This window comes from Lonchura striata, chromosome 7 (genome assembly GCF_050655825.1).
Source record: "Lonchura striata isolate lonStrDom1 chromosome 7, ASM5065582v1, whole genome shotgun sequence".
Lineage (NCBI taxonomy): Eukaryota > Metazoa > Chordata > Aves > Passeriformes > Estrildidae > Lonchura > Lonchura striata.
Genome location: NC_140709.1, coordinates 37,496,868 through 37,638,240, shown reverse-complemented (window position 1 = coordinate 37,638,240; position 141,373 = coordinate 37,496,868). Strand labels below are relative to the sequence as shown.

The following is a 141,373-nucleotide window of genomic DNA, read 5'->3' as shown; positions in this document are numbered from 1 at the left end:
TTAAACCAAAGTCATTGTTCAGATCTGGACTTGTGTTGTGGCTTTGATCAGGCTGATGATGGTCTGTGCTCTAGCTTTAAGGAGTTTTCAGTGAAAATAAATGGCTTCTTCACACAAGGCAGGTTTTAGATCCTAAGTTCTACCCGACCTACCCAAAGCTTAGAAGCTTCATTGCAGCAAAGACTCAACCAATATACAATAAAAAAAAAAAAATTGTTCAATTGGTACCTCTGAGTCAGGGCTCAGCTAACATCCTGAATTTTATAGAAGAGCAAATCCAGTGACAGCTTCATATGCCAGCTCCAAGATACTCAGCACTTTATTGAGCTCTTATCATGGCTAAATATGATTACACTGAAAGTGTCTCTAAGCTTGTTGCTGTTGTCACTTCCTTGACAGAGAATCAATATTTGATTCTCCACATAATTCCATGTTAAGCACAGGTCTCACTTCAGCTATGGCATGCTGAAGGGCTTGAAAAGTTATGGAATATTGTAGACTCAATAGCTACCTTGGAACTTTCAGACACAGGCTATTGATTTAATGCAGAAAAACCATGGGAGAGGTCACACTAGATTTGTTCAAGCTCATCCTTTAGAAAAATTGCCTTAATGTTTAATAACATGTCCTATGCATAATGCTGTGTCATCCAGTGGTAAGAAATTAAGAAACAGGACAAAAAAATTGATACAGTAAAGTCAAAACAAATACCTCTGGCAAAACCCTTGCTGGTGAAGGTCCAACATGACTTATTTTAAGAGCTTGACATTGGCCAACTAGCTAACCCAGCACTTTCTGAAATGCAGATTTTTGGTGACAGATTGCACAGTTTAAATAGCAACTTGAAATCATTCCTCTGATAAGAAAACAAAACATTTTCTTATGTGTTAAGAGGAGTGTGAGCTGTTATTGATCAGTGGAGGGATCCAAAAGAGCAGGAAAACAAAGCTGAGGATGGTATTCGGGGCTGGTCATGGTACTTCTCTACATTTTGGGTGAGAAATCCAGGGTTTTTTTTCACTCAAGACTTGTGCACGGGAGTGCAGACATCACAAAAACATCCAGCAGTAGACTGTAGCTTGTTAGAATCCCAGAATAATTTCAGATCTCCAAGATCATCAAGTCTGACCTTTGACTGTCACTAGCCCAGAGCACTGAGTGCCACGTCCAGGCATTCTTTGAACACTTCCAGTGATGGGGACTCCACCACCTGCCTCGGTGCACCTTTTCCATGGGGAAATTCCTGCTGCTGTCCACCCTGAGCCTGCCCTGGCCCAGCCTGAGGCCGTTCCCTCTCCTCCTGTCCCTGTTCCCTGGAGGGAGCCCCGGCTGTCCCCTCCTGTCAGGAGCTGTGCAGAGCCACAGGGTCCCCCTGAGCCTCCTTTGCTCCAGGCTGAGCCCCTTCCCAGCTCCCTCAGCCCCTCCTGGGGCTCCAGCCCCTTCCCTGGCCATTCTCCAGCCCCTCAGTGTCCCTCTGGCTGTGAGTGCCAGAACTGGCCACAGCCCTCAAGGGACCTCAGCAGTGCCAGCCCATGGGACAGGCCCTGCCCTGGTCCTGCTGGCCATGGAGAAGAGAATAACAGGCACTCTGCTACAGCTGTGCAACAGGCACCCTATCCAAGAAGAAGAGTTCTGTCACCAACCCCTCATTCTGTGGGAAGGTGTGGTGGCTGTGTAGAATTGTTCACTTCAGTGCCCATAAGAATGGTTACGGGCTCCCTGCAGCTGGGGTACAGCCCTGCTGCCTCTTGCACACAGGTTTGAGTTTTCTACTGAGTGTGTTTACTTGGGTTTATTTGACATCAGCATCACCTGAATTTGTCTTTCCTTGGAACTTTTGACTTCAAAATCAGTGTGATTTAGCTGGTGTAGGAAGCCCAGCCTTTCAGTTTTCCAGTTCCCCCCAGGGATGTCTTATAGCCCAGCCAGCCCCTCACGCCAGGGGACAGTATTCCTGAGCATTGAGCTGTCAGAAGGGGGTCTCCAAAGGGCTGGCATCTAGGACACAGTCACCATAGAAACTAGGGGGGATTTGCTGTGACTGTGTCAGTTCTTTGAGCTGCTTAAGAGCTCGCTGATAACAACTCACACTCACACAGCTCAAGGAGTGTGGCACAGACAGCGCTGTGCTGCAGGGCAGGCTGTGCACAGATCCCGGCAAGAATTCCCTGGAAAGGCTCTCCTACTCATGCCTTGTATGCATCACCTTGTATGCCCCCTTCCTGTAGCTGCAGCTTCTCCATAAAAATGTAATAAAACCCCATGGGCTCTTTGTCTAGAGACAAGGAAGGGCTCCTGGCACATTTCCACCATCCCATTTTGCTTATGGTTTGACCAGGTTTGTCTGACCTAGTTCTGTTCATAAACTGGGCTTAATGGTGGAGTCCTGGAAACGTTCCCAGCTGCTAAAGCCTGGCTGTTCCCTCTGCAGTAATTAATTGCAGTTCAAAAGCCCTGCACCAGCCATGTATCATAACATTAACATAAAAAAAACATGTTCTCTGGGATTCTAAGCTTTGAACAATCTTCTTATGGTGCCCAGGCTTATATTCCATAGCACGAGAGTACCATGAGACCCTGCTCATCAATTGCTTGCTTCTAAGTACAGACTGAACTGGAAAATCTCTTTCCTGTGTATCCATTGCAGACCCGTTATCACAGCACAAAATGAAGCTTGGAATTGTTTTTATTAAGATGGTTGTGATTTTTCATTCCAATCTAACTTTCCATCCACTTGCAAAAAAAAAAAAAATAGAATTTGGGAACAAGTATAACGAGTTGAAACTCAATGCCCAATAATAAATTTAACATCATGAGGCTCCTGGAGAGTGTTCAGCAATTATTAGAGACAGGGAGAATTTTTAACACTAGCTGCCTGACAAAGAGACAATTTTTGGTTGAACTAAGGGTACCTAAATAACATATCTTCAGCAGAGAGAGCAGGAGACTGCTGTAAAACCTACTGATTTCACTGCTTTATTAAAAAAAAAAAAAAAAAGAGCAAATACTCATGTGCTTAGCTACTGACTGTGTGAATTGTAGAGGAACCTCGTTTTGGCATTGCAGTTCCTGTGATGGTTCCTTTGGGATTTCCTGGCCCTGAACTGTCTCAGCTGCACTTGCTTCCAGCTCACTGAGAAATGTGGAGCTAAGGACAGGAGCTGGCCCAGGGCTCAGCCTGGGAGCTGCTGAGTACCTGCCCTGGCTAGTGGGGAAGGGTTTTCTGAAATGCTGCAGTTTGAGGAGGGTAGGCTGCTCCTACCCAAGGTGCTCAACCTGAGGTATACATTCAGTATTACTGCAGACCAATTCAATCCACATAATTTCCAGCAAAGGCCAGAAATCCTTTGTGTTAAGAGCTCTTCTTCACAAAGATGTGATTGGAAGTTACAGTGAATCCTCCCCTGCATAATTTACTCTTCAGTACTCACCACATAACTTTTCTTTACACACAGTTCTAGCCCCTCAGCAGCATTCTTGAGGCTCATTAGCTCATGTGCAACCATTGAAGCAAGCTGGAGGATGAGATTTTAAAGCCTTCTGTTACCAAAGATTAATACAGATTTTTTTTTTTCCCCAAAATAATCAGCTGCAGATCGGTGCCAGGACTCAGATGTAAGGGCTCAGATGTATTTTGTCTGATGGAAAAACATTTCCTCTGCTTTGTCGAGGCTGCTTACATCCCTTCTGCTGCCCTTGAGTTATTTGTTACAGCTTTCCTGACACCTGGAGCGGGACAAGCCGTTCCCTTGGCCCACATCTGAAGGTGGACAGTGTTAAAAAGAAAGGTCAAGCGTGGTTCAGTAGCTTTCAAAAGAGGCCTTGGATATTTCAAGCACAACACTTCATTTAAAGTCAAAAGACTGAGTTGCAATACTCTTCAAAGAAAGAGAAGTTCTTACTTTTAGGACACCTCCAGTGTTCCTGAAAGCATTCCTGAGGCAGCGGAAGCACCTCGGATCTTCGGTGCAGAATGCTTTGTTTTCAAAGCCTTCAAACCTGAAACACCTCAAAGCTTAGCCTCAGCTTTGTCTACGGTTTCAGTTTGTGTCACTACTTTGAAATGCAAGATAAAATGTAGACTTAGGTCTCCTTGAACTCAAGCGACTTGAGGAAAGTACAGGCATGATGGAGCTGCATTCTGCAGGCAGGGAACTGGGAGGGAGGCATGTCCCTGCCCTTTGGCCTCAGTTCAATACAGAATGCAAGAGCCTGTTATTGACCCAGGTTTCAAGAGTCAAAAACCAGGGGAGTCTGGCACTAGTTTTCCCAGGAGCAGGCTGGATGGAGTGAGATGAAAGTATGGTATGGATTCTTACTTGCTCCTGTTCAATCACCCAAGTTGTCACAAGTTCAACTTCCTCCTTATCCTTGGGCCCCCAGCAGAATTTTGATGACCTGTGTGGGAAGTGTTTAAAGCTACCACTGCAGACTTCTCAGTGCTCCAGACAAGGCTGAAGAGTCTTGGTTGCACCAGAAACATTTAAAGTCAAATCAACCATCGTAAAATTTAATAAAGCCGCTGGAAAAATTTCTGCTGCAGTCTCCAGTAGCAGCACTGCAGGTGTACTGTCTTGAGAACTATAAATGCTTATTTGTATTTTATCTCTTCACTACTTGATTTTAAAAAGTTGTACCAGACTCTTAAATATTCCCTGGAGAATCTTGGGAGTCCTGTAGTGTTAAGATATATGGAACCTGGGGTAGAGTACTCTGAAAGCTGAGATGAACTATTGCAGCAGTGGTTCTGTGTCTCAGCCTGGAAAACAGGATAGAAATATCATTCCTTGTACAGCTGAGAAACATATGTGCACATCTGCTGGAGCTATGCATGCCAGACCTGGAACTGCTGTTGCCTTGCAGAACATGAAATCTGGATGGCGAATAGTTACCTAACATGAAATACTTGGCAGGAGTCTCAAAAGCTAATTTCATCTTTATGCTTTGTTCTTTAAGGGAAACAGGTTTAATTGGAAGCTAATGCTTTTGTTAGAAGTATTGTACTCTAGAGGATATAAATATGACTGGGTTTTGGAATGGTATAAATCCTGTGGGTGCAGGCTGTGGTCATTTGGAATTAACAGAGATAAGGTCTCAAGCAAAAGGCTTCAGGATACCAGTTCTCAATGCCAAGCTAAATTGCACATATCAAGTACTTTGCTTCATGGGTCACACATCCAAATAAACTTGTGAGTTCAGTTAAGAATGTACTCCAAGGATGTACCAGTCCTGCCTGTAACCTTGGTTATCTGATGGCATTCTGAATAACTTAGATGGATGAAAAAAATTTATTTCATGGCCCCAGACCCCTTCTTTGGGGGAGAGGAGTCAAAGTTCTACCTGGGCTGGGTGCACCTAAGGATCAGTGGCCTCAGTAGGTTACAGTTGCATTGAGTTCTGCATTCTGGGAATAAACTGTCTATTCCAAGCAGAGGGAAGGATCCAATCTTTTCTCTAGGATAGTGGTTGGAGTCCCTTGAATGTTACAGTTCTCATGGCAGCCTGTTCTTTTTTAGGTTCTTCTGAAGCACAACGCATCATGTGGTAACTCTGCATCTTAAATTTTGTGAAAGCAATGCCAAGAGGAAGTGAGCCTCTAAGTGGGGAAAAATGGGGAAACCACTGGGAAGGACTGAGTGAGGGCAGTAATTCCATACCCAAAACAGCATTACAGCATTCCAGCATTGCAAAGAAATACAGGGAGAAGTGAAGAGTCACTTCCCATAAAAACTTCCCTCTGAAACAATCAATTAATTTACTGTGGAAAGAGTGAGTATTCTTAAAGTGACTTGGAGCTTCCCTCATTGCAGTAACCCAAACTAACATGTAGTAAAGTTGTTGGATCCTCTAAACAATCCACCTAGAAACCTTTCAAATGGATTTCAGGTATTTCTGGGAAGTGTTCAGAGCAAAACAGGCATGAAAGCCATTCCATAAATTGGTCAGTTTGGTGCCTGTAGGGACAAACCATGGCAGACATAAACTTGCATCATTCCACTGGTTATGATCCTACACTCCCCACCTCATGGATCACCTGGCACACAAATGCCCTGGGAAAGGAGTCTGGCCTGTTGTGGCCACTGGCACAGAGCACTGGGTAAATATTTGCTGTTGGAAGAGGAGTCACCTTCTTCTGTTGGGCAGCTGGGTAACACCAGCGTTCTTCCTGTGTAAAAAGGGCAAACACTGCAAAGTGTTCCAAAATATAAGGAGAGCCAATTTTGAATTGTCTATCAGAATAGAAGTGCATCTGTCTTGTTGCTGAACTGGGCTGAATCTGATAAAAGTGCTCTAAGCTTCCCTCAGCTGCCCCAAAGTACCTGTGTAACAGTGACGGAAACAGGGCATTGCTACAAAAAATCATCCCAGCAATGGCCAAAGTGTGCTCTGCAAGGAATTTAACACAAAGAAGGATAACAAAGAAGTACAAGGATGGGAATAATTCACTATGCATGTAGTTGAACAGAACGTTTTGCCCTAAAGAGCTTAATTCTCCAAGAAGAGGTCATTTGGCATTTGAGGTTAACAGACTCATTGTGAGAGCTCGTGACTGATGCTGGCATAAAGTAATGGTCCACTTTTAGTCCTGTTTCTATCCATGATGCAATAAGATGTAACAGAATGATGGGTTTGTCACAGATCTCAGGCTTTATTAATCATCTGAACAATTGTTATAACTTGGCATCATGGACATGATGGAAGAGCATCTTTTGTGTCCTGCCAGCCTCATCCCATCATTCTAACCTGCTGTTTGAAGTAAGAAGACTGGAATTCTTAGTGGCATATGACCAGTCCCACTGTCTGTCATCAGGCTGCCTTCTGAAGAGTCCTGGGGGTTATAGTCACCATTTCTGTGCTCAGAATAAACCAGGAAAATGTGTTAAAAGTTGACTGGATCAGGTCTAACCAAGCTAATGATGAACTCCTACAAGCAAATAGTTTTCTCTATGAATTAGACTTTAGACTTCAATTCTCTCAGCTGAAAGAAAGAAAACATCCCAGGATTTCATGAACTCTTGCTCTAGGACAAATAGTTTCTCATCTCATGCAAAATGCTTGCAGGTTGTACAATATCCTTGCAAAGATAAAAAAGGGACATAAAATAACTGGAGAAGCTATTTGAGAGTTTCTCATTCTTAGATGTTTTTTTATGGGTAGATTTTCTTGCAAGAAAGTCTGTTGGGAGGACACAATTTCAGGCAATCAATCTGAAGACTGCTGAAACTTTGCCAGAGAAAGTTTTCTGTAAACACAACCAAACGTAATGAAAGTTCTTGTTGATTTTGACCAGGTGTCGCATTTCATCTGCTGAGCACTGGCAGCCTCACTGCTGCAGCCCAGTTGCACATTTTCTACAAGGCAACTGAAGAAACCCCATTTTGTTTGGTTGGAAATGACAAGGTGCAGTTGGTTCATGTGGGGAAATACAAGAGTACACTATTTGTGATCAATCTGTCAGTGTGGTCACCTCCTGTGTTTACCTGCTCTGAATTTCATGTGTAATGAGCTCTCTTCAGACAATTTAGCATTCTGAAATGAGCTATTGTGTAGTTGTGTGGCAACATGAGTTCTGTGATGAACAAACACAAAAAGGGAATTGAACATAATATGCTACTTTTCATAAGTCGACAGTCCATGCGCATTTGAATATTGCACATCTGTCTAATGGCAGGAATGGGAAGAGCTCAGAAGGAAAAGCAAAGCTGGAGACCTGCTTCTGTTTTTGTTGTTTCAAGCAGAGATTTCTTAGGTAAGTTACTAAATACCAAAAACTACTTAAGCTGGAGCTGGTTGTGCCTGGGGGAGTCATATTATGAGTCTTTCCATGTCCTTAGCTGGACAACCTCTTTTGGTCATACCAGATGGGCTGTCAGACTGAACTCACCTTTTCTGTGATCTGGCTGGGTGGTTCGTGATGCAGTGAAATCCTGCTGAGCACTTCTAAGTGGTTACAGCACAATGGCAGTTTCTCAGTCACAGTGTTAAGCTGGGTGCTGATTAACTTGGGTTGGTCAAGGGAACAGACAGCCATGCCAGTTTAAAACTTCCCAACATGCAGCTTGCCATCTCACTAATTAGGAGGATGTATTAATTTGCTGGAAACAGAACTCTAACCACATCCAGAGAGAAAAGCATGCATTATAGAAAAAGTATACACTTAGACTCCAGCACTCTGCTAAACTAATTCTGTCTGATGAAGCATACAGTGACATTTGACTGACCTTGTCAGCTGGAGGGGTGAATGGATAAAAGAAATGAGCTTTCAGTCCCTGGCTGAACATATTTAATATGCTGGGTAGGAGGTCAGTATGACTCATCCTTTCCGTTTGCTGGATAGCCTGGGATTTGCAGAGAAAAATCTGTGCTTCTGTTGAATCCTTCCAGAGATGTTAATGCTTTGTGGTACTTGAATCCTCCACAGGTGCCCTTTCCAAACTGATACCAGGTTCTGCAAAGCTGCCACTCCTTTACCAGAGCTCTCTAAGTGTGATTTAGTGCCAGTATTGGAGCCAGGATTCCCCCATGCTGAAAGGCCACTGCAGCTTCAGAGAGCACCAGCCTCTGTCCTGCCATCCAGATCATGGAGCTGCTTCTGGAAGGTTCTCCCCTAGCTTGCTCCTGAGCTAAGTAACACTGCCCTGAAGATGGAAAATGCCACGTGGCTTTTGTGCTGAACGAAAATGCCACTTAGTGAGACCACCTGGCTTGAAGAAGGCAGCGGGCTCAGCATGGGTCTGGTGCTGCCCAGGTAACAAAAGCAAACTCTGAGAAGAAGCAGCACTAAGCTCTTCCTGCCTCACTGAGAGGTGCCTCAGCTTCATAACCTGCTTCTAAAAACAGGTCTCTGAGGAAACAGTGCACTGTACATTAAGAACTCCACAGGAGTTTAATTAGGTGCTGTCCTTTGAGAAATACACTTTTCTTCTCAAGATGTTTAGAACCAAGCCTCTGGTTCCTAATTATCTTGTTCTTTTGACTGGGACAGCTAAATAATTATGATCCAGACTGGGTGACTGAATGTTGATGTTCTTAAAGGCAATCAGCCACCCATTGCTCTGACAAAAAGTATGATAATGTAATAACCAAGCCTTGCAAGAGAGAAATGGGAATACAAAATGAAAAATGTTTGCACAAGTTTGCCTGGGAATTAATTGAGTCAGGTCTACCTTGGAAGAGGATATAAGTCCTCCGTGTTCCAGCTGAAGCTGTAAGTGATTTCTAAATGAGCATGGCATCAAGTGAGCAGAAACCTAATCAGTAATTGATAGATACAGTTGCATGTCCCTGTCACCACTGTCTCAGATACGCAGCCTGGATTGAGCCTCTGAGCCCTTAGTGCAGCCTCTCAGCAGCCTTAACTGCACTCCAGCTCACAGCTATGAAAGCTGAACCCCCAAAGTGAGAAAGAGGGCACTAGTAAAGTACAATTTATCCAGCACCTCGGCCATTATCAGCTTGCATAGAACTGCTAAATGCAAAAGAATGAGACAGAGGATTTACCGTATGCAAAGGGATAATCTTTGCCTTTTTTTTTTTCTTTTCGTCCCAGCTGTCTAGACAGCTAGACAAATGCCAGGTTCATTTCTCAAGACCCTGACTGCAAGATATTTTAACATTTTATCCTTTATCTTGAGTACAATCTGCCCAGATTGTCTGGTAGTTATTGATCGTATAGCTAACAGACTTGGAGGTTTTCCAATTCCTTGAAAAAAGTAAAAAGTACCCTTGACCATGATGATAGTGAGTTTCATGTGCTTCTAAGTTGATGAACAAAATATAAAGGTGGCTGAGGTTGTGAAAATAGTGTTGGAGCAATGAAACACTTGAGCAGACTAGTGTGAATGCCAGCTGTAAGCCCAGATCTTCTTGTACTGATAGACAAGCTCTCGGACTAGGAAGCAAATCAGGAGAGTTCAGAAAAATTGTAAGACTCATCTTTACTCAGTGCTCATCCTACATTGGAAATGAGAGTATGGAGAAATGGGAATACCCTCATAGCTGTGCAGTTTTCTGTCTCACCCTTCTCCCCACCCCGCACCCCCCCGTTCTGCTGTCAATGTCAATCTTCACCAATCTGGTGCATGAAGAAGTGTTTTTTAGGTGTGAGAGCAAACACCAGACTTCCCCAATATGTTTCTCTATGCCATGTGTCTGTTGCAGGCTCGCTCGGGGCTTAGTTTCTGTTTCTGACAGACTCCACCAAACCCTGACTGGAGTCGTAGTATTTGAAATTCAAAAGGTGGCTGCTGGGGAAAGCCTTTCCAGGCCAGAAACCCAGTGTAATTCACACTGTTCTGCTTGAAGAGAGTCGTGTTTGGATTGAGCACCAGCATTTGGCACAATATGATGGAGCAGGAGGCAGTAGCAGTGCAGACATATGATGGATAACAAGCTTGTGGCTCAGAGCAGTTGCTCACATCAGACCTATGGAAATTCATAGTGTGTGATTTAACACTTGCTATGAAACAGAATCTCAAAAAGCTGTTCACAAAGAGGCAAGGAAAGCCGATAATGGTCTGTAATAATGGCTCTCACAGAGAACTTGCCTTCATAACATGCCATCAGCCACACTGAGGGAGCACAAAGGAGCTGCATCCTGATCCCTAATGTGGGGCATGGCCTGCAGGGCAGCCGATAGAAACCTGGCTATGACATTCCTTTGATGTAGCTGGGATTGTTACCCCCACTGAGTCCACAAAGCAAAATTTTAATGTGCTCTGCCAGGGGTTCGTTGTGCCCAGCCTTGGAGAGCCACAGCTGAAACTGCTTCATGGCCTGCTGCATATGCAGGAGAGGTCATGGAATCATCAGAGAATGCTTTGGGTGGGAAGGGACCTTAAAGATCATCTTGTTCCAACCCCCTGCCATAGGCAGGGATGCTCCTGTGTGTCCCAGACTCTTCTGTGCCCGTCCTCTTTGCAGAATTCATGAGGAAAACCTAGGCATGCTGCATTCCTTCATCTTAAACATTAGATTTCTAATTGACACCAGAAGGTTGTCCCCTTGCATGGATAATCAACGTAAAGATGCAGTTGTTATAAATGAAAATTTGTCCAGCCAAATTTAAAATGAAAAAATAAAATATTTATTTGCAATCAAATTCTATCTAGCCAGCACAAGGAAAGAACAGAGCTGAGCCTGGGGTCGGCCCTGGGTGTGCAAGAAAGAGGTCAGCCTCAGCAGAGGTTTTCCCCTATGCCCACACACCTCCATCCTGGCACAAGCGGTTTTTATAGGGAAAATTCCACCTGAGGCCAAGATTTCGGCAGTCAGTCTTTTCTTCTATTCAGAGTCCATAGGTTAATAAGATTTTCTTTTTTGGTGATGAAGAAGAACAATTCAGTGTCAGGAGTTGGTGAATCTCTTGATGAAATTTATGGGAGCGCCTGCATTCACATGGATCTGCCCGAGGATTTCCATGATCCATCTCAGGTCGTTCATGCCAGGATCAGCACCTGGTGTCCCTGTATCTCTCCAGACATGGCCCATCTCCCATCTCCTGGCCGAGCCACATCCTTTTATGTGTTAATCAGGTTTCAACATACACCAGGTTTCACCTGCGAGGGTGTGGGGGACTCCTAATACAAACGTGTCTACTCCAACAAATATTTAATATCACATATATCATACCAGAGATGGTGTGAATTATATCTGCTACACATAACACAGTAAAGCACAGATTCTACACATTTAGTAGCAGAAATGTCAGGCTCAGACAAACAGCACCCAGGTTTGCTATGACAGAGAACACCAGTTACGGTTTGTTAAGGCATCAATCAGATTGGAAGACAGGATGGGATACTAGGAGCTGGAAATAATTAGCTGATGAGCTTTCATGCTGTACTTGAAATTTGTTTTCACTCTTTAAGCAAAACCACTCCACTGTCCTTAGACAAGAAGAAAACCTTTTCCTTCAGTCTCTGACCCTGTTCCTTGCTTCTATTCCCTTCCAAGTCTGGATTTTAGCTTGAGTTTTGAGTGCTGTTGTGTTGCCTAGAAGATCTGATGTGTAGTGCAGCTGTTCTTTTTCATCAGGAGACACTTTTTTGTTTGGGGGCACCCCAGAAATGAATTTCCAAATAATCAATGCATAGGGAGCATTCAAGTAGAAATCTGCCCTGCTTCAACAGGAGCCAGGAATTTATTCCTTTAAGTGAAGGAATGCTTGTTCTTGGCAGTCAGGAAACAGCATTATCTTCTGTGAAGGTACTGGAGAGGTGTGAGCAGGGAGTCTGATCTACTGTATGGGAATGCTATGGTGGTGGGCAGTGTAGCTTAAAGCTGGCTGCCAGGCCTGTCCTAACCAGAACTAGTTTCTTTCCGTTGTTAAGCCAGGTTAGAAAATAAAACTACTCATGTATTCAAAAGAGCATATCTGTTATCCACATTGATAAGCTTGTCTTTCCAACTTCAGTTGCCTTTTTATTCTGGATGTTGGCAATGCCCACTTCTAACAGACTTTGTTGGGAATGGGCCTGCCAGCTTCAGGCTAGCTGTGCACCAGAACAGCAATTCTTAGGAGTTAGTGATGTACTCACAACCTCAGTCAGACACTCTTGAACACGGTAAGAAGACACCTTTTGAATGAAATGGACTGAGTCTTGGTGTACTGAGAAATTGAAGCACAAAATGGTGTCTTTTTGATCCATTTTCCCCTGAAATCCTGAGTGCTGTCTTTTTAATTGTCTGGGAATCAGTGACTCCTCTGTGAATGGAATGGTCACAGCTGACATCTCTGCCTGTGAAATCTCTTCCCTGCTCTTCAGATACTTCTAAGTCATTTCCCACAACCATATGGTTGTCATGAGGATTTAACCTCTATTCTCAGAGGGGCTTTCACTTCCACAAGCAGCAGAGAAGCTGCCCTGTGCTTTCCCAGCAAATAAAACTGGCACGGATTTGTAACATCACCAGAAAAGATGCAAGCTCCTTTCTGAGAAATCCAGTCACTAAAAGGATTGAACATGAGGAACAAGAAAGCTGAAATGAGCCCCTTGCTCAAGCAGGGAGATTCTTGTCTGTGACAAATGATGGAAACTACCCGATAATTTTGGTAATGAAGGTCCAAATGTAGAAAGTGTAGTGCATCATAACTCCCTGGGTCCATTGCTGCTTAGTTTCTTATGGTTGCATCATATTTTCAAAAGGCTGTACCAATAACACTGCTCTGGGCTCTGTAGCCATCCTGTCAGAGGCTCGAGGCAGAGATAAGTCACTTAATATTTTTATCTCATCAGGCATATGTTTATTATGAGACTCTGGGAGAGCCCTTCTTCAAAATTTGCATTATCCCACCTTGACTGATGAGTTTAGAGTTGATGTGGGGAAGTGCCATTATGCCAAAGCTCAATGAATTTTATGAGTTTACTCAGCCCATACTTTCATTTAGTCTTTCACACCAACTCCCCTTAATATTCACATTTGCGTGCAGGTTTTCGGGTCAGGCTCAGACTGTCAGTGTTATGTGCTGTGTGTACATGAAAGGAATATTTTCAGAGTGGTAGCTGTGGTGGCAGCAGGAGGTTTCTAAGAATACATCTCATAGTAGGTGTGTTGTACTTTCAATGTCTTCTCAGAGCTCTGTAAATATGGGACTGAACTGTTGCCAGCAGCTAATCCCCCTCCCCAAGCTGGTATTACTTAGGGAAAAGCAGCACTGATTTGTTTCTATATAAGGTTTACTCACTGCTTGATGTCATTGAGCTTCACAAACTTCTGAGCATGCTAGATTCAAACACATAAAACACAATATTATAGATGTGTTGTTGAAATTTGAATGAGAGAATAAGCAAACCAGCCTGGAAAAGGAATTCTCTCAGAGGCACAAGGCATTTTGTGCTGATTCCATTAAGGATTTTATGAGTTTAGCTATGGCTAAGGATAATGCTTTTACAGGGAGCAGCAGCGTGATGGATGATGATTTTTAGAAGTGAAATAGCAGTGCTGCTCTTCAGCTGTGCTTAGAGCTGCTTACCAGCTCTTCTCCTGAGGCTTAATTAAAAGGAATATACTGTCCATCTCCATATGGAAATACTGGCATTCTAGAAACATCCACTCACTTTGATCTTAGTGATTAGTGCTTAAAAAGCAGATGGACCCAGGTGCCATATTTTTATGTAACATGGATGATTATCATAAATACTGCTGCTTTCTGATAACTCCTGATTGCCAGCATTTTGGCCCTGGGAAGCTGCAGGAGGTGCAGCCTTGGTTGCAAAGACAACATCCTCAAAACAAGTTGTTCAGTGTCATCCATCATCACAAAGAAATTTCTCTGCCCACTCCTTCCTGCTGCCTTCTGGATAGGAGATGATCCTGGGAGCTTGTGGGATGTTGCTGTCAGCTCCTCATGGCAATGCTGTGGTTTCCCCCTCCCCTCGTGCTCCTGCTACAGTACAATCATAAACACACACTGTGCCACCAAGCAAAACAGCAGAGCTGTGGCCGAGCTGGAAGTTTCCCTCCAAAGGGAAGATGCTGATGACTTTGCAAAGTGTGTTTTAGGAAGGGGAATGTGGGCTTTGCCATCCCTCTTCCCTTGATCCTCAGCACTACCCAGTCATGGAAGTGGTGCCAGGATGCAGCATGCTATCCACACACAGATCTTTCTTGTGAAGAGTAAAGTTTGGGGTTTATGGAATCCTAGAATGGTTTGGGTTGGGAGAGGCTTAAATCCCATCTCATTCCACCTCCTGCCTGGGCAGGGACATCTTCCACTATCCCAGGCTGCTCCAAGCCCTGTCCAACCTTGGACACTTCCAGGAATGGGGAAGCCAGAGTTTCTTTGGGCAACCTTCAAGAGGCCCAAGTGTGAGTGGGGAAAATCCAGGAATTATATGTGTTAAAATTAAGGGAGCAACAAGCAGGAGAAGCAAGTGAGGGAGAAAATATGATTTAATATAGAGTAAAGCATCCAGAGCAGAACATGTGATGACTGGGGAAATGAGTGAGACAGAGGGAGTGACTTCATGGGGCTGAGCCTCACCCCTGGCTGGGGGACACAGGCAGGATGCTTCTCTCTTTCCTGCTGTCCTGCTGTGGCTCTGCAGGCTGCAGACTTTCTATGCCAGCACCTGATAAGTCTGTTCCATGACTTTCAAGGAGTTCGAACCCTCTGTGGCCTTAGAGTAATGAAGGTAAATAAGCTGATAAAGCTGAGGGCAGATGGGATGGAATTGCAATGAAATGAAAAAAAAAAAAAAAAAAAAGGGCTTTAACTTTGACTGAAATTTATTTGAAGGGCCAGATTAGTTTCAGTACAAGTGTGGTGTCTCCTTAGTGAGTAAAGCTTTCACTTGACTGCAAGAAAGCCATAACTTTTCATGTCTCTTCTATAGTAACTGTTAAATGTATAGCTGGCACATATGTGTTAGTGATGCATGAAGACCAGCTCAGCAACAAATTAGTGACTTTCTGTTGCTGAAAAAGCTGCTCATTTTTATAATATGCCTGTTGTTGCATTCTGCTAATCAGTATAAACAACTTGTTTTCTAATTTTCTGCTATTTGGGACGATTATACTTCTGAAAGTTCAGTCTCAGATTCATATTCCAATTTCAAGCCCATGGAGCTGGAGCAGGTTTGCCTTGGGAGCAGAACTACTATTTTTCAGTGCTAAGCATTCACTAAAGACTTCCCCTGTATTCCTGAGTGTGATATTTGGAGTGTAAAAGAACAATCATATCTGCTTGCATCTTTTCAGCTGCATCTCGTGTAAATGCTAAATTGAATCTTGTGATAGCTTAAGTGCTTGATTTATTGCAGCCAGCCCTTGAGATTTCTGATAAAGTTGCACAATGCCAGGCTGCTGTACAGAGCCTGGCATCTGCAGTTACATGACAGCATCTTTTTTACTGTAGGAAAGGTGGTTGAGGTGACGTCTGAAATGTGACCTGAGGGAACACTTCTGGCTAAAAAGAAGCAGCTGACTTTTGGTTATTCTGGGAGGCTGAGCATATGGTGCAGCACAAGGCCAAACAAGTCTCTGTCTGTGCTTTGCCAGCCTGTCTCTTGGTGTTCCCTGCAGTCTTCTCTCCCACCTTGGCAGGCAGAAGTTTTGCATTCCTCTTTCCCAGCTAATAAGATACAGTGTTAAGGCATTGCTTTTCCCCATAAAATGGGCTTTGTCACACATGCTCAAAAGTTGTGTTCCAGTGGCCATGGGGGCAGCTTAATGCCTGCATTAAATGGGTGGATACCTTAAATTTCACTACACTTTGTTGAACTTATTACTGTATTTTTAATAATATGATCAGCTGTGCTGTCCAAATTATCTTCACCAGTGGCAGCTCTGCTCCTCTGGTTCCTCCCTGTCACATGGCTGTTGGAGCTCAAAGATGAAGTATGCATTTGTTTTAGACTGAAATGAAGTTGCTCTTAAAAAGCAAGGACAACTGATTTGAGCCAAGACCCTTCTCCAGAAACCCTTTGCTAAAGAAACCTTTATGTTTCCTTGGCATTGGCTGTACTGGAACATTGGGTCTGGTTGACAAGGAATTTATTCTGTTGCAATTCTGTGAGACTGAAGCATGACACAAGAGTATTAGACAGATCCTGTGAAACCAAGAACATGGGAAAGTCTAAGAAAAGGGGAAATGCAGAGGTGTGGCAGTGGATTCACAATTCATTTGATAAGATTTTCAGGCACTGGGTTAATACCATGTGGTGGAGAGTTGATACTTCCATTGGTGAGCTCAACTGCTTAACTGTGTTTATGTGGATTATGCTGGTGCTGGGTATTCTGCACAAGGCAGAATCTCAGATCTCCAGGCAAACATACACTCAGGGATGATTTTTTTTTCCCACAGCTGCAATGTTTTTAATCCCCAGTGCAAATGGCTTGCTTGGTTTTCTGCTAGTTCAAACATACTGGTTTTGGTTTGGGGACAGCATGTCTTTTTAATTACAGGACCATGCCTGTTGCATTAGCACAGGAAGTTTGGGATTGCAAGTGGTTTCTCAGAAGCAGAGACACTGTCAGCTCAGCTCTGAGGATGCACAGCTCCTGAAGAGTTTATCTAGCTGAAGGCAACACAAAATTGTGTAGCTTCTTTCAGATTGATTAAAAACCTGGAAGTAAACAAGAGCAGATCAAGCCAGAGGGGGCTGACAGTACCAACATCACTGGTTCCACTCTAGTTACATAAATTTAGGTATCAGGAGTGACTAATGCAATGGATTTGGGCAAGAGCTTGCCATGACTTTCATGGTTCATCCTTCTAACTGGGATGTAAAGCAGTGTGTCTGAGACTAGCAACATTTTATCAGCAATGCATACAAGAAATTAATTATTCAAGCTTGTTATGGTGAGCCTTAAATTGGTTGCAGTCTAGTATTGTAAAAAAGAACTTTATAATTCCCTGGTGGAAAGTAGATGTTTTAATAAATATCTGCAGACTGTACAAATTTACTCCATTGATAATACCTCACTCGATTTGTGCTGCTTACTCATGTTCTGCTTTTGTCCTTGATAAAAGCAGCAGGGCATGGTCCTGTTAAATAACACCTCCATCCTGAGCTAAAGATTATGGGATCCTCATGCCAGAAAAAATAGAAGGAATCCAACCTCTCTCAGCAGGCTGTCACCTTCTAAAGCTGAGATCAAATATTAGAACCAGAGGATCTGAGAATGATTTGGGTTGGAAGGGACTTTGAAGTCCATCCAATTCCAACCCCCTGCTTGAGCAGGGACACTTTCCACTAGACCAGGCTGCTCCCAGGCTCATCCAGTCTAGCCTGGAATTTTTCATGTTTCCAAATTATTTTCTTGCATTTCAGCTGCACAGTTTTGGACTCGGAAGGAATTAAAATATATCTAACCAAAGGGCTTTGTTAATTTTCCTTCTTATCTGCCTTAGCAGGGCAGTCTGATTAGTTTCCTGTAGTAGTTATGCCTCCTTCTCACTTCAAAATATCCCTCATTGCAAAGATTCCTCCCCTCTCACACTGTATAATCCATATGGGCACTTCTGTCCTGCAGAATGTGCCAATCTGTGAACCCCTCAGGTTGTGCATGGATAGCCTCAGTCACTAGCACAATGAAATGTGCCAGTCTGAGTTCTTAGAGAAATGAGGCATAATCCCATTTAGCAGCTCTACTCTGCACCAAAAGTACTTTGGCTTCAGTGAGGTTAAACCTAAAAAAGGTTTGGCCCCTCTTAAAATTACTGAAGGCTTTTAAATAGACTTAAATTAATCCATTTGCAGAGCTGAGAAATGGTCTCTTGGTTTCTGTCCCTTCTGACCCAGAGTGGTAAATTGAAAAGCCACGAAAATAGGTTGTGTAGTCATAGCTGATACTTTGGAGGTTGTGATAATGCCCCAAGCACTGGGGTAGCAATGCCAGCAGCTGACTCTAGAGAGGAATTCTGAATTTGCATTGGATTCTGGTGGAGACAGACTGCTGTTAGCTTGGAGTTACAGTGTCTACAATAGCACTAATTAGCATTCAAGGCAAAAAGTCATTACTTCTAAAACACAGCTTTTATTCTCTAATACTTCTGGTATCAGCTATCACGTAATGTGAACCTTGAGAGAAATGCTTTGTAAGTAACAATTCCACTTTAGCTTGTCAGGCAGATATGCACCACTGAACTTACTGAACACATTTAGAGTCAAAAATCTCTTGTTTCACTGATACCTGCAGCAAGCATTTGGTATAATTTGCCAGTATATACAGGGCATTAAAAGACTCTAGCCAGAAGAAATCTTCTGGCATTATTACACAAGACAAGTCTGAATTAACCACAGCCCATATGATCTCCTTCCTGGGGGGAAACAGAGGTGCCTGACTAAAATGCCTTAGAAATTCCCATAGTTATGGCCATTGGGATGGCCTGCTGATGAAATCAAGAGAGGTACAGTTCCACAGGACATGGGCCAGCTGGAGATCATAAAGAGCATCAGGATAGGAAAAAGAAACAAAGTCTTCCTGAAGAGAGCAATGAAAGCTTCAAACAGGCTACTGAGAGAGCCTGTGAAATTTCCATCCTTGGAGACGCTCTGAATTCAAAGTAGATAAAGTCCTGAACAATCTGATAAAATGTTGAAATTAGCCTGGTCTTGGGCAGGGAATGAGGGCCCTTGGCCCAGGTCTCTCTAAAGTTCCTTCCTGCCCTACAGTAACCTGTGATTGTCCCATTCCAAACCTTCTGTGACAGGTGGGCTTCCTGAACCAGATCTACTGGGATGCCTTTAGTAGCCCTTTATATCTAATTCCTCTCTATGAATTTGTCCATGGGGTTTTTTGGAATATAAAGACTTCTGCCTCCCATAACTTTGGAGCAAAATGTTCTGCAGCCTGTGTGTGCTGCCAGCTGCCACCTTCAGCTTTCATGGAAGCTGCCTGTTTCCTGGGGTGCCTTCTGCCTCCCGGGTTGTGAAACAAAATAAATGTCACATGGGATTTTGTAGATGTTCCCTATTTTTCCTACTCCATAGGGACAGATAATGGTTTCCCTGAATCTGTTCTTCCAAAGATTTTAAAGTTGTGTGACAAAGGTTGTGTCATGGACCAAAGTGTATGCCTTGGGCCAGTGCCCAGGAAGCCAAGCCTGGCACATCCCAGCCTTTATTTGCATGAAGAAGCTTAATACGAGGAATTGTTGTTTAGGCAAGAGACATGGGAATATTCATCCAGTAGCTATAAAAACCTCAAAGATAATATTCTGATTCATCCCCTGTGTGGGTGAAAGGAGGAAATCAAAACACAAAAGGATGGTCTGTGCTGGCTTTGTTTTCCTGGAGCAGACAGTGCCGGAGCTGGGCATCGCATTAGCAGACCTGTTCATAAAATATTCCATAACAACCAGAGCAGCTCATGCTTAATGGAAAAACATTAAATGTTCCATTGGGAAACAATTGCCCTTTATACAAGATGCATTTCTTCTCTCTCCCTTTTGTTCAGGGAATCTGACTGGGAACAAAAAAAAAGCTTGTCCCTTCAGACACCCTCTGTTCGTGCTGCTCCCTCCCCAAATCAGGATCCTAATCCCTTGTTTGGATGACATAATCAGCTACACAAATATCAGTCGAGATAGCACAGACAGATTATAGCTCCCAGCAGGACCAGGGAGGATGGGTCAAGCTTTAAATACCTCTGCCTGTATGCAACTGTTTTTCCTAAGGATAAAGCAAGAGGAATATAAACAGGAATTCTTCAGGCAGATGGCCTTTAGTAACCTCTCCACGAGGCATCGGCAGCTTGTAAATAATAAGTGGTCCAGTGAGCCAGCCCTGACTGGAAGGGCTTTCCAGACCTGGGTATGGGAAGCCTTGTCCCCTTGGCTGAATGGGAGGATATTATTGGAAGGAAAAAAGGAATAATAAAGGCTGATAATTAACAGTAAAGAGTGACAGCCACTGTAGAAGATAAATCTGTTTTCATTTTTAAACCATAGCTGAGAGCTGACTCTGGCAGCTATTAGTGCAGCCATGGCTAACTTGGGAAGATTGGGAATACTTCCAGGAGCCATAAACTATAGGTTGCTTCATTTTGCCATTTGGTGAGACACAGAGATATCCTGCCTGTGGTGTGGGCCATGCTTCTTTTTCCTTGAGGTAGCAATATTGCTAAACTTGTAAGGAAATAGAGAACTTTGACCTGCTGAGATTTAATACTGGAGGTAACAAGTACCTGTTTCTAATCCATATCCATAAATAGGTCCTTGAGAGTGCCCACAAATCCATCCTGTTTCCTGACAAATTTCTCCATATATCTGTTTTGCTTGGCTGAGATCATAATTGAAAGGTTGAAGTCCTTCTCTGATACATATTTTCAATTATTGTAATGTTCCAAACCAAGTAAGGGATGCTCCAGCTGTACAAATTGGCATCGCTATTTCTGGGATGCATCAATATAAGTAAGAGCTCCAGAGAGACTTTTAAAGATTCCTCTTGGACTATACAGGGACTAGGCCATCTCAAAACTGGCTCACCTTGATCACTATCTGTTTGTGTGACAATCCAGCTGGCTGCCATCCATGGATATTTATATATATATATATATAGATAGATAGATAGATAGATAGATAGATAGATAGATAGATAGATAGATAGATATCCTATATATTTATAGGATTTGGAGACAATTATTATCTCTTTAACACTGGGGCTGAGATTTTATGTGTAGAGCTGGGAACCACAGCAAATCATTTCAGGTCCACAAATTGGGTAGGAAACCTGGAGCTGAGCAATCACTGCCCTACTGGAATAGGCTTAAGATTACATGGGCCAGGTAGGATGGGGTATTGGGAAGGAATCCTTCCCTGTGAGGGTGCTGAGGCCCTGGCACAGGGTGCCCAGAGCAGCTGTGGCTGCCCCTGGGTCCCTGGAAGTGTCCAAGGCCAGTTTGGACAGGGCTTGGAGCAGCCTGGGACAATGGAAGGCCCCTTAAGGTCCCTCCCAACCCAAACCAGTCTGTGACTAGGATTCTGTGATTGTTACTGGGGGAAAATTAAATCATAAATCATGCAGAGTTAGGCATCCACTTTTGCAAGGTGTTTCCACAATTAGTTGAAAAACTGTAGTGGGTAGTTAAGCCTATTTTCCCATTAAATCTAATAATAATTTTAAAAACCAGGTTTGACTACATTAAACCTGAGTCTCTGTGAACTGTAATTCTAAATTAGCCTTTACCTTTAGCCTGGCACAGTAAAAACTGGACACTTGGGGAAGAGACTGAGAGAAATTGATTAGGAAATTTGTCTGGAAAAAAGGGAAAAAAGCTTTCTTCACCTTTTACCAACACACATGTAAACTGTGCAGGCTGCATGCCCAATGTGGGGGTAAGGCTTAGTTATGATTCAGCTCAATGGAATGTAAATGAAGGCTCCTATAATGAAATGAGTGGAAACATTTTGGACTTTCATTAACTTCACACTGTAAAAAAGAGATAATTCAAAGAGCTGCTTCTTGCTTCTGAGAGATAGTTTTCAAAAACCTGATTAGAGATGCCTAGAATTGGGGCTTTTGTTGAAACTAAACCTGCAGTGAGAAATGTCTATAACATCCTCTTCTCTTCAGTGCCAAGCAGGATTTAAGAAGTGAAATCTTGAATATCTGAAAGGCACAGACAAATTGAATTTAGCACAGAAAGGTTGCCAATAGCTGCAGTGAGGCGCTGGCTGTGAGCTGAAGGCCATTGAAACTGGGAGTAATTTTTAGCAAAAACCAGTATTCAAGGACCAAAAAGAATGGGAATAAAAGTGGGTTGGTGGAAGTTAAGTACAAGTCAGCTGGGCTAACTCACTACCCTTGAAGTTCTGAACCACTTGAGCAGGAACTTAGCAGGGAGATTTACCCAAAGCCAACAGCAGTCAAATTTTAGGGAAAACCCCCATCTATAGAAGTTGAAACAATCAACTCTTTTCCATCCCCAGTGGCTTTTGAATTGCAGTTTGTGTGCTGAGCAGGTAGAATAATGCAAACAAAACAGTACCTTATGTGAGGAGTGATTGTGCAGTCCAAATCAGATTACAGCACTCCAAACTGACAGTTTATTTTAGACACATTTGCTGAAAGGATCACCAGAAAACATCAGGATAATAATGTGTGTTGTACCACCAATTGGCTGCTGGTGAAGAGAGGATATAAAAGAAACATCAATTTAATTCTAGATGGCACAAAGAGGCACATGAGGCTGAGGTAATTTTGTAGATCCTGTCCACATTAGTGTTGAAAATTAGCTGTTCCAACAGCAGATTGTTTGCACAGGCATTTTTTTTCTTTCCAGGAGGAGGAAAAACTGGTTGAATTCAAATATGATAGGGCAAGTTAGAGGCTGGAGAAGAAGCTGTGGCTGATTGCAGCCACACATCTGCCAAGGTACCTGCCCTGTGCACTGTGCTGTCAGTGGTATGGGAGGGCAAACAACTCCAGGAGCTTGAAATTAAATTTAAATTGGAAATTTTAATTTAGAGTATATAGTCCTCTGCAAAGCAAAGTGAGAGTACAAAAGTAAGTGCTACCTGGTGAGTTCACTCTTGGGCTCACATACACAGTGACAGGTAAACATGGGCATCACTCAACACCTACAGTCCTAAAATAACTTGCCTATGTGAAAGGAAAAGATCTTACAGGGAACTGGTAGTCCCTGTGTTTGAGCTCACTGCAGGCATGAGCCATTAGATAAGGCTGAAGAATCCTCTCTTCACTTCATGAAAGCATGGAAAAATAATTATGCTCTTTCCTTGGTGAGTAATAGCTCAACAAAGCAGCATTTGGAGCATGCTGCTTGCTCTCCTTGCTGTGATTTTTCCTTCCTGCAGCAGTCCAGGATGTTCCTGGTTGTCAGCCTTGGGACTGGCTGATGCATTTACATTTAGAGATCCTCTTACAGCACAGTGTCCTGTTTAATTGGAGTGAAGATGCCTGAAAATCAGCCTGATATCTGGAAGTTTGTCCTTATCTTTAGGTAAGAGCACAGTGCCTGATTAAACTGAAGTAATCAAGTAGAAACTGTGGGGCACTGGCCTTTCTGGGCTAAAATTTAGAAGCCAGACATGGAGTTGGCTGGAAAAAGCTCAGCTGACTAGAAACAGAGTCTGGGACAAGACAGAATCGGGGTTGTTTCCCTGAGCTGAGAAAATGGCCCAGCCACAGCTGCTGGTCTTGTCTGGAGCAGACAGCTGTAGAAAACATTTTGCTCTGCAACAAAAGGGCAAATACTAGGATGCCATGAGACTCATGTAGAGTTTGGCTTGCATAGTTGAACTCCTGCCCTCCTTTTGTAACAGAATTATTCTTAGGGGCTGAGGAAAGAGCAGGATTTGGAGCAACCTGGTGTAGTGGCAGGTATCCCTGCCCCTGGGAATTCCCAGGGGGAATTAGGGCTTTAAGGGCCATTCCCAAACCATTCTGGGATTCTGTGATTCAACAGATTTGCCCTGCTGTCAAGCATCCATAAAGCTCCTGATTTAATAGTTTAGTGATAAAGAGCTCATTAATATGGTACCACAATCCCTGTGTAGAGGCTATTGCCAAACACCTACATGGCAACAGGAGCAGCAGGGCTGGGTCTGATTGCCAGCCTTCAGTAAGTGAATTAAAGTAATAAGCAGGAACAGAAAACAGTGCTCTGTGACTTTGAACAGTGGTTAGACAGCTAGGTGAAAAGAAACTGGCTTGCTCTGCTTTTAGCTTGCAACATAAGAAAATAAATCTTTGGCTCTTATGGGTCATGTCTATGAAATGAAATTAAAAATACGTAAACTGGCCTAGCATAAGCTAAACCCTTGCTCAAGGGAGCATCACTGCATGGTTGCAAGAGAACATCTGCAACTGAGAGACTATTTGGATGCAAATAATGCTGCAATTCACTACAGCCTTTTTGGGAGTCCAATGCTGATGTGCAGCCCTGACGCTGGGTAACCACATGGAAACAAAAACATCTCCATGGAGGATCTGCCGCTCCAGTGACCCTGGTCCGTCAACCTTCATACTTCTCATCAGAGCACTGCTGGGAAATGCAGCTGGGCAGGCAGTGAGTACTGAAATTGAGTGCAAACCCACAATTCCCATTACCTCAGAATCCATGGAATACAATCATAGGCCCTTAAAATATTTTTTTTTTCCTTCATAGATAAGCAAAATGTTAAAACTTATGAAGAGTATGAAACTCTAGACTTGCTCATGACATAGCATTGGTTCCTTGTCATATTTTTCTTTTTTATTTTATTTCTTTGGCACTGGAATAAGGTCTTAATATTCAGAACTGCCCCAATGTTTTCTTCCTGTGGATTTCTGAGAGTAGCCAGATCTGGGGGTTAAACAATTGCAGCTTTTGAAAGGAGAATGGGTTGGGAGCACCAGTGTCATGATGCACAGCCGGAAAAGAATGTTTGCAACTAAAAAGATCTGTTAATGAATTCTGAGTATTTATAACTCTGTGAGCTTTCCTGCAGAGTTCATCTCCATGGGAAGTTCTTAGCTCAAAAGTGAGCTTAGTCACAAGCTGCTTATGGGGAATATTTCTATTTATAATATTCTCATTTCAGTGACTGGTGCTTCCATGCCATGGTTATTTTCTCATTGAGGTGTCCAGTGCTGCTCAAGTCAAAATTTATCACTGCAGGCCTTAATGGGGAGAGAGCTCTGCAGCCATGACAGGCAGAGAAACACCTGCCATGAGAGGCTGGGATGGCAAAGGACAAAGAGAGGGGTTGAAACCCTATTTCTCACCCTATTTCTAACCCCTTTTACACAGAGCAGCAAACCACAGCAGAGGGAGCGGAATATGGGGAATGCATTGGAGCTAATGCTGTACACAATATTTTATCATCCATTTCCTGCTCTATCTGATGGGTGGTTTCAGAAGCCAATCTGCCTTCAGCAGCACAGGGTGAACAGGGGGTACATATGTCAGCACAGGAGAACAGCTTGGAGCATGAACTGATAATAAGACCACTCATGCATGAGGTAATTTGTTTTATAATAGCAGCAAAAAGACTGCTTATGCACCAGTGAGATGCAGCAGCCTGGGAGCCACTGTGCATTGGAAATGCTAATAAATATGAACTTATGCCCAGATGGATTTTATTTGGTTTATGGCCATGCAGAGCCTTCCTGCTTCCTGCCACTGCCAGGGGCTGGGACGTGACTCTCTGGGCTGCTGTAGCCAGGATCTCTGTGCACAAAGTTGTATGTGAAGAATCCTCTGGAATCCTTTCCTGCAGTCAGAGCTCTTGGTGTGGACATGGCTGCCTGGCTGCTGCTGGAATGCTCCCACGCAGCCACGCAGCTCAGATGATGTGATGGTTTATGCTGTTCTGAGGCTGGTAATGCCCTTCAGGGAATGGTAAAGGGGGAGAGAGGAGACAGTGAGAAATCAGGAAAAGGAAGGATCGAGCATGGGCAGCGTTTGTGAATATGCAAAACTTGACTCTTTCATCTGAATTCTGGTTTTAGCACCCTGCTTGTATGTGTGTATGTATGTCTGTGCCTACTGAAGGCTGTTTTTAGGTTTATCTGTTGTGCTTGACTTTGAGAAAGGCCTCAAGATCAAGCACTGGTTCTGTGACATGCTGCCCTTCTAGAGCATCTTTCAGTGCCATTATGTGAAAAAACATTGAGCTTTCATTTTGAGTAATATTAATTGTTGTTTTATTGAATGGTACAGGTTATTTGGTCTTTTCACAAGGTGCAACATCACCATTTGTTACTTGATGGTCACTGGAGGTCATGCCAAGAGGGTTTCAAATGAGATTGACTTTAAATGCACTGACACCCTCAGGTACAAAACTTCTACCTGAAGCTGAAGTGAAGAAACACATTGGACTTACAAGATTTCAGATGTCCTTTCATCATTCATTATTGTCAAAATAAGGGAGATTTACTGTATGCCCTTTTCCTTCTCATGCAGGGAGCTGTAAATGCTGACTCAGTTCACAGAGTTCATCACTCAGTGCTTAGGCTGCCTTAGCAGTTGCAGAATCACTGACAATTCCAATACCAGGCTCCCATCAAATCCAGCTCCCAGCAGCCTCTCCCTGCTGTGGTTAAAGCCATTAGTTGAGTTCCTTTACCAAAAATTCTCTAATATTACTTGTTTATTGTCGCTGGATGTTACTAATGGTTGCTCAGGGCCCTTGAGGGTGTATTTTGCCTTCATTAAAAATGCTAAACAGCATTTTAGCAACTTTTTGGGAAGCTGAGGCTGGCTTGACTTCTTGGTTGATGAGGCAGCACCATGATTCATGAAACCACAGCAGTTCAGCTAAATCCTGCCCTGCAGTGCCTGAGTTTTACACCAGCAAACCTCTCAAAATGTGGTTCAGGGACCTGAGATATCTCTACTTGCAATGGGATTCACTGGAATGTTGACCAAAATCTGAAACCCCAGACTTCTGGGCTGTAAAGCATCAATTTTTTATCAGATTTTTTTGGGAGTTGATGCAGACTGAAGACTGCATGCTACCTTCAGTGTGTGTGAGCATGAACAGACCATCAGCCTGATGTTAGAGAGGGGGGAGCTGGAGCTGCAGATGATTTTACAGCTGAAAGGGCAGCTGGGAGCACAGGAAGGCCCTGGTGTGATTCCTGTCCTAATGGCTCCCTGACTCCAGACAAGACATCCTCTGATGGTCAGCCTGAGAAAAAAAGCTCCAAAGCTTCATTTATCTACTTAATATCATTCCCAATGGTTCTTCTTTCTCTCAAGACTAAAGGAACCTTGCTACCAGGTGTTCCCAAACATCTCCAGCTGCTAAATGCAGGGAGATGTCTGTCAGCCCCAAAAACAGTATGTTGTGCCAACCCTGATAATGAAAATCTCCAAACAAAACAAAGCAGCGAAAGAATTTTTAATGCTGCTATAAATCACTTAGAAATGAAGCATGTTAATGCCTTATGTGGAAAACCAAAGTGATGCAAACAGCACTCAGGAGCTGGCAGCATTTCATGGTTTTTTACACTCATCCCACTCAGAACTGGCTTTATTTCTTTTGCACGGGCAGGTTTTTACCCATCATCCTTGCTGGTGTCTCATGTTGACATCAGCAGGAGCCTTCATCAAATACATTTGTCTTTTTACTGATACTTTTTATAGAATCAGGCTGCTTGCCACTCAAGGAAATTGTAGTTTCAGAGGAGTTCAAGTGGTTCCTCAGTATAATTCATTCCCAGAGAAGATTAAGGAAAGCTTAAATCTGGCAGCAGGACTATTTGCCTGGAAGAAGCAGGGAGTATTTCTTACTCAATCTGACAGAAGAAAACTAAGACTCATTTGGGTTTTAATGAAAAACAGAGTGTGACTAAATATAAATCCATACTTTAGCTGTCTTCTGCAGGGGAGAAACATCTCAGTGTAATCTCCAGAGTTAGCATTATTTGCCCTGAGAAGTTCAAGCTTTGAGTGGATGTACAGCACATTCCAAGACCTGTTGTGTCAGAGCTCCCAGGGTGCTGCACAGCTTCATGCAAAGCAGGAGGAGTTGTGCAAAGCAGGAGGAGTCAGGACACAAATGTCAAGTGCTCCTCTCTTGCCTGCTGCTTCTTGTCAGCAGAGGAATATCAATATGGCTGAGGGGCTTGGTTATCAGTCAATCTAAGGGAGCAGGCTTGCACTGACAGCTAATGGTTTGTAACCAGTACTCAGAAGGGATGAAAAATCTGGTGGCAAAAGCCTGGCAGCTTGGGTAACTTGTTGGCTTTATATGACACTGAGTAATGTTTGATACAACACACAAGTCCTAGAATCACAGAATGGGATGGGCTGGAAGTGATCTTAAAGCCCATCTCATTCTAAACTCCAGCATGGGCAGGGACACCTTCCACTGTCCCAGGCTGCTCCAAACCCTGTTTAACCTGGAGAACTTCCAGGCATCCAGGGGCAGCCACAGCTTCTCTGGGCAACCTGTTCCAGGGCCTCAGCACCCTCACAGGGAACAATTACTTCCCAAAATCCCATCTAACCCTGCCCTCTGTCAATATGAAGCACCCTCCCCTCGTCCTGGTGCTCCAGGCCCTTGGAAATAGTCCCTCTCTATCTTGCTTGAAGCTCCCTTCAGGCACTGGAAGGCCACAATTAAGTCACCCTGAAGCTTCTCTTCTCCAAGCTGAACAATCCCAACATTTCTCACAGCAGAGCTGCTCCATCTTTCTGATCATCTCTGTGAGCTCCTCTGGCCTGGCTCCAGCAGCTCCACGTCTTTCCTGTGCTGGGACCACAGGGCTTGATGCCCCCCTGCAGGGGGGTTTACCTGAGCAGGGCAGAGAGGCAGAATCTGCCCCTCCCCTGCTGCCCATGCTGCTTTTGATGATTCTTTTTGATTCTTCTCTACAATTCCACATTTGTATGTGCTTTTGCTCATTTTTGTTTTTTTAGTTGGAACTGGAAGTTCAGTCAGATGTTTGTCCCTTTTTTCCCTGCAGAAGTTGTTCAGTTTTCAAATGCTATGGAAGAAGATGGTGTGTGCTGTAACAGAGAACTGCCTGGAGCCTGCCCTAATATTCTGAGGGAGAAAAGTAATTGTTTGCTTAGCTGGGCTCCCCAGGAGCCAAAGTAGCACTTCAGGTGATAAGAGCAACCTAATAAAATTGACTCTTAACTATTTATAGGCTGTAAGAAAACAGCATGGAAAGAATATTTTCTGCTGGAAGGGGATGGAATCAGGGTTCCAATCTAACATGCACAGAAGTTACAGTGAATAAATATGAATAAAAACTGATTAATGGGTGCCAATAAAACCAGTCACTACCTAAAGTCTCCTTGTTTGATTCCAGCCAAATCACCACAGTCAAGACTCTGCCTCTGTGGCAGAGGTTGCTGGTTGAAGCCAGTGGGAGTTTTGCAGCACTTTTTCTGGAACATGTGAGCTGGTGCAATAAGTTTACCCTACTTGGACTTAGCAGAGTAAACCTTTAGTGCCCCTGTGTAATCCTGGCTGTGCAGCTTTGCCCTGTCTGGCTGAGTTGGTCCTTGGAAAAAATGGGAAACTTGTAACTAAATGTAATGCAAACCCTTTTTCCTAGTTCTGGACAGGACTTGCTGCGTGTTCATGGCTAAGGATTAGCACTTACTCCACTCTCAACTCAGCATTTCAACTTTTAGTTGCAGATTTGCAGTCTGAGGGAAGGCTGCTGCCAAAAACTTCATTCTCCAAAGGGAAAGCTGACATTCAAATGTCACTTTGGTGAATAGAATAAGAGTTTTAAGTAAGTGTTTCTCAATTATCAGTAATAAGCTTTGAAGTGCAAAGCTGAATGAGTAAGGCTTCTGTACTCAAAGGTCTCCAAGTGATCTGCAGCTGGAAAATGTAACAAGAATGAGTTTTCCAACATGACAGAACTATACTCTGTTCTGCTTATATGATGATTCATGACTACCACCTCTCTGTGTGGGCTTGTCCTTGCTCTTTCCTTGTCCTTCCACAGCAGCTTTTTTTTCTTTTCCCTGGAAAGACCTCTTTTTGCACTGGTGTGTGTATATCACTGGTGGAGAGTGCTTAAACATCTGCACTTGGGGGCTGAGACACAGCTCCCAGTGCCCTGTCACAGCACATAGCCAAATCTGTGCCTGACCTAGGAGTGAAATCAGTCCTTTGGCTCTGGGAATCAGTTCAGTGTCGGACCAGGCTTTATTCAAGCCTTGATTGCTTCACTGTTCAAAAAAAAAAGGAAAAAAAGTGCACCAAAGTGGGCTGAAATGTCACTCTGAACAGTTGAGCTATTTAGCTGGAGTTCTTAGTACACTACAAACTTCATAATAGCTTTCATAACTTATGTTTTGTCCCTTCCCTCCACAGAGATAAAATGCACTGATTTACATTTACTCATTTTTTGTCATTAAGAGAAAAGAATCAAGCACTTTGTTGTCTGTGCAGGAAAAGAGTTAGTTATTTTACCTTTTTTTTTTGTAATTCCTAAATACTATGAGTTGATTGTAGTTGATGAATATTTAAATAGGATCAATTCTGCATCAGCTTGGGGATAATTTGCATAAGCTCCAGCATTCTCACTCATGCAAGTGACACTGATGCCATGGAGGACAAAGCTGTCCAAAGGTTGGTATATGGTGTGCAGAATGACTGCCTGTGCCTGGCGAGCTTCCAGCCTCCCAGGCACAACTGGCTTCAGCCAGGAGGGCAGGAAGCCTGGAGAAAAGGAGGCTCAGGGGGACCTTGTGGCTCTGCACAGCTCCTGACAGGAGGGGACAGCCGGGGGGGAGGCTGGGCTCTGTTCCCAGGGAACAGGGACAGGAGGAGAGGGAACGGCCTCAAGCTGTGTTCATGTTGGACATCAGGAGAAATCTCTTCACAGAGAGGGTGGTCAGGCCTTGGCAGGGGCTGGCCAGGGCTGTGTGGAGTGCCCATGCCTGGAGCTGTGGCACTCAGAGCTCTGCCCTGGGTGACAAGGTGGGGATCGGTCACTGGTTGGACTCGGTGATCTTGGAGGTCTTTTCCAATCTAAATGATTCTGTGATTCCAGAAAGTATGAGAAAATATAAATGTTTGTACTAGCTTGAAGTAGTTGGAGCTGGTGGCCTGGGAAGAGGGGAAAAGCCTTTGATTGTCAGTTCAGATTGCATAAAAGTACCTGTAAAAACAGATAGGAGGTAAAGTTGCCCAAGAAGCTGTGGCTCTCTGGTCCCTGGAAATGTCCAAGGCCAGGCTGGATGGGGCTTGGAGCAACCTGGGAGAATGGAAGGTGTCCCTGCCCATAGCAGAGGGTGGGATGAGATGGGCTTTGAGGTCCTTTGCAGCCCAAACCATCCTGTGATTCTACAGTGACCTATCAGACCGTCATGTTCTGCACTGCAGGAAGGCTCTCAGTGCACACACAGTACTGCTGGCTGCTGCTGCATCACACAAGGGGGTTTGTTACAGCCCAGGCTCTCTGGATGAACTTTAGAGAAGCTGCTGAGCCATGAACAATTCAGGTTAGGATGACCCTGCTGATCCAGTTCCTAGAACCAATATTCAGCTATTTTTATCTCGTTACCCGGCTATGCACAATATGTGGCTTTCCAGGCGTGCTTGTGTAACCTGCTCTGGTGATGCACTTTATCAGTCAATTGTATGAACTGCCTGAGTCTGTACAGCCCTCACTCCTCACACAAATAACGGCCCAGCAGCTGCCCAGATGTTTGACCAGCCTGGCAATGAGAAGGATAAAGAAAGAAAATGCACAAAACCTGGCAAAAGCTGAAGTCTGCTTTCTATTTCTTCATAGCCACTGTAGGAAGATGAGGGTGAAGGAGACAGCATTTCCTCGTGTACCTTTTGGTACTTGCACTTCAAAGTGCAAGAAATGGTGAAGTACAACTTTCCAATGTGAGTCTGTGCATCGTGGGAATGTGTATAAGGGATTGGCTTTGTGGATTTGCAGTGAAAATGCTTCTAAGGACTAAAGTGCCATGGTACTGTATGGTGAGTATGCATATGGTGCAGTATGCAGGGAAAGGATTTTGCCAAGAACAAAACAGGGAACAGGAGGATAAATGTGTTATCCTTGGCTTTCAAAACAGGAAAGCCACAATCTCAAACATGTACCAGGAATGGGAGGTGAAAGGGTGAAGCCACTAAAAAAGTTGAATGGATGGTAAACAAAGGGAAGACACCAAACAGAATAAGCCAAGTGCTCAGGTTGGACTGCAAACTTATTAGTAGGTTTTTGCTTCAGTCTCTTCAGGAAGGACTTGAACTGGAAGGAATTAGTGACTGAAAACAACTAAAAAGGGCATACTGGGGTTTTGGTGTCGGGGAAGAGGGAGGAAATAAAAAGCAATTGCTAGTAGTGAGGTGGGATAACTTGCACTGCAGTGAGCAGATCAGTTCTAAAGGGTCGCCTTTCCTTTTAGAACAGTAATTGATTATTTTTACCTCATATCAATTATTTATTGATAAATAGAACTTTATTTCAATGAGGAGGGACTGGAACATGTCCCCCCACTGCTTGCCCTCCTCAGCTCCAGGGCAGGCTGACAAAAGCACTCAAATAAGCCACTTGGCTGGCAAAAGTATCTAGAAAAATCAGTTCAGGCTTCCATGGAAAAGACACTGATGGTCTGGAAGGCAGCAGAGAGCTGAGGTGTAGCTGGAGGAGCAGTAGTGCAGGTAGTCTCATCTGTATGAGGATGGGGACAGGGCCCCAAGCAGCAGAGACAGGTTTCCTGGAACACGAAATTCCATGCTCCTATTTAAATTGTTAAATGCAAATTTCTGTGCTTCACTGCCAAGAGACATGAGTTTTGTGAACAGGAGGACAAGACTATCAAGTAGCTTGAGAGACAGAGGTTCAAAGGCAGGTCAGCCCAGGTCATGGGTAAAATCTGAAGACAAACTGAGATTCAGTGGAGAAGAGCTGGAGAAGGAAGAATGACCAACAGGAAATGAAGCTCCAACAATAAACCTTATCCTGAAAAATGCCAGATTGTTTTGCATTCCAGTAGGAATATCTGTCTTGGTTCTCAGGGTAGGATGCTGCTTGGTGGGATAGTAAAGAAAACAAGTAGTTCTCTGGGGAAAACATGACATGCCAGATACCCAGACACTGTGTGAAGTGCTGAAGGAGAAGAGGAAGAGAGCTGCTTGTCATTCCCAGCACTCCCTTGAGCCCAGGGTTTACTTCCTCCAGCTCTTGATGCAGCAGGCTTTGCACCCCACGGTTTCCTTGCAATAAACCAGGCTCTTTTGGAGAAAAATAGTTGTGTGTTAGCTTGTGTGTAATAGCTACAGCTTGCTGAATATAAACAGTCTCAATCAGCTGGAGTGCAAAGCCCTTTAAATTGCACGTTCCCCTGGAAAAACTTGGTTTAGAAATGGTCTTGTTGCTTCTTTTCCAGCAGAAAAACACAAAATTCAGCAGTAATGGTTTGTAGCACAGCAGTTTGGGTTTGGATGCTGCCTGTCTCAATGCTGGATACATTCACTAAGTACTAAGGCAGAAAGTATCTTAATCACAGCTGTTGATGTTCAGCCATTGGTGCTCTTTCCATTTTCAGGATTAAGTTTTGATCATTTAGTGTTGAATTAAGGACCAAATGGCCCTGTGAAGATGTTTGAGTCAAGTTAATAATAATTAGGAACAATAGTATGTATTTATATCTGTGGTAGGAGATCTAACTTGGAGTTCTTTTGAAACAGTGGGAGAAATGGACATGGAGGAAAAAAGGGAGGTGGAACAATGCTCCATTGCCCATTTGTTTGTTGTCAGCAGCATAACTTGAGGAAATATGAGCTTTCAGGCTGACAAATGATTTAATTCTTCAGGCTTGAAGAGGAAAACTGGTTTGTTTTGCCAGCTATGTATCTAATATCCAGATATTAGAACTATAAACCATCATGTGACAGTACTCTTGCAGAAATTTGAACCATTTCTTTTTGTTTGTCACTCTTCCCTGGTGACTTTACAGACCTTGAAGCCACAGAGGACCACTGGGAGCATTAAGTCATGGTTTCCAGCCTTTGACACAAACTAAAATGTATGCAAAGGCTTTTGGGACTGAGTCTTACGGGATATCATGCCAGGACATGCCAAAGAAGCTCTAGGAAGATGGAAACACTTGTGGGTTTATTAAGAAATCTAAAGAATGCGGAGTATTTCATTTCAATAAATGTCAATCTCTAGCTTCCAGCTCACTACTGCTGAGACAATTTCCTCTTACTTGAGCAGAGGTCTGGAAGGATAATAACCAAAGCTAGAGAATGTTGGCTATCAGCCTCTGCCATGAAATGTAGGAAAATCAATTCTTTTCTTTCCAGTAATTCCATCCTCTTTGAGATACTGACACAGTAGAGATTTTGGTTAGTAGTACAAAATAAAGGTGCCTTTCAGCACCCTAAGTTTACCCTGGATAACAAGGCAGCACATATTGCTACAGAGAACTCACTGCACAGCTGAGCAGCAAAAGAGACAGAGAAGCACCAAAACCTTCACATACAGTTCATCAGCACCTCCAGCAGAATTGTTGGGGCCACATTAGGAGTTTTGTGTTAAGTTCTGGTCTCCGCAGTTCAGGAAAGACAAAGAGCTACTGGAGAGGGTTCAGCAGAGGCCACAAAGATGATGAGGGGTCTTGAGTACCTCTCTGATGAGGAGAAACTGCTTGAGCTGGGCCTGTTTAGCCTGCAGAAGAGAAGACTGAGAGTGGATCTCATCAATACATAAAATTCTCTCCAAGGTGGGTGCCAAGAGGGTGGTGCCAGACTCTTTTCAGTGGTGCCCAGTGGCAGGACGAGGATCAATGGCCATAAACTAAACCACAAGAAGCTCCACCTCTACATCAGGGAGAACTTTTGTTCATTGAGGGTGGCAGAGCATTGGAAGAGCTGTCTAGGGAGGCTGTGGAGTCTCCCTTTCTGGAGGCATTCCAAACCCACCTGGATGCACTCCTGTGTCGCCAGCTCAAGGTGACCCAGGGGGCTGGACTGGATGACTTCCAGAGGAATTCTGTGATTCTGAGAAAATGGTTGAAGGAGAGGCAAAGGGTAAAGACGGAAGAAGGAGAGATACAGACAAATGGCACTGAAGTATCTGATAAGCTCTATTCCCTCCCACAATGAGAACTATGTCCTGAAATATTTGCATCAACCCAACAGATATTTCCCTGAGTCAGGGTGTCCTTTCCCAGCTCCTCACTGCAAAGTTGCCTGTATTTATCATCCATGGCCAGAACTAAATGATAGAGTCATAGAATATCCTGAGTTTGAAGGGATCATCAGTCTCCTGAGTCTGCTCTGGCCTCTCTGGCAGAGCCAAGTACCTCCAGTATGCCTACCTGGCTGCTGACTGGGACTCACCAGTAACCACCACACATGGAAGTAGCTTCCCAAAAAGCATGTTTGGGGTTTTGGCCTTCTCTGCAATCAAGTGGAATTTGCAGCTCTGTAGCCAAACACTACCTAGACAGTGAAGGACATTTTAATACCAAATCCACGAACAAATCAATTTACTGCAGTAAAGCTACTTAGGGGGCCCATCTGGTAACTGCTAATTTACAGACTGGGCCATCTGCCACTGTCACAAGCTGAGAAGACTGGAAAAGTTACCCAACATAGCCAACAGTTTGGCTTTGTTTTCTTCCCCTCCCCCCCTCCCAATGCTGTGTTTTGTTTCGCTGCTAACTGACAGCAACACAGAGGTTTCTGTTCTGAAATCCAGATTTTTCAAACCTTGGATTATCTCGTGCTGCTGCTGTGACTCAGCAGTTGTCCCTGGGTATGTTTATGCAGCATTGAAGCTGCTGACAACAGGATGGTTTGGGAAGCTGGCTTTCTACCCAGCGCCTGCATATTTCGGGTTGGTGGGACAGGATGTGTGAAAATTTTGTTTTAAACGTATGTTTTTGAAGCTTTAGTCCTCTGGACTTGCAGAATGCCTCCAGCTCCAGTGGAAGCAAACTGATCATAGAATCGTGAGTGGAAGGGGCCTTAAAGACCATAGAGTTCTAGCCTATGGCATGTGTGTTATGGAGAGCAAATCCACTAAGATCTGCAGGTTTGCTCTGTGCTTGAGCTGCTTTGGACCATTTTTGGCCATGTGTAGGGTGTTTGAAATTCTTCACACTTCTCCCTGCTTGAGTGAGACAATGGTTGGTTTTGTTCAAGGTCTGTGTGACTGGGACACAATATTCTGTTTGAAGATGATGTGGGGAAGCTGAGCTAAGTGGCTGGAGCTGTGTCAGGGCAGTTTAGGCAGGATGTTAGGAAAAAGTTCTTGCCCCAGCTGATGTTCTGGCTTGATGGTCAGGCAGTGGTCACGGTCCCAAGCATGTCAAGAGCCCAAGGAGCATTTTGACAATGCTCTCAGTGATGCACAGAGTGGGATTGTGGGATGTCCTGTGCAGGGCCAGATGTTGGATTCAATGATCCTTGTGGGTCCCCTCCAGCTCAGGCTATTCTGTGATTCTGTGATAAATACTGCAGCAGAAAGTTCCAACTAGGCAAAATCTTAAAGAGAATACAACTTTGCTTTGAGGATTTTGCCCTTCAAAAAGGATTGGGATTTAATCCATGCTTTTTCCTCTGCTAAGTGGAAAATGTTTTAGGCACCTGAGAAGTGGAAATGGTGGCATATAAGATTTACATATTCTTCAACAGATGGGGAAAACCAAATGAGCACAACAGACCCAACAGTGATCTTCTGAAGGTTTGACCCCGAGAACTCCTTTGGGCTTCCATGGATTAAGATGGCAGATCATCCTAAAAGGGGCGAAATTCAGCAGCAACAAAGCTTTTTGTTGCCAAAGCAGAAACCCAAAGTCCTTCCTTACTTCATGAGACTAATGATGTCCTGCCCACTGGACACAGAAGTTTGGAGGTGGAGTTTCTTTTCCATCTGAGCATGCTTTCCCTCACTTAGTGTGATTGAATGTGTTATCCTTAGGGGACACATTAATTGAATTTTCTATCAGCCTCCGCTTTAAGAACAAGGAGGGCCCAGAGGAGAGATTACCAATAGGGGTTCTCTGCCTGAGGTGATTAAAAATTATTTGGCTGTGGAAGAGAAAATGTTGTTGTTCTCCATTGTGTTTCTCAGCAAAGAGATAACACTGAGACTGACTACAGGGTGACAGGTCATACATGTTTAATTTGATCAGCTATAAAAAGAAACTTGCAGTAGGGCTGCTCATTGGGAATCTAACAAATAAAAGTTAATATCATAGCTCAGTGTAATCCCAAAGATAGCTCTTCATGAGATCTTCTTGGAATCCAAGCTATCAAAAACTTAAGATGGGAGGCTGTTGTCAAGAGCAGAGTATGTCTGAAAGGCAGAATTCTCTATTCATATGATGGAATTTAGCTGCTGAGCAGTGATCCATTTTGTGCTAAACATAAACAAATTATAGAATCACCGAATCTCCTGAACTGGAAGAGACCCACAGGGATCATGGAGTCTGACTCCTGGCCCTGCACAGACACCCAACAATCCCCCCTGAGCATCCCTGGCAGTGCTGTCCAAACCCTCCTTGGGCTCTGTCAGCCTGGGGCTGTGCCCATTCCCTGGGGAGCCTGGGCAGTGCCAGCACCCTCTGGGGCAAAAACCTTCCCCAAAATCCAGCCTGCCCCTGCCCTGACACAACTCCAGCCATTTCCTCAGGCTCTGGACTACTGCCAGGCTGTTCTACAGCTGTGGAGTAGAGGCTCAAACCAAAAAAAAAAATAAAAAACAAAACAAGAAAAAAAAACCCAACAAAAAAACCCAAACAAACAAAAAAACCAAAACAAAAAAAAATACACCCAAAGTTGCCCTAGGTCCCCTTGCCATGGTTGTGGTGGGTGCTCTGTTTATCAATCTCCCCTTATCTCTCAGCACTTCCCTGCTGGGGCCATGGTGATGTTATGGCTCTTTGTGCCACTGGAGAGCTCCTTCAGGTGCAGCTGTCTGGGTGAAGGCAGCTGTGAGGGCACAGGCTCTGACCCAGCTGTGCCCCATTCCTGACAAGGCTATAAATGAGGCTGAAATGCAGCGTGGAGCTGTAATTAAGCTAAGGATAAGAAGGGAAGAGGGGAAGCTGCAAGTCCTCAACCTAGATCTGGTTCCCCAGAGTCTTGCCTTTCTCCCTGTGTTACACAAGACTCCCAGGACAGGCCCTGTGTGCCTGCTGTCCTAGGATGCTGCTGGAGGCCCCCTTGGCCATATGCCAGGCTCCCTGTGATTCTCTGTGCTGCAGGTTTTTGTCATGAGCCACTGACCCTGCCAGAAGATGCTTTAATGTTTCTGATTCTGCCTTAAGTGTGCAGACAGGAAGGCAGGTATACATCCTGCTCTAAGCCTGAGTGCTGTAAGATTACAAAATGCCTTGTAGGGGTTTTTGGCTGTTTTATTGAAGTCTGTGGTTTGTTTTTGCCTGCTTTTCTTAGGAATGCACTCCTGGGAGAGGCACTGCATCTCCTGCAGTGTTGGAACCTGAGGAAATTGGCCACCAGGAGCTGTGATTTCCTTCTCCTGTGATACTCCAGCTGTTCTGCCTCTCTGTGTGCTGTGAGTATGGCATTGCTGAAATGATAAAACACCTGATGCAAACAACTTTCAGCTATTTAATCAGTGCACTGAGGGAAAGAGTTGGATATAGGTGCTATGGTGGACTTCCTATTTCTAAAAGTAAGTTAAATAATTATCCATTACTTCGCAACTTAGAAATGATAGTGAGAGGTGCTTCAGCCTCATTTGTGTGAATTCTGCAGTGAGAATGGACCAACACGATCTCGTTATGTTTCTTGCTCTGGAGGTTACTCCACACACAAACAAGGTTTCTTTGTCTTCTGAGTAAGTTAATCACTAACTAATATTTGTGGTTATTCCTTTCCTTATTGGAAGGTTCTTTGCTCAGTAGAACTTTAGGTGTGTCTTTAAACTGTGCCTTTCAACTGTAACTTCAAAGCTTTGTTTCCGTGTTTGTGGCAGGAGTAAAGTCTTGCCAGTGTGAAGTATCCTGAAATGTCTTGAGCAGAGATATCCACAAGTACAGCTTGAGCTTCAGAGCTGTAGGGAGCTGTGCACAATGAGGGGGGATGGAGAAAAGATCCCTGCAGGAGGTGGACTGTACCTTTAAAAACTGCCTAAGAAAACAAGTCATTTCCTCATGCTGAGTCTAGGCCTCTGTTTGTTTTCAGAGAATTATTGCTGCCTGGGTGTTATAGCTTGTAAAATAATCACATGGGAACTCAAGGGACTGGCAGTGCAATAATCCAACAAGTTCCAATAACAACTTGTCTTTGCCTTGTCCATCACTTGGCCAATTGTTTCACTTTGCTGGTCCCTTTGATGCAGAGAAGAGCCGAGTCCCAGCTGGCAATTCTTGACTTCTGGGCACCTGGAATATCCCATCAGCACTTGCCTCAGGAACTAGGTTTAAGTTTGTCTAGCCAAGAATTCCATGATCATACTGATGCCAAAATCTTGGTTGGATTTGGATTTCTGTGACTAAGGTACCTTTGAGACAAGAATGTAGAGTGGGGCTGTGGTATTGTCCTGCTCTTTTTGCTGCCTGCAGTGGAGGTGGTCAGGAAGGAGCAGAGCAGGGCTCAGTGGGACAGCCAAGCTGAGAAGCTGTCAGCATTTGTCAGATAATCTTTTGAAAAGTAAATCTGTTATGACATGGCTTTTTCAGACCTCTAGATAGAGCCATCTCTTGGAAGTGCCAAGCTTCTGTTTTTCAGAGGCTGTGAGCACTCAGCTCTTAACTGCAGTTTTGTTTAGAGGTTAGGGAGTGTTTTCCCCAAGCTTAGTAAAAAAAAAAAAAAAAGTCATACATAGCAAAATTTCTTATTTTAGGGTTGGTGTAAATCTTGACATGAAGTGGTTTAACCTAATCAAGCAATGCAATTGTCGCTGCTGAGGCAGGACAGGAATGAAGAGACTGACTCAGAAGGCTGCTGAGAGTAAAACTCCAGTTTATTCAAAATACACCACTCTTTTATACAGAGCTTTGCAACTCCATTGGAGTTTGGACCAACTCCATTGGTCCTGAAGTGAAAATAACCTACTCCATTGGTGCAGAGTGCCTGACGCACAGTGATAGAACTGAACTATAAGCAATGTGAAAAACAAGACAGATAAAGAATTATTTACATTCTCTCCAGCTCTTTCTCAGGCGTCTGCCTGGCTAGAAACTCTCAGTTTCTTTCTTTGACTGAATCTGAGTCCCACATGCAATGTTTTAATAAAACTGCCAAGAAAGACGTAAGGGCTGTGGTTGTCCTCATTATTGCACAGAATAAATCTTTCAAGCTCTGCACAGAAATGGGCAGAAGACAAGCTGACTCTCTTATTTCTAGACTCAGCAACATATCAAGACTTTTAAGAGTGGCTGCTGCTCGCAGTGTGAGAAAAGGTGGTCCTTCCAGCCTTCTCCAGCAAGGTGACATTGTCCTGTCCCTAAGGGGACTGTGGGAGCTCTAAAGTATTTGAGTGGGAGTCTGTGACTGGAGGCTTAACTTGGTCCTTGATGGATAATGCATCCTTGTTGGGGCATTCCCTTGACACTTAACCCATTCTGCTGTTGCCCCAGAGGGCTCCCCATCCCTTGAAGTGTTTGAGATTGGACAGGGCTTGGAGCAAGCTGGTCTAGTGGAAGGTGTCCTGCCCATGGCAGGGGGTGCAAGATGAGCTTTAAGAGCCTTTTCAACCCAACCCAGTCTGGGATTCTATGATTTCCTGTAATACAACTCCCCTTGCTTTCCTTCTTGCCAGGGTTTCCTGCAGAACCTTTATATAAAGCCAAGCCTCTGGTTGGGGCTGCTCCAAAGTCATTCATCATCCTCTGCCTGGAAAGGGATGTGTTTTTATACCATCACATCTTCAATGGCTTTGAGCTGTGCTTGTGGGCTCTTGACAGGTGAACTGAGGGTTGTGAAGAGATGAGAAGCACGAGCACTTCTCTGCAGGTTCCTCTGCTCTACATGATGGCCACAGAATCACAGAATTCTGAAGGCTGGAAAAGACCTTTCAGGTCATCAAATCCAGCCATCAACCCAGTACCATGTTCACCACTAACCCGTGTCCTCAAGTACTACATCCACATGGTTTTTGGGCACTTCCAGGGATGGTGACTCCATCCCTGTCCTGGACAGCCTATTCCGATATTTTACAAACCTCAGTGTTATCTTCTGGGTACAATTAATAATTTGGATTCATGGTATTTATGTAAGAGTTGTGAAGAGGAGTTGTCTTTGTTGGCAGTTTAGTGTTGTCAGGCCTTTGGCTGAGTCACACACTAGGAAAGGAGGCATCTGGCAGCAGCAAACCCCACTTTTGTTCTGTTCCTCACAATTAAGCTTTTGTTTACCTTGTGGTTTTCTGAGGTATTATTAGTCCAATTTTTGTTCTTAAACCTTTCCTAGGGGAACAGCAGGTTTAAAGTGTGATTTAAAATGAAATTGGTTTTATTTTTTCTTTCAACTGTGAGTCAGTCAACTGCATTTTATGACTGCGTACAAAAGCCTTAATTTCAACTCTGAGTAAAAGTGGATATTTCTGTGCTGTCTCTGTTCAGCTTTAATAAAGGAGTTCAGTGAGCTCTCCTGACTCAAGGTGTGCAGTGACTTGTGTCAGAATGCAGCTGTGGTCAAAGCTACCAGTCAGGGCATCTAAGGTAAGATTCATGAAATAAAACTAGTGCCCCTGGAAGTATCAGATCCCATGCATTAAGGAAGCTGCATTTAAGTCAGGTGCTGAGCTTACTTGCTGTGGCATCTGGCATAGATCCATCATTGCTCAGCTGAAGAGCTGAGCCAGCCACAGGCAGCTTTTGGAAACAAATAGGGATTAAAAAGGATTTGTCCTGCAGATTCATAAAATCTTCACTCTTCAAACAAGGGTGTGGAAGTGGCCAGCATCTTTTCTGGACATTTAATCATGTTTTTTATGCATTGAGCCAGAGTGCAACATCATCTCTGTTGCCCACACACATGTCCAAAGCTGATCCAGATGCTGCTCAAGGCAAGCTGACTTATCCATTTCTTTGGGGAGGGATGTATCTGAGCTCTGAGAAACGCACATCCAAAGCTGCAGAAAATCAACATTCCTCTCCAGTGAGGAGAAGATAAACTCCATGTTATTGTCATTTCCATAAGTCCCAGAAAGGGCTTGGGTGAGGGTTTGGGTGAAGCTTGCCAGCTGTTCCCTGGGCAGGGAATGAAGGAGGCTGCAGCACTGTTTCCTGCATGAACTTGATTCCAGTCCTGGTCCTACCTCAGAGCCATGGTTGTAACTGGTGGGGCAGTGTCATTTATATGGGTTTTAGCTAATCTCTCAGGTATGCTCACTTGGAACTCATGGTGTTTGGGCTGGAAGAGATCACCCAGTCCAAACCTGCTGCTGCACTGGGGTCACTGAGAGCAGCCTGGCCAGGATGGTCAGTTGGGATCTGAATATCCCCACAGCTGAAGATTCCACAACCTCTTGGCTATTCCAGTGTGTGACCAGTCTCATGGTCAAAAACGGTTTTCTTTTGCTCAGATGGAATTTCATGTGTGTGTTTGTGCCTCATTCCCTCCCATCAGGTACCTGGGCACATTGATATGATCATCCCTGAGCCTTTTCTCCAAGCTGAGCAGCCCCTTCTCTTTCAAACTGTCCTCACATGAAAGATCCTCCTTTCCCTTCATCTTCTTTTGGTCCTCTGCTGGATTTTCTCCTGTAAATCCATATCTTGTACAGAGGAGCCCACATTTAACAGCACTCCTCCAGATGTAGCTTCCTTAGTATTGGGTGGAGAGGCAGGATCACCTTCCTCCCCATCCTTCAGTCCCTTCAGTAAAGGAATTAAATTGTGCCTTTAATTTACAACCTTGGTAATAATTAGGAATAACAAAAAAAAAAGAAAAAAAAAAGAAAAAAAAAAACCAAACAAAAAACCCAAACCCAGTTGTGTAAAAAGTATTATTTCCAATGCAGCTGGGATATAACTTAAGAGTATTTTCATGCACAAACTTCTTGTATCAGAAAAGTATGGGGAAAGAGGAAACTACTGAATGTAGATTTTGTGAGTGGTGTGCATTGCAGTTGATGGGTTGTAGCAGGGGGCAAAATGCATTTGTTATATGAGGAAATGAATAGGGAAATGGCAGCAGGGGAAGATGAGTGCTAAGGAATAAATGGCCACGAGGAATTGCAAATTCAGACATTGGAGATGGTGAGAATTTCTTCTGGCTAAATGAATGGGTGGAAAGTACTATTGTCCACAAGTGTAAACTTAAATATTGCTATTTTTAGACTTGTTATTCCTGTTTGGTTTTTTTGGGGTTTTTTTTGTTTGTTTGTTTGGTTGGTTTTTTTTTTCTCTCAGTTGGTTATTTTGGCTCTAGTGACCTGGAGGTGTGATTCTGTAGAAGCCTAAGATATGGCAGTCAAACCTCCTTTGCAGAGCAGAATCTGGTCTTTGGTGTGATTTTTTTGTGCCACTCATCCTATCCCTTAACAACTTTCCTACCAGCACCTTTCAGGCTTTGCTCTGGGCAAGCTTTACACATGTAAACAGACTACCAAGATCAATGGAACGTTTCTTTTTTTATGCAGAGGATGGCAGTTTTGTTTGTCAAGGCTCTTGGTTTCTGCTTCCTTTGCCAGGTCTCCACTGCACTGATGTAAATTTGCTTTCCTCAAGGCCTTCATTTCTATTTAGCTGCTCTCATGGAAGCAACAGGATTCTTCCCAGTGAGGATGGTGAGGCCCTGGCACAGGTTGCCCAGAGAAACTGCGGCTGCCCCTGGATCCCTGGAAGTTTCCCAGGTTTGACAGGGCTTGGAGCAGCCTGGAACAGTGGAAGATGTTCCTGCCCATGAAGTGAGATGAGCTCTAAGGTCCCTTCCATCCCAAGCCATTCTGTGAGTCCAAATATTTATTCCAGCAAGTGTTTACAGGCTATTACATCTAAGTTGTGTATTCACAGATTCTGAATGTGTTTCAGCCCAAGAGCTTTAACAGTTCCCCATCTCAAACCTGCTTTTTGAAAGCAGTGCTATATTTAGCTGTTTTTTATTACCGGCAACTTCAGCAGTTGAAATTGGACCTTGGGGCTTCAAAGCAGCTGCTTGGTTAAGGAAGCGTTGCTGAATAAAAGCTCCCAGCTCCGCTCCCCTCCCCCTGCTTTACCACACTCCCAGCTGTGGGAGCCCAGCAGCAAGGAAGGGAAGCTGGCCTTGAAGTGAATCTAAAGAGGAAAGAGAGTGGGAGGAGGAGAGGTGGAGCCAGCCGGGGAAATGCAATAGCAGCCCGCAGCGTGGGAAGATGAGAAAGCAGCAGCAAAGGCGCTGCTGGCTCAGCCTGTGTGCGGGTGAGCCCCGCGGGGCAGGGGCTGAGTGGAGGGGTGGACCAGGGAGTTTAAAGAGTGACACGCTCCGTGGAAAGGCAGGCATTACCCTCCTGCTTCTTTCTGGAGTAGCAATCGGTGGGAAAAGGTAAGGGGTGCAAGGAGGAAGTGAGCGAAATCAGTGCCGAATTCTGCTTAAAATACCAGCCTTTAATAAACAAGGGGTTGTGATAGCTGAAGGCTAATTGGAAGTCTTTGGTGTAATGCAGGAAGCAAAGAATTCTAAACAGAGTTGTGAGAATCCTGTAAGCATGATACTCTTATTTCATTGTATTCTTATTTTGGTTGTGTAACTGCTCTAAGCTGTCCCTGGCAATACATGTTTTAATCCTTAGTGCAGCTCAAGTGTTACTGTATTTCATGGCATGAAAGTGACTGTCAAATACAATTTTTTTTTAATTTACCTTTTTTTTTCCCCTAAGGGATCAGCAGGAGACAATACGATGGTGTTTACTTTCTATAGCACTCCTGCCTTCAGTAGAGAATAGGGTGGCTTTTAGCCAAGTCTAACACATTCAAGTTGAACTCCACATATTTTAGGCAGCTTTTGGTAAATAAATCAGTTTTAAAATGTACTGAGTAAAAGAATTGGGTTTAGTTCCCTTTGATCTGCTAAAAATTACTTGACTGCAACTTTGAAGGCTTGAAGTGAGTTGCAAGTATGTACAAAAGGAAACCAAATTGGGGTAAAACTTTTTAATATCTTTTAGAGTAGTGCCATACCTACTCTGCAGTCCCATTTTGCCAGACCACTACAGGTGCAATTAGTCCCTGCAGTAGCTAATGGCCCTCACCTTTCAGTGAGAGAGTATTTCTGCTCCCTTTGAACCAGTAGAAGGTGGGGCACAGAAGTGGCTGGCTCAGCTTTTCCATGCTGCTTGAAGTAGACCCTCAGTGTGGGGCCCTGTACCTCAGCCAGCATCTTACCTCTCTTTTATCTGAGATTTATGAGGCTGGCAATAGAGTTGGGGTTGAGTGGTTGTGCAAAGAGGGTGGCCGCTGGGACAGGGCTGGTTTTTTTGCTGTGCTGTAGTGCAGCCCCTCCAGCGCAGCTGTATCTTCCCTTGGTTACCAAGCCCACAGCTATTTAGGTAGTCCTGGGTAACAGCAGTGCTTTGCTTACCCTTTCTTTCCTTTGGCAATGGTAACAGACCAGTGACTCACTAGAAAAGACGCAAAACTTTCTTCCAAAGATTTTCAGAATTTAATGTGACTCTGAGCTTCATTCTGCCAGCCAAGTACTGCTAAAATGCTAAATCTTTCTTACAGGCTCACTTTGGGTACTAGAAGGCCACAATTGGGTTACCCAAAGCCTTTTGTTTTCTAGGCTGAACTATCCCAATTCTCCCAGCCTTTCCCCATAGCAGAGGTGCTCCAGACCTCTGATCACCTCTGTGGCTTCCTGACTCACTCCAGCAATTCCACATCTTCTGCTGTTGCTCCCCAGGGCTGGGCAGCTCTGCAGGTGGGGTCTCACCTGATCACAGCGGCAGAGGGGCAGAATCCCCCCTCCTCTGCCCCTCACACTGGGGGATCAGACCAGGGCATGGAGGTCCAGGGCTGGGGCAGGTCCAGCTCTCACCCACCAGCACCCCCAGGTGCTTCTCCCAGGGCTGCTCCATCCCAGCCTGGATTAATTCTAGGCATGGCTAGACCCGAGTGCAGCACCAGCACTTGGTCTTGTTAAACCTCGTGGGATTCCTATGGACCAGTGCTCGAGCTTGCCCAGGTCCCTCTGGATGACCCCATCCTTCAGGAGTGTCCCTGCCTCTCATCTTGGTGAGCTCTGCAAGCTCCAAGGGAGCTGATGCTGCTGCATGGTTTATCTGCAGGTTTACATTTTCCCCTTTTGGATCACCAGCTCTGTTTTCAGAGGAGCCTGCTGTTTATCCTGATTTCTCTATAGGCTCAATGAGCCCACACACTCCACTCTCTTCTTGCCTGTGAGTAGCAGATCTACTCTGTGAGTAGAGCAATGCTGCTGTAGGAGCAGCTTTCACCATGCTGCAGCTCAAGGCTTCATTTCCATATGGCTGGCTTAAAAGAGAACAGCTTTCCTTGGGCTTTCTCTAGTGGCAGAATGCCAGGCTCCCCCACCTTCCTGCTGGGGCTGTGCTGGCTTGCTGAATTATAGGATAAATCCACTTTTTTCCCCCTCCTTCCTAGCCCTCTGTTGAGGGCTTCATGCAAGCCCTTCTCTCTGAAAGACGTATTAGAAGCCTTGAAATGCATGAGAGTATCAAAGTGTGGTGTGAGAGAATAATCTACATAATCAGATTTTGGAGTTTATTTGGGCTTTTTGTACAGAAAAGGCCATGTATGGCATGTTCGGTGCTGAAATCTGGACTGTGACCTCCTCTTTTCATCCCTTTTTCTGTTTATTTAATCTGCAAAAAATGTCTCCTTTTGGCCTAACTGGCATGGAAAAAAAGTCTTGGAGGCCAGAGCAGAATTTGAAGTGACTCTTCAAGTCACAAAGGCCCAAAACAAATGAGGTAGATTTTTTTAAAGACAAAGTATCTATGCAAGCAAAGGGGGACCAGATGAGAAATAGGGAATAATTCAGCTTCTCTGGTCTGATGAGGTTTCAGGAGACAATGGACCAGGTGAGTCTGGATTTGGATGTTATCCATTATCAGGCTTGGCTGATTTTAAAGAAGGATTTTTATGGATGGGGCTGTGTTGTAGGTGGACTCAGGCTGTGGGTACACACCTCCAAAACATTTTCTCTTTGCAGTGGTCCTGGTACTGCTGGACTGGACAGCGAGGTGCTGCCTGTCCTGCAGGGATCAATAGCAATGAGCTAAATTTTGTGCTGGATGATTTCAAATTTGATGCAACCCAGTGAGTTGCAGCTCAGAGTGGACTCACACTGACTTGCCCTTGAGGTCTCAGAGGAGATGCTGAAAAGGTAAAAAGGTGTTCCTGAGCAAGACGGGGTTGGCAGCCTTTGAGATTATTTTTTTTTTAACAAATAACAGCATGAATGGGCACAAAATTCAGGATGCCATAATGTTTTGTGCCGTCTGTGACCTATTAGACTACGATCATGATGAGAACAACTAATGTTTAGTAACTCACTGCCTCAGACAACCTGGGAAGGATAAATCCAGAGTCATCCATCTGCGCTTTGCTGGAGCTGCTCTTGGGGAGGATCCTGCTCCTTTGAGGGAGCAAGGAATGAATATACAATGATTTCTCTAGCTGAACTTGTTTGTGAAATGCTGGCTTTTCCCAGGAAAGCACATACAAAAATAGCAGCCAGCCCTCTCTAGCCATGGAGCATATGTCTGTAGGCTCAGCTTTGAAATTCGCCAGTTGCTGCAGCTTCTCCAAAGAGGTTGAAATGCTTCTGTAATGGAAATGACCCGAACACTCCGGTTCGTTATTGCATTCCCCCACCTCTAGGCTTCTTAGTGGAGTCTGAGGCATTTAAATGAGTTGTATCAAATTGAATCCTTGAATTCTTCAGTGCCTCTGATGCCAGGGTGGGAGATCTCAGCTGTACCTCCTGAGCTGGTTTTGTGTCCCCACCGAGCAGATCCTCACAGCCTGAGCTGTGTGCAAACCCCTCTGGGAGTACTGCACATTCTTTCCCAGCCTTGCCCTCTCATCTGGCTTATTCCTCAAGCCCTTTTTTTTTTGGCAGGGCTTTAGCAAAATGCATAGAAATGCATAAGCTACTTTTCACCTCTGCAAGGTCTTCCTTCAGCTAAAAAACTGCATTTATTGTTCAACTCTCCCAAGCTGAATGTTTTCTTCAGTAATACAGAATGACTCCTGCTTTTGGGTGAAGTCTGTGTTAGGCCATTATAGAAATTAGGCAGCTGCCCAAAAGTCTGCCAAGGGGCAAAACCTACTTGCCATTAAAGCTTTTAACAAATGAGATTGGTAGGTAAGTCCATGACCACCTGGGCTCTTGTGCAGCAGGATTCCTGTGGACATCAAAACCCTGAACAAGTCTGATGTTTTAGATGTGACCTAATTGAAAATACAGCCAGTAATGAAATTATCATCAGGAAACAGCTCACCTTCTGTTGCTTAATTATATTTTCTTTGTATGTTTAGTCTGCCTTGGATAGCACACAGGTTTTCCCTTAATTACTCCTGTATGGTAATTGTCATGTAATTATGCTGTTATGAATATAATGTGCATGTATTATTGAGGGGCAGTGATTTATGGCATGTAAGCATATTATTAAAGTGTTATAGATGTTCTCCACGCAGTCCTTTAATGACAGGAGTCTCTCATAGCCGTGCAGAATTTTAATTTCTCAGTGTTTAAGGTCTCCTGTAATAATGCTACTTCAATAGTCAATACTATGGGAATTACACTACTTGCTTGTGGTGAGGTATTTAATGGTCCTCATCATGCTTGCAAAATTTGCTAGTGCAGAAATAAATTGGGCATCGTGAGAGGACAAGGGAAAATGGCTTTAATCTGAAAGAGTTGATTTAGATGTGATATTGGAGAAAATTCTTCCCTGTGAGGGTGGGCAGCCCCTGGCACAGGGTGCCCAGAGCAGCTGGGGCTGCCCCTGGATCCCTGGCAGTGCCCAAGGCCAGGTTGGACGGGGCTTGGAGCACCCTGGGACAGTGGAAGATGTCCCATGCTTCTGTGATGCTACCTTTTTATTAACTGCTTTCATCAGCAGGTCTTGACCCCAGAGAGGTGACAGAAAAGGTTTTGAATCCCTTACTCCAAAAATCTCAGTGAGGAGTTGTAGCACTGGAAACCTGAGCACTGAGCTGATGTGAAGTTATTGATGACTGAGTGTGCTGAGCACTGTAGCATCCAGCAGCAGGTAGAAATCTGGGAGCACAATAATTAGTGTATGATTAACCTTCGATCACAATTTAATTGTGCTTGTGGTGGTGGTTTTTTTGTTGTTTGTTTTGTTTTGTTTTTTTTTTTCTCCAGGATGTTTCTCCATAACTTAATCTGTGAGTCCCCTACTACAATGTGCTTTGTGATAGAACTTCTGGTTTATCACAGGATTTGCCTTTCTTTTTAAGGCATTTTCAGAAGCTTTGGGCTGTGTTGAAGGGACAACAAAAACTGTAGGCTATGTTTAAGTGCTGGTCTCTGAAACAGCAGTTAAACCCTTGCTTGCCCTGGTGGAAGCAGAGGAAATCAGTCCCAGAAATTCCTGGCTGGTGAAATAAACTGCCAGGAGGAGAAGCAACCACTTGGCAAGACCTTGTACAGCAAGTACTTTATGATGGGTGAATGTAAGTTGAAAGAAAGGCTTTCTGAGAACACTGTAGTTCCTGGAATTAACATTTTCATCCTGGATTTGTGGTGCATATTGTACAAATGAAAGTTGTATCAGGAAAAATACATCTTCCATTTTGTGCCAATGCAAAAATGCTACTCCTGTGTTATATTCCCAAATTTAGCAAAACCAAAGTGACTGGATAGAACTCAACTGCAGCTGTCTCTTTGCAATGGGACCAAGACTGAGGCAATGAAGTATGACAAAACCATGCTGGCAAACGCATTTTTATCCTGAATTAAATTTGTCTGTGGGCTTTGGCTCAGTGCTCTGCACAAAGGGTGAAACTGGCTGCGAAGAGGACAAAGAGCTCATCACGAGCACATGGAATTGCTCTGACACGCTGCACAGTGGCTTTGCAGAGCCTGGGTTTGCTGCAAATGTGAAAGAGCAGGATTGATAAGTTATTAGTCCCAGCTCAGGAGGCAGGCAGATGATGCCATGCAAGTCCCATGCTCAGTGTCCTGGTGGCTGCACAGAGCCATGTTGGGAGGGTAAATTGTGAGAAACGCCTATGACTTGTTCTTTTAAATTTTAAAACTTTATTAGTAATAAAATAGTTATAAAAAGCGTAATCGCATTAGAGTAATAAAAATTTGGACAGTGAGGATTAGGACACTACGAGACAATAAAAAGCAAAGAATTATGGATGTCCAGATGTTTTTGGGCACTGAGCTGCCAAAAACATGCCTTGTTAACAAAGGAATAACCCTTAAAAGCAACAGCCTGTTGCATATTCATATATCTCATACATGATGCATAAATTCCTTGCAAATTAAGAACTTTTCTGGTTTTTGTCAACTTTTTCTCCTTAATTCTGGTGGTTCCATAAAGATGGAGAGAAGGTGGAAGAATGTTTGTCTTTTCTGATAAGGAGGCAGTAACTCTTTAGGTGTCCTGTCCCTGTTGTTATGAACAAAACAGCCTGGCTGGGACACTTGGCTCGAACAAAGTACTGACACTGAAATGTTATTTAGCTAATTGATTCTGGGAATCACCTACCGCCCCACCCTCACTACCATTCTAAGACTTGGATGCAAAATAGGGAGACCAGTGGAATCATAGGAGGGCGTTTTGGGGATGAAAACACCCCTAAATGGAAGGCTGGGCACAGTGGAGGGGGCTGGATGGGTGAGCTGGTTGGGGAAAAGGGAACCACATCCCTAGTCTGTGTTTAACCTGTCACTATAACCTGCAGAGGACCAGACTGGACTGGGCTGTGGGAAGCAGGAACAAGGAATCAGACACTCTCCCTGGTGTTAGCAGGAAGGCAGGAGAGGGATAGATGCTGCTGGATCTTGGCATCAGGCTGTGCACATCCCCCCACCCTTTGGCTACCAGTGTGCCAGGAGGGAAGGAGAGAGGATGGGGGACTGCAGATACAGACTGGACATCTCTTCACCTCCAGCTACCAGCGTGCCACAGACACTCAGGGACAGACTCTGCAGCCTTCTCCCCCTTCGGCTACTGGAAAGCTACATCAGCCCCCTGCCGAGCTGACTTTTTAATAAAGAGCTGAACACTAATAAAGGCATAGACCCTGTTCATTTCAATTTGGGGGCTCGTCCGGGAGAGCCGCACCTGAAGGGGATCCCTGTACAGCTGGACAGCTCGACCACCGGCTTCGAGGGACCCTCGGGATTTGCTGGCTACTGGACCCTACGATCAGCGTTAGACGAGCCATGCGGACGGGATGAGCCACATGGAGGGCCAGTGAGAGGGACCCGCTAGTACCGCGTTTCCGGCCGGGAATGGGGGGAAGTGAGTGGAACAGAGGAGTGACTGAGGGGTCTCCTTGGAGGTAAAGGCCCTCCTCTGGGCATGTGGAGATTCTCTAGGGATAAAGTAAGTCCCTGGCAATCAGGGTGAGGGGGTTGTCCACAGCAGGGCAGGTGGGGAAGGAGGTCCTGGCAGGCAGGGGACAGGTCTTGGCAAGGTCTTAGCAAGAAGGGTGCATGTCCTGGCAATAAGAGGCCATGTCCTGTCAGGCAGGGGGCAGGTCCTGGCAGGTAGGGCATGTACTAACAGGCAAGGGACAGGTCCTGGCAAGAAGGGGGCAGGTCCTGGACGACAGGGGCATGTCCTGGCAGATAGAGTATAGGTCCTGGCAGGCAGAGTAAGTAAGCAAGTAAAGGAGTGAGAAGAAAGGCAAGCAGGCTAAGCCTAGTAGGAGAGTCAGGCAAAGGGACTTGGCCAGAGTTCGAGTGTAAGGCTCGGCAGGACGTTCGACCTTACCTCGGCAGGGAGACCAAGCTTCCTAAGCCTTGTAAGGAGGTTGGGCAAAAGCCAAGTAAGAATTGGGGCGAGACCTACCTGGGGTCCAGGCCTAGAAAGTCCATCAAGAAGTCCAAAAAAGAACAGGAAAGCAGAAGACAATATTATGTGAGTGTGATTAGTGGTTATCCTAGGCAAGAGACAGAGATAAATGCCAAGAGTGGGAGGTTAGCTCAAAGAGATTAAGTTCAGTCAAGAGATTTAAAATACTAAGTTGTGGGAAGGAGCCAAATGAACTATAGTTGCATATCTGTATATTCCATTTTAGATGGGGGCACCATTTAAGGTATATTTTTTTATTTTCTTTTTGAGGCCTGGAATGGGAACAGGTTATAGCAAAGGAGCTGATCCTTCAAAAGCGAAAGCAAAGAGAACTCCCCCTAACAGGCCATTAGAGCAATAGTTAGACCAATGGGATTCTTGGGAGACCACAAAGGGTTTAGACAAGAGTACAGAAGTATGGCCAGAGTTAAAATTTCAGGGAGAGTGGCCATGGTATGGAACCCAAGATGAGTAGATGTATAATCAGCTAAACCAACACCTAGAAACCCTAAGATTATATTTAAAGAAAGAAGAAAAAGCCAAAAGTAAAGCTAGACTTATGGTTGCAGTTGCTCAAGAAAGTATAAGAGCAGGCATATCACCAGCACTGCTGTCTAAGTCACGTTGGAATAGACCAGGACTATTACCAAAAAAAAAGAGACCAACCAGCACCATCATATGCAACAAATAAGAACTTCAATGAGTTTAGGAAACCTGAAGCTTCACAAAGCAACAGGAGGTGCTATTACTGTAGGAAGATGTGTCTTATGTTTCAGTTTGATAAAGCAATGCATAAAGAACAAGAAGTCTTAGAAAAGATTTCAAGGGGGGATGACTAGAGGTCTCAGGGGTTCTATAAGCAAAGAGATCCAATCAACCATCAAGAAGAGCCCTTGGTGAACTTTAAAGTAAGTCCCCACTATAAAGATTTTGAGTTCTTAGTTGACACAGGGGCAGATAAGTCCAGCACAAGTTACCAGTAATAGTCACCATTGGGAAGATGGTCTGAGAGGTTTTAGAGGTGAAGGGAAGGCCACTTAAAGCATCTATAGCCAAAAATATAAAAATCAAGAAGAATTCTAGACAATTTTTGGCAGACTTTATCTATCTGCCAAATTTTAAAAGTAATCTCTTAAGAAGAGACTTGCAAGTCTAATAAAGGGTAAGGATCATCCCACAAGATAAAAAAGATAGGAGTTCAAGTTGTGAATTGACCTACTGGGGAATCCAAGGTTTGTACAACCACTTTTTACGGGAGAATTTATGTATTAGAGTGTATGACCTGGCAAAACCAGTCACAAGAGAGTGTGCAATTTGCCTGAAAACTGACCAAAAAGTAATGAGAAGAACAGCACATGGGGGAGGAAAACTTGCTTTATGGCCTTTCCAGAACATACAAGTAGATATCACTGAAATGCTCTCTGTGCAGAGGTACAAACATTTACTCGTGATAATAGATCACCTCACTCACTGGGTGGAGGCTTTCTCAACCAAAAAGGAAACCATGCAAAAAGTTCCAAGAATAATCTTAGAAAATATCATACCTCAATAGGGGCTAGTCAATAACATTTACTTGGACCGGGGTCCACATTTTGTTGCTCAAACTTTGCATCAAGTAACAAAAAGCCCTGGGGATAAGGTGGAGATTGCACACCCCATGGCATCCTCAGAGCTCAGGAAGGCTAGAAAGGATGAATAAAACTCTTAAAAATGTAATAACCAAATTAATGGAAGAGACAAAAATGAATTGGCTCAAGCATTTACCTCTCGCTCTCTTGTGCATCAGAACAAGACCTCGGTCCGACATAGGCGTTTCTGCTTATAAAATTATATTTGGACTCCCTTTTCTAACCACCCCTTTCAATACTGCAAATTATTTAAAAGGGGAGGCAGCAACTTAAAAATATTTAAAAATCATAGGAAAATCCCTAGAAGGCTTCAGAAAGAAGGGGTATCTCCCTCAAACCTCCCCTCTGGATACCAATGCCCACAACATCAGTCCCGGGGACTGGGTGTTAATAAAATCCTGGAACACCACCACTCCACTAACCCCCAAATTTGAAGGACCTTTCCAGGTGTTACTCACCACACACACTGCGGTGCGAACCCAAGAAAAAGGCTGGACCCATATCCCCAGAGTAAAAGGACCAGTGCCACCCCCAGATGCCAGACCAGACCCAACAGGATCACCCACCTCCTCTTGTGCATAGATGATATTAAGGGACCAGAAAACTTAAAATTAACTTTAAAGAAGACTTGCTAGAAGCTGATATACGGTAAGGTGGTAACCGCTTCTGAGTTAAAGTACATGGTCAAAGTTTAAGTACTTTGTAACTATTTAATAAGTGTCCTTTAGAGGGTCACCCAACCCACCTTCTCTTGTGCATGGACAGTAATTAAGAAACTAAAAGACTTAAAATTAACTTTAAAGATGACTTGCTAGAAACTGATATATGGAATTAGGAGAATTACCTGACTAAGCTAACCCTCAAAAGCCAGAGACTGTAAGTTGATGTGGGCTTAAGCCCGATCAAAGAAATAGAGAAGGGATTTGTTATGAACAAAACAGCCTGGCTGGGACACTTGGCTCGAACTAAGTACTGACACTGAAATGTTATTTAGCTAATTGATTCTGGGAATCACCTACTGCCCCACCCTCACTACCATTCTAGGACTGGGATGCAAAACAGGGAGACCAGTGGACTCATGGGAGAGGGTTTTGGGGATAAAAACACCCCTAAATGGAAGGCTGGGCACAGTGGAGGGGGCTGGATGGGTGAGCTGGTTGGGGAAAAGGGAACCACATCCCTGGTCTGTGTCTGACCTGTCACTATAACCTGCAGGGGACCAGACTGGACTGGGCTGTGGGAAGCAGGAACAAAGGAACACACACTCTACCTGGTGTTCCCAGGAGAGAAGGAGAGGGGACAGCTGCTGCTGGACTCAGCATCAGGCTGTGCACATCCCCTCACCCTTTGGCTACCAGGAAGGCTACAACAGCAGGGGCGAGCTCCTTGTCGAGCCCCCTGCCGAGCTGACTTTTTAATAATGAGTTGAACATTAATAAAGGCATAGACGCCGTTCATTTCAGCTGTTATCTCTGTGCAAAGAATTTCTTGATTATCTCATCTCTTGAGTTAGTAAAAAAAAATCTTACATTGCATAGTTTCTATTTTACACTGTTATAAACTAAAACTGTATTTAACACACTACATAAGAGAATTAATATTGCATAACTTTCTAACATAACAAATATAATATTAATTTTAATATTTGCAAAAAGCCAATAATAAAATACGCATTTTTCACATAGACGATAACCAGGGTCACTCTTTTCCTGCCCCTTACCCTTCTCAGGCTGGTTACTCATTGTTTTGCATCTTCCCTTCCACCTTGACTTTTTTGTTGTTCAAAATGACAGCAGTGCTCAAGTAGTTATATAATTTTATTACATTTTTTTCTTCAAGGATTGTCTGTTTCCTCCTCTGTGGGATTCTGCCCCACCACACACATGCACAGCAGGTCTGTTGTCATGGGCACAGCACAGCCCCTGCAGTTTGCTAACCCAGCATCTCTGGTACCAGGCTTGCAAGAGACCTGAACTGAGCCTTACAAGTTGCTGAGCTGCCAAAACAGCCAAGAACTTCCCCCAAGGCTGGGGGAGCAGCTGCTTTTTTATATTGAGCCAAATTCTTGTGCAATGTGCTGCCCTCTGAGGATGAGCAGGTTAATCCCTTACAGATGTAGGAGCTATTCCCTCATCCCTGACAAGCCAATGTACCAGCCAGCTTTCTCCAAGCTGATCATCAGGCAAAATATCTGATTGCTGAAATCTGATCTGCTAGAGTTTCCTTTTCATCTGGCATGGATAAACCTCTGCAGCGGGACAGGGGAGAAGACAAGGTGAAAAAATCTTGTGGGTTCTCAGATAAGGGCAGGGAGGTCCTTCATCAATCAGTCATGGGCAAAACAGACTAGGCTTGGGTAAGATTAATTTATTGCTAATTAAACATAGAGCAGCATAGTAACAAAGTGGAACTAATTTTTTGCCCCCACTTCCCATTCAGAAATTATGAGAAGGTTTATTGCCTTTCTGTTTTTTCCTTAGTAACAACCAGGACGCATGAGCCTCTTCCCCAATACCTGAATAAACCAATAATCTCCACTGTTTGGCTCCTCTTCTACTTCTGTTGCTAAGCTAGAAATGTGAAGTGTGAAATGCTGCTAAGAGGGCTCATTTACACTCACTGGGGTTGTATTGGCAACAATTAATTACAGCCAATGCCAGAAGTGAATTTAAAGCGGCATTTTTCAGGTGAAGAGCACTTTGAGCCGGCTGGAGCCCCTTGCACCTGTAGTTCTGTGTCCTTTTATCTGGGAAAGGACAATCTCCTCCCTGTTCATCTCTCTGTGGACTGGGTGCTCTGCCAGTGGTGGGATGGTCACAGGCTCTCCACTGACTGCTTTTTGTGCTGTGATTGTGTCAGTTTGTGTCGCGGTGGCAAAAACCAGCATCTCTTTAACAGGAGATGATCCGTTCAGCTGCGGTGTCCTGACGTCTTAGGGGTGGACTCCAGCTGATGGAGAAAGGGAGTTTTCACCCAGGGATGAAACTGGTGGGAAAAGGGGGGTAGATAGCTTGTCCCAAACAATCGCTTGTCTGTTCTCTCCAGACACCAAAGCCTCATTTCACCAGCAGCCCTCCCACAGCACATTTGCTGTAGTGATGCTGTGCTATGCCAAGCAGTGCCTTCAGAGGGGCTTGGGTGCTGGAGCAGCTGCAGGGACCTGGCTGTTCTGCTCAGCTGTCCTTGAACAAGGCTCCACCCTGCAGTGCTCCTCGCTGGCAGCCAGCATCTTCTCCTTACATGCCAGCTCCATCTTCTGACCTGGGAGGAAAAACAGAGGAGAGGAGCAAGCAAGGAACAGCTGTTGGCTTTGCAGTCTTGCTCATTTAGATCCTTGCATCCTGCTGTTTGACTCCACCTCCTGCCTCCAATGCAAGGATCAAGCTTTCCCAAATTCTCTCACGCAGGTTATTAGAATAAAGCTTCCACTTACTCTGTAAATAATATTGGTGTAAACCCACTACAATAGAGCTTTATTTTTACTTCTACTCCTCTTAATTGCATGTTGCAGTAGTTTATATCAGTGTAATAGTATGCAGCTGCAGGATTGCATCTTTCTGACCTTGGGAAATCATTCCTGGCTGTCTTCCATATGGGAGTGATGCAGTTGTATCTCCACAGTTACAGTGCTTGTCTTGATCGCTTGCTTAGTATCTAAAAGTTCCTGCAGTGTTCTTCCAGGTGATGGTGTCCAAATTAAACCTCCATTCTGCTCCCAAATATCAAAATATGCCAAATAGGTCACATGCAGCTGAAGCAAAAGATTTTTATAAGCTTTCAATGGGAATTGAGGCTGAGCACCTTTGAAACAGTTAGGATTTCTATTCCTTCCCCCTCACCTTTCTCCAGTCATTCGCAATTCATGTGGCACCCGGGTGATGAGTCTGCAAGTGTTACTTGGAAATCACTGAAACGTTAAAAAAGAGCTTGAGTATCTATTTTGCCCCAAAACGGTTTGTGTTTTATGAGCTCAGAACACAAGCTGCTGATGGAGTGAATTTGAAAACTAGGTCTTGCTCCATTCCCAGGGCTTTGCTCCCTGGAGGTGAGTTGGTTTTGAAGCAGGAGTTGTGTGTATTTGACACTAAAATAGAGTCATTTTGTTATTTGTTTCCTCTTGCCCTTGAAAATAATTAGTTAAAACCTTTTGGGGAAACATTAACGGTATAATTTAACTAAGCTGGGATTTTTTCCAGGTTGACAGAAAACAAAAGGGGAAGGTGTCCCATCTGTGCCAGGGCTGGAACTAAATGCCTTGTAAGGTCCCTTCCAATCCAAACCATTCTGTGATTCTGTGATCCTATGGAGAAGTCTGGTGATAACTGTGTCAATGAGATGCCTGTGGAAGAATAGTGATCTGAAGCAGTTTAAATTTGAGGTCAATGCAGCTCAGTTAGAATTATGGAAATATTTTTTCTTTAACTGAGAATGAAGGGATTTATTTTGAGCTCATCTTTCCCACAAAAAGCATTACCCTTAAGCTATATATCTAGACAAGAGATTTAGAAAAATAAGAAAGACAGAATTTATGAGCTGATGTACAGGATTTGTCAGCAATAGTAGCTGCACTTTAACCACGTAGTCCAGTAACTGCATGTTGTGCATACAGAATCCCAGAATGGTTTGGGTTGGAAAGGACCTTAAAGCTCATTTTGTTCCATCCCCTGCCATGGGCAGGGAGACCTTCCACTGTCCCAGGATGCTCCCAGCCCTGTCCAACCTGGCCTTCCAGGGATCCAGGGGCAGCCACAGCTGCTCTGGGCACCTGTGCCAGGGCCTGCCCACCCTCCCGGGGAACAATTCCTTCCCAGTATCCCATCCATCCCTGCCCTCTGGCAGTGGGAAGCCATTCCCTGTGTCCTGTCCCTCCATGCCTTATCCCCAGTCCCTCTCCAGCTCTCCTGGAGCCCTTCAGGCCCTGGAAGGGGCTCTGAGCTCTCCCCAGAACCTTCTATTCTTCACACCTTCAGCTCTCCCAGCCTGTGGTGCTGGAGCAGGTCCAGGGATTTGAGGAGAGCTTCCTGAAGCAGACCCACCTCATGGGTGTGGTTCCTTTGGCTCTGAGCAGGTGACACCGCTGGTGACAAGTGTTCATAACAGCCACGAGAGGGGAATCCAGCAGGAGAAGCTGCTTTATTGCATTGCACCCCAGCTGACTGCCAGCTCTTGGGGTTTTTGTTTAAATACCAAATAAGTTTCTGTGGCTGATAGATTGCTAATAGGAATGACCCCAAATTGGCTCAAACAAGCTGTTTGTAGAAATGGATGGGGGCACTTTATTTAAATATAAGTTGCAAGTATTGACCAAACCACATCCAGTCTGCCCAGCAATCTCATTAATTGTATTCATTAAGTGGATTTTAAATCAGAATCATCAGATCAACAAAAAATGATGAGGCTTTCACTTTTCAACAGCACAAATAATATTAAACTCTAGCAGCTCTCCCTGTTGGGGTGTAATTATCTGATCTTGTGCTTTTTCCTCTTTTCCCCACTTTCTTTTATTCTAGGTCCATATGTGTTGTTTTGTTGAACTTGCATCTGCTATTTTGTGAACCCTTTCCAAACTAACTCTGCTAAATGTAGAGACTGACTTCCAACTGGCTTAGGAGGATTTGGACAGCACTGGTACAACTCCGATTTGAAGTTCAGGACTAAAATACTTTCAGCCCTGTGTCAGATGTATTCTGAGTAGAGCTCAGTACTGTATCGCTCAACCTCTTCACTCAGGCAAGCATAAATCCTCTGTTTTGACTTTTATGAGCCCAAACTGTCATAAATAATGGTGGCCAACCTGGACATTTGTTCTGGCTGCATGAATGGATGATAAAGGAGGTAGGGAGAGTGAGCTCTGAGTAATGCTGTGCCCAAACCAGAGAGAAGAGACTTTTAACCTGCTCTTAGACACAAAGGCCTTTCCCTGGCCTGCCTTGGACCCAATCCCTTATCCTTCAGATAAGGAGGAGAGTGTTCAGTGGGACTTTGATGTGTGGAAAACAAAAAGGCAGAAAGAGAAGGGAAAAAAGGGGAGCCCAAGCCCTGTTTAGCATTGCCTGGCCATCCTGTGCTCAGCTCAGCAGTGATCATCCCCAATGGAGTTTGTGCTTCAGCACAGGCAATAGCCAGATCTCTTGCAGCCTCTGTTGATTAATTCAGTTCCTAAGATTTAAACTTGATCCCTTTTCCGTAAATAGGAGTGAACTGTCAGTCATAGTCTCTTGTCCTTAGAAAAATAAATTGAGTTTAACTCCTCACTTCTGCTAGAGCACGTGGATATAACACCTCTACCAAAAATTTTGTGTGTTTTGGTACTCTGGTAGCGTGCCTAAATGTGCCTAAAGCACAAATAACTGCTTTTGATGGAGTAACTCGAGTCAGTGGCATTCTGGAGGAGCTGGGGCACTGCTCTGCTGTGCTGTCCTCCATCAGGTTCGGTTTTTAGTGGCTATGACAATGACAAAATGACAATTTGCCTCCAGCTCAGGCTCTGCCTCTTGCTTCTCCCTGCTTTTTGAGCTCACAGCTGAAGTGCTGGGGGAGCTCCCTGCCCTGCATTTGAGGAGGATTCCCATCTCTTATCAAGTGTAAAAGCTTAGCATTAGAGCAGTTAGTGCTGTGGTGGAAGGAATTTGAAATGTTTTTGCTCTTCAGCTCTTGGGGAGCTGTGAGGAAGGAGCCCCTGGTGTCAGCTGGATGAGCTGTTTGGCCAGTGGTGTGCATCTGGTGGCCCAGCTATGGGCATATCCTCCAAAAGGCTGAAAATAAAACAAAGGATTAGAAAGAAATCCAGAGGGCTGCTCATACAGATTTGTTGTGCCTTTCATTTAGGGGTCCTGGGTTATACAAAGAAAAATGCAATTGGATTTCCAAGGAAGGCAGAGGGTAAGGGAAGCAAAGGAGGCCTGGGAGAATCTGCTCTGGTGCTACAAGGGCACATGGAGGCTGGGCAGGTGGAGACATAAAAGGGTTGGTTCTTCTTCAGGGCTAAACAGCCCTGACTCAGGATTTGGTACTTGGAAAGGAAGACTCCTTCTAGGTGGGTGTTATGCTCTGGATTTATGCTCTGGATCAGAAAACTTGGGTTGATCTTAGAGGAGAAGGAAACATCTTTGTCAAGTGAAGAACTTGGTAGAGCAGCTTGTGGCAATGCTTCTGAATTCAAGCAGTAAACACCTTGGCATAGGTGATGCTTGCTGCTCCTCAAGGCATAGACTTGATCATCTTGGAGCTCTTTTTCAGCCTCCGTGATTCAAAGATTCTGTGACAGCATTTTCTAAAAGCCTTGAAATGACTGGCTGAAACAGCAGGGACTTAGGGAAGGAAAACAAACAATGGCAACTGTGAAGCAAACAGGGAAAGAACAAGCACAGACTGATCTGGACAAGGAATTCAAGCTGGCTCTGGGATGGGATAGTGTATGAGCAAACAACTGCCCAGAATGTGCTGAGCTCTGTTACAGCCCGAGAGAGCTCTTCTTTTTGGACTGAGACTCCCTGTTTGGCTGGGAAATTCCTCTGCCTCTCACCTTTGGTGGGGTAAATGACATTGGGAGCTTGATGGTCACAAATACTCCATAGGCATGGGCCCTTCTAGGTTGCCAATGACCTGTCAGGGAGTAGGAAGTGAGCACAAAGTCAATTAGCAGAAAATGAGAGTGCATCTGTTGTAGCTGGAGGGGCTCGGATTTCTGATTTGCCACCATCAGTGTGCTGTGTCCTGCTCTGGGAGGAAGCTCTCCGGATGGATGGCAGAACAGTACAGGTTTTAAATTCTCATTTCTACAGATGCACAAAGGCATCAGATCTGGGCTTAAAAGCATCATCTACTTCGCAAGCTTAGAATGTAAACAAGAGGTTTCAACTTCTAATGTTTTCAAAGGAGGTGGGCAGATAGTGACAGCACAAGGAGCAGTGGTTTTAAAGTGACAGAGGGCAGAGTTCGATCAGCTGTTAGGAAGGAATTCCTCCTCTGAGGGTGTGAGGCCCTGGCACAAGGTGTCCAGAGAAGCTGTGCTGCTCCTGGAAGTGTCCAAGGCCAGGCTGGAGCACCCTGGGCTAGTGGAAGGTGTCCCTGCCCATGGCGGGGGGTGAAAATGAGCTTTAAAATGCCATCGAACTCAAACCATTCTGGGATTCTAGGGGCACAAGAGCATGGACACAAGTCTAACAGCTCTGAGATGCTCAGCTGTGCTGCTGTGCTGGAGCATGGCCGGAGGGCCCAGGCTGCTCCCTAGCTGGGGTGCCAGCTTCCCTTAAGCTGTAATCCTCTTTTTATCTGCAGCCCTCACTCAAGTGTGTCCGTAGTACTTTGCAGAATGCAGGAATAACCTGGTTTCCTCTCTCTGAAGGCTGACGAGCTGCTGATAGCCCCGTGCCAGCTGGTTCGTGGCTGGGTTTTGTCAAACCCAGGCACTAAATTCCCTTCGGTTCATCTGCCTGCCTGCAGTGAAAGCCATCACACAGCAGGAGCCGGGGCTCTGCCCGGGATTTCTTTGCAAATGTAGACACTTAATGGTGAAAAAAGGAATGCCAGCACTCCCCAGCCTGCGGGGGGAGCGGCCAGACCTGTGTCCCCAGCACTCTGAAACCGTAATGAAGAGTTCGGGAGGGTTTGGCTGATGGAGCCTGTTGGCTTGGCAGGGCAGGGGTTGTTTTCCCTGCCACGTCAAAGATTGTGACCTAATTACCTGCTGGAGCATTTAGCGATGAGTGCAGCGGCTGAAGATGCGTTCTCATTCTGGGGGGTCGCTGTAATTGCTCGTCCTTGGTGTCAGGTTTTGCCGCACGGACACAGCGGAGTCCTGGAGAGCTCCATGTCTCTTCTGCAGCTTGGAAAGGAAACGAAGAGCAAAGCTGCTTGTTTCACGCGTTCCTGGGCTGTGTCGCTGCTGCGGTATCCCAGCACCATGGCAGCAATGTGTGAGGTGACTGAGAAATATCTGTCACATACTGCTTGTCTTGCCATCCTCTTCCTAGGAATGAGTGAGTGCTGAGCAGTGGCCTTGCTGCAAATGCGCACAGTCTCCTGTATTAAAGCCAAGAAGGAGACAGAAATGGATGTTCACCCAAAGCTGCTGAGGAACAGGGGCGAGCACATTGAAAAGTGATGCTGCGTGAAGGAGGACAGGTTTGTGGCCACTGGTACCAGAATTTAATTTGGCTTAGGTTTGGTCTATAGTGCAGAGGAGTACTCAAGCTGCTGGAGAAGGAGAGTGTGTAATTGAAGAGCTCTTATGATAAGGCTGGGGGGTGAAAGAGTCCCCTTGAAGTGGGCTCTGCTTCTGTGTAGTGCTTGACAGCCCTTCCTTTGTTGCCTGCTGCCAAAGTTGGAGAAGCTTCGTGCTGAACCTGCTGGGGGCATTCCTGGCATAGCCCTTCCATTAGCAGGATGGGGAGACAAGAAGGTAAATCCCTGCCAGGAGGAGCACTGCTCCAGGGATGTAGTTGGCTTGCTGTACCAGAGGGCAGGAGGTGGAGAGACAGTGAGTCCAAGAGGTCCATGCAGATGTGCTGGATGCACTCCTGGCACGCTCCTAACTCAGGCCAGGACTGTCCTGGTTGGAGTGGAGATCCTGGTCTGGGGGAGGAGGTCCCAGGTGGGGCTGCTCAGGGCACTAAATGCTGATTCTTTTCTGTTTACTGACCTCCCCCAGGTGAGGAAGGGATTGTTGGTCCCTGCTGCTGTTCAGTTCTTTAGGAACAGTCTCATTCCCAAAGGGGCAGCACAAAAGCATTGACATGCAGGGAAATCCCTGCTGCAGCTGCAATGAGCTTGAGAAATCAGTGCTAAAAATGATTAGAGGTTTTTTGGGTTTTTTTTAATAATTTTATTCTGAACTGGAAGTTTTTCAGAATGTTGTACCAACATTTATTTGAAAAGCTCAGGGATTAAATAAAAACATAATGATGGGAAAAGACTGCGTTCCTTTAAAGGATATAACAGTAAGGTAATGATGGCTGTCTTACTGTACTAGCATGGATAGGATGGAGTAAATTTTCCTCACAGCAGGCTGTATGATGTTTTGGATTTGTGACTGATGCGGTATTGGTAAGACTGGGGTGTTTTGGCTGTTGCTGAGCTGTGCTGGGGTTCAGTGAGGAATGGGGAGAGGGCACAACCAGGACACCTCACCTGCACCAAAGGGATATTCCATGCTGTGTGAGGATTACATCAGATTGCCCAGAGAAGCTGTGGCTGCCCCTGGATCCCTGGAAGTGTTCCAGGCCAGGCTGGACAGGGCTTGGAGCAGCCTGGGATAGTGGAACATGTCCCTGCCCATGGCAGTGGGTGGAATGGGATAAGCTTTAAAGTCCCTTCCAATCCAAACCATTCTGGGATTCTATGATGTTGTGTTTAGCCTTAGGAGCTAATGGAAAATAGGAGGAAAGGAGGATGTTCAGGTAAAACTTATTTTTATAGGGATATTAAACCTTGCATCTAAAAATCCACACGTATTGCTTCTTTGGTACTAGAGAAAAAGAGAGGCAGAATTACCTGCTGCAAATCCCTTCAGCTGTGCTAATAAACATCTCCCCAAGCCTGACCTCGGGTGCAAGCTACATTCTTCTGTGAGAATGTTTGCTGTAAACCATATACTTGTTATCAGAGAAGTTAAAAAGAGGCTTGTTGGATACCAAAGGGAACGAGCACTTGCCAAAAGATAAACAGCCAGCCGTGCCTGCTTCCCATTCTGAGGCTGAGGGAAAATCTCTGCAGCACCAAACATCAGCTACATTGACAGGAACGTGGGAATTATTTGAGATGTAGGGGCTGTGTGTGGTTCTTCCTCTAGCTTTTTTCAGGCTTGGTTGGTATGCTGTCCACAGCAACCCAGGGCATCTTGCATAATTCCAAATCCTCAGTTAAATGCAGCTGCACTCTATGAGAACTTCTTTTTCTGGCAGTTAAAAAAAAGGGAAGGGTAGAGGAAGGGAGAAGAGATGGTAGAAAGAAAAGCACAGATAGAAAGGTTTCTGATAAAAGGGAATGGCTTATTAAAGGGATTCAGGAGGAAGGAGAGTAAGAAAAGATTGTCTCATGGGAGATTTTGTATGGAGTACCTGGGGGAGAGAACTGCCCCAGGCTGGGCAGTTGAATCTGTTAGGTTTTTTCTTTAATTTGGGGAAACATGAATTGCTACAGTGCCTGGATCAGCATTAGACACTGGACAGTAGCAGAGAGACCTGTGTGGGGCAGAAAATGACAGGATATCTGTCTGTAGCCCACTCTATAAGAAATGGCATATCTCTGTATCTCAGTCTCAAAACTGAAGGCTGGACCCCATTCATGGTCTCATACCATAGAAGGATAGACTGTCCCTTTCAGTGCTAAGGAATCACCTGGTATCTGTTGGTTTTCACTTTTTAGATTTTTTTTAGTGGATAGTTTCATCATTTCAGGTTTTTGCTCATGGCAGGAACTCAAGATTCCTCCACCAGCAGTGTGTGTGGGACTCTGCCTCTTGCTTGCTCATGTCTGCTTAAATTTTTTTCACTTGCATGAAAAGGCAGCCTAGCAAATTAGAAGCACTTTGTAGGCATTATGCTGCTGTTAATTATGTAGGAGCCCAGACACTATTCACAACAGTAATAGGAAAACTACCAAAGCAAATGCAGCAGTCTGAAATGCCAAATTAAGGTCTCAGCTCTTGAACGCAGCTGAATTCGCAAGTGGATGATGTACACAGTAAGTGTGGGGGTCCATGCTTCCCTGAGTGGTTCCCAAGCTTTATCCAGTGCATGCATCCCAGGGTTAGAGCTGTGTTTGCAGGTGGGTTCATAGGTGAGCTGGGAGCCAGGGGAATCCCCAGGGTCTGCACTGAGGTTTGGTGGAACACTTCTGGTTTTCCCCAGGGGGAAGGTGAATTGCTGCTGCTGCACCAGACCTGCACAGAAGTGGGTGACACTGCTGTCAGCTGACTCTGGTGTTGTCAATTCTCCATCTCATGGCTTCAGCCAGTTCCAGGCTCCTGTTCCTGCAGCTTACTGCAGGAGAGGAGTGCCAACAGTCTGCTCCTGAATTCTGGCACTCAGACCCCAGAGTCAAGGAGAAAGCAATTACTGCACAGCACCTCTTCAGCAGCCTTTTGGAGCACATCCTCTGCAGTTCATGCACTGCTGTTCTGGAACACCTGCATTGGTACCTTCTCTGTGTTCCTTAAAGCCCAGCAGGTGTTGCAGCTTTTAATTCTAGGTGAGGTCTCAGTGAGTGCTTGCTATTTTCTGTCAAGGATTATTTAAGGGAGACACTTTTACAATTCTCACTGCACACAGTCATGGCACTGGTCAGTTTTATTTTCTTTGCTGTTGTAGGCTCTGTTTTCATTTCATAGCTGAGGTCCATAGCAGAAAGAATTGCCTGGACACAGTCCTGGGATAAATTCATCTTCATTACAGAAGGTGGGAATTCTTAACATGAGAGCTCTGTAGTGATATTTACATTAGATTTATATTAGGAAGAAATTATTGACTGTGAGGGTCGGTAGGCTCTGGCACAGGTTGCCCAGAGAAGCTGTGGCTGCCCCATCCCTGGAAGAGTTCAAGAATGTTTGCTGTAGCTGAATTGACACAAAACTCTGGTGCCTTGTTGTCTGTGACTGAGGAATTGCTTTCCTTGTTTGCCACCTGGTTGTTTTCCTGCTGGCAGCCTGGATTAGAGGTGGGAAATTCAGCCATCAGTGCCAGGATCTTGTTGATCTTGTTTTAGTCCAGGTACTTTAGGTAACCATGCCAGTGCCTAAGTCAACTGCAAATTCAGCAGGTCCTGACTGAGTTTTGTCATTCTTGTATTGGACATCCCCCAGACAGGATCAGTCATCCAGCATCTGACTAGGCAGACATTCCAAGAGCAAACTCCTTTCTGTATTAAGTCTGCTTTGACCTTTTTCTTTTATCCTGTAGCTTCTGAGCTTGAAAAACATGCATTCTAATTATATTATCCTTAGATATCCTGTTATAATGTGATCCCTTTATGGATAACTACATATTCATCTTTGCAGAAGTAATACAAGAAAGATGCACTTGGATTGGGGAGGGGGAGAGGGGGAACACCCCTCTAATTTCAATTCTGATCAGACTTACTGGATCTTTTCCAGTAAAGATTCTTCAGGAACTAGGAAAAGATTCCCACTCTTCTTCTAGGACTGCATGTGCCACAGGACAAAAATAACTGTCATTAATATTGTATGCATATTTTGCCAGAGGATGGCAGTGTGGAAGGGTTTGAATTGCTCTGGGAGTGCCTTTGTATCAGCTGGGGAAGGAAAATGCCAGCTGCTTTCACAGGCGAGTCGACTCATGCACCCAGACAGCTCCACCTTCAGCCAAATCAGAAAAATGAGGTTGAGGGCTAGTGGGTTAAATGGATTTAAGCTTAAAGATTGCCAAACCAGTGACCTGCCCCTACAGTGCTATCTTTAAAGGGAGAATAATCCACTGAAGAAAGCAGTTACTTGTTAAAACACAAAGTTTGGGGGGAAGGGAGAGTTAAATATATGTAAACCAGAAATGGGACTAGAGCACTTAAGTAACACTATTCCAACAAAGTTCAGCTAGCAATCTATGGGCCTCTTGGGTTAATTCATAAGAAAGTAATAATGCAAAGAATGTGGAGTTTTCCCTATTTGTGTGTTCCATCAGCTTATGTTGGTACAACCTTTAGAATATTTGTCAAAATATTCACTGCCTGCCTCTCATTTCAGCTTGCAGAGGTGACATATATCTAGGCAAGAGACTGAAATATGTACTCAATCTCCTTATTAACAAACCAGTGGGTTTATTCTGTCTGCAAGGCATTGATCTAGTGCTTACAAACAATCCCCTGTGCATTTCAGACAAATGCAGTTTCCAAGGAGCTGTCCTGCAGCCTGATGTCAGAGCTCCAGATGTTGGCCTGTCCCCTGCCCCTTGCTCTTACATAGTCACAGGGGGAATTTGGATCCACAGGGTGTTCCCAGAGTTGGGATTGTGTCCAACTGCCCCAGTTCCATTGGCTTTGGGACAGCAAATACGGAGTGACCCTTGAGACCATGAGCCAGGGTTGGCAGGGGCAGTGGTTGGTGACACCTGCACAGGAATGTTTGGGTGCTGGGCAGTGAAAGGGTTTGCATCTCAGCAGGAAGCTGCTGCCCTCACCTGCATGGTGCCTGTGGAAGCTGGCAGGGGTGTGTGGGGGAGAAATGTGGCCAAATCCTGCATCCAGCTGAATCCCAGTGAGAGGAATGTTGTGGTTCTCCAAAGAGCCAGGAGTATCAGGAAAAGGAGGCAGGGGGAAACCAAAATCTGCTAGAGGGATTGTACAATAAAATGAAAACTTGAAGGGCTCAGAAGTGCTTAACAGGGGCTTCCGAGTGCTGACAGGCAAGTGAAAACTCTTTCCTGTCCCTTGGAAGCCTAACTCCCTTGAAGGCTGTCTCCAGTGGTGGTGTGCCTGTGAATAACTGCCTGTGAAACTTCTGAGCACTCGAGGCACTTCAGGCTGGTAAACAGAGCTGCCAGTGTCCCCTGCAATCCATCCACTGGGACAGCAACAAAATGCCTCCAACAACTCCAGAACCATAGCCAGGGCTGGGCTTTGCTGTTTGAAACGTTTCCATCAGGCCCATGGGGATGCAGCAACAGAGCTGGATGCTGGTAAAAGGGTATGTGCAAAGCCCCAGCCCGAGTGAGGGGATGGACCAGGATCCATCCAGGGCTCCAGACAGGAGCAGCAGGAACTGGGGCTGTAGGCAAGGCTGCAGATGGGTCCAAAGGGTCACCCGCCTTCCAGCTCAGGTCAGGGCTGTGTGACAGGACTGAACAGGACCCTCTGGACAGTGATACCTTGGGTTTTAAGTTGTTCTGTTCTGTTTTAGTGTGTAGCTTTAGCTTTATATTAAGTGTTACTAAGATCTTTTCACAGGATGGTGAAGACAAAACAATCCTAGTCCAGCTGGAGACTCAAGGACAATCTTGTCAAACTTCAGGCCCGAGGCATAACAACATGAGAAGAGGAGGGCAGGCAAGCAAGCGAGGAGGATGAAACTTCATCATTTGAAGCTATTAATTGGATAGTTAACACCTGAATGCAAATGGACTAAAACCTACAAAAATGAGAGATCTCATGACCAAGTCCTATTTTGCTTCCATCTTGGAGCCACCTGGGCAGAGCCACGACTGTGGCTCTGGTACTGCCAGGATGGAAAGCACTTCAATAAATACCCACTTTATTCCTCTTAGCTCTCTTCCATCTCCTTAAGGCATCAACAGGACTGCAAGTAGAGGCTGCCCAGGGCAGTCAAGGACTGCTGGTGCCATCAGGGTGCTGATTCTTGTGGCTCTGCACTCAGCCAGCCTCCTGCTTCCAGCTCCATCTTCACACACTTCTCCACGTGCTGATACTATTGGAAGGATTGCTGTTCCTCATACTTGTGAGAATGGGGAATGTTTCACAGGTAAACACTGAACAGGCAATGAATCTGTGTTTCTGAGTTTCCACAGTCAAGCAGTGTTCCCAGCACCACTTGGAAAAGCAAGGACAAATTCAAGAGCAGATTTTCTGTGGTTTATATAGGTCAGCACCCCAATTTAATGAAGCAGGAGATGGGTCTGAGCTTAGCTGTATTCTGACAGGGCAAAACTCCTGAGCTGAATATACTGTTGAATTGTTTATTTGCAATGGCTGAAGAGAAGTGCTGCAGAAATAAATCCAGGTTTACCAAGGGAATTGTACTGTGTAACTTGGCATCTGTCATCTGAGTCCTGGGCCAAAGTAATTTCTTTGACTTCCTTCTCACCTAATCCTTAGCTGGTCACTTCTTGTAATTGGATTAAGCAGCTAGAATACACAAAGTAGAGCTGGGACCAAATTCCAGCCTGACAATGGATAACAGAAGCCTCTTCTCACACACTGGCCACCCCCCGTACATCTTCTGCCAAATTTGTTGTGCTGGGGACTTGTGACACTTTCCCTGTGATGCACTGCACAGCTCCATGCCTTGAGAGGAGACACCTCAAAAGCAGCAATAAGGTTTCTCAGAACTCAGTTGGGCTTTGTACTCATGAATAAAACATCTCCTTCCTTGGTTTACTTAGGGGTTTTGTGTGCTGAGGTATGAGTGGTGACAGGAAATCATGAAACTGTTCTGCAAAATAAAAATAGGGTTTATTTATGTGGCTGTCACATGTTTGGTGTCCACACTGGGCTGAAATGATCCAGCCCTTGTAGCAGAAAATCTCTGTTGCACATGGGGCTATGCCAGCTGTGGGATGAAACCCTGTTGCCTTATGAAAGTCAAGCTTCTGAGTTTTCTGCTGTCTCTGGAGTTCTTTTCTGTCTTTTCTTGCCTCTCTTTTCCTCCTGGAAAACACACAAAAGCCCCTGGTATATTATAGCCAGGCAGGGGTGAGAAGCTTCTTGCATGGCTGGGGATATTGCCACTCCCCACTAAGGAAAACAGTTTCACTGTTGGCAGAATTGAGTTTGATTGCGTGGCAGCTTTCCATGATGCAGTTTTGAAATAAACAGGGTCTATGCCTTTATTAATGTTCAGCTCTTTATTAAAAGGTAAGCTCGGCAGGGGGCTCAACACAGAGCTCACCCCTGCTGTTGTAGCTTTCCTGGTAGCCAAAGGGTAAGAAGGCTGCAGAGTCTGTCCCTGGAGTCTCTGTGGCACACTGGTAGCTGGAGGTGAAGAGATGTCCAGTCTGTATCTGCAGTCCCCCATCCTCTCTCCTTTCCTCCTGGTAACTCCACGAAGTGTGTGTGCCTTTGTTCCTGCTTCCCAGTCCAGCCTGGTCCTCTGCAGGTTATGGTGACAGGTCAGACACAGACCAGGGATGTGGTTCCCTTTTCCCCAACCAGCTCACCCATCCAGCCCCCTCCACTGTGCCCAGCCTTCCATTTAGGGGTGTTTTCATCCCCAAAACCCCCTCCCATATTCCACTGGATTATTTTGCATCCCGGTCCTAGTGTGGGTGGGGGTGTAGGTGATTCCCAGGAGCAATTAGCTAATTAACATTTCAGTGTCAGTACTTAGTTCGAGCCAAGTGTCCGAGCCAGGCTGTTTTGTTCATAACAGTTTCTCAGTGGTGGATGAAGGAGGACCAGTGTCTACCTCAACTTTACTAAAGCCTTTGGTGTTGTCTCCTACAGCATCCTTACAGAGGGGCTGATAAAGGGCAGCTCATGGAAGTGGCCAGTGGGGCAAACTGAAAGCTGGCCAAATGCCCAGAGGGTGTTGAACAGTGGCACAAAGTCCAGCTGCAGAGTAGGTGCTGCTAAGGTACCCTGTACATTGATTATATGGATTGTCATTAATTACCTGGCTGATGGGACACAGCATAGTTTCGTTTTTCAATGATAGTTTACAGTTCTTGCTCTGATGTTTATTTTAATGCTGAAATAAACGCCAACAAAAACTGTTCCCATGACCCCATGATCCCCATTATAGCTTCACTATAATGCTTTCCTGCTAGAATTGCATTATATTTAGAATTTAGAGAACTAAAGCATAGAAGCAACCTGAATATGGGATTAACATCTAATATTATACTATCAAAATTACTGTTAAAATAATATCTCAATCCAGCAAGAGTCTTTTGTTGTATTTACAAGTTTGAGAATGCTTTCACTGAATTGAATAATATATTAAGAGTTTAAAGCAGCTCAAATGAAAATAAATCCAAATTGCAATTAGTTTACAGTGCTCCCATCTGGATTCTCCCATTACTTGTGGGACATCTAGTGGCAGAAAGAAGACTGGATCTTGGCGGACAAAATTATATTTAAAAATGTGATTCTTGCTTTTAAAAAGGACACTGAAACCTTTTTCTTCACTATAGTTGGAGGCTGAAAGAATTATGTGGGTTTTTAGTATTGATACTTAAAAACAGGTTTGGCTTTTAGTCACAAAAGTAGTTTGTGTGGGAGCAGCAGGGACAAACTGCAACTTGCTTTCCTTAGTGCTGCTCTGTTGAGAAATAGCTTCAAAAAAAAGCTGTTCAGGCCAGGTGTGGGGCTCTCCAGCAGACAGAACAGAACTCAGTCTGGCTGTCTGAATTTGGAAATACAGGTGAGTAGTGAGGTGGGGGGCAGGAATAAAGAAGTGTTGTGCTCAAACCTTGCTACACCTGCAGGATATTCAATGTATTCTGCTAGAAATATTTTGGAGGAAGGAGCTCAGGCTTTTAATGGGCATGGCCTGGAATGGGACAGCTCCCTTTTATCTTCTGTGTTCCTCCTTCCAGGCCAGGGAGAGGTGCAGCACAGTCCAAATAATGGATGCAAGAGGAGTTTTCCAAAAGGCAGCAGCCCTGGACTCCGGGTAGCAGTGAGCTTGCACAAGAAGAGGTTTCCTGGGTGTTGTTCTGCTGTCCTACTCCATTGGCTCTGTAAAAATAATTGTGCAAACAGTGGAATGTTCTACTTTTTTCTCTTTTATTTTTTTCTCTGAACTTTCCACTCTTCTTGGCAAAGCCCATGCAAACTTGCTTTCTTGATGGAGCTGGAAGAACTAATGTGAACTTCTGTAACAGCCTTGGATATTTCACAGCAGAATCAGATCAGGTAGAATATGTACCTGCCTTTAAACCTTTGCTTTAATGGTGTGGGGTTCATCACCTTTCTAGTACTTGGCCTGTTTGAGGGCTTTTTTTGTTTTTTCTCATTATGATCTGTAGTCTTAAGGGCACAGAATCCACTCAGAAAGCAAATTGATATTCCTCTGACCCTCAGTTTTGACAATTTGTGTAGCAGGGCTCTAATGGAAAGATTAGCTGAAATTTCTGAGCTCTCTCAGTACATTTCTGCACTTGAGAGTCTGAGGAAGGTCATGGCTCAGCTTTTGCAATCAGCCAGGTAACACCTGGGCTCTGAGCTACTGGGTGACATCTTCAGAGAGGGTGGGACACCTGGGAACCCAGTGATGCTGTCTTGTGACACAACCCCACAGGGACCCACATTCGCTCCCTGTCCCCCTCAGCAGAATGGGAAACTAAATAAAGACCCCAAATATTCTTTTTTTTTCGCCTGAGCATGCTGCTACATGGTGTTGGCTATCCCTTTGGTTAGCTGTGCTGGCTCTGAGGTGATCCAGTGATCTAGCCACTCCAGGGGGAGGTGGTCAAGGTCCACTACTGGCACTGGTTGCTAAAGTATGCAGTAACAAGGTGGGAGGGTCTGGAGCTGTGCCCATGTGAGAAGCCATCTCCACTGATATTCAAGGCTATTTGCCACCCAAAAGAAGCTGGAGCAGCAATTAGGTCTATTCTTGTTTCTGGCTCTCTGCCAGTTCTGTAAGAGGGAACTTGGAAAAAGCAATTGCAGGACATGAGCAGAGGTTGTCTGAGGTGGAACAGAGGGAACAGCACTTGGAAAAGAAATGTGCCTGGAGGCAGCAGGCTTACATGGAGCTTCCTTCCCATGGGCAGCTGAAGTGATACGTGGAATAAATAAATAGACTCCACAACTTGGGGTAGTTATGAAGTGGGTATATATTGTCAGTGCCTGGCACAAGTGAGATATCTCTCCAAAACCTTGTGCCTGAGCCTTGGTCTGACCCACACCTTTATTCCCAAAGATGTGCCATATGCAATACATTGCTCAACTTTGCCATGCATATTCAACCCCTGGCCCCGCCTGTCCTCGCCTCTCATGCTGAATAGGTCCACGCCCTTTTGGGCACGCGTGGTTTGCTGTGGTGGTCCTGGGGGGGCTCTTGGGGTCTTCTGAGGCTGAAGATCGTGGTCTTCCTCATGGTTGAACTTTTGAACTCTTCCTCTCTGCACGTGTTTTCTGTCCTTCGGTGCTTATCTGTGTACGTCTGTCAGTCTTGGTAGGCTTGGAGACAGGAAAGCTTCTTTACCTGGGTTCTTTGCATCCTTAGGTATTGTTCTTTGTGCAATAAGCTTCAGAAATTTGCATTTTCTTATGCCCTTTTGTACTATGGTAGAGGTTTCTTAAGTAAAAGGTTGAAATTCAACACGTAACTCTACAAGCTAGAATATGAATGCTTAATTAATTTTGTTACCTTAAGTGAATTCCAAAAAATCTCTGTTTCACAGGAAGGCTTCAGGAGTGAAGTCCAGCGGCTTTAAAGGCACCCAGATAGGCCTCCAACACTACAAGACATTTTGGAGAGACTCAGAATGTGGTGGAATCTTTAGGAATGCTGGGGTTGGAGAGGTGGTACCCTCCACTGCAGGCCAGGAGAGAGGCCTCCCTGCAAACTCTCTATTCCCATTTTCCCTACCTCCCTCATTGATTGGGTAGCACTTGCATATCACACTTTGATAGCATCTGATTTTTCTCATTTAAAACATCTCTGAATGTTTTGGGACAATGTAGGCAGCCCCACCATGGATCTCTAGCTTAATTCTTCCACATCCAAAGTTATGGCCCTTGACCTGACCCAGGTTCAGCCACATTGTCCCAGGTTTTACATAGCTGAGCAGTCTTGGGCTCCAGTCTTTACTGTTGTGCCCCTCTGAGCAATCCTTCTGCTGCCCAATGTCCTGATAGCCAGGAGCACCTGTAAATCTGCAAGTTGAGATTTAAAATAATCCAAACCATGGTTGTGAAGCCTTGTTAGAAAATGATCTCCTTAAATGCATGTGTGTGTTTAGGGGAAAGTGTATGAGTGGCATAAACACTGGATTTTGAAAGAAATCTTGAAATTACAGAAGTCTATTCTGTACCTGGGATCAGGGTGAATCAGGTAAGTTGTTGTTACACTACTCTGGCAACTGGTGGAGACAAAAGGAAAGCTGAGAGAATTGAGATTGTTCAGCCTGGAGAAGAGAAGGCTCCAGGGTAACATTACTTGACTCTTCCAGGTCCTGAAGGGAGCCTACAGGAAAGACGGAGAGAGACTATTTACAAGGGGTTGGAGGGACAGGACAGGGGAATGGCTTCCCATTGCCACAGGGCAGGGTTAGATGGGATATGGGGAAGAGATTCTTCCCTGTGGGGATGGGGAGGCCGTGGCACAGCTGTGGCTGCCCCTGGGTCCCTGGAAGTGTCCATGGCCAGGCTGATGGGATTTGGAGCAATCTGGTCTGGTGGAAGTTGTCCTTGTCCATGGCAGAGGGGATTGGGATGAGATGAGCTTTAAGAACCCTTCCAGCCCAAACTGTTCTGGGATTTTGTGATCTACTCTGAGGCTGATGCATGCACCAACCTGCTGACATCAAGGAATCTCTGGGATAGAGAACAGCAGGATTTACTGCAATAGTATTTGTTTATTTATTTATTTTGGCTGTGACACCAGTGCTGTTGCGAGTCTGGTCAATCTTACAGGTCTCATCATGGGACAAGTCCATGAGCAGGCTTTGGGCTTGGGGAGGGTCATGTCTGGTCTTTCTGGCCCTGGAAATCCAAAATGCTATGAAGGGAACTGCCTGCCTCTCCTTTTCTGTTGTGTTTCTTTTCACAGAATCACTTGGGTTGGAAAAGACCTCTGAGATGAAGTCCATTTCCCGCATTCCTGCGGACTGAGCCTCATGCATGGTACACTTGCTCCTGGTTTTCCTCTTTTGTTCCTGAAGTTGTGACAATTGGACACATTAGAAAGGGAATTTCCTGGTCTGGCAGTGGGGAAGGCATTAAGGTGAGTAACAGGATGTTGAGCTGACTGCCGGGAAGGGAGCAGAGTGGGGAGTACTGCGTGGATTTGGGTAACAAAAAAGGTCAGCAGAGTTCCTGCTGTGCCGAAAATTTGCTTTAGAGATGGACTTGATTTGCAGATAAACTCACCTACTGTGTGATGGAAAATTACTGCCCTCACATTCTCTCTTTGTTCTGTTATAATCCTAAATACTCAGAGAGATGTTTATCCATGCTGTTAATGTGTAGTAATGGGATTGCTATTTTAAAAATCGATACAAATTTCACACTAAAAAAGAAAAGCTTAAAGATTAGTCTGTCAAGAGCTGTCTTAATAGATCTGTCTGACATTTGAGGCACTTTCCCCAAAAGTACTCTTTCAGTTTCAAATTACTTCTTAAATATTGCTGCCTTCAGATTCCAGGCCAGCTGATATTGTCAGAGAGAAAACCTTTCTCTGCAGCTTCAGAGAAGCTGGAGATCATAAATGTTTTCATTCTTTTTTTCATTTGATCATGTTCCCTCCTAAATTAGGGAGCAGTGGTTTCAAAGACATTCTTTACTTTTGTGGTTTCAGCCATCTGGTAGGCTGGAGACGCTGGAGAGGTGGGCATGATGGGGAAGTTCAGGAGGGATCTTTCTAATACTGCCACTTGCCGTGGGTGAAAAGCTGAATGGTGCTGCCTCGATTGAGACTCCTTTTTGAGATGCAACAAATCGCTAGCAGATGGTATATGCATTTATAGTCTAGGTAATTGAAGCTGGCTTGAATATCCTTTTCATATTTTAACAGTATTCCATACCCTTCTCATCTCCTTCCACAGCTCTGGGTGGAATGTCTCTGGTCCTCCTTTGTCAGTGTACTCACCCCTAAAGACCTTTTTAATTAGCAATAATTGCAGTTATTATTCAAATTCAGGTCCATGTCTTTGTGGGGTGTGTGTCCTGGTGAGAGTCTGAGACCAAAAAACGTTCCTAGTGCCAATAACTTGCAGACTTGCAAATCTTTGGAGAGTTACTGCTGCTGTTGCTCTAAGACTTAGCACTGCCCTGAGAAGTACAAGACTTTGCTTCAGGGGCATGTTTGACTTCTCTCCATTTCAACATCTACTGCACTTCCCACTCTCCAACGGGGAGGAACAAGGAACTGCCACAATTGCCCCACTCCCTGTGGAGCCCACAGCATCAGTGACAAGCAGGGAGATAAATGGAGCACACTGAGAGGTGACAGACATTCACTGCTGCAGCTGGCTGGTTCTTTCTGAGACTGGGCAGGATTTCCTGCAGTTTATCAGGATGTTTTGTCCTTAATTCAACATTTTGTGGAGAGTGGCTACAAAGGGCTGCTTGCCGTAGGATCTGTCTGCAATGGCTGCCAGATCCAAGCTTTCCCAAATAACCTATCATCCCAATTATTTTCTTTAAAGTCTTCACAGCATACAGCTCTTGCCATAAATTAAAGATTCCACAACCTCTTTGAGGTCCTCAGACTCTAATCAACATAGAACTGGGTGTGCAAAATTTGTGTAGTGATGGTGAGAAAATCCCAAATAGGGGATGTTTGGTGGTAAGTGCAGTGAAACAGTAAAGAGGAGGTTTGACTTCAGATGTCTTCAGGGAAGCAAGGGTGAAACCTTGGAAATTTTGGCTCTCTTTGAAAGATTTGCAATTGTAAAGAAAGGCCCATTGCGTTGCCATTACTTTGATTCAGAAATAGTTATCTAAAATTAGTCTAGAGCTGATAAATATCTCTCCTCTCCCAGGTAAGAAGTAGCTGGACCAGAGAAAATGCCCTCAGGTTGCCCTAGGGAAGGTTCTTGTTGGATATTAGGAAAGATTTCTTCCCAAAAGGGGTTGGAACAGGCATTGGAACAGGCATTGCCCAGGGAAGTGGTGGAGTCACCATCCCTAGAAGTGTTCATAACAATACAGTCTTGATGCTTAAAGACACCATTTAGTGCTGGGTTAATGGTTGGACTTGATGTTCTTAGAGGGCTTTTTTAACCTCAGTAAATACCCATTTAAAATCTCTCTCTGCCTTAAAAAGCCCAGACAGCTTCAGCCTTGCCTCATCTACATTTTAAAGCATTTTTGAGTTCACAAACTTGCTGTAGGGTTTGGTATCTTGGAAGGTAACTTTAAATCTTATTTATCTCAGGCAAAGTCTGCCCTCAGGCAGACCAAGGCCAAGCCTAAAATCCTTAATCCTTGGTATTGCAAATAGTGAGGTTAAACCTGGCAAAACTTTGCTCCTGTTTTGTAGGGCCTGTTCCTCTCCACCACTTTTCCAAGGCTCCTCATTCCCATTAGTCTCTCCCAGTAGCTGGTTTTTAGGGACACACCCCATTCCTGCCTCATGCTGATCTTGCTGGAAGTGGTGCCTGTGGTGTCTGAGTAGCCCATCCATCCATGGGACTGGCAGTTCCTTGTCAGTGTCTCCATGGCGGGTTGGTCAGGTCTGTGACTCAATTTCTTTGTGGTTTCTCCCTTTTCCCCTCAGAATTCTCAACTGACAGGGTCCCCAGTCAGATAACCTTGCTGGAGTAAATATTCTCCCACTCTCACCTGCCCTCATCAATTGATGTGCCTATTGTGGGGATGAAGATATTTGCATTTTTTCAGCCCCATCTTGGTCACATTTTCCAGCTGATACTTTTTTCCACTGCTTTTTCCAGGCTGTGCTTCCAGCTGGGACTAAGGCTGGTGTCAGCACAAAGCCCAGTGAGCTGCTCCAGCCTCACTGCAAGCCAGGATACTACAGCACAGAATAAATAAAGTTTCCTCCTGTCCTTAGGAGGAAACTTCTGCTCCTGGGATTTTGAGTGGTCTTTAACCTTGTGAACAAAATGTTTTGGGCAAAGAATGAGTGAATGCTCTTGTACTAAGAATACTGGAAAAAAGGCAAGGAGAGGATCAAAACATGAGAGACTTTCACTGGAAAAAGTCCAAGCCTTACAGAAATGGATATTCTGGAAGCAGCTCTAAAGGGTTCTAGAGACATTCATGAGTCAATGGTACCTATTCAGGCAGGGAGAATGAGACAGGTGTTTGTGGTCCCCTTTGTGCAGCTGGCTGGGACTCCAGGGAGACTGGTTTGGGTCAAAATGGTGCTCTGTGTCCTCCACTGCTGCATGTAAAATCTGAGGGGGTCTCCCAAATGCAGAAGCTCCTCCAGAAGTTGAACTCCAGACAAGTCATGCACTTCCCCTTTGTGCCTGACCTTGGTCTCATGCTGTTTTTATTCTCAAAGTCAATCAAAACCTCCCCACACACCAAGCTCCTTGTGCACTTGGGAAAGCAATGAAATGTGTGAGTGGATCAAATTCATGGTTTACTCTAAATCATCTGTCTTTCATTTTAATGCTGTGTGATGGACATAAAATCAAATTGATAAACTACCCCTTATAAAGAACACACCGCTCAGTGTTTTTAAGCACATAAGCTTGACAGCAGCAGCTGTTTAATAATTAATTAAAATAATGGTCAGGGAAAGAAATACAACTTTGCCAATCTATAATTACTTGGAAGCTTCTTCATACATTTTCCATGAGAGTCTTTTCCTTGTAAGACTCTGAAAAAGTATATTTAGTGTTTGTTTGCTTTCAGCTATGGTTTTCAGCGGATATTGACTGAAACAGCATCTTAATCAGTCTGACCTCAGCCTCCAGGGGATTTTTTTCCATTGACTCTATCTCTTCCTCCTGCCTCTCCCTGTGTGCTGAAATTCTTGTCAGAGCTGCTAACTCTGTTACCTTTAGTGCTTCCTTTTTAAAGACTCTTTAGCTCAAAACTTTACCTGCACATTCCCATTTTGGGGTGGAGGATGGAGGGACAGCTGGTTCTTGCTGACTGTGACCCGAGCTAAATTTCTTGGAAGCAGTTTCCTCCCATACTCCTAATTTTCTCAAACTGATTTTCCAGCAGCAGCTGTGCTGAGAACAAATTATTAAGTAATGCAAAGCATTTTAGAGCCTTCGAGGAGTGGGGTCTTCTGTGTGAAGACCACTCTAAATGGATAATTCAGTTGAGTTTTCCTACCTCAGACCTGGAGCGTGGCTGTTTTTCTTTTTGCCTGTGAATTTGGCAAGGGTTCTTGCGTTGCTTTCATCTCTGAATTCTCTGACACTTAGTTTTTCATTACTTCCTATTTCAGCAACTGAATCCAGCTTTTTCATTTCAAAACTCAAAGGTGTCCTTGGCTTCCCATTCCCTTGTTGTTTTTAGAAAACAACTTGTTCAGAGTGCTCTGGGGTGAATGTCACAGCTCACTTGATTTCCAACCACACTTTCCAGCTGAACATTTCTCCTGGCACTGTCTTTATATTATCTCCATGGGATTGATGATTCACTGTTTCTGTCCCTATTCACTATTTCTTCTGTGACAGCAGGAAAACAGGAACCAACAGGACTTATACAGGTTATCTTTCAGCCTGGTCAAGGATTTGAAACAAGTAGCATATTCCTGAAAGCTGAAGGGTTTTTCCATAGCTTAGATAGAGGTTTATAAATGCCTGACTGCACGTTTTTGGTCCCCTCCCAGGTAAATCCTGTCCTAGGTGAATAAAATGTCCTGGAATCTTCCTGGCTGGAAAGTACTTTAAATATCATCTAGTTCCAACTCCAGTGCCTAAGGAGAGCTTGAGATGGAAACGTGCTGTGGGATCTTCATTGTATTTGTAACTTCCTGATGTTGGAATGTGGAGAGAAAATAGATCCAGGCGTGTCAGAGGTGTGCAGGAATGGGGCACTGGATACAAGCTGGAACACAGGAATAAGTAGGAGAGCAACCTGGGATAGTGGAATGTTGGAACCCTGGTTACTGAGAATTTTAGACTTTCTGTGTTGACAGGCACAGACCCTCAAGAGAACACTGCATTTGACCTGACGCTGTGGAGAAGGCTTCCAAAATTGAGTGATAGAAGTGGGATTGTGGGTGTGTAGCTTGAATAGAAGTGCGTGATACCACAGGGTGGAAAACTTAGAGTTTAAGGTTTTAGAATATACTAACATATAGTAATATATAGTAATATAAAGCTAAGATGGAGATTTTAGGGCAGAGACTGATCCTTCTTCTTCACCTGCTTCTTCACCTTCTTCTTCACCTGCTTCTTCACCTGCTTCTCCATGGGTTTGGGTGGTATTTTGTAATTGGACAGAAAAGTCCACACTGCAGGACATGGGTGATTGCTTATTGGGTTAAAAGTGAAAATAATTTAGGTGTCATTTCTGAATTTGATAGTTTTTTCCTTAAAAGACCTTGTAGAGATAGATATAGGGCCATTTTATGTCTTGCTAGTGAAATGCTGGAGAAGTCACAACTTGTAAGACTGTAATACAGATAAGAATTAATAAACATCTGAGTCCAAACACAAAATACCATCTCGAGCACTTTCAATCCCAGCTCTGACCCAGGCAGAAAAAGAAGAAAGAAACGCAATAGTGGAAGGTGTCCCTGCTCAGGGCAGGGGCTTGGATCAAGATCAACTTTAAGGTCCCTTCCAACCTAAACCATTCTGGGATTTTCTTGTAGCAGAAAAAAAAAATCCACCTGAGGATTTTCAAGCACTAGAAAAGACTCTGGAGAGACTGTGGGATTTATGTTCCTTGAGCTCTTGAGTCACATGTAGTTTAGTTCTGACTTATTTGGACCTCTAGAGGTACCTTCCCACTTACTCTGAAAACTCTGATTTCCATGGATTAAAGGCATTTTGCCCAAGGTATCTCTGGATATCTGGTTAAGTGTAGCTTTTGGGGTGGGATAATCTACTGCCTGCTGCTGACACACACCATTATCCACACAGTGGTGTGAGACTGGAATGGAATGGATGTGCAAGGTTTGCATGTTACACCCAGCTCCCAGAGAATGGAGACTGAAATAGTCCCAAGCATATGTTAATTTTCACTGAATATTAGATGAATTTGACAGCGTGTTTTAGTCATATGGCTCTGTGGAAACAGATGTACTTCTTCACTGGAGGGAGGAGTTTATGTGGATTAAATGACCATTTGAGAGCTTTTTCTTTGGTCTTACCACTTGTTTTTGTGCTGTATGGCTTTGATTTCTGTATATGATCTTAGTGCATGCAAAACAGGCACAGGAAATTATGCATAAACTCTTAAAACAGAAAGATGATACAGTTTGGCTGAATTATGAACTTTACAAGAGCAAATGACAGCAGTTATTACTAAAGATAATACTCTGAATCTTGCAACAATATTACCATGAGCCTTGAAAAATTAATGAACTTGGTATTTTCCTTAAATATTCTAGCCATATTCAAATATACTTGATTATTGAAATGTGTCCTTCCTTTCCAAGAAGGTGGTTTTCATGAAGTTTTGATGCAAAAGTGAAAAGAATTTAATTTATTTATTGCTTTTAGTTTGATTTTTCTTTAAGATCTGAAAGTTTTGTTGCTGAGACTTCCCTGTGATTGTCATCAATTGGAATATTCTGGATTAATGCACATTTTAATTTCGATCCTAGTTGAATTCTAAGAAATCCATGGAGCTGTAACTAAGATGTGAGCCCACTGCATTGAAACTGGTGGAAGTGAGTCTCCAGTTGACTAGAGTTGTGTTAATTAGAGCCTTCTTATTGCTTTTTCTTTGGGTTTGGGGTGTATTTTTTTAGCTCATCTCAAGCATGCATCTCCTCTCCTCACCTCTCCTCACTTTTAAAACTTGATGAACACTTTTTCAGAACATTTCCATCAAATAAAGTACATAAAAGCCAGAGGTGCACAATTTCTAGTCACTCAACACTGATAAGCTGAAAATTACATAATTCTTTCTGGTGGATTTTTATTTATTTATTTATTTTATTTTTAGGGCTTTTTACAGAAAGAATCTGCCAGTGTTCTGTTCCTACCTATTAATATTTCACACCAAAATGCACTTTCAGAGCTTTCTGGGCTGACATGCACATCGGAATGATTTCATTGTTCTTCAAATGCAACGCACCCTCACACTGAAAGGAAATACAAGTGTCTGCATTTAGGAATGTAAATTGTGAAAAAGGGTTTTAAATGCTTATGGACAGCAGGATGGGTGATGAGGGAGGGCAGGACCACAGCTCTCTGCTTTGTTGTATCCCCATTTTCAAGGTTCCACAGCATTAGGTCTTTATCTCTGCAGGGTCACACTTAAATTTTCCAGGAGACTTTTGTCTTTCAGTGAGACTAGTTTGACACTCAGACTAGTCAGAAGTGCTTCTAATAGATTTAAATTCCATTAAAAATCCCCTTTTGAACAGTTCCAACACCACTAATTGCCTCAATATTGCCATTTTGCACCAGCTTGTGTTCTCTTTTCTCTTTGGTGTGTCCTTTAGTGTGTCATTGCAGGATTGATGGAATGCTCTGTTACATTCTTAGGTAATGGCTAAAAACTGCTTTCAATAATTAATATTAAATTAAAACTCCCTGTGACTTGAACAGCTTGATGGAAATATGCCATTCCACAATATTTGCCATTCAAATGAGTAAGAGTCACTGGAGCTGGGATCTTCTATGAAACTTGCTTTGTGTCCAGCAGTGCACCTGCCCTCCTGAATGCAGAAGAAAGGAGGAACCAGAAAGCGTTGCCTGCACACAGAACTTTAGCAGCTGTCACCACAGAAAAATGCTCTTTAGGCTCTTCCAAGATTTTTAAAGAACCAAACCCCAAAGAAGTTGTGCTATCTGTGCTTTTGTTGCCAAATTTGTATGTAGCAAGACTTAGACCACCTCTGCTTTGGGTAGGACTCCAGTCTAGTTTGAGTAGTTTCATTGACCTTGCTTGCACTGAAGAAAACCTTCTGTGGCTCCTCACTTTAGTGTGCCTTCATATAACCCAAAATTAGGACAACAAATTGACTGTATTATTATGGCACATAATTCTCTGTATTCCTTCTCAGGTTTGTTGTGCTCATGCTCATTATGTTCGAGATGCTTCTGAAGATGAGGAGTGCTCAAATGTTATCTTGTAGTTCCCATTTAGGTTGTGAATCCAAAATCCCAACATGAAGAGAGTGAGGAGCCACACAGCAGCTGTTATCCCTGTTCAAGGTGGGCTTCTGCAGCTTGGATAAAAAGGGGAGAAGTAGATTTTTGTACAAGCAATGGAGGGGTGCAGAAGGCAGGTCATGCACAGCAAATGAAATTCTGTGTGCAGCTGCCAGTTTCCTGCTCAGAAACAGGAGCAGTGTTAACAGCTTGCAGCCAAAGCAAGAGAAATCCAGAGGGATTTGGGGGATAGAAATGTTCTTTGTGACTCTCCATGTAACGCTTTGTTTGAGCTGCTGTAATTAGTAAGTACCCTGGCTGTTCTACGACAGTGTTTGACATTTTGTTCTCTCTGGCAATCCGTGGGGAGAGCTGAGATGAGGGAATGTTCGTGATTAGCACTCAACAGAGTAAGTATTAGTTTTTTTGCCTGTTTGATCCATCATACTTTTAACTATTGGATTCTGTGGAGCCTAAGCTTTGAAACCCCACATACAGATCTCCAGGAAGACATTGCCTTGCAGCAGTGGGTAAAAATTATAGAATCCCAGAATGGTTTGGGTTGAAAGGGGCCTTAAAGCTCATCTTCTTCCAAGCTGCCATGGGCAGGGACACCTTCTACTAGACCAGGTTGTTACAATGCACACTCAAAGCTTAGCCAAAAAACCCTTCCTCCTAAAAAGGGATTTCATGGCTAGTAATGGTGATCTCATTGCTGTCAGCCAATGATGGTCTCCTTGGCATTAAAATTGTTGCTTGGTGTGGTGAACTGAGACTGACTGAATTTTAAAAAGCTCCCCACCCCAATCTCCAAAATAAAATAAACTCTACAGGAGAGTTAATATATATTTCACAGGGATATAGTGATAGGACAAGGGGAAGTAGTTCTAGAATGAGAGAAGAGAGCTTCTTTAGATGAGATGACTGCAAGAAAGTCTTCCCTGGGAGGGTGGGCAGGCCCTGGCACAGGTGCACAAGAGCTGTGGCTGCACCTGGATCCCTGGAAGTGTCCCAGGCCAGGTTGGACACTGGGGCTTGGAGCAGCCTGGGACAGTGGAGGTGTCCCTGCCCATGGCAGGGGGTAGGATGAGATGGGCTTTTAGGTCCCTTTTGACCCAAACCATTCTGGGATTCTGTGATTTCACTTGATTTCACAGGTATGTAGTCAATTCTGCCTTCACCCATAAAAAGCCCCTCTCAAGATTTCACAGGTTTTGGGAGAAAAAGTGATTTCCTGCCAGCCAGTGAATTCAATCCCATTGTACCTATTTTTGTGCACAGTGGGGGCTGCAGGGCTCAAATCCCTGTAGCTCTTCAGGCACCATTTTACTTAAAGCTTCTCTCTGGCTTTATACTTAATTTTAAACAATCATAAGGCTTATTCAGATGCAGAAGTCTCTTCACTGCTCTCAATACAATGGAAAATATTTTCGTATCTATGTGAATTTCCACTTCTTAGTAATACAAGTGCTTGCTGCATTTTGATTCCTGTATAGATAACAAGAATTCTGATCCTGAGGTTGACAGCTTTTAATTTTTTTCCACCAGAAAGACACAGAGCTCTTTGTCCAGGATCCATAACATCACCTTTTGGTTGTTCACAAATAGCTCTGTCTAGTCCAAACCTAGTTAAATAACTTCTGTGAATTGGGAGATGGGACGTGCTGTGCAGTTTGGCAAGTTCTTACTGAAATCTCTGCTGGAGTCAGCCCTGTTTTTCTGGAATACAGTAAATATTAACATGTTCTGTAGATTTGGAATACCTGTATGTGTATTCTCCAAACAAGAATGCAGGAATGCTGGGAAGTGTGAATTATTGCCCATGGAAATGCTCTTGTCTTTGGAAAATATTGATTATCTTTACCCTAAGACCTTTCAGAGAGCATTTTTGACTTACGTTTAGGATACCAAATTTCTTACTTGAGAACCATAAAGTGGCCCCAAAAAATCTCTCTCTTTTCCAGGTTTGCTCTACCTAAGAGGACGAGGCAGAAAGGTTTGCTCCTCAACTGTGTAATAACATTTTTAAAATAATAACTGAGCTCTCCATTTACGTACTGGGTAGTTATTTTTCTTGGTAGTTGCCAGCCAGGCTGGTTTCACAGGGCAGTGATTAAGGGGTTATCTGCAGGTATAAACCACAGTAAAGATTTGTGTTCAGTACCTCAGGAATGTTGCTGCATGACCATAGTGCTGCTGTCCACAAAAACCCTGCTTTAAGGAAACAGGGTGCCAGAAAATGCACAGGAGCTATTTAGTTTCTTCTCAGGTTTAGCTGCAGATCCATGAAATCTGTTTTCTTTGTGTTTTTTTAGGAGCAGTGGGTCACTGGATGTGTTCTGTCATTCTCATCAGACACGTTTTAGGGACATGTTAGATGCTGACATGTGGGGTGTGATAAGTGATAATTCATGAAAATGCAGATATGTATATGCCAAGGTAATGTGAGATCTAAGACAAATAAACCTACCTTTCATCACAGAAATAAAGATTACTCTGAGACTTAAAATCCTGAAATTATTTAGGTATGAAGGGAGCTCAAAGCTCAAATTTTCTACCCCCTTCCATGGGCAGGGACCCTTCCATTAGACCAGGTTGCTCCAAGCCCCTTCCAACCTGGCCCAAACTTGTCCAAATTGGGTGACTGAAAGGCAGCAGAAGACTCTCCAGCAGCAAATGGAGCAACACTACTTTCTGCAAGGAAGGTGGCCTGGGAGCAATCCATCTGTCCATGGAGTCACTGAATAGCACAGCAATAGAAATTGCTTTTACCTGAGTGAAAAGCTTTAAGGCAAAAGCAGGAAAACACCAGATTACTCCATGCCGAGTGTCAAACAAAAAATTAAGGAACTGAGTCTGATTTTTGTTGAGTAAAAACACTTTTTAAATCCTCTGTTGCACTCAACAGCCTTGCAGTAAATTAGATTAATAGGTGTTGATTTCACAGCTGCTTCATTATCTCCTGCAACGTTAAAAATCGATTTATTTATTCCCACAAGCGTTTTCTTTTACTCCTGGCTTTTCAGCGGTGCCGTTGATGCCACACACGAGCTGCAATGTTTTCTGTTCCCGCAGTCCATGGGCAGCAGGTGGGACAACAAACACCTCCCTCAGAAATCACCTGCGGCTGCTGTTCCCCGCACCCTGCTGCAATGAAGCCTCCTCAGGAGCTGGGGAATAACTCCGCTGATCCTCGCTCCTGGCCATGATCCCTCCCTCCCGTATAAGGAAGGCGTGACGCAGATAAAGGTGGGGCTTGGCCCACCCGACTATTTCAGAGCCTTCCCTTGCAGTCATGATTGCAGGAGGAGTCCTGGGGCATATTCTGGAGGCTTTGGTGAGTTTGTGCTACTGATTAAATCCTGGTTTTTCTGTCCTTGAGTACGCTTCTATACGCTTGTACTTTGAATACGCTGAAGTTGTGCGAGCGGGTGCAGCTGAAGTTCGGCCACATCCTCTGCTGCTGGAGAGGTTTCATGTAAAGCCAGTTTTGGGAATTGTTAATGCAATTTGTGGTTCCGTGTATCTAGAAGCTTCCTGAGAATGGAGCTGGTCTTGCTTTTTCAATTGCAGACAAATTTCTAAAAGCCTCTTACTTTGTCTTTTTATAAATAGTTATTTTTCCTCTGTGTTATGTCGCCTCAGGCTGAAGATTTCCTTGGATATGCTCCTTGAATTGTCTTGGAAGTTATAGTCCTATGCTTTACAGGATTATTTTGGAATTTATCCAATGGTTGTTATTCTCAATATATGTTGCTCTAAGACAGTTATGCTTCAATGCGTTGAATATTTTTATTTAATTTAATGGGTTGGAAATGTGTTAGCAAAAGAGTAGTTTGCCTTTTCCGTGGACTGCAGCTATGTCGCATGTTTTAAAATATGTATAATTGCTGTGTTATCTGCGACACTTGCAGAGTTGATGAATGTCACTCACTGGTATCAGCTAAAAACTGTGCTATCGATGAAGCTTTTCAGCATTTAGAATTAAATACCAGGTTCTCAGGGGGGCTCTTTGCACTCTCGCTAACTCTTTTCAGTTTGTTTGTTCGTTCTTCTTATAAATAATTTAGGAAAAACAGCAAGGCAAACTTGAAGTCCTGTAGTGTTTGGAATTAATAATTTAATGCCTTTGTTTCCTTTTAATCTCCTTTCTGTGCAGTTATGTCCATAGTCACTTTTCTGGCGTTAAATTTATTAAACAAATCAACAATGAAAGTAAAACTGTCAATAAATAAGTATTGTAGATCCAGACTTAAATGTAATTTCCCTCCGTGGAGCTTTTATCTTGAATTACAGCTTTAAAATCATCTTTACACTGAACATTAATCACATGAAATATTAAGAATTCCTTTCTGGGTTACTAGGAAATACATCTTCTGGTGCAGAGTTCTCTGTGTCCTTAAACTTCAGGTTTATCAGTGATAGAGTGGCATAGATCCCTGGGCATGCTGCAGAATTTGGGGGAAGTAGCTGAGGGCTTCTGCCATGCACAGTAAACAACACTGAGTCAATCATGCTCCCCCTCAACTCGAGATGTTTTTCAAAGGATTTTTTAAATAACTATAACACATAAATATGTGTCTTTATGGAAAGCTGCCGTTCCCCACTGCTTTTGGGGCTTGCTCACATCACATTCCATCATTCTGTTTACTGAAGCTGCAGCGTCCCACTGCCTGTGCCATTCCTACTGTGTTGAATGCCCCAAGGAAATTTTCACACTTGCTGGTTCTTGGCTCTCAGGAGTTCTGTATTTACCGGATAATGCTTCAGTGTTGCTGTGCCTGGGAGGGGTGCTTTGTGTGCCATGCAGTGACAGTGGTACCCAAGAGGCAAACCCAGAGCACACAGGCAGGGAAAAAGCAGGGGAGAAAATAGTGGTGGAAGTACAAGTAGGCTCTGAGCTCCCCATGTTCACTGGCTGACAGCTTTTCTTTCAGGAAAAGGCCTTTTCCAATATTATTCACGGAGTAGGTGAAGGTAATTGAAATATTTGTACTAAATAAGTATGATTTTGTTCTGTGCTTTGCTGCAAGTGTAGTGATGCTCCTTCAAAGATGGTGACTTAAACACAGGGATCTGCTTTGGAGGGCAATTAAAATGTGTTTGCTTCTACAGGTCGCTTCCTGAATTTTGGATCCAATATCCCTTAAAGCCACTTGCTCTTCTGTTTGCACATGTTGACTGTTCTTGTTCCAAGAGTGGGATCAGTGGTGGGTGGTGCTGCTCCTCTAAGCTCCTGGGGTCCTGCTGCTTTAGCACTGCAGTTTTTCCTCAGTGCCTGAAGTGTTTCTTCTTAATATCCTCTTTAATTTGCAAATACACTGGATTAAGGACTGTTCATATATATATAAGCCTGAGCTTGCTTATCAGAGACAAAAGAGTTAAAATATGGGAATGAACTGAATGGGATGGCACTTAAGGTATGTGCCTTTCTCAAAAGATGTTGGAGCTCTTTTGGAGAGAGGAAAGACAAATATGAAATAATAGAAAATATTTTTTCTGAATGTTTGTTTCACGCTTTAGGAATAATCTCCATCCTAATTCTTTATGCTGGATTCAAAGAACCTCTTCCTTGCCTTGCTAGGGTGCAAAGTGCCCTTGCTGTTGTCTAGTGTGCCTCCATCTCCCCCTCTACCATGCTTTTCCAGGTTTCCATGGGCAGCATGAGACACCGAAGAAATGGCAATTTTGAGAGTTCCAGACTCCTCTATTCCAGCATGTCTCGCAGCATAGATGTGGCTTGCAGCGATGCTGTGAGTACCTGGTACATGCTGGTGTCTCGGGAGGCAGCTACAGTGGTGGTGAATTCGGTCAGGTCAGGAGCAGGATGCTGATGGATTTGTCACTTTCCCCTTTATGGAGAAATTTTCCTGACCAGTGACCTTCAAGCAGCAGCTGACACGGTGAAACCCTAAGGGTGTATTGCCTTCCTTTTGAGCCCTGTAGCTCTTTATTGTGCTTTCTTCATCACTTCTGGTTTTAAACCTCTTCCTGCGTTGCAGCAAGAAACAAATTTGTCTGTGTAAAGACAAAGCTCTTCTCGCAGCTTAATGGCCAAGGCAGCCAACATATAGTTATGCTAAACATCCCTTCCTGCCTGAAAGATCTGCTGATTCCAGCAATTGTCTGGCAGATTCCCTGCTCCTGGTGGGTTTACAGAAGGCCTGAATGACCAATTCTTAGGACTTCAGCAAGTGCTTCCTCCTTATTCTGTGTTTTTGGTCATGCACATTTGTGACTTTTACCGGTCGAATGCGTTCCTTTCCGTTTTCCTTGTTTTGGATATAATGCTTGTGATGTTTTATCTGCTTGGAATAACTTCTCCTACCTGCTGTTTAACCACAAGTGTTGTGTCAAACGGGCAAACTGAACTGTGGCCGCCTGTGTTCCCTTTGTGTCCCAGTGAAATCTCGCCCTGCAAATCTAAGCTGTACTTAAAAGCAAACCAAAAACCCCCAACTCTTCATCAGCAAGTGAGAATTTGTCTTTGCTTTCTTAGCTCACAGAGGCAGATTAGGGATAAATTTGCATTCCCTGAGTGTCAAAGCTTCTCCAGGGAGTTTCAAGGTTAATAGCGGAATTAATGGTTAAACAACCTGGAGAGACTTCGCATTCCACTGAGCTCCCAGAAAGCAGGACTTGAAGTTGTTCTGGTCTCCTACTGGGGTCTTTGTGTGTTGAATTAAAACAGTCTCTACCTTAAAGAACGTTACAGTCTTCCCTATTTTATCTTTATTTTTTTTACCATTGGGAAGAATGTTTGCCATAGAGTTTTAAGCAGTATCTTTGTGTTCACACTGTCTGTGCTGTTACTGAGGTATCTTCTGTTCATGAGTTATCAGAAATAAACTTCTAAAAATTATTTTCCAGGATCTGGCCAACTTCATCCAAGAAAACTTTAAGAAGAGAGAATGTGTCTTTTTTACAAAAGACACCAAGTCAATGTAAGGAGACACTTTTCTCTTTCAAGAACAGGGGGCTGGTACGTGAGGGTATTTCTGTCTGCAAAGGCAGGGAGAAAAGTTTTGGGATTTTTTGTTCAGAGTCTGGATCAAGCAGTACAATCTCACCTCAGTCCCCTTGTTTGAGTTACTCCACAAGTAATTTGATGCGGAACTAGGGATCTCATCTTCTAGCAGCTCTGTCACAGGGTTTAATATCAAATTCCCTATTTGAAGCATAACTGGGACAATAAGATGCTTGAAGGATGCAGCACTGATATTGGTGTATGACAAGGTATGCATCAGAGGTTTGCATAATTTGAATTTTCCTTTTAAACCCAAATAGTAAATTTAATGCACAAACCTTACACAGGCACTAGGTTTTGCTCAGGCTGATGTTCTCTTGAAACAGAATATTAAACTGGCCCCATTTTTAGGCACAGGTACCAGTGCAGTGCTACTTTGAGGACCATAACATTGTTTTGTGGTTTGGGGGTGGTTTTTTTTTGTCTCAGAAGAAAAATGATCAAACTAATATAGCTGCAGAAATCCTAGTATTGAGCTCTGAGGGCTGTGTGACACCACTCTGCTCTGAAGCTGGAAGGAAATTAGTCTCATTTCAGAAAGTCTTGCTCGGGGTTTTCCTCTGCCACCAAAAATGGGATGTCTGGCAAGGCACCAGTGGATTGAGGAGCTGGTTCTCATCAGCTTTTCTTCCTGCAAGCCCTCTGGGAGAGGATTGCAGAACTTGCTGGGTTATTTTTGTCTAGATATTTTTAAGGTAAGCTGGTTTCATTTGCAAGGTACAGAAGAGTAAAATAAACTTTTCTAAAGGAGACAAGCAATTCCACCTTCTCTGTGTCCTCTGAGGAAGCAGGAGTGTGGGCTATGGGAGAGGACCTTTAAAATCAAGTCAGCCCAGCACCACCACTAAACCACATCCTCAACTGCCACATCCACGTGATTTTGGAATACTTCTAGGGATGGTGGCTCCACCACGACCCTGGACAGCCTGACCAATGCCTGACAGCCCATTCCATGCAATTGTTTCCCCCCTGATACCCAATCTGAACCTCCCCTGGCACAACTTGAGGCCTTCTCCTCTTGTCCTGTCACTTATTGCCTGGGAGAGGAGATGCAGTGAACTCATCCTGTGTGGTTAAGAGCACAAAAAGGGGAAGAAAGCCCCTCAGCACAGCCTGGTTCCTGAGCTGTGTTCCACTTCCCAGTGCCGGGCAGAAGCAGGCTTTTGGGGAGGAAGCAGGATCAGCTTCTGCTCTGCTTTGTCAGGTGGTAAATCCCAGTAGAGTGCCACACATGACTGGTTCTGTAGCTCCACCTGCTGCTTTCCTTGCTGGCAGAGCTCCCTTTTCTGTGCTCAGCATCCCTCAGGGGTCTCGTGTCTATTCCCTCTTCTTTCAGGGGTAACTTATGTAAATGTGGATACCCTGAAAATCAGCACATAGAGGGCACCCAGGTTAACTCCACCGAAAAATGGAACTACAAGAAGCACACCAAGGAGCTTCCTACTGATGCCTTTGGGGACATTCAGTTTGAAAACTTGGGGAAAATAGGAAAGGTAAGTGGAAATATTAAGGATATTCATGAGGCCCCTGTTGAGTACCAGTGGGAGCTCCTGAAAAGCAAGGAAGGTGAAATGGATTTTATTCTAATGGCAGGAGATAGGCTACAAGCGACAGAAGCAAGATTTTCAAGCCCTGAAAATAGGTAACAAAGGATAATTCCTTCTGTGTTACTTGTTGGTTAGGCTGGTCATGGGAGTGAAAAGATACACTCTCTTTCCAGACGTGACAGGTGAATGAGGGTGATATTCAAGGGTTATTTTATATACACAGACCAGCTTGCTCAGGCCTATAAGCAATTGACTATTTCCCAGGATGGAGAGTTCTGGAGGGGGATGCAAGATATCTGTGGAACTTCAGAAGTTTTATTCCATTTGTTGTTTTCTTTTTTTTTTTTTCCTTGTGTCTTTGCTCTGAGTGGGGACAGCAGAGGTGTAGGAAGAAGAAAATAGCTGCTGTTGCTGTTTCTGGTGATGTGAGGAGTCACATGTGGTTGAACTCATCTGCCTCCTCTAAATGGCTGATATTTAACACCAGTGCAGGTTGCTTGGGACAATCAGAATAAATCAGAGCCTGCTGTGTAAATGAATTTGGTTTGTTTCATGCAAAGTAGCTGAAATAAGAGGCTCTTTGAGTGGGAAATGAGACTGAAAGTTTCAAATCACGCTTAAACAGATCCATGTGCTTCAGGTCTTTTTTGATATGCACATTTTAGCTTTTTACTACTTTGTTGTAAGCTGCTATGTGACTGTATTGGAACAAAAATTGCTTTGCTCTGTTGCAGTATTTCAGACTTCTCAAAGGTTAAATTTTCTTTCCTTAGGCTGTGTCTTCCCCACTTCCAACTTTGGGAATCAGTTCATGTGCCCTCAGTTGTTTCATGTGCACTCTCAAGGCCACTGTACACATTTCAGAGCATACTTTGTTTAAGCACTGCATATAGGTCTCCTAGTCCATCCCATTGGAATGTTGGCTGGAATCACATCTTAATTCCCTTCTTATTCCCTACACAGCAAGGCACCTGCTGCTTCTGAAGATTGCCAAGTATTTTCTGTTGATGCATGGCAGGGAGGACTTCAAACTCGGGGTGACCTGAGAATTGCTGTCAATTATCAATGAGGGATGGAAAGTTTTATACCCTGCATTGTGACACATGAGTCCTAAAAAGTTCTGCGCAGAAATGAGATGTGAACAGACCCATAAAGAGGTTTGAGGACAGGCTGGGAGAGCTGGGGGTGCTTAAGCCTGGAGAAGAGAAGGCTTAGTGATTAGATTATGTCTAATCAAATAGATCCAGAGAGACCTCAGTGCCCCTCCCAGTGCCTAAAGGGTCTCCAGAGAAGCTGTAGAGGGGCTTGGGATAAGGGATGGAGGGACAGGACAAGGGAAAGTGGCTTCCCACTGCCAGAGGGCAGGGTTAGATGGGATATTGGGAGGAAATTCCTCACTTTGATAATGATGAGGCCCTGGCACAGTTTGTCTTAGAGAGGCTGTGGCTGCCCCTGGATCCCTGGAAGTGTCCCGGGCCAGGTTGGATGGGGCTTGGAGCAGCCTGGGATAGTGGAAATTGCTCATGGCAGGGATGGGACTAAATGATCTTTAACTCCCTTCCAGGCCAAACCACTCTGGGATTCTGTAAAATATCACCCTCTGTAAGTCGTGCTTTTGAGCTCTTCGTTTCTGCTGTGCTGCTCAGACCCTGTAACATCCACGAGCATCTCAGTCGCTGCATTTAATGTTCTGGGAGCCCGAACCCCAGAAAGACTTCCTGAGCCACAGCCCTGGTGTGGGAGCAGCATCCAGCAGTACCACGAGATGGCATCCTTGTACTTCAGAGGAGGGAGATGCTGAGCTGAGGAGTTCACCTGCTGCAGTGGAGCTGTCAGCTTTGCTGTGGGCAGGGCTGACCACGTTCTTTTCCTGGCAGCTCCCCCCTCTCCTATAGGGAAGCCTCTCCACAAAAACACCCAAAGCGTCATGTGACTGAAGCTTCTTGGGGCAGAAGCTGTGAGAGTCCCTTAGCTCTCCTGGGCATCCTCTGTGATGGCCTAAATGCTTTAACTCCTTCTGGGAACCTGTCTTGGAGCACATGAATATTTTTATTCAAGTTCATTGTCTCTTAGGTGGGGACATTTCTTTCTCAAAGCAATATTTCATTTTGCTCTCCTGCAAGTACTGGGCAATCAATATGAAATCCTCTATGATTCAGGTCCAAGCTGCTCTTTTTCATCTCCTAATTTGGCTTGTGCAGCCATGAATGTCTTCCAAAAGTGATGAAACTGTGAAGGGGCTTTTGAATAGCAAAGTAAGACAGGGTCAGAGGAGCTTTTACATAAATGGAGACATGTTTAGTCTTCCTGAAGCCAGATAATCTTTCTTACTTTTTGGCATCTTTGTAGAGCATTCAAGCTTTACTACAAACTTGGGATGTTTGTTTTGTCTTACACTTGAAGCACTGGAGTGGGTACGTGTTGTGATAGGGACACCACTCACATGGAGCCCTGAATTTATTTGACTAGTGAATCAAAATACAACTGTCATTATTATTAGTTCACTTGCAATAATGCTGCCTCTCATTCATAATCTAAGCTTTAAATAGCACCCTTGGAGTTAGTTGCTGTAGTGGTGGTGTGTTCATCCTTGTAGAGTTCCTCTGAAGCCCAAGGTCACTGCTCTTGCCTTATCTAGAGCAAGCTGAGTTGGGTGCCTGGTTGTAGGGGAAGGATAAAAGTGCTTCAGAGGAAGAAATAAGGATTTCATCATCACCTGGCCTTTCATCTCCTGGCTGTTGAAGCTAAGCTGTGCAGCAGAGAATAAAATGCAATCTCTGGGTTGTTGCCAGCCACCTCGGTTTCTCTCCTGCTATATTTGTTCTCCTATTTTCTCTCCCCCAAGTACATACGCCTGTCATGTGACACAGACTCAGAGACACTCTATGATCTCATGACCCAGCACTGGCACCTAAAAACCCCAAACCTCGTCATCTCCGTCACCGGCGGCGCCAAGAACTTCGCGCTCAAGCCCCGCATGCGCAAGATATTCAGCAGGCTGATCTACATCGCCCAGTCCAAGGGTGAGCACCTCCTTCTGTGCCTCTGTTAACCTCACTGCTGCACAACAGGCGTGCAGAGGTAGCAGCTCAACGGGTCTGTGGGGGAGCAGAGCGTTCATTTTGCTTCTGCTTAGCTGCTGCACTTGGAACACATGTGACATGAATGGTTTGGAAGTAACACGAGTGGGATTTAGTCAGGGGTGCCTGTGATAGCATAAGGTGAGTTGTGTAGCATCTCTTCTGTGCTTAATTAAAGAGCCAACCCCCAAGGTAACGAAAGGGGTTTGGGTTAAGTCTTTAATGCCGTGGGAGGGTGGATGTTTGGCTGTGTTCCCCCAGGTGACTGAGTGTTGTTCCAGGAGCCTGGATTTTCACCGGGGGAACGCACTACGGGCTGATGAAGTACATTGGGGAGGTGGTCAGAGACAACACCATCAGCCGCAGCTCTGAGGAGAACGTGGTGGCCATTGGCATCGCGGCCTGGGGCATGATCTCCAACCGGGAAACCCTCATCCGCACGGCTGACAGCGATGTAAGGAGCACGGGCTCAAGGAGTCATTGATGAGCTTAGAGTTAAGGTTGGACAAACTGAGACTTCTTCTGAGATCATAGAGTCCAGCTGTCAGCCCAGTGCCACCACCACATTCACAATGTGAATTAAACCACGTCCTCAAGTGCTGCATGGATGGGTTGGTGGGAAAAGAAAGAGGAGGCTTGGCCTCAAAACGTTGGGTGCTCTTCTCAGAGCAGGAGCAAAGTAAAATGTTCTCATGCCTGAGTTAGTCCAAGGTCACATCAGGCCTGGTGAGGAGGATTTCAGCTGTGCCAGATTTTGGCATGTCTGTGTGGGAGTTCAGCTGCTGTAACTCCACGTCTGGCACTGCTTTAGGGAATAACTACTCCCATGGTTATTCTAGCTCTGAATTCCCCGTGCACTCTTCCACAGTAGGGGTTCCCATGAGCTAAGGCACACGGTACCTGCTGCTGCTGTTTAGGATTTTCATTGACACTGTCATCCTACCTGTCAGATGCACTGGGGTAGCCCCCTTTGTCTCTTGTCCACCAAACACGATAGAGCACATCTAAAAAATTGTCCCACCCCATAAATAGGGTGGGTGTGTCCTTGTCCTTGAATTCCTGGCTCAAATGCTGTGCATGCCCCTAGGGGAGCTACCTGGCCCACTACATCATGGATGACCTGAAGAGAGACCCCCTGTACTGCCTGGATAACAACCACACCCATCTCCTGCTGGTTGATAACGGCACCCACGGGCACCCCACCATAGAGGCCAAAGTGCGGACCCAGCTGGAGAAATACATTTCAGAGCGGGTTATCCCAGGTATCCTCCTCCTCCTCCTCCTGGCTCTGCATGCTTTGGGGCTGATCCACAATTATTTCCTTGGAATAAGAAAGTAGTGGCAGCATCCTGTGGCTGCTGAGCTGCAAGGCATCTGTGTGTGAACTGCAATGCATCTGGAGCTCTTTCAGGAGCAACACCTTCCCTCATCTTCCTTTCTGTGTGTCCTTTGTGCCACAGCAAATGCTTCACTTCAGCCACACAGCCCTTCCCTCCCTTCCTCTTTGAAGTTCTATATCTCTCCTACCTGTCACTGAATTCCAGGTAGCTGGAGCACAATTACACAGGCTTTTCCCAAAGTACTTATTTATGAGGATGATTGAGCTGCCTGCAACCTGCTGCTAAATAATTTCTCTTTCACCCCCTTCTTTACCAAAAAAAAAAAAAAAATCAAAGGCCTTAGCAGGAAATTTTTAAAAAGCTTTTGGGCATGTTGTTGTTTGGGTTTGATTGTTTTGGTTTTTGTTTGGAATGTCTCTTAAGCACTAGCTCCTAGATTTACAGAATTCTTACCTTTCTTCTACGATTGGAAATGTGAACTCAGATTCTTTGTCTTGAGCTTGTGATATGAACCTTTCATTGACTCAAAATAAATAGTCAAATGAGCAGACAAATAACAATAAAATTCCATTTTAAGGGCTACAGAGATAGCAAAATTTAGGATTTATAGAAGGGAAAAGCTGTTGGAGAAGGGTGTCTGAAGTTAGCTATGCAGAATGTTATGCAAAACTGAGTTTCCATTAAAAATACCTGTTAGTAACCAGCAAAATCAGCAGCAAACTAGTATTTATGTGAATGGCTTGGAAATTCTTTCATTGTACTCGAGAAAAGTAAGTTGTTCAAGCTGCATTAATTGATTTCATATTTTTCCTTTTTTCTTTTGATGCATTTCACAGAATCTAATTACGGTGGGAAGATCCCAATTGTGTGTTTTGCCCAAGGTGGTGGGAAGGAGACTTTGAAAGTAAGTTAATTTCTTTCTTTCCAGGAATCATAACAGGTCATTGCTCTGATATTGGAGACAAATTGCTCCAAATGAACCTTGACTAAGTAGACAGTGCTGTTATTTACAGAAGCTTGCCTTACACTTGCTACAGAAGGGCCTTGTTTGTAATTTAAGCTTTTGAACTTCGTTTCTATTAAAATTTCTGCGCTAAGTTCCTGCCGGGCAAAGTATTGGCTGGGCAGTTCAGTTGTCTCAGTTCTTCCACACCACAGAATGTGAAGGGACATTATAGGCCACCCAGTTCCACCTCCTGCCATGGGCAGGGACACCTTCCACTATCCCAGACAGCTCCAAACCCTGTCCAGCCCAGCCTTGGACACTTCCAGGGATCCAGAGGCAGCCACAACTCCTCTGGGCACCCTGTGCCAGGGCCTGCCCACCCTCACAGTCAATAATTTTCTCCTAATGTAAGCATAAATTCCTTCCCTTGTAGTTTTAAACCTTTAAAACTCATTGTCCCATGTGAAAGTTTCTCTCCCTGTTTCTTATAGACCCCTTTAAGTACCAAAAGTACTTAAGTACTTTGGATATTTGAAATCTAGTTTGGCTCTAGACCTGGTTTAAATCTTGGCAGAAGAGCAGGGCAGGAGGGCTCTATTGACTGACTCTTCTAAGCCTATATGGAGAAGGACCAGGCATCACCTTCAAATAGATGAGAGGATGAAGAACAAAGAAGTTTCTTGAAACAGGATGTCTGAGGGGGAAGGGAGATTGCTTCTAAATCTCTCTCAGGCTTAAAAACCAGGGTTGTTTCTTGCCCATTAGTGGCCTGAGGAAGCAAAGGGATCTGACCCAGGGTTTTCAAAGTGAGGGGACGTGGAGTCAGGCTGTGTGGGAAGGGAACAGTAACAGTGAGGATGAGCTCTGACCAGCTACAGGAAGAGCTGGTTTAGCCTGTAGAAAGAGCTGGGAAAAGGGCTGGATTGTGCAAGAGAGTAGGATGCAACAAAAATAAAGTTGAAGCAGTATTGTATTTATGATTTTTTTTTTTATTATGGTATCTTGGTACTTCCTGTTCTGACAAGAGCTGTGCTGTTACTGTTGAGGTTGATCAAACTACTTGGCTTGTCAGGAGGATAAACAATGTGACTTCAGAGCATGATCTTTGCTTCCTCTTCATTGCTGGTGTTAATCAATTGGTCTGAATCAGTGTGAAATTCCAGATTGTTATCCCAGCCTCCCTGTATGTTTCATGGGAGTTTGCTTCCATTCACATGATGAATTTTATCTTTGCCCAATTGCGATGAATGCAAATGCAGTGTTAATTGGAGGTCCTGAGATGAAATGAAGCATCCAGTCAGGATTTAGAGGAAGGCTGTGCTCAAAGGGTTGTGTTGGATATGTCCATTTCCTTTTAGCTCCAAATTGCTGATGTTTGAGAAAGGATTTGGCTACCACTGAAGGAGCTGACTGACTGCTAGGTGCTGTAGCTGTGCAGACTTATGATTTCGTATTCCAAAACAAAAAAGATTGTTTTGGGGAGACCTCAGACCCACTGTTAAGCAGTGATACACAACACAGACTTAGTAGCTGCCTAACCAGAATGAGTAAAAGCCTTGTTAAATCAAATGCATAATTCCTGGCAGGAGTTTCCTGTGGGAAGTACCTGGATGATTATTCAGTTCAGGGTCCATGCTGCTCTCTTGGCTATTTCATAGAATCAAGACAACATTGAAGTTGGAGAAGACTTCTAAGATCCTGAAGTCAATCTAGCACCATTACCATGTTCACCACCAAACCGTGTCCTCACGTGCTACATCCACACATTCTTTGGACACTGCAGGGATGGTGACTTCTTAACCAGCCTGTCCCAGTCCTTGACAACCCTTTCAGTGAAGAATATTTTGTGATATCCAACCTAAACCTCTCCTGGTGCAACTTGAGGCTGGTTTATGTCATGCTGAGTTTTTATTTCTTGGTGTTGGAAGTGCACTGAGATATTCTGAGGTGAAGCCTTTTTTAAAGGAGTAAATTGAGTCTCTGACCAGCCCCAATGACTCGGCAGAGTCCATGCTCTGGATGTCTGTCCTTGCCATGCCTTGGTCCTAGCAGTGCTGGCCAGGAAAGGCTCCCTCTTTCTCAGCTTCTGTGCATGATGACTAGAATCAGCATTAGTGAGGGAGAAGTAAAACTGTTCCAAGCTTCTGTTTTAAATTTCCCTGTGATGTAAAACATGCACTTTAGCTGAACCTTTTTTTAGAAAACCACTTTCATCTAGCTGATAAGAAAAGCCTCCTTGCCTTTGTCAGAGACCTGCTCTCCAGTTGACAGGAGGAATGCACGCACGGTTTTGATGACTGAGTTGTTTTTTTTTTTTGTTCTCAAAAAACTCTCTTAACTAATAGATATTCTGTCTTTCCAGTGTTTGATGATAACTTGCATCGAGTCCCTTTGTACAATTTGCTGGCAGCCAGCTTATGCTGTGACTGTTCTCAGTGTAGTGATGCGAATGAAACCAGCATCTCCTATGGTCTTTGCACCAGGAAGGTTAATGGTCCTTCCAGCATTATTTCAGCAGGTTTTTGTCTTGCTATTAATCCGTGTACTATATTGCTGTGTGTGAAATCATGTAAGTGGCTACTTGGAGACTTTCAGTAACATTAGATTGTGATGCTACAGAAATGATCTCTCTGTAAAACACTGCTGCTTCTGCCTCCAGCAAATAAATCCAGAGCCCTGGGTCCCAGCTGAGCAATGCTGTGCCATAAACCAGCAGTGATTGTAGCTGGGCAGCACTGTTGTGTGACCTGAATGCCATTTCCACTTGGCAGTTGTCCTGATCTGCTGATCCACTCTCAAGCTGAGCAGCCTGGCCTACTGGAAGTTGTCTCTGCCCATGGCTGGGGGTGGAGCAGGATGTGCTTTGAGGTCCCTCCCAACACAAATTGTTCTGTGATTCTATTAAAATTTGGCGGATGGCAATTTCTGATTCTCAGTCTCTCTGGGGCTCTTTACAGCCCTCTCTCATTAGATGGATGATGCTTTAAAGAGTTGTCACTGGTAATGCATCAGTGGCTAATAATAAAAATACTCCTGTGGACTGTGGGTTTCTGTTGTTCCCTAGGCTTCCTTACTCAATAGCAGGCTCTAGTAACAGTCATGCTTCAAGTGCTCTCCCTGTGTCTCCTTAGTCCATCAATGTGGCCATCAAGAGCAAGATTCCCTGTGTGGTGGTGGAAGGCTCTGGGCGTATTGCTGATGTCATTGCGAGCCTGGTGGAGGCTGAAGGCACTCTTGCTTCCTCCTGTGTCAAGGAGAGCTTGCTCAGGTTCCTGCCTCGCACCATTTCCAGGCTCTCAGAAGAGGAGACTGAGAGCTGGATCAAGTGGGTGAGTGTGGGATGCTGTGGGAGGAGAGTAGAGGGAGCAGCTGGTGGCTTCCAAGTCAGGGGTGTTGCTGTCTGGTGACATATGGGGTGTGCAGGGCTCCTTGACATGTTACATCTGTGCAGATTTAAAAAAGGAAAATTCTGAATCTCCAGGGGTTGGAACAAAAGCCTTGGAAGGGGCTGCAATCAAGTCAGAAGATGTCTGCTCACAGGAAAGTTAAGAAGGTTCCAGAAGGATCTCTTCCCTGTGGAGTGTGGAGCTGCTGAAGGCAGTGTTCCCTGTCTGGCCACACTCCTCACAGCTTCTGCTGAGCTGCTTTAGAGTGTACTTCCTCCTGCATCAGAAATGGCCAAGATTATTTGTCTTTCATGTGCTAAAATGAAATTGACTCTACAAAGCTTCATTATGAGAAAAATTATCTGGTTTTGACAAAGCACAAGGAGGTAGAGACTGTTCGCTAACAAACTGCTTGACATAAGTTGAAACTTGTGCTGTCACAATCTTTTCTACTTTCAAGAATCACTTCTAATTACTGGGATTATATCATCTTGTTCAAAATTATTTGCATAGGGGAATCACAGTTATTTGCTGTATGTTCAGGGGATAATTAACGTTGTCCTTTGGTGACTTTAAAATCAAGCTCATTATCTACTTCTGTTTGGATTTGTTAAAACCCAGGACTGATGAGAAGCAGCTTTTCTGTGATGTGGTGGCAAATTTCTTTTTAATAGGAGATCTGTTACTAAACAGCCTTGATAGCTTTGAAACACTTTTTTTTCCTGTAGATCAAAGAAGTCCTTGAGAGCCCTCATTTACTGACCGTGATCAAAATAGAAGAAGCTGGAGATGAAATTGTGAGCAATGCCATTTCCTTTGCCCTGTACAAAGGCAAGTAATTGTTTTTCTGAGTTTGTTTGGGGATTTAAAAATTGAAAAAGAAATGGCTATTTATTCTCTAGAACAGGTTTCCTTAGAGCAGTGCTATCTCTCTAGAGCTAAGCTACTGCCACAGTGTGGAGCCTGTCTTCTTCTGAAGGGGTGTGGGCAGGCTACAGCAGCAGTATGGGATCTCTCAGTGTGGGAAAGATCCAAACCAGGTAATGGGGAAGGCAGCTTGGAGAACCCTAGGGATGCTGGTAGGAATCCTGCAGAATCTCTGCTGTGTAGAGGCTGCAGGACTCTGAGGAGCCTGAAGGAAGCCTTGTGCTGACTTTGGTTATGAGGTGCTCCTGGCAGCTCCTTTGTGGCCTGTCTTGGACCATAAATACATCCCTGAGCCTCCAGCATCCTCCAGCCCCCCAGTCGGGAAGATGTGCATGGGTGTGGGGAAAGAGCCACTTGGAAGGAGTCTTGTCCTGGCAGTGTGAGAAGCAGAGATGATAAATATGCCTGGTCTTGACCCAGAGGTTGTTCCTGCTCTGCAGCGTTCAGCACCAACGAGCACGACAGGGATAACTGGAACGGGCAGCTGAAGCTGCTGCTGGAGTGGAACCAGCTGGAGCTGGCCAGCGATGAGATCTTCACCCAGGACCGAAACTGGGAGGTACAGCCCCCTTCTGAGTGAGTGCAGGGGGGACACATCCCAGTAGGAGCCACTGTCTCAGCACCTCAGCCTCTTGGTGTTTATTGCTCCTGCACTGACACATTCCGTTCAGCCTGGAGAAGAGGTCAGACCTCCTTGGGAGCTGCTGCTTCCTCACAAGGGGCAGCTCCCATCTCTGCTGTGACAGGGATAAGACCCTAGGGAGCAGCTGGAGCTGTGTCAGAGGAGGATCAGGCTAGATATTCTTCCTCTGGATGATGCTGGGCACTGCCCAGGCTCCCCAGGGAATGCCCAAGAAGCATTTGAACAATGCTCTCAAGGATGCACAGGATGGGATTGTTGAGGTGTCTGTGCGGGGCCAGGGGTGTCAGACTTGATCCTTGCAGGTCCTTTCCAACTTGGGATACTCCATGAAGCCATGATCCATCATTCCATGATGATCTATTGTATGATCAGTGGTTGCAAAGGTGATCTGCCCATGCCAGAAATGCTCTGGGCCATCCAGCCAGGGCAACCGTGTACAGAAAAAAAACTGATTCTGATGAAAACGTGACAGTGACCACATGTCAGGCCTTAGATAAGGTGTACACGTCTCATATGTTCCCTAATATTTACTTTTCCACTTCTTCCTAGTCTGCTGACCTGCAGGATGTGATGTTCACAGCCCTGGTGAAAGACAGGCCCAAATTTGTCCGGCTCTTCTTGGAGAACGGCTTGGATCTGCGGAAGTTCCTCACCACTGAGGTCCTGAGGGAGCTGTACACCAACAACTTCAGCAGCTTGGTGTTCAAGAACCTGCAGATTGCCAAGAACTCCTATAATGATGCCCTCCTCACCTTCGTGTGGAAGATGGTGGAGGATTTCCGGAGAGGTTTCAAAAGATACTACAAAAACAGCAAGGATGAGATGGAGATCCAGCTCTCAGTGAGTGATGCAAGTGAGGTTTTATCTGGACTGCAGTGGTTAGAGCAGAAAGTGCCTTTTACACAAATATTCTTATTGCCAGCTTCAGGAAAAACACGGAGGCCGATTCTTTCCTGTCGAATACTTTAAAGTCAAAGGTTTTAATAGAAATAGTAAATGTAACCTAGCTCACAGTAGTGTGTGACAACTGGCAGAGAACTGAGAGAAGGGATTGGTGAGGTGGCTGTGAAACAAAGAAAATACAAAAACAGGAGAGTCCAGACATGGATTTGTTCCTGCTGAAAACATTTGGTGAGCCTAAGTCTGAGTTCTTGCTCTCTCTTTCAGGAGGAGTGTCCTATCACAAGGCACCCATTGCAAGCTCTGTTTATTTGGTCAGTTCTTCAGAACAAGAAGGAGTTGTCCAAAGTCATTTGGGAGCAAGTAAGTCAAGTTCTCCTTTATTTCTCTTTGCAGGCAGCACAGTCGGGTTCTGTGCCTTTGGTTTATTGGCCTTTGGAGGCTCCACGTCCAGCTTCAAACACAACACCACAAGAGATAACTGCTAGATGACTCTCAGTAGGTTTTATATTGCCCATTTTGTCTGGATGTGGACTTTATCCTTTCATTTCCTAAGGTTGTGTGTGAGTCAGCAGTCTATATCCATTGTATGTTGTCATCTGTGCCTAAGCTGGGATGCCGAGTTCCCACACATTTCACAGCATGGATGGATTCTGATTCCAGCTGTTTGGTGGAAATCCAATTTCTAATTTGGATTAGACAGAAATGTAAATGTAGAATCCAATAGATCATTCTGGACTGGGAACTGAGAAGCTGCAAAATGGAGGATAATGTTTAAAGGATTCCCCCTGGTCTAGTGGAAGCTATCCCTGCCTGTGGCAGGGGGTTGGGATGAGATGCTCTTCAAGGTCCTTTCCAACCCAGATCACTGTGGTTTCAGGATTCTGTGATCATGTTCCATTCTCAGGGGGATTTGCATGACTTTAGTCTCTCTCCACAGACCAGAGGCTGCACTTTGGCAGCCCTGGGGGCCAGTAAGCTCCTGAAAAGCATGGCCAAGGTGAAGAATGATATAAATGCTGCTGGTGAGTCCGAGGAGCTCGCTAATGAGTATGAGACAAGAGCAGTAGGTAAGTGGCTGCTCTGTGACTCCTTTAGAAATTTAGTGGGAAGGGTCAGAGACCAGGGAATTAAAAACTAGATATCCAACATTAAATATATTTTTCTTTTATGTCAAGATGTGATTTTACTGCTTAGAAATTCCTTCCATACCATTTGTTCCCTGTAGAAATTTTGTGTCCTGTCTTAAGAATTTGGCTTCAAAGGGTGCATGTTGTGGAGGTTTTTTTTTGGGCTGGAGAATTTCTTTCATGGGGAGGAAAAGCTCCTTAGCTCTACTGGCAGGGCTGAAGAAAGGTGCCCACAAACAGGAAGGAGAATATAGAAAAGGAGAAACTTTCCTAAGGAGTACTGGTAGTATTCAGGTTGGGGAAAAACACCCTTCAGGGAGTACTTCTGGGGAGTGAGAACAAGTAGCAGGTAAAAAGTAGATTGATGATTCTGTGACTTTATAAGGACCAGCTCAAGGCCATGCTGGAAATATCTTGCTTGTTTCCAGAGAGTATCTCTTATTCTACAAAGAAAAAACTGCTGAAATAGACTTTTTTTTTAAAGGTATCTACATCCCTTAGGCCTGATGATTTAGCAAGACACTAAGGAGTGAACAGTGCATTTCCCAGTGAAAAAGGATCAGATTCTTTTTCAACCCTGCTGTTAATTTTGGACTGAATATAATTCATTAGATCAATGCCAAACAGAATTTAAGAGGATGAAGCAAGTAGATTTACTGAGTCATTTAAGGAGGAATTCACATTTTCACTCAATTTTTTAGTTCAGAACTAAGTGCTCTGTGTGATTTAATGTTACAGTTTTTGATCCAGACACAAATTCTGTATCAAAAGTTGAAGATGTGCAAGTGGGGTTGTAAAGGGATGCACAGTCATTCTGCAGTGCTGAAAATGTGGAAAGGGTTATTGTCTACATGCTTTTATATTACAAATATTACACTAAAGATACTTGCACATAAATTGGTGGGAAATTGAAGTTAGAGCTCAATGTGGAGTTGCTTCTTTCTACCAGAGCTGTTCACTGAGTGCTACAGCAACGACGAAGAACTGGCTGAGCAGCTGCTGACCTATTCCTGTGAAGCCTGGGGAGGGAGCAACTGTCTGGAACTAGCAGTGGAAGCCAGAGACCAGCAGTTTATTGCCCAGCCAGGTGTGCAGGTAATGGCAGTGAAGGAAAGGTGTACAGGTCACTGTAGCTCTTGTGCTCTAACAGGGGGTCTTGGTTCCTCTACCCACAAATGTAAATCGGGAGGAAAAAATCTTGACTTGGGGCTATAAATCATCATGAACTGGATAATAAAGATTGCCTGAAGTGGTTTCTGCTTTGGGCTTGCACAGTGTGGATGTAATGACCAGCATGGATGAGCATTGCATATAATCCAATGGTTTGTAAGTGTTTTATCAATCGAGTCAAGTCCTGCTCGGCCTCACTTTTAACTCCTCATGCCATAAATGGAGCATGGCTGCCCTAAGGAGCTGTTACTGATGCAGAAACCTTTCTGTTTTGTTGCAAAAGAAATCCCTAGTATTTTGATTGAAATCTCAAAGTTTGGGGTTTACTTTTACTAAATCAAATGTTCTAAAATAGCATTCCTAGGTTATTTTGTTGCTGTTGCAACAGATAATGGTGTTTCCTTCTTCCCTGCAGAATTTCCTTTCCAAGCAGTGGTATGGAGAGATTTCAAGAGACACTAAGAACTGGAAGATTATAATGTGCCTGTTCTTTTTCCCTTTAATAGGCTGTGGTTTCATCTCATTCAGGTAATCAATTGACTTTTCATTAGTGGGAAATTTTTTTCAGAGGGAAAGCAAGTTAATTAATTGTAGAATCTTAGGGCAAGGCTGGCTGGAGATCATCCAGTCCAACCCTGTGCTCAAACAGGTTCAGCTGGAGCAGGTTGCCCCAGGACTGTGTCCAGTTTTGGATATCTCTAAGGGTGGAGACACCACAGCTATTCTGGGGAAGCTGTTCTAGTGTTCAGCCAGTCTTAGATAAAGGTATTAAAAAGCCAAATGAGCTTTTGACAGTTTGGGTTTCACTCTGATCTTGGATTGAAGACTGCAGAATCATAGGATGGTTTGGGTTGGAAGGGACTTTAAAATGTAACTTGTTCCAGCCTCTGCCATGAGCAGGGACACCTTCCACTATCCCAAGGTATCTCCAAGCCCCATCCAAGCTGGAAGATTTACCAGTTTACTGGAGCGCCTCCAGGCAGGGGTTGCAGGATGTCTTTACCTCTGAAGTAACATCCTGAGCTGGACTTTGCACCCTTTGCGCTTTCACTTTTAAGAACACAGATGTTTCTAGGCATTAAAAGCTATGCTTTGAGACCTTTTCCCTCTTTTAATTCCTCAGGAAAAAGCCTGTGGAGAAGAGTAAGAAACTCTTCTTATATTATGTGTCTTTCTTCACTTCCCCCTTTGTGGTCTTCTCCTGGAACGTCATCTTCTACATTGCTTTCCTGTTGCTCTTCGCCTACGTGTTGCTTATGGATTTCCAGAAGGAACCCACGGCCCTGGAGATCATCCTTTACGTGCTGGTCTTCATTCTGCTTTGTGATGAAGTGAGACAAGTAGGCAGCGCTTGCAACCCCAGAAAGTTTAGTGTTAGACCCACAGCCTTGAGCTTTTCCCCCTCCAAGGCAGTGCAGGTGCTCAGAGCCACTTCCTAGCAGAGCTGCTCAGGCAGCTCAGGGCCCAGTGAGGGATTTTTTCCTCTGGTGTTTAATTCCTGCTTGTGCCCCTGCAGTGCAGTGTCTGTGCACCAAGAGGATAAGCCTGGTGCAGGCATTTCCCAGGAATGCTTGGCTTGCCAAGGTAGTTGGTAGTAAATGGCTAGATTTAGCACACTTGTCTTGGTGCAAAGCTTTAGATTAAGTCATTACCGCCTCTCTTCTCTACATTCCATCCCCTTTATTTTTTATGGTACTAGTAATCTACATACCTTTATGCATTTTTATTTTGCTTTTAATCATCTATACATTTTTTGCTGGTTCAATGTAGACTCAGGGACCAGCTCTGATGGGGGAACAGCATGTGGGACTGCCTTTATAGCCAGCCACTTAGCTGGTATCTTCTCACTTCACATGGAATCTGGTGGCTTTTGGGCAAGCTGGTCTCTGCCAGTCTGTGGTCAGAGCTGGGAGATGTGGGAGGATGCTGGGGGAGTCAAAAAGCAGTGGGTGTGTGGGTTTGGTGCTGCGTTCTGATTCTGCTGTAAGGCCTGAGTCGTGTCATGAGTGTTTGTGGGTGATCTGCTGGATCATCCCACCCTGCAATATCGTTTTCTACTTGAGCTCAGATGACATTTCTGATACTGCTGTTACTGTGGTCTTTTCCCTTTTTAATAGTCAAGGTGGAACACTGTTTATGGCAACTTTACTTGCTAAGAAAATGGGGGAAAAGACTCTTTTGCCATGAAAACACTAATGGAGTGTTTGTTTCTGCTGATTTAGGTTCTGGTGTCTCTGGACCTGTCCTTGCACATCCTGTGTGTACCCAGCAAAAGTCCTGGGGAAAACCTTAGGGATAGAAACCTTATTTTCCTAACAATGTCCCTTTTTCTTTCTACCCTGAGCAGGTAGAACTGCTGCAATTACTGTTAGTAACTGGTAGCCCGACTGTACGAATTTGGCAGTGGAGGCAGCTAGATTTGAAGACTTAAAGTTATCTGCAGCCAGTGTTCTGGCTGCAAAGCCATTTTCCTGAGGAGGAGAAATGGAGCAGAAAGCAGAGCAGTGTCCCAATCCTCTAAACTTCTTGGGGAAATTCCTCCCTGGCTTCCCCTGAGATAGACCATGGGTGCATTAGTCTAACTCTGCATCAGAGTTGTGTGTGTCCTTTATATTTAAAGGAAAACAGAGGGGTCTCTCAGATTTTGTTTTCACATCCCAGACAAAGTAAGAGCAGTTTGCCTGGGGTCCCTGTAGCTGCTGCAGTTAGATAACCAGTTCTGGGGAGATATCAGCCCTTGGTCTGGAACAGTCTCTGACCTGTAAGCCACTGGCTCAGCCCTGCTTTCACTTCTGGTGGTCCCAGGGATTTGTAAGTAGCTGGAGCTGCTCCTAATCCTGTTTTGAGCCATGGGAAAATTGGAGAGGCCTTTTCCCTGCTGTTTCCTTAGCCACATGGAGGTAGCCTCCAGCCAGGTGAGTGGGTGGACTGGGGGGTGTGAAGGAAAGCCCTGTTTTCTCCAGTGGAGAAGGAATCTGGACAGAACCTCTGTGCATTTTACCTCTCAGCAGAAGAAACTGCTTGGAATTTGGAGAGCTGCACCTCAGTCCCAGATGTTTTATTTGATTTAAGGAGCTACTGGGCAGAGACAGCACTTGGGAGAAAACTCCCTTGGATTTCTGTTTGTTTCCCATAGAAGTACTAAGGACAGAATTGCCTTCCTTGGATATGTCAGTTAGAGATTCATTGAGCAGTACTCTGCAAAACTTTGATTTCAATGGAAATTGAAATTGAAAAGAGTTACGATTTGGGATGCAGTTTATTTCTCCAGACCTGGCAGAGGTTTGTCCTGATGAAGCTTCTTGTCCTTATGAGTCACCTCTGAATTGATTCCAGAAGTTAGTTCTTGCACAGACTTGGGTCCAGGCTGCTGTACCACTCAGTCTGGGAATGAGCAGGGATTCTCACTAGACTTGCAATTCAGAAATAGAGAGCTCTGTAATTAAAAAAAAAAATTAAATCTGGGTCTTGCATCCAAAGCATGTGTATATAGCTGGGGGCAGATTAGTGAATGAGCTCTGTGAAGGGAGAGAAGCCAGGATGCATCAGCTACCCTTAAACTGTTACCCCCTTCCCCCCTGCAGTGCTTCCTGGGTCACACCAAGACCCAAAAAAACAGGTTGCCAGTAACTTGAGGCATTGCTGGATACATGAAACCCCTCTTTCTGGGAAAACTGAAAGCCATCTGAACTCTGATGTTATTTACTGTGTGACAAAATGTTAATTGGACAAAGAAACTATGCTGTGTGGGGGTTACTTTCTGTTCTTTTTCCTTCCCAGTGGTACATGAATGGCAGCAAGTATTTCTCAGACCTGTGGAATGTTATGGATACCCTTGCAATCTTCTACTTCATAGCAGGAATTGTGTTCAGGTGAGTAGTAGTGAGTAGTAGTGCCTTGTCCACGTTACAGCTTTGCTTCCCTTCCTTGGTGGGTTTTGCCTACAACCTGTAATTAAATTTTGGGGAGCAATGTGTTCATGGAATTTGCATTGTGAAGGCCCCAAATACTGACAAGTGTTGACTTAAAAAAAAAAGACGGGATCTTTAGAATTTTTTGTGGCTTCTGTTACTGGCTGTTTAATATGACCACCTGGGCCTTGTGTTGTATTTAAGAGGACTGTGCAGCAGCCTATCAATGTCATTATCTCCCAGAAGCTGTTCTACACAATGGGGTGAGTTAAAAACCATGGCAAAGAAATGATGGAAACACATTTTCCAAAGTAATTGTTCAGTCAGCTGTAACTTAGTCCTTGTTGCCTCAGGGCAGTGCAGCAGATGTTGCACTGTGGTGGTTTCAGAGGGCTGTGGGAGTAGCTCCAGGTACAAATTTCCTTGCTGTTAATAGCTTTAAGGGTAAGAGAAAAAGTGAGCAGGATGATGATGCATGTCAGGAAGAAAGGGTATAAACCGAGTGTGCATTAACCATCTCTGTCACCTGTCATTAGATGGGGTCCTGGATAGCTGTGCTCTGCTTTCTAATTACTCACCTACCACTCTCCATTTCAATGTTTCAGTGTGTTTTTACCTGATTTCTGCATGATTCAACCAAGGCTTCTCTTTGTTTTCTTCTGCTGTCTCCATCAGGCTTCACTCTGATGAAAGCTCTTGGTATTCCGGGAGAGTAATTTTCTGTTTGGACTACATAGTTTTTACCCTGAGGCTCATCCATATTTTCACAGTTAGCAGGAATCTAGGACCCAAAATTATTATGCTGCAGAGGATGGTAAGATTCTGGGCAGCTTTTCAAAAGTCTAAGTAAATGCTGTGACTTTTTTTTTTCTCCCTTCCCTCTTATGAGTGAAATCACCATGTTCTGATAATGGCAGCAAGTTAAATCAGCTAAACAGGATGAATTAAGATTTAAATGGGACCTAATTAAGAGTAGGGCATTTTTCTCTGTCCAGGGAAAGAGTAAGGATTAGACTGAAGACCAGAAGAGGAGACTTGCTTCCTGGTGGCTTTTGTTTTCCATACCTCAAACATTCCAGTGGTATTTCTGTTGCTCCCATCGTATTCCCCAAACAAGAGAGTGATGGTAGAGGGTACAGGAGGAGGACTTTGGTCCTCCACTGCATCCATCACACAAGTACCTGAGGAAGAGGGTGGTGAGGATCCTCTCATACAGTGCTAGAAATTCATGCAACCATTGGCCAGAGTGTCTGGGCTGTAAATGCTGGTTGGAAGCCATCCAGAGTGGCATTTTCAGAAGCTTTCATCTCACAGGGGTAAGGTGAGCCACAGTCCTTTTTACCTGGTTCTGGCTTTTGTGGAGCCTGTCTGATGCCAGGGGGATATCCTGTATTCCAAAACATGCCTTGCTTTTGTGGTTGCATAAATATTTTTGAAGTTCTCTGAATGGGAGTGGTCAGTTATTACCATGTGTGTTGTGAAATTAGGAGCCATCCCTGTGTGGCTTGCAACAGACCTGCAGGGGCGCACTGATTGATGCCTGTTGTCCCTTTTCAGATGATAGATGTCTTCTTCTTCCTCTTCCTCTTTGCTGTGTGGATGGTGGCCTTTGGTGTAGCCAGGCAAGGCATCCTGAGGAAGAACGAGCACCGCTGGGAGTGGATCTTCCGCTCGGTCATTTACGAGCCCTACCTGGCCATGTTTGGCCAGTACCCTGATGATATTGATGGTATTTATCTTCTGGGGGGTCCCTCCTCGGTGGGTCAAAGGTTCTGTCCTTCTAAAGGTTGGCCAGCCCTGTGCTGGCCCCCTGCCTCCAAGTCTAACGGGGAGCAGGAATGGAAGGATGAGGGCAGGACCAGCAGAACGAGGAGCTCACTGTTTGCTCTCCCCTCTCTGAGGTACCACCTACAACTTCGACCACTGCACTTTTTCTGGGAACGAGTCCAAGCCCTTGTGCGTGGAGCTGGATGCCAACAACCAGCCCCGCTTCCCGGAGTGGATCACCATTCCCCTTGTGTGCATTTACATGCTCTCCACCAACATCCTCCTGGTCAACCTGCTCGTGGCCATGTTCGGGTACGTAACAAAGGAGCCGTGGCTTCCTGGTCATCCCTGCACTGACATAGCTCTGGGGAAGAGACTGGAGTGCTGGAAAACAGCAGGAAGCCAAGCCTCGCCTCTGCATCTGTCACAGCAGCCTGGGGGAAACTGGTGCAGTGTCCTGGGGAGGGATTGCTGCCTGTCCTTTGCCTCCATCTCTAAGCATCCTCTGCACTGTGGGTGTGGTGCAAACCCCAGCAAACCCATCACAGGGGGTGATGCTGGGTCAGAGCCTTACCGAAATGTGAGTTGCTGCACAAGTGACCTTGCTTGAGCAGCAGAGTGAGTAAATGAGTTATCATCACTCTTCAGGACACTGTGGTTTTATTAACCTGAGCTGCTGTGTGGTGAGGATAAGTCTGGTACTGATTTGATGGACCTGCCATTTATTGTTCTGACTTAGACCACAGGCAATGGGCCACATCCCCCTGGGACATGCAAAAGGACTTTGTCTTGAGAAGTGCCATCACCTCTAGACCAGCAAGGTCAGGGAATGTCTTCCTCAGCTTCTCCCAGAAATCTTTGTTGCATCCTCTGCAAGCCGTGGCACAGAGTTGATTTAATCATGGGAAGTTCCTCATATCAGATTTTGGGGGTGTGTTGCCTTCATGTCTCACTTGGGAATGCAGCTGGATTGGTGTTGTGCCTCTGTTCCCATTCCCAGCCCTTGTCCTTTTCTGCTTTACACTCATGACAAGAGTACTCAAAACCTCTGACCAGCCTTCTTGAGGACCACAAGTTTATTTTTGTGATTTGATGGTACCTTGGCAGGAAGTTGCTTTGGCAACAGGAGTATTGACAGGACTCCTGGTGCTGCTCAAGAGCATCTCTCAGCTGAATGACGCTGCCAGTGTTTCCTGGCCTGAGATGAGATGCTAGAGAGTGATAAGTTGAGAATGCCTCAGATTTAGGTTCTGCTCTGACCCCTCTTCCCCAGGCTGACCTAGAATCTAAAGAAAATCAGAAATACTATTTTTGGCAAGGCATCCAAGGTAAAGCATATCTGTGCCTGGGAAGAGACAAGCATGCTCATACTCCCTAGGAAGGGTGCAAGTACCTCTCAACAATGAAGGAAAGTATACAGCAGTAAGCCAGCTCTACCCTAAAACCTTTAATATTTGCTAGAACACTTACTTTAACAGTACCTGATGGTAAATGCTCTGGTTTATGCTGTTATGCCAGTAAAAACCCTCTAGTTTTCACCAGTTGCATCTATCTTTTACACAAAAAGAGAATCTCCACCAGGTGAAGGTTTGCATTTATCTCACATAAAGGTGCATTAGGCTCTGAGCAGAGGCATTTTGGGAGCATCCATCTGCCACTTAATGTCACACTGAAAGGTCAGGCAGCCTGGGAGCTGCTTACACCTGTGGTTGTTGCTTTGCAGGGTCCATACAGTGCCTTGTGCTGTGGGTTTGATCTGTGCCTGCAGTGTCCTTAATACGTCTACTATAAATCTCAGGAGCTTTTAAATTTCTTGTAAGTGTTCTCATTTTAGGTTTGGGCTTTTTTCTAAGAAAGCAGTTAATAAGACACAATATCTTGTGAAGAAGCATCCTGTTCTCATGTGTCTAGGCTAGAAGAAGACTGGTTAGAGCTGAGGTAGTAAAAATACATGGAGTATTTTCTTCCTATTCATATATTTTCCTGTTTATTTGTAACTTCAAGGGTTTTTTTTCCTACTGTTTTAATTCCACCCATTTGCGAATTACTCTCTAAGGAGGAGAACAAACTAAATAACCTCCTGGTTAATAAAAATGACTACCTTCAGAATGACTAGGGCTCCTAACATCAGAAGGACATGGAGCTGCCAGAATGAGTCCAGTGGAGATTCTCAAAGGGAATGGAGCCAGGCTAGGAGAGCTGAGGGTGCTCACCTGGGGAGAAAAAGGCTCCAGGGAGAGCTCAGAGCCCCTTGCAGGGACTAAAGCGGCTCCAGGAGAGCTGGAGAGGAACTGGGGATAAGGCATGGAGGGACAGGACACAGGGAATGGCTTCCACTGCCAGAGAGCATGGATGGATGGGATACTGGGAAGGAATTGTCCCCTGTGAGGGTGGGCAGGCCCTGGCACAGGGTGCCCAGAGCAGCTGTGGCTGCCCCTGGATCCCTGGCAGTGTCCAAGGCCAGGTTAGATGGGGCTTGGAACAACCTGGGATGATAGAAGGTGTCCCTGCCCATGGCAGGGGATGGAATGGGGTGAGCTTTAAGGTCCTTCCCAAGCCAAACTACTCTGGGATTCTGTGACTATAAAACCATGCCCTGGTACAGTAGAGGAATGCTCTGTTGCTGGCTCTGATGCAGCTCTTTGGTGACCAACTCATCCTGGTTGTGTTCTCTCCTTCCCATCAGTTACACTGTTGGATCAGTGCAAGAGAACAATGACCAGGTGTGGAAGTTCCAACGCTTTTTCCTGGTGCAGGAATACTGCAGTCGCCTGACCATCCCCTTCCCCTTTGTCATCTTTGCCTACATATTCATGGTGCTGAGGAAATGCTTCAAGTGCTGCTGTAACAAAGAAAGCAAAGAGCCATCCATTTGTTGTGAGTTGGATTTTTCCTTGTTGCCCAAAAGTCATCTCTGCAGCAGGTGCATTGCAGTTCCTACGTGGCATCCTGTGCTTATTCCAGGCATTTTGTGCTGTGCTGGGAGATTTCCAAGGGCCATGTAGACCTCTGTCATGCAAATCCACTGTGCTGCTGGAAATCTCTTCAGTAAGATTCAAGTTTTCAAGTGATATTTATCCAGTGCTCTCTTATCTAAGCCATTTCCATGTAGAATTGCCTTGTGTGTGTAACTCATTAAGACTTCAGATTAATCCTAACTCTTTAGGGCTGCTTATGCTGTTTCTCAGCTTTGCAAGGTTGTGGGTTTGGCTTTTTTGTAATTCATTCTTCTTGCTAGGGAGTGACTGAAAGAGAACAAACAGTTTCCATGTAGCCAAACCACCTCAAAAATGTGACAAGTCAATGCTCAAGCTATTTCTCCTTTTTCTGTTGGGGGACACAGATAGGAATTGTTTTAACAAGCCTTCCCCTCTGCCTCTCCAGCAAATATGATGTTTTCTCAGCTGAGAGAGAATAAATTGAATTAATTGACAGGCTTTTTCCCATTCATCAATAACCTGCCTGGTGCCCTGCAGCAGAAGCTGGATTTGTTACCAGTTTAGGAGGAAGGGCCTTCTTTGGCATATAAAATTGTTTAGCACTAAATCATTTTGGGTGTCTAAATTGCTGTGTGGATTTCTTGCTGGGGAAGCTGTTGGGTGGCAGAAATTCCTGCTCAAATGATGCACAGTTGATGTTGCAGCTCTGAAAGAATGGGAGAGTTAATTAGAGCCAGAAAATGGTTGTGGTTTTGCTGATGATAGGAACTGAGAACTGCAGAGGAAGCACACTGATGTATTGACTGTGGTGAAATCCTGCCTTCCCCTTTAACTCTTATGGAAATGGTTGGGATTTGAGTGCTTAGATGCTTGTTGGATTGTGGGGGAACAGCTGAGGGGTTTGTGAGGTCAGAGGAGCACTGGGTGGAAGAAAGGGACTTCATCCATTCACCAGCCTGGGGCTTTTTCTGTCTCAGTTTATTTTATTTTTTTATTTAAACCCCTGTGGTTTATTGTGTCCTTTTGGAACATGACAAAATGCTGAAGTATTACCCTGGAAGACTATGATGCCTCAAAGTGGGCTCCTCTGTATCAACTCCAGAATTTACAGCACCATCATAAAATGCTTCTTAGAGAAGACAATTCTTCATCATTCTGGAGTGTTTCAGTTCAATCAAAAATCATATATCATGGTCCTTAGAAGTGTTACTCCTAATGATCCAATATGGGGTAATGTAGAAACAAATGGAAAGCTCAAACCCAGATGGGATCTTGCTAGAATATCCTGTACCTGTTGAAGCAGAGGCACCTGTGTTAACCAAGACTCAAAAAAAGTACAGAAAGACTTCTGGAGCTTGTAAGGTTGTGGGTTGGTTTTGTGTTTGCTTATTTGGTGGGTTTTGGGTTTTATGTTTGCTCGTATTTTGTGTTTTTAAGTGACTCTGGTTGCCAGGAGCATTCAGTGAAAGGCGTTAGTGTCACATCTGTGAGAGCTGAGTCACAGGTGGGCAGTGGGGCTGTGAGTGCTCAGGATGTGGAGAAGGGAATCATTAACCTCTGAATGCACGCACTGACCCAGCCGCTTTGCACCTTGGCTTTGGAACACAAATTAAGTATTTTTCTTTCAAATGCATTTCCCAGGCTCAAGAAATGAGGACAATGAAATCCTGGCATGGGAAGCTGTCATGAAGGAAAATTACCTTGTCAAAATCAATACAAAAGCAAATGATTCATCAGAAGAGTAAGCCTGCCTATCTTTGTCTTCATTCTCTTACTTTTCTCTTGAACATTTCTAGTGAAGGCATATTTTCAGCCACTCTAGGTGTTTACAAACTAATGAGTAAGTAAATAAACTCAGCATAAACGTGCTTTTTATTTCTGAAGTGAAATGGTGCTTTTTTTTGTTTGCTGAAGAGAAGACAAAAAAAAGTCTTTCCATGGTGTTTTGAGATCTTATCATGGGAAGCAGTGCCACAGCTGACTCTTGCTGTAGCATTAGTTTAGGCTGGATATTAGGAAAAAGTTCTTTATGGAAAGGGTTGTCCAGCCCTGGAACAGACTGCCCAAGGCAGTGGTGGCACCCCCATCTCGGCGTGGGGATTTAAAAGCTGTGTGGATATGGCACTTGGGGACCTGAGTTAGTGGTGGAATTGGTTGGACTCGATCTTTTCCAACTCAAATAATTCTATGATTTTACATTTAGCAGAGAATGTTTACTGTTGGACCTGGAATCTCAGACATTCCCACAGCAGTAATCCAAATGGAGATGTGTAATTAGTAACATGAGTTGTGGAGACCTCTGAGGAGGGGAAGATGGTCTTTAGAATCATGGTATTTGAAACTTTGGAGACTTACGCTTGGATATTTCTTTGACTGCCAGCTCGTGGAAACATTATCTTTGGGATCTGTCTCACTGTTTTCAGAGTAACAGTTTAAGAGGAAAAAAAAAAACCAACAAAAACTGAAAGAAAGCAAGAAAACGGAACACTGCTAGAGAACAAAACCTGCTCTGTATGATTGCTTAACTTTGCTAACTTCTGGCAGCTTGAATATTTCTCTTAATCAGAGAGAGCTGATAGGAATGGACAAGAAAAACCAGACCCTTCCATATCTGTGGGCATGAACATTGCCATCCACAAATAAGTGTTTAGGTTAAGACTACCCAGAGACAAACAGCATTGCGTAAGAAGCCAAACAAATACCAAAAACATTTCCTTGGTACTGGAAGCAAAAATGTCTTGAGAAGGAAAATGTAATAGCATACTACTAATAGTAATTTGCATGTTAGTTAATGTACTTGTACTAAAAATGATGCCAGTCACGTGCAGCCCTGCCTCCCTGGGAGGATGGAGCACTGGGAGGAGTTGGGGTGTGGTAATTAGCCAAGTTTTCCTTGGTATCCAGACTGATCCCATTGCTTCATGTTCTCCTTCTGCTTCTAGGATAATGCATCGATTCAGACAACTGGATGCAAAGGTACTTCTGTCCCAGATCGCTCCGGGAAAAGTGATTCTCTCTGGTAAAGCAGGGGGTGTGCCATGGCAAGGAAAATGAGCCTCCCAGAGTTGTGTGCAGTCTTTGTCACTGTCACCAGGACCCCATTTTAATTGGGCTTTTTTGCTGTGCTCTTTTGATTCCATAGATAGGAGTGTGTAGGGCGTGTAGTGATTAGGACAGAAGGGAATGGTTTTGAACTGAGAGGAGGATTAGATGGGATAATGGGAAGAAATTCTTGGCTGTGAGTTTGGGCCCACCCTGGAACAGGGTACCCAGAGAAGCTGTGGCTGCCCCTGGATCCCTGGAAGTATCCAAAGCCAGGCTGGATGGGGTTGGAGCAGCCAAAAATGAGCTGTGAGATCCCTTCCAAGCCACAAGAGCTTTCTAATGTGCAGGGAAATGAAACAAAGACACTTGCTTAGCACTGGAGGAGTGTTTCTCAATATTCCTTGTGGGATGGACTAAAGCAGAAGTAATTTCCATCTTAAACTGCAACATTCCGCTGTCTAACAGGTCCATGAAACGCCAGTGGGAAGAAGGGGTGTCACACACTTGACATGTCCCCGTCCCAAAGGTGTCTGTCAAGTTTAGCTTCTGGTGGTGTTGGCATGGTGTAATTAAGCAATATAAGGCTACCCATATACCAGAGAGCACATTATGAGAATTGCCATACAAATAATTTTTTATGACTGTGATGTTGAAATGGGTATGTGTGTTCACAATGGTTATTTTCTGAGGCTTGACTGAATTATCTGTTTGGCCTCTGAAGTGGGGAGTGGCTTTGGTATGAAGCACAGACTTTTTGGGAAGCTCAGGTGAAAAGACCCACATATACTTCAGAGTACTTTTTTTGGTTACTGTCAAATCATTTAGATTGCAAAATAATAGCTTGCTTCCAGACTGAAGGGGAAGTGGTGAGTGAGTATGATGCTGCTCTTGAAACTGAAAGGAGATCTGCTAACCTTAATTCTCTCCTGAAAATAAATACCCATCTCTTGCTTTTCTCGTCTGGTAACTGCTGGTTAACTCGCTGAAATAGAGGCAGCAGGGCTTGCTGCATTAATTGCCCTGATGAACATTGTACTTGGTACTGTCCTCTCGAGCACTCTTGCATTTGGTGTAATACTTGCAGAGGCAATTACTTGTTACTTTCATTGCTCATTAGCATTGCATTCCTTCAGCTAGATGGACTTTACAAAAATAACCTCCTTTTTTTTTTTTTTTTTTTAAGCTCTCTGATTTGAAAGGCCTTCTGAAAGAGATTTCCAGTAAAATTAAATAAGTGGAACTGAAATTCAAGAGCAGCTACTGGAGCAGGGTAAGCCCTCTTTAAATCCATTGTCTGCCTTGAAAAAATTACCAGCATTTGTGGTGTTAAATTGGTGTGTCTTTGAAAGAAGAGCTAGTATTAATTGTTGATGGTTGTATTCATATTGTCTGATACTGGGGAAGAAACGAGACCCAACTTCTCTTCCTCATTTGTGTTTTTCTTTATGAAAAATACAGTTTTCCATCTGGGGTTTCTATCAATTTTTGGCACTGTTTAAAATACCTTGTTTTGCCCACGTGCCTCTGAATAACTGTGACTAACCCAAGGTTATTTTAGTTGTCTTTTTGTTGGAGGGCCTCTAGAAATTGAGCAGCTGCTGTGCTGGATCCTTTACCCTTGGTATCTTTTAACTCTGAAGAGCAGGCAATCCAAATAGAAAAGACAGAAGTGAGGGCAGGAGTAAGGTTTATTTTTCCACTATCAAAGTGGGGCATTAGGCTGGATTGCTGTAGCCTTCCTGTGTCCTGTACAATAAGCTGCAGTGTGAGGAGCTGACCCAAAGCCTCAGGTCCAGTTTGAGTGTCTGGTCATCAGCCTTGTGTCCTTTTGCCTCCAGTTTCAAGAAAGAATTGTTTTGGGTCCCACAGTGGGATGTGAAAAGCAGACAGAATATTGATGCAGAGAACACTGTCACCTTTAGAGACAGCAGGTTAAGAAGTGTAACTGTTGAATGGGATAATCTGGAACAACTTGATCAGCCCGGACATTACGGCCTTGCTCTTTCTTCCACAGAGTGGTTTCGTCCAAGAGACCTTAAACCTGTGCCAAACATTCCCCAGTCCGCTCACTCTTTTCCTGGGAGAACTGGATATTCACTTGAACTGAGTGCCTTTTAGTCATGAATGACTTGCAACCACCTAATAAAATCTACAAGGATCACCAGTTCCTGGGTGCTTCTGGGATGTGCTGGACTCCAAGTTGCCTAAAAAATAGGCTGTAAAATAGTGGAACTCTGGAGGCCATTTAGTCCAGTGCTGCTCAAACAGTGCCAGTGCTGATCAAAGGGAGCTGCAATGTGGCTGGAAAACAGGTTGTAATTAGATATAGGGGGCAGCCTGGGACAAGGGACAGTAGTTTATGGTGGAGCTTGTGGAAAGGGACCTCTCATGATGGATGGCAGTGCCTTCAGAAGAATCCTAGAATCCCAGAGTGGTTTGGGTTGGAAGGGACCTTAAAGCTCATCCAGTTCCACCCTCTGCCATGGGCAGGGACACCCTCCCCTGGACAAGGCATCCAGTCACCCAAGCTGATGTCGAGAGGATGAAAGCAAAGCCTTGAGGTGGGCTGGGAGTTCTACTCACCAATTCTTTCTGTTGCTCACACAGGTACCAATTCATGAAGAATAATTGCTCAGAGCTGGCACCACCCCCCAAGCAGATGGTAATGGAGGCACCAGAGTATCAATGTCTCAGCAGGAGTCAGCAGGATTTTCTTGCAATTTTTATTTTTGTTGATCAAACAGCCCTTTCTGCTTGTTGCAAGGTTGTGGTGAAACTGGAGATGGCTGCTTATCTCCTGACATGATTCCTGTGTTACCCAAAATCTTCTCATCTGCCCTAAGGTCCAGTGGCAGCAATTAGTCCTTGTTAAGCTGCTTTTGCAAATCACTCCTATTTCCAAGAGTTCTGCTGCTGTTGCCAAAATCCCTTTGCTTTTCCATTTCACTTGGAGGGACCTGTGCATGGGTTTCCTTCAAGCACTAATTGCATGTCTGAATGAATCAATCTCCCTTCCTGTTCTGCCCTGTAGTAGCTGGATCTTGCTTGTTCCTTGCACGGGCTGTCAGACCTGCTGGGGTCTGGAATGCTGGTGTGCCAGAATGTAGTGGATTTCAGCATCATCCCCCCAAGGAAAGCCTTTGGTCCAACCCTGCATCCCTATTTCAGACTGTAAAGGAACATTGTGGACTTGTTCCCCCTCTACCCGGAACCTTTCAGCAGTGCAGAAGTTCAGCTATTACAGCCCTGCATGGGAGAGACATTAATTTATCTAGGAACTGTTTCTAAGGCTTTGTGGGCAATCCTTCCTTGGTTTCAATCATGAAAATTTGTATTCTGGGAATGTTGGAATTCATTTGACTTTTCCAATGTGTGTTTGCTGATGTTTGCAGCTGGAAATGGAGAAGAGATTGTTGGAACCTTTAAACAGAGCAGTGCTTGATATGGTGAGGTGGCTCTTTCTGTCTAAAATAGCAGCTGAATTCTGTCACTATTTTTTTTTTTTTTTTTTTTTTTGTATAGCTGAGAGCATAGCCAACTGAAAGCACTACAAATAGCATTTATTTACATGGCAAAGCATTGTATCAAGCTTCCTTCCCAGTGTCTAGGAATCATGGAATCATAGACTCACCAGAGGAAAGGACCTGCAAGGATCATGGAGTCCAACCCCTGGTCCTGCACAGACATCCCAACAATCCTATCCTATGCATCCCTGAGAGCATTGTTCAAATGTTCCTTGGGCTCTGTCAGCCTGGGGCTGTGCCCATTCCCTGAGGGCGTCTGGTCAGTGTGCCAGCACCATCTGGGAAAACCTTTTCCTAAAATTCCACCTGACCCTGCCCTGACACAGCTCCAGCCACTCCCTCAGGTGCTGTCCCTGTCACAGAGAGCAGAGATTGGAGCTGTCCTTTGGGAGAGAGCTGCCAGTCATGCTGAGACCTCCTCCTCTCTCCAAGCTGAACAAGCCAATTGACCTCAGCTGTTCCTCATACAGCTTCCCCTCCTGGCCCCTCATCATCTTCATTCCCCTCTTTGGATACTCTCTGCAGGCTTTATGTCCTTATGATACATTCAGAGAGGTTGCTGCTCTTCTCTCCCTGCATTTTATCACCCAACTGTACTGTATGCTGTGCATGACATCATCCTGGGGGCTCCAGCACTAACAATAGCAGTGGTATTTGTTTTCATGTGGAAATATTTCCTGCTGAAAAATAAAGGAGCTGGGTTTTCACTGATTCACTTGGCAGTTAGCTGCATCATAAATTCTTGAGATAAGGTTCCTTTCTGGAAATTATTTTTCCCATATCATTTGTCTGCCTTGGATGTGAAAATTGTGCTTTTTGTTCACTCCCTTCCTATATAAAACCTGTGGAATGCTTTAAACCCTTCTGGGAAATCCCAAGGGCCTTGTCTTGGAAGAATATACAATAGACTCTCCACCTAGGCTTAAAGAGAAGACTTCTGCCATGGAGCCTTGCAACACCAGGATCCACTCCAGTTCCTTTCCCCGTGTCCCAAATTCTTGCATTTTTTCCTTTCCCTGTTTCCTCGTTGGTTGTGGTATCCCTGGTGGCCGGCCCCATCTTCCCTGTAGGCCAATGCCCTTTGCCCTGCCCTTTGTGCTGCCCCTGTGCCCTCAGACCATTGGCCACTGACCCCTGCTTAACCTTGTGCAGAGCACATGGCCAGGTCTTTGTCCCTGATCCCTTCAGCCAGGTGGATGCAATAAACCTTTGCTGGAATACATCATAAATAGACCCTTCCTGTCTTTCCTCTGCTGGGCTATGTGTGTGTGCGGACTTGAAATGGCTGTTCTTGTGGCCTTACTCAGAGCAGCTTCTGAAGGTGACACTTTGAAGAAGGCTGCAGCATGTCTAGCACCCTGCCACGTGGCAACAAAAACCTGCTGTGTGATTGCCTGAAGCTGTAGAGATCTATTGTTGTGTGAATGTAACTGTGCAACCATGTTCTGTAAGGTCTGAATTCTGGAGTCAGTCCGTGTGCAGTGCCGCAGCCAGGGGCACCAGCCCGTGCTGCACATGCTGCTCCCTTCCCAGAAGCCGCGCGGGCTCTGCTCCAGGCTCCTGCGGCCCAGCCGGGGCCGATGGAGCCGCGGCCCGGCGGGGCTGCGGGGCGGCACCGCGGCTCCCCGGGCAGCAGCCGGCCCTCTGCCCCTCCAGGGCCAGCGCCAGGATTTGGTGCCAGCACCTTCACGGTGGGCAGGGGAGCCCTGCAGGCGCTGTTTGTAGAGAGCGCTGCCGGCTCCAGGACGGTTTAGATGAATGGAGACGAGAGATCTCTGAAGGCTGCTCTTGGGGTATAAGGTTTATTAGGGATGGAGAAAGGTCCTGCTTTGAGCTGCCAGACGCAGCACGTGGCGAGGCTTGAGAGGGTGAGGGAAGTTCCATGAGGAGGGGAAGTTCCAAAACAGCGTCTGGCCCCTCAGAGCCCCCTTATCAGGGGGCTTCAAGGTGGGCTGGAACAAGGCTTGGGCCAATGGGGTTACATGCACTTGATGTTTCAGGGGAGGGTTACAGGTGCGGGGTGAACCATACATTTTGGGGGGTGAGATGGAACAGTCCACTTGACCCCAGGACCCATCCGTAGGCAGGGGCATTGTCCGGCTAGCAGAGAGGACTGTTCTCATCCTGGCTGTATTATTTATTAATAATTATATTTATCCATCCTTCCCTACAGCTGTTGTCTGGCTGCTGCCAATAAGGGGCAGGGGGCAGAGGCAGGGCTGGCTGCCAGCCCGGGCCCTCGCGGCTGCCCAGGCCAGGTGCTGTGACTGAGGCCCCCTGACAGAGAGCTCTGGGCCCGCAGAGCTGCGGCCACCATGGGGAGGGTGGCCACGTCTCCTGGAGCAGGGCTGCGGAGGCACTGCTGCCCTGGTGGCTCTGGACCCCACAGAAACAGCAATGGAACATGCACAAGAACAGCAGGTCTGCTTTCAGCACTTCCCTTGGCTGCTCCTTTAGGGTGCTTGCACCACACTCAGAGACACAGAACACCTTCTTTTCCTCTGAGAGTTATTCCTGGCCTCTTCATTTTTCCAATGCACCAGGTATTAGCTGCTGGCTTCAACTAGACACATAAACTGCTGCATTAAACTTTCAACTCAGCTGTTTTTTTAATCCAGAATGCTTTAAAAATGTGCAGAAAAGTCCAATGAGACGTGATTGTATCTCTGTCTTGTGAATCTCACTAGCTATTGGAGCTTTTGTGTTGCTGCTAATCCCTTCTATGAAAAAAATTAATTCTAGAGAAGAGCAACATCATCTGACAGACACCAAGCATTGCCAGCAGTTCCTCCAGGTGTTCCTGCCAACAGCCCCTGCAGGAAGGAGCACAGTCCCCAGTGCACGTGGGTTTGGTTTCCTATGGCACAGAAGCCCCCAGGGGCACAGGTCTCTGGGGCAGGAGACGGGCACCAGCCCTGCCAGGGCTCGGGGGCTGGCAGGTCTGCTTGGGCAGGGACTCTGCCACAGCTGCTGGTGTCAGCGTTCCCAGGCCCCAGGGCTCAGAGCAGCATTCCTGCCCTGGCGCACAGTTCCTTGTGCCACAGTTCCTTGTGTGTGCCACACCCATGGGTTTGGGATGACCATGGACCGTGGCAGCTTCCATGGAAGGTCCCATGCCCTTCCCAGCGCGGCTTCGTCGGCAGCCCTGGGGGCTCCTTCTGCTGCCCTGAGCCCGCAGAGCAGGGCAGCGTTTGCTGATGGTCTGAGCCCTTCCTAAAGATCCTGTTGGGCTGTCTCAGACACTTGGGGCCAGGGATTCCTGCCAACCTGGGCCACTTTGAGTGGGCAGGGGGTGGCCCCAGGGCAGGTGCAGTGTGTGCAAGGCCCTTTGTGACACATGCAGCATGGAATGGAGCTGGGTGTCCAAGGGCCCTTCGTGACACGGTGCAGCATGGAACGGAGCCCGGTGTCCAAGGGCCCTTTGTGACACGTGCTGACATAGGAGCTGGAAGTGGCAAGAGCACGCCACTCTGCTCGGAGCAGGCGACCAGAGAGGACGGGACAGAGCGGTGCTGTGAGGAGCCCCCACACAGCGCGCTCATTCCTGTCCAACCCGGAGTGTTTCTGAGGCATAGTTCTTGCAGCTCACCTTGAGGCCAGACCACAGGACTCGGTGAGCTGTGGCCTTCCAAGGCTTCAATTCTGCAGGTGCCCTTGAGGGCAGACCGTGGGACTTGGTGCCCCAGATTTTTCCAAGGCATCTCTCCTGAGGGTAGCCAGAAATCCGGTCAGTGACATGGGGCAGGGAGCCCTGAGAGTGCCCAAGCTGACCTGGGTAGAGGAGGAAGAAGGCGGCCCTGCAGCTGCCCCAGCACAGGAGACTGAAGAGGTGGTGCCATTCCATCCACCACAGGAGGGTAAGTGGCAGAGCCAGGCCGCAGGGCTGGTGCCTTCAGCCAGCTTGGCTCCATCACACCCCACCCCATCCCATCCCATCCCATCCCTTGGGGACGTGCCCATGGACAGGACGGAAGAGGGGCCCGGGCAGACACCCCACAGTGGCCGTGATCCATCCATCTGTGGCATCCTGGGGCTGTCCCTGCCTCGGCAGCGCAGGGCGGGGCTGTGTTCTCCAGCCCCTCCTGCAGCCCCTCAGCCCTGGCTGCGCTCGCTCTTTGCCAGATGCAGCCCTGGACCAGACACAAGAACAGAAACCCAACCATGGCCGCTTCCACAGAACAGCAAAGGTACCTGAAGCCATCCCCACCTGGGCTGGGCCTGCTGTCACTGCTCAGCCGAGCACCGAGCACCGTGTGTGGAGCACTCCATGTAACATCCATGGCTTTTTGCCCTTCTCCTTCAGCTCGTTTGCAAATTCATCAAGACAATTCGGCAGGAAGAGAACATTGCCAGGGGTGCTGGGCTCAGAGCATACTCGCCCATCTTCCAAACCAAGACCAGTGCTGCCCTGCTGGATTTGCTTGTACAGGAAGGTTTTTACAATCCAAAGCAAGTAAGCAGCCTGTGGCCAGGGTTTGGTCCTCCCAGGAATTGCTTGGCCTCCTAAGGAGGCCACTGGTGAGCCTTTGAGGCCATCGCAGTGCGGTGGGAAGGGAAGCACTTCTCTGGGGACACTGGGAACACTGCTCCCTCTGGCAGCTTTCCAAGTCTCCCCGTGCCTTCTCCAGGTCCCTGCCATGGTGAGATACATCCACCAGTGGCTCATGGCCAATGATTCTGCTGAGCACAGGCTGGACAACGCCCTCCTGTATCTCACAGAAGCGCAGCCAAAAGACACAGTAATGACACTCCTGCGTGTGGCCCCATCCTGTGACAGGTAAGGGGCCCACCTGCCTAGAGGGCTCACAGCTCACCACAACCCATTGCCCTGTACAGCCTGTGCCAGGTGTCTGACCAACAGAAGAGTTTCAGGGCCCTCTGGCTGCTCCCTTTCCCAGCCCTGGCGTGTCACCCCTGAGCCTGCTGTCATGCTCCCTTGTTGCCCCACAGGGGCCTGTCCCCACAGGGCTGGGCTGCCTGGCTGCTGCTGGAGAGGGGCAGTGGGCAAAGGCAGAGTCGGCAGTCAACCCGGGCCTCTAGAGACGCCCAGGCCACGGTGCTGTGTCTGAGATGCCCTGAGACAGAGCTCTAACCCTGCAGAGCTGCCATGGCCATGTGGAAGACCATCATGTGCACGCCCAGGACTGCAGAGCTGGCACAGCGGATACTCCTGGATGTGCTGGGGCGCTGGCCAGAGCACAGCACATGCACCTCCGATGGGGACAAAATGGGTGTCTTTGCCCTGGCTGTGAGTTTCTGCCAGTGGCCTTTGCTGGCCACAAGGCTGCCTGTCCCACAGCTCTCCATCCTCCTTCCCCCACTGCATCTCCCTGCCTCAGGGCCTGAAAGCTGGCCTAGGGACAGCTGCAGGATCACCAGGCCTGCTGCTCCCCCTGTGTCTCTCTGGGCCTCTCCCTACCACGCTCGGTCCCAGTCACACAGACACCTCAGCACTGAGTGCTGTCTTGGGGGGCTTTGTCCTTTGCAGGGAACTGTGGTGATATGGAAGATCCTCCAGGAGCCCAGTGTCCCACGTAAAGTGATGGTGCATTTCCCGCAGTTATTTGTGCATCTGCTCTTCCAAGTGTTCTTCAGTACCAGAGAGATGTCAGAGGCGGTTGATACTTTTTGGAAGGGATGCCAGGAAGAACACAGCCTTGCTACCAGCCCCAACAGGTGCTCCATCCCAGTCCTTCTGTTCCTGCCACATGGACAGGGCAGGAGCCAGTGCTCCCAGTGTGACCCGGGCTTTGCTCTGCACTCAGGTTTGCAGTGAGAACCCTGAAGTCCCTGCTGTGCCGAAAGCAGTATGAGCATGTGGTGGTGTCAATGGAACGCAAGCGTGGCTGGGACACGCTGCTCTGTGCTGACACCCACCATTATGCTGTGGGTCTGCTGGCCAGGTGGGACCCCTTTCCCATTGCTCTTGGCATTTGTGCTCTGTGTCTGGGGTGTCCTTCACAGTCCCTTGGTCAGGGGCCAGAGGGCCTTGTCACTGAGGGACAGCCAAGGAGACTGGAGAAGGTTGGGAGAGCAGGGTGCCCACAAAGAGTCACCTTCCTAATGGCCCATTTCTCCTTTCTGTGTGCTGGGGAATGACCAGACCACTGTGAGTTAGTTCTGGGGAGAGGTCTGTTCCCCTGGCTCATAGTCTTAATTAAGCGACTTTTACTCCTGACAGGGAGATGTCCTGCATCTCCATATCCTCATGTTCCCGCATCTTTCACTATCTGCTCCGGCTGCTCAGCTCACAGAAGCCACGCTGGGATCTGCCTGCCCTGGCCTTCATTGTGGAGGTGAGCCTGTTGGCCAGCGCTGCCTGGCTCTGCTGCCTCCCAGTTCTCTGCCCTCTCGCAGCCGCAGCTGCCTGGGACGGTGCCCACGCCCTGTGCTGCTGCCTGGGCCCCGCCCTGTGCGGTTCTGGGCTCCTGCCAGCCGGGTCCCCTGTCACTGCCCTGTGCCTTTCAGGTCCTTGAGCACCTGGAGTTGAGTGAACACAATGCTGACAGAGTCCAGCAAATCTTCTCAAGGCACCTGTGGAGCGAGTGCAGGGAGAAGCGTTGCCTGGCACTCAAGGCCCTTCTCAAGCTCACTGACGATCCCTCAAGGGTGAGAAGGGGGCAGCAGCTGAAGCCATGCAGGCAGCGTGGGGCTGGGGAACGCTGTCGCTTGGGCTGCGTAGGGCTTCGTCCGCTGGGACAGCCACTCCCAGCTCTCCTGCCTCCCGCTTCAGCTGCCCGAGTGCTTCGGGACAGGCCTTTGGCTTCTGGGCCCTGCGGCAGCAGAGTTGCCTTTCACAAACTTGTGTTCTACACAGACCAAAAAAATGTGGAACCTGACTGAACGTCTTGTGGAGCTCCTGCAGGATGCAGATGGAGAGATTGTTAAGATAACAGTCATGGTACTCAACTTTATAATCATGGACAAGGACATGTGGATCCCCAGCCCCACTGTCCTGCAGCTGGCTGAGTCCCTCCTGCCTCTCTTTGACCATGTAAGGCTCTGTACCCCCAGCCACAGCCACTGGCTGATGCCAGGACACTTGGTGCCCTGTGGATTTTCAGGCCTGTGCCCAGCTGAGCCCTTTGCAGCCCATGCTGAGGTCTTATTTTCATCTCTTCACACAGGACAATAGCCAGGTACAGCTGCTCTCCATATTGCTCTTGAGAACATTGCTGAATCTTCCACTGGAAAAGGGAAGAAAGGACCTGAAGGCACAAGTGTGCCACAGTGTGCTCCCACTCTTCTTCCACTGCCATGATGAGAATTGGCAGGTGGCAAAGGTGAGGACGCAAGGGCTGCTGCTGTCCCCCTGGGAGGGGGCTCAGCTGCCTCCTGCCCTGGTGCCTGGAGGGCTGTAGCCTCCTCCAGGCCCTGGCACAGAGACGCTGATCCTGGGGGCCCTTGGCTGCGGGGCATTTCCATGTTTCTGCTCTTCTCCAGGCTTCTCGGGAAACGCTGCTTTGTGTGGCCAAATTCCTGAAGAGGAGAGATCTTGAAAAATCTGTAAAGAAGGAGAAGCTATGGAGGTTCATTGAGATCCTGGTAAGGAGGGCGGGGAAGCCGCAGCCGCAGCCTGGAGAAGCCCCTGAGCGCGGTGCTCGGTGTGCGGGCTGGCAGCTGTGCCCCTGCCCGCTGCTGCAGCCCGAGGCCGCGCGGGCTCTGCTCCAGGCTCCTGCGGGCCCAGCCGGGTGCCGATGGATTCGCGGCCCGGCGGGGCTGCGGGGCGGCACCGCGGCTCCCCGGGCAGCAGCCGGCCCTCTGCCCCTCCAGAGCCCGGCGCCTGCGGCTGCTGGCCGGGCCTCAGGGCAGTGCGGGCAGGGGAGGCCGGGGCTGGCGCGGGGAGCGCCCGGCCCAGGGGCTGAGCCCGCGCCAACCCTTCTCTGCTGCCGCTCTCTCCAGCTGGCAGAGGACAGCAGCAGCGCGGCCGAGCTCCTGCGCCGGGCCCTGCCCTACCTGGAGAGCCCACAGGAGCCCCTGCGAGAGGCGGCCGTCAGGTTCATGGGTGAGCCGCGAGCCCGGGCTCCCTCCCCGCCCCGCCGCAGCTCGGCCCCAGCCCCGCCTGCTGCCCCGGCAGCGCCACCCGGGCCCGGCGCCTCTGGCAGCCGTGCCCTGGGTTCGGCAGCGAGCGGCCAGGGCCCGGGCTGAGCCCTGCCGGGCCAGGAGGCCTTGTGGGCACAGGGCTGGCAGCGCCGCTGGCAGGAGCTGTGCCGCTGGGCTGACAGGCTCTGTGTTCCCAGGGACGGCCGGGCGGAGCTTGAGGGGACAGCAAGAAGAGCTCCAGCTGATCTGCAATGGTGAGAGAGGGCAGCGGGCTGACAGCGGGGGCTGTGGGGCGAGCTGCAAGCCCTGCCCCGACTGCGGAGAGCTCTGCTCTCCTAGGTAGAGCACACAGAGAGTTCAGGGACACGTGTGGGATTCGTGGCCAGCAGCTTCGGGCTGATCCCCTTGGTCCCTGATCCCTCCCGGCCATGGCAAGAGCTGGCTGGGATGGCCCTGGCACGGGAGACTCCCCTCGGCTCCCCGCAGAGTCGGGATCTGACCGTGGCTCTGTTCCTTTCTCTTGCAGCCCTTGAATGTCTGACAGAGGATGTCAGTACTGCCGTGTTAGAGCTGGCACTTCAAACACTGCATGTCCTCCAGGCAATACAGTGTGGGCGATACTCCATCTTCCAGAAGATGCAAGATCAGCTGCGCCGGAAATGGACGACATGGCCTTGTCTGTCAGGGCTCGGATGTCTGCACTGTTGGAGCTCGGAGGAGAGCTGATTCAGGAAGCTCTCTTTCTTGGGGCCACCTGAGCCAGTGGGATTTTCCTCTTCTCTAAGATATTTATTTTCTTCCCTTCCATTTTTTATCCTGAGTAAATAAAGAATGTGTTAGAATACGCAGATGCCCAAGAGCTATTCTTTGCTGCACAGGGTCTGCAGGGCAAGTGGGAGGAAAGGGTGAAAAGGGTGCTTGTGCTCAGTAGCACAGCAAGCAGAGGGGGCCTGAGGCCCTTAAGGGGGAAAAGTTTGCTTGTGCTCAGCAAGGTGCCCAGGCATGCAGGGTTGCAGGGAAAATGGCCAAAAGCCCCTTGGCCTTTGGTGGCTCTGCTGAAGCCTTTTGCTGCCCACAGAGCGGGTGGGCAAGGCCAGAGCTGCAGGGATCCCTGCGAGAGCGGTGCCTGGAGATGGCCACAAGCCCTGTCCCAGGCAGGAAGCGCCATCCGTATCCTCCTGCCCGTGTGTTGCTGGCTGGATGGTTGAGGGCTCTGAGGTGCCTCTTGGTGGAGCTCCTCTGGAGCTCCTGTGGGGCTGCAGCACCGCTGCCGGGCAGGTTGGCCGGGCTGGGGGAGACCCGGAGGGACTGGGGCAGTGGGAAGCCCTGAGCAATTGGGTGTCAGAGGCCACAAGCAGCCCTCAGGCAGCCAATTTGTTCCTGCCAGAGCTGACTTATAAAACAGATCCTGGGCACTCTCTAACACCATCAGTGTTGGAAAACGAAATGCAAGGAATTCTCAGATCTTCGGGCCTGTAAGTGAAGGCTTAGAATCCTCAGATTTACAGGATTTGATGTGAGACCTTGGAAAAGGCTTCCAAACTTAGGTGCTTGAATTGAGAATGTGAATCTATCTTTTAAAGCAGACATGTTCAGCTAAGTGGAGCATAGTTTAGAGTTTTAGATTTTAAAGTACTGTCTTGGTTTGTAAGATAAGCTTGTATTCTATTTGCCATCTGTTGGAGGTTGGGCAGGTTTGTTATTTCTTCCAAGAACAATGGTTTGCTCCGAAGAGGTAATGGTTTGTTAATGGGCCATTGACTGACTCACTTGCAGGGCTGGTAAACCTAACATCATCCCATTGTGAGATGCTCCACCCAGAGGGGGAAGCCAAGCACTCTTTTATTGTATAAAGTGGTACCTTTTTGGAGACAAAGCAGCTCTCTCTCTCTTTACGGGATTCCCAGAGAAGCAGCTCTCTCTCTTTGCGGGATTTCCCAGAGAAGCAGCTCCTTCGGCAAGATTCCCAGAGAAGCGGCTGGAGCGCGGTGAGGCGGCGGCGGCGGAGCTCGGAGGCGGCCCCGGCGCAGAGGAGGACCGGCTGCACTGCCACCAGATCTTCAGAGAAAACTATACCCTTCTAAAGATCACCACTTCAGCTGCAATTCATCAGCCACTGCAAGAGGAGCAGCTATCATTTCAACCGGACTACTACCAATACCTCGAATCCTCAGGTTGTGGACTTTATCACTAGTTTTGTTTGTACCAATTGCATTTGCCCCCTGCCTCCAAGTCTAACGGGGAGCAGGAATGGAGGGATGAGGGCAGGACCAGCAGAACGAGGAGCTCACTGTTTGCTCTCCCCTCTCTGAGGTACCACCTACAACTTCGACCACTGCACTTTTTCTGGGAACAAGTCCAAGCCCTTGTGCGTGGAGCTGGATGCCAACAACCAGCCCCGCTTCCCAGAGTGGATCACCATTCCCCTTGTGTGCATTTACATGCTCTCCACCAACATCCTCCTGGTCAACCTGCTCGTGGCCATGTTCGGGTACGTAACGAAGGAGCCGTGGCTTCCTGGTCATCCCTGCACTGACATAGCTCTGGGGAAGAGACTGGAGTGCTGGAAAACAGCAGGAAGCCAAGCCTCGCCTCTGCATCTGTCACAGCAGCCTGGGGGAAACTGGTGCAGTGTCCTGGGGAGGGATTGCTGCCTGTCCTTTGCCTCCATCTCTAAGCATCCTCTGCACTGTGGGTGTGGTGCAAACCCCAGCAAACCCATCACAGGGGGTGATGCTGGGTCAGAGCCTTACCGAAATGTGAGTTGCTGCACAAGTGACCTTGCTTGAGCAGCAGAGTGAGTAAATGAGTTATCATCACTCTTCAGGACACTGTGGTTTTATTAACCTGAGCTGCTGTGTGGTGAGGATAAGTCTGGTACTGATTTGATGGACCTGCCATTTATTGTTCTGACTTAGACCACAGGCAATGGGCCACATCCCCCTGGGACATGCAAAAGGACTTTGTCTTGAGAAGTGCCATCACCCCTAGACCAGCAAGGTCAGGGAATGTCTTCCTCAGCTTCTCCCAGAAATCTTTGTTGCATCCTCTGCAAGCCGTGGCACAGAGTTGATTTAATCATGGGAAGTTCCTCATATCAGATTTTGGGGGTGTGTTGCCTTCATGTCTCACTTGGGAATGCAGCTGGATTGGTGTTGTGCCTCTGTTCCCATTCCCAGCCCTTGTCCTTTTCTGCTTTACACTCATGACAAGAGTACTCAAAACCTCTGACCAGCCTTCTTGAGGACCACAAGTTTATTTTTGTGATTTGATGGTACCTTGGCAGGAAGTTGCTTTGGCAACAGGAGTATTGACAGGACTCCTGGTGCTGCTCAAGAGCATCTCTCAGCTGAATGACTCTGCCAGTGTTTCCTGGCCTGAGATGAGATGCTAGAGAGTGATAAGTTGAGAATGCCTCAGATTTAGGTTCTGCTCTGACCCCTCTTCCCCAGGCTGACCTAGAATCTAAAGAAAATCAGAAATACTATTTTTGGCAAGGCATCCAAGATAGGTAAAGCATATCTGTGCCTGGGGAGAGACAAGCATGCTCATACTCCCTAGGAAGGGTGCAAGTACCTTTCAACAATGAAGGAAAGTATACAGCAGTAAGCCAGCTCTACCCTAAAACCTTTAATATTTGCTAGAACACTTACTTTAACAGTACCTGATGGTAAATGCTCTGGTTTATGCTGTTATGCCAGTAAAAAAACCCTCTAGTTTTCACCAGTTGCATCTATCTTTTACACAAAAAGAGAATCTCCACCAGGTGAAGGTTTGCATTTATCTCACATAAAGGTGCATTAGGCTCTGAGCAGAGGCATTTTGGGAGCATCCATCTGCCACTTAATGTCACACTGAAAGGTCAGGCAGCCTGGGAGCTGCTTGCACCTGTGGTTGTTGCTTTGCAGGGTCCATACAGTGCCTTGTGCTGTGGGTTTGATCTGTGCTTGCAGTGTCCTTAATACGTCTACTATAAATCTCAGGAGCTTTTAAATTTCTTGTAAGTGTTCTCATTTTAGGTTTGGGCTTTTTTCTAAGAAAGCAGTTATCTGCTCAGTTAATAAGACACAATATCTTGTGAAGAAGCATCCTGTTCTCATGTGTCTAGGCTAGAAGAAGACTGGTTAGAGCTGAGGTAGTAAAAATACATGGAGTGTTTTCTTCCTATTCATATATTTTCCTGTTTATTTGTAACTTCAAGGGTTTTTTTTCCTACTGTTTTAATTCCACCCATTTGCGAATTACTCTCTAAGGAGGAGAACAAACTAAATAACCTCCTGGTTAATAAAAATGACTACCTTCAGAATGACTAGGGCCCCTAACATCAGAAGGACATGGAGCTGCCAGAATGAGTCCAGAGGAGATTCTCAAAGGGAATGGAGCCAGGCTAGGAGAGCTGAGGGTGCTCACCTGGGGAGAAAAAGGCTCCAGGGAGAGCTCAGAGCCCCTTGCAGGGACTAAAGCGGCTCCAGGAGAGCTGGAGAGGAACTGGGGATAAGGCATGGAGGGACAGGACACAGGGAATGGCTTCCACTGCCAGAGGGCATGGATGGATGGGATACTGGGAAGGAATTGTCCCCTGTGAGGGTGGGCAGGCCCTGGCACAGGGTGCCCAGAGCAGCTGTGGCTGCCCCTGGATCCCTGGCAGTGTCCAAGGCCAGGTTAGATGGGGCTTGGAACAACCTGGGATGATAGAAGGTGTCCCTGCCCATGGCAGGGGATGGAATGGGGTGAGCTTTAAGGTCCTTCCCAAGCCAAACTACTCTGGGATTCTGTGACTATAAAACCATGCCCTGGTACAGTAGAGGAATGCTCTGTTGTTGGCTCTGATGCAGCTCTTTGGTGACCAACTCATCCTGGTTGTGTTCTCTCTTTCCCATCAGTTACACTGTTGGATCAGTGCAAGAGAACAATGACCAGGTGTGGAAGTTCCAACGCTTTTTCCTGGTGCAGGAATACTGCAGTCGCCTGACCATCCCCTTCCCCTTTGTCATCTTTGCCTACATATTCATGGTGCTGAGGAAATGCTTCAAGTGCTGCTGTAACAAAGAAAGCAAAGAGCCATCCATTTGTTGTGAGTTGGATTTTTCCTTGTTGCCCAAAAGTCATCTCTGCAGCAGGTGCATTGCAGTTCCTACGTGGCATCCTGTGCTTATTCCAGGCATTTTGTGCTGTGCTGGAGCAGAAGCTGGATTTGTTACCAGTTTAGGAGGAAGGGCCTTCTTTGGCGTATAAAATTGTTTAGTACTAAATCATTTTGGCTGTCTAAATTGCTGCGTGGATTTCTTGCTGGGGAAGCTGTTGGGTGGCAGAAATTCCTGCTCAAATGATGCACAGTTGATGTTACAGCTCTGAAAGAATGGGAGAGTTAATTAGAGCCAGAAAATGGTTGTGGTTTTGCTGATGATAGGAACTGAGAACTGCAGAGGAAGCACACTGATGTATTGACTGTGGTAAAATCCTGCCTTCCCCTTTAACTCTTATGGAAATGGTTGGGATGCTTGTTGGATTGTGGGGGAACAGCTGAGGGGTTTGTGAGGTCAGAGGAGCACTGGGTGGAAGAAAGGGACTTCATCCATTCACCAGCCTGGGGCTTCTTCTGTCTCAGTTTATTTTATTTTTTTATTTAAACCCCTGTGGTTTATTGTGTCCTTTTGGAACATGACAAAATGCTGAAGTATTACCCTGGAAGACTATGATGCCTCAAAGTGGGCTCCTCTGTATCAACTCTGGAATTTACAGCACCATCATAAAATGCTTCTTAGAGAAGACAATTCTTCATCATTTTGGAGTGTTTCAGTTCAATCAAAAATCATATATCATGGTCCTTAGAAGTGTTACTCCTAATGATCCAATATGGGGTAATGTAGAAACAAATGGAAAGCTCAAACCCAGATGGGATCTTGCTAGAATATCCTGTACCTGTTGAAGCAGAGGCACCTGTGTTAACCAAGACTCAAAAAAAGTACAGAAAGACTTCTGGAGCTTGTAAGGTTGTGGGTTGGTTTTGTGTTTGCTTATTTGGTGGGTTTTGGGTTTTATGTTTGCTCGTATTTTGTGTTTTTAAGTGACTCTGGTTGCCAGGAGCATTCAGTGAAAGGCATTAGTGTCACATCTGTGAGAGCTGAGTCACAGGTGGGCAGTGGGGCTGTGAGTGCTCAGGATGTGGAGAAGGGAATCATTAACCTCTGAATGCACACACTGACCCAGCCGCTTTGCACCTTGGCTTTCGAACACAAATTAAGTATTTTTCTTTCAAATACATTTCCCAGGCTCAAGAAATGAGGACAATGAAATCCTGGCATGGGAAGCTGTCATGAAGGAAAATTACCTTGTCAAAATCAATACAAAAGCAAATGATTCATCAGAAGAGTAAGCCTGCCTATCTTTGTCTTCATTCTCTTACTTTTCTCTTGAACATTTCTAGTGAAGGCACATTTTCAGCAGCTCTAGGTGTTTACAAACTAATGAGTAAGTAAATAAACTCAGCATAAATGTGCTTTTTATTTCTGAAGTGAAATGGTGCTTTTTTGTCTGCTGAAGAGAAGACAAAAAAAGTCTTCCCATGGTGTTTTGAGATCTTATCATGGGAAGCAGTGCCACAGCTGACTCTTGCTGTAGCATTAGTTTAGGCTGGATATTAGGAAAAAGTTCTTTATGGAAAGGGTTGTCCAGCCCTGGAACAGACTGCCCAAGGCAGTGGTGGCACCCCCATCTCGTCGTGGGGATTTAAAAGCTGTGTGGATATGGCACTTGGGGACCTGAGTTAGTGGTGGAATTGGTTGGACTCGATCTTTTCCAACTCAAATAATTCTATGATTTTACATTTAGCAGAGAATGTTTACTGTTGGACCTGGAATCTCAGACATTCCCACAGCAGTAATCCAAATGGAGATGTGTAATTAGTAGCATGAGTTGTGGAGACCTCTGAGGAGGGGAAGATGGTCTTTAGAATCATGGTATTTGAAACTTTGGAGACTTACGCTTGGATATTTCTTTGACTGCCAGCTCGTGGAAACATTATCTTTGGGATCTGTCTCACTGTTTTCAGAGTAACAGTATAAGAGGAAAAAAAAAAACAACAAAAACTGAAAGAAAACAAGAAAACGGAACACTGCTCAAGAACAAAACCTGCTCTGTATGATTGCTTAACTTTGCTAACTTCTGGCAGCTTGAATATTTCTCTTAATCAGAGAGAGCTGATAGGAATGGACAAGAAAAACCAGACCCTTCCATATCTGTGGGCATGAACATTGCCATCCACAAATAAGTGTTTAGGTTAAGACTACCCAGAGACAAACAGCATTGCGTAAGAAGCCAAACAAATACCAAAAACATTTCCTTGGTACTGGAAGCAAAAATGTCTTGAGAAGGAAAATGTAATAGCATCCTACTAATAGTAATTTGCATGTTAGTTAATGTACTTGTACTAAAAATGATGCCAGTCACGTGCAGCCCTGCCTCCCTGGGAGGATGGAGCACTGGGGGGAGTTGGGGTGTGGTAATTAGCCAAGTTTTCCTTGGTATCCAGACTGATCCCATTGCTTCATGTTCTCCTTCTGCTTCTAGGATAGTGCATCGATTCAGACAACTGGATGCAAAGGTACTTCTGTCCCAGATTGCTCCGGGAAATGTGATTCTCTCTGGTAAAGCAGGGGGTGTGCCATGGCAAGGAAAATGAGCCTCCCAGAGTTGTGTGCAGTCTTTGTCACTGTCACCAGGACCCCATTTTAATTGGGCTTTTTTACCGTGCTCTTTTGATTCCATAGATAGGAGTGTGTAGGGCGTGTAGTGATTAGGACAGAAGGGAATGGTTTTGAACTGAGAGGAGGATTAGATGGGATAATGGAAAGAAATTCTTGGCTGTGAGGGTGGGCCCACCCTGGAACAGGGTACCCAGAGAAGCTGTGGCTGCCCCTGGATCCCTGGAAGTATCCAAAGCCAGGCTGGATGGGGTTGGAGCCGCCAAAAATGAGCTGTGAGATCCCTTCCAAGCCACAAGAGCTTTCTAATGTGCAGGAAAATGAAACAAAGACACTTGCTTAGCACTGGAGGAGTGTTTCTCAATATTCCTTGTGGGATGGACTAAAGCAGAAGTAATTTCCATCTTAAACTGCAACATTCCGCTGTCTAACAGGTCCATGAAACGCCAGTGGGAAGAAGGGGTGTCACACACTTGACATGTCCCCGTCCCAAAGGTGTCTGTCAAGTTTAGCTTCTGGTGGTGTTGGCATGGTGTAATTAAGCAATATAAGGCTACCCATATACCAGAGAGCACATTATGAGAATTGCCATACAAATAATTTTTTATGACTGTGATGTTGAAATGGGTATGTGTGTTCACAATGGTTATTTTCTGAGGCTTGACTGAATTATCTGTTTGGCCTCTGAAGTGGGGAGTGGCTTTGGTATGAAGCACAGACTTTTTGGGAAGCTCAGGTGAAAAGACCCACATATACTTCAGAGTAGTTTTTTTGGTTACTGTCAAATCATTTAGATTGCAAAATAATAGCTTGCTTCCAGACTGAAGGGGAAGTGGTGAGTGAGTATGATGCTGCTCTTGAAACTGAAAGGAGATCTGCTAACCTTAATTCTCTCCTGAAAATAAATACCCATCTCTTGCTTTTCTCGTCTGGTAACTGCTGGTTAACTCGCTGAAATAGAGGCATCAGGGCTTGCTGCATTAATTGCCCTGATGAACATTGTACTTGGTACTGTCCTCTCGAGCACTCTTGCATTTGGTGTAATACTTGCAGAGGCAATTACTTGTTACTTTCATTGCTCATTAGCATTGCATTCCTTCAGCTAGATGGACTTTACAAAAATAACCTCCTTTTTTTTTTTTTTTTTTTTTAAGCTCTCTGATTTGAAAGGCCTTCTGAAAGAGATTTCCAGTAAAATTAAATAAGTGGAACTGAAATTCAAGAGCAGCTACTGGAGCAGGGTAAGCCCTCTTTAAATCCATTGTCTGCCTTGAAAAAATTACCAGCATTTGTGGTGTTAAATTGGTGTGTCTTTGAAAGAAGAGCTAGTATTAATTGTTGATGGTTGTATTCATATTGTCTGATACTGGGGAAGAAACGAGACCCAACTTCTCTTCCTCATTTGTGTTTTTCTTTATGAAAAATACAGTTTTCCATCTGGGGTTTCTATCAATTTTTGGCACTGTTTAAAATACCTTGTTTTGCCCACGTGCCTCTGAATAACTGTGACTAACCCAAGGTTATTTTAGTTGTCTTTTTGTTGGAGGGCCTCTAGAAATTGAGCAGCTGCTGTGCTGGATCCTTTACCCTTGGTATCTTTTAACTCTGAAGAGCAGGCAATCCAAATAGAAAAGACAGAAGTGAGGGCAGGAGTAAGGTTTATTTTTCCACTATCAAAGTGGGGCATTAGGCTGGATTGCTGTAGCCTTCCTGTGTCCTGTACAATAAGCTGCAGTGTGAGGAGCTGACCCAAAGCCTCAGGTCCAGTTTGAGTGTCTGGTCATCAGCCTTGTGTCCTTTTGCCTCCAGTTTCAAGAAAGAATTGTTTTGGGTCCCACAGTGGGATGTGAAAAGCAGACAGAATATTGATGCAGAGAACACTGTCACCTTTAGAGACAGCAGGTTAAGAAGTGTAACTGTTGAATGGGATAATCTGGAACAACTTGATCAGCCCGGACATTACGGCCTGGCTCTTTCTTCCACAGAGTGGTTTCGTCCAAGAGACCTTAAACCTGTGCCAAACATTCCCCAGTCCGCTCACTCTTTTCCTGGGAGAACTGGATATTCACTTGAACTGAGTGCCTTTTAGTCATGAATGACTTGCAACCACCTAATAAAATCTACAAGGATCACCAGTTCCTGGGTGCTTCTGGGATGTGCTGGACTCCAAGTTGCCTAAAAAATAGGCTGTAAAATAGTGGAACTCTGGAGGCCATTTAGTCCAGTGCTGCTCAAACAGTGCCAGCGCTGATCAAAGGGAGCTGCAATGTGGCTGGAAAACAGGTTGTAATTAGATACAGGGGGGCAGCCTGGGACAAGGGACAGTAGTTTATGGTGGAGCTTGTGGAAAGGGACCTCTCATGATGGATGGCAGTGCCTTCAGAAGAATCCTAGAATCCCAGAGCGGTTTGGGTTGGAAGGGACCTTAAAGCTCATCCAGTTCCACCCTCTGCCATGGGCAGGGACACCCTCCCCTGGACAAGGCATCCAGTCACCCAAGCTGATGTCGAGAGGATGAAAGCAAAGCCTTGAGGTGGGCTGGGAGTTCTACTCACCAATTCTTTCTGTTGCTCACACAGGTACCAATTCATGAAGAATAATTGCTCAGAGCTGGCAGCAACCCCCAAGCAGATGGTAATGAAGGCACCAGAGTATCAATGTCTCAGCAGGAGTCAGCAGGATTTTCTTGCAATTTTTATTTTTGTTGATCAAACAGCCCTTTCTGCTTGTTGCAAGGTTGTGGTGAAACTGGAGATGGCTGCTTATCTCCTGACATGATTCCTGTGTTACCCAAACTCTTCTCATCTGCCCTAAGGTCCAGTGGCAGCAATTAGTCCTTGTTAAGCTGCTGTTGCAAATCACTCCTATTTCCAAGAGTTCTGCTGCTATTGCCAAAATCCCTTTGCTTTTCCATTTCACTTGGAGGGACCTGTGCATGGGTTTCCTTCAAGCACTAATTGCATGTCTGAATGAATCAATCTCCCTTCCTGTTCTGCCCTGTAGTAGCTGGATCTTGCTTGTTCCTTGCACGGGCTGTCAGACCTGCTGGGGTCTGGAATGCTGGTGTGCCAGAATGTAGTGGATTTCAGCATCATCCCCCCAAGGAAAGCCTTTGGTCCAACCCTGCATCCCTATTTCAGACTGTAAAGGAACATTGTGGACTTGTTCCCCCTCTACCCGGAACCTTTCAGCAGTGCAGAAGTTCAGCTATTACAGCCCTGCATGGGAGAGACATTAATTTATCTAGGAACTGTTTCTAAGGCTTTGTGGGCAATCCTTCCTTGGTTTCAATCATGAAAATTTGTATTCTGGGAATGTTGGAATTCATTTGACTTTTCCAATGTGTGTTTGCTGATGTTTGCAGCTGGAAATGGAGAAGAGATTGTTGGAACCTTTAAACAGAGCAGTGCTTGATATGGTGAGGTGGCTCTTTCTGTCTAAAATAGCAGCTGAATTCTGTCACTATTTATTTATTTTTTTTTTTTTTGGTATAGCTGAGAGCATAGCCAACTGAAGGCACTACAAATAGCATTTATTTACATGGCAAAGCATTGTATCAAGCTTCCTTCCCAGTGCCTAGGAATCATGGAATCATAGACTCACCAGAGGAAAGGACCTGCAAGGATCATGGAGTCCAACCCCTGGTCCTGCACAGACATCCCAACAATCCTATCCTATGCATCCCTGAGAGCATTGTTCAAATGTTCCTTGGGCTCTGTCAGCCTGGGGCTGTGCCCATTCCCTGAGGGCGTCTGGTCAGTGTGCCAGCACCATCTGGGAAAACCTTTTCCTAAAATTCCACCTGACCCTGCCCTGACACAGCTCCAGCCACTCCCTCAGGTGCTGTCCCTGTCACAGAGAGCAGAGATTGGAGCTGTCCTTTGGGAGAGAGCTGCCAGTCATGCTGAGACCTCCTCCTCTCTCCAAGCTGAACAAGCCAATTGACCTCAGCTGTTCCTCATACAGCTTCCCCTCCTGGCCCCTCATCATCTTCATTCCCCTCTTTGGATACTCTCTGCAGGCTTTATGTCCTTATGATACATTCAGAGAGGTTGCTGCTCTTCTCTCCCTGCATTTTATCACCCAACTGTACTGTATGCTGTGCATGACATCATCCTGGGGGCTCCAGCACTAACAATAGCAGTGGTATTTGTTTTCATGTGGAAATATTTTCTGCTGAAAAGTAAAGGAGCTGGGCTTTCACTGATTCACTTGGCAGTTAGCTGCATCATAAATTCTTGAGATAAGGTTCCTTTCTGGAAATTATTTTTCCCATATCATTTGTCTGCCTTGGATGTGAAAATTGTGCTTTTTGTTCACTCCCTTCCTATATAAAACCTGTGGAATGCTTTAAACCCTTCTGGGAAATCCCAAGGGCCTTGTCTTGGAAGAATATACAATAGAGTCTCCACCTAGGCTTAAAGAGAAGACTTCTGCCATGGAGCCTTGCAACACCAGGATCCACCCCAGTTCCTTTCCCCGTGTCCCAAATTCTTGCATTTTTTCCTTTACCTGTTTCCTCGTTGGTTGTGGTATCCCTGGTGGCCGGCCCCATCTTCCCTGTAGGCCAATGCCCTTTGCTCTGCCCTTTGTGCTGCCCCTGTGCCCTCAGACCATTGGCCACTGACCCCTGCTTAACCTTGTGCAGAGCACATGGCCAGGTCTTTGTCCCTGATCCCTTCAGCCAGGTGGATGCAATAAACCTTTGCTGGAATACATCATAAACAGACCCTTCCTGTCTTTCCTCTGCTGGGCTATGTGTGTGTGCGGACTTGAAATGGCTGTTCTTGTGGCCTTACTCAGAGCAGCTTCTGAAGGTGACACTTTGAAGAAGGCTGCAGCATGTCTAGCACCCTGCCACGTGGCAACAAAAACCTGCTGTGTGATTGCCTGAAGCTGTAGAGATCTATTGTTGTGTGAATGTAACTGTGCAACCATGTTCTGTAAGGTCTGAATTCTGGAGTCAGTCCGTGTGCAGTGCTGCAGCCAGGGGCACCAGCCCGTGCTGCACATGCTGCTCCCTTCCCAGAAGCCGCGCGGGCTCTGCTCCAGGCTCCTGCGGCCCAGCCGGGGCCGATGGAGCCGCGGCCCGGCGGGGCTGCGGGGCGGCACCGCGGCTCCCCGGGCAGCAGCCGGCCCTCTGCCCCTCCAGGGCCAGCGCCAGGATTTGGTGCCAGCACCTTCACGGTGGGCAGGGGAGCCCTGCAGGCGCTGTTTGTAGAGAGCGCTGCCGGCTCCAGGACGGTTTAGATGAATGGAGACGAGAGATCTCTGAAGGCTGCTCTTGGGGTATAAGGTTTATTAGGGATGG

At 45.6% G+C, this 141,373-nt stretch overlaps 3 protein-coding genes across 16 annotated transcripts; all 3 read left to right on the top strand.

Annotated features, from left to right (window-relative positions):
• The first annotated feature begins 39,928 nt into the window (after window positions 1-39,928).
• Window positions 39,929-121,545, top strand: LOC144246712 (transient receptor potential cation channel subfamily M member 8). Of its 12 annotated transcripts, XM_085585535.1 has the most exons (30): window positions 39,934-44,338; window positions 74,880-75,053; window positions 83,019-83,097; window positions 85,350-85,473; window positions 86,110-86,371; window positions 88,683-88,787; window positions 89,905-89,978; window positions 91,398-91,554; window positions 94,454-94,631; window positions 94,970-95,142; window positions 95,776-95,950; window positions 96,865-96,932; window positions 100,106-100,303; window positions 101,089-101,191; window positions 101,728-101,846; window positions 102,480-102,770; window positions 103,098-103,193; window positions 103,771-103,900; window positions 104,910-105,055; window positions 105,546-105,658; window positions 106,254-106,470; window positions 108,911-109,002; window positions 109,717-109,855; window positions 110,599-110,770; window positions 110,943-111,120; window positions 113,495-113,685; window positions 115,389-115,488; window positions 116,690-116,723; window positions 117,976-118,062; window positions 119,400-121,545. In XM_085585535.1, exons 5-29 carry the CDS (start codon window positions 86,330-86,332, stop codon window positions 118,024-118,026), a joined length of 3,342 nt encoding a protein of 1,113 aa, XP_085441661.1. In that variant the 5' UTR covers window positions 39,934-44,338; window positions 74,880-75,053; window positions 83,019-83,097; window positions 85,350-85,473; window positions 86,110-86,329; the 3' UTR covers window positions 118,027-118,062; window positions 119,400-121,545. The 12 variants fall into 12 exon arrangements, 7 of the variants coding, with proteins under 7 accessions (XP_085441667.1, XP_085441665.1, XP_085441663.1 ...); XR_014956834.1 differs by lacking the exons at window positions 83,019-83,097; window positions 85,350-85,473 and adding an exon at window positions 118,807-119,104 and having other exon boundaries at window positions 39,933-44,338; window positions 116,690-116,766; XR_014956832.1 differs by lacking the exons at window positions 83,019-83,097; window positions 85,350-85,473 and adding an exon at window positions 118,807-119,104.
• Window positions 121,546-127,142: 5,597 nt separating this feature from the next.
• Window positions 127,143-129,207, top strand: LOC146766966 (uncharacterized). The gene is made up of 4 exons (XM_085584735.1): window positions 127,143-127,310; window positions 128,090-128,321; window positions 128,557-128,613; window positions 128,886-129,207. The coding sequence occupies exons 1-4, from the start codon at window positions 127,143-127,145 to the stop codon at window positions 129,083-129,085; spliced, it is 657 nt and encodes a 218-aa protein (XP_085440861.1). The 3' UTR covers window positions 129,086-129,207.
• Window positions 129,208-130,391: 1,184 nt separating this feature from the next.
• LOC146766965 (transient receptor potential cation channel subfamily M member 8-like) lies at window positions 130,392-140,787 on the top strand. 3 transcript variants are annotated; one of them, XM_085585525.1, is made up of 6 exons: window positions 130,392-130,850; window positions 133,243-133,433; window positions 134,632-134,731; window positions 135,929-135,962; window positions 137,217-137,303; window positions 138,642-140,787. In XM_085585525.1, the coding sequence occupies exons 1-5, from the start codon at window positions 130,801-130,803 to the stop codon at window positions 137,265-137,267; spliced, it is 426 nt and encodes a 141-aa protein (XP_085441651.1). In that variant the 5' UTR covers window positions 130,392-130,800; the 3' UTR covers window positions 137,268-137,303; window positions 138,642-140,787. The 3 variants fall into 3 exon arrangements, with proteins under 3 accessions (XP_085441651.1, XP_085441650.1, XP_085441649.1); XM_085585524.1 differs by having other exon boundaries at window positions 138,048-140,787; XM_085585523.1 differs by having other exon boundaries at window positions 137,217-140,787.
• The last annotated feature ends 586 nt before the right edge of the window (window positions 140,788-141,373 follow it).

Excerpts from the sequence above, each read along its gene's own strand:
- LOC144246712 (XM_085585534.1), top strand. The coding sequence starts at position 86,330 with ATGATTGCAGGAGGAGTCCTGGGGCATATTCTGGAGGCTTTG. Across the intron at positions 88,788-89,904 it reads ATGTGGCTTGCAGCGATGCT|GATCTGGCCAACTTCATCCA; the intron begins GTGAGTACCTGG and ends ATTATTTTCCAG. Across the intron at positions 101,192-101,727 it reads TTCCTTTGCCCTGTACAAAG|CGTTCAGCACCAACGAGCAC; the intron begins GCAAGTAATTGT and ends CCTGCTCTGCAG.
- LOC146766966 (XM_085584735.1), top strand. The coding sequence starts at position 127,143 with ATGTGGAACCTGACTGAACGTCTTGTGGAGCTCCTGCAGGATGCAGAT. Across the intron at positions 127,311-128,089 it reads TCCTGCCTCTCTTTGACCAT|AGCCCGGCGCCTGCGGCTGC; the intron begins GTAAGGCTCTGT and ends CTGCCCCTCCAG. Across the intron at positions 128,614-128,885 it reads GCTCCAGCTGATCTGCAATG|CCCTTGAATGTCTGACAGAG; the intron begins GTGAGAGAGGGC and ends TTTCTCTTGCAG.
- LOC146766965 (XM_085585525.1), top strand. The coding sequence starts at position 130,801 with ATGCTCTCCACCAACATCCTCCTGGTCAACCTGCTCGTGGCCATGTTC. Across the intron at positions 130,851-133,242 it reads CTGCTCGTGGCCATGTTCGG|TTACACTGTTGGATCAGTGC; the intron begins GTACGTAACGAA and ends CTTTCCCATCAG. Across the intron at positions 135,963-137,216 it reads TCAGACAACTGGATGCAAAG|CTCTCTGATTTGAAAGGCCT; the intron begins GTACTTCTGTCC and ends TTTTTTTTTAAG.